At 35.6% G+C, this 130,401-nt stretch overlaps 3 protein-coding genes and 2 long non-coding RNA genes across 6 annotated transcripts; 3 read left to right on the top strand and 2 right to left on the bottom strand.

Annotated features, from left to right (window-relative positions):
- The first annotated feature begins 8,712 nt into the window (after positions 1-8,712).
- Positions 8,713-25,960, top strand: LOC130052983 (uncharacterized). 2 transcript variants are annotated; one of them, XR_008801408.1, is made up of 5 exons: positions 8,713-9,042; positions 14,289-14,392; positions 20,335-20,445; positions 21,788-22,275; positions 25,864-25,960. It is a non-coding gene; the product is annotated as an uncharacterized LOC130052983 (long non-coding RNA). The 2 variants fall into 2 exon arrangements; XR_008801409.1 differs by lacking the exon at positions 21,788-22,275.
- LOC130052982 (uncharacterized) lies at positions 20,230-23,777 on the bottom strand. Its single transcript, XM_056159353.1, has 2 exons — positions 23,685-23,777; positions 20,230-23,431 (listed from the first exon to the last, which is right to left on the bottom strand). Exon 2 carries the CDS (start codon positions 23,400-23,402, stop codon positions 21,747-21,749), a length of 1,656 nt encoding a protein of 551 aa, XP_056015328.1. The 5' UTR covers positions 23,403-23,431; positions 23,685-23,777; the 3' UTR covers positions 20,230-21,746.
- Positions 25,961-39,016: 13,056 nt separating the features above from the next.
- Positions 39,017-68,615, top strand: LOC125673735 (uncharacterized). Its single transcript, XR_008801407.1, has 4 exons — positions 39,017-39,968; positions 41,208-41,357; positions 42,817-42,916; positions 67,738-68,615. It is a non-coding gene; the product is annotated as an uncharacterized LOC125673735 (long non-coding RNA).
- Positions 68,616-69,230: 615 nt separating this feature from the next.
- LOC125673685 (E3 ubiquitin-protein ligase TRIM71-like) lies at positions 69,231-71,583 on the bottom strand. The gene is made up of 2 exons (XM_048910376.2): positions 71,511-71,583; positions 69,231-71,262 (listed from the first exon to the last, which is right to left on the bottom strand). Exon 2 carries the CDS (start codon positions 71,230-71,232, stop codon positions 69,574-69,576), a length of 1,659 nt encoding a protein of 552 aa, XP_048766333.1. The 5' UTR covers positions 71,233-71,262; positions 71,511-71,583; the 3' UTR covers positions 69,231-69,573.
- A 41,993-nt stretch (positions 71,584-113,576) lies between these two features.
- Positions 113,577-123,524, top strand: LOC125673699 (shiftless antiviral inhibitor of ribosomal frameshifting protein homolog). The gene is made up of 8 exons (XM_048910386.2): positions 113,577-113,724; positions 115,820-115,931; positions 116,037-116,080; positions 116,599-116,736; positions 117,249-117,349; positions 120,505-120,797; positions 121,105-121,197; positions 121,565-123,524. Exons 1-8 carry the CDS (start codon positions 113,698-113,700, stop codon positions 121,777-121,779), a joined length of 1,023 nt encoding a protein of 340 aa, XP_048766343.2. The 5' UTR covers positions 113,577-113,697; the 3' UTR covers positions 121,780-123,524.
- The last annotated feature ends 6,877 nt before the right edge of the window (positions 123,525-130,401 follow it).

Here is a 130,401-nt window from a genome sequence, read left to right as displayed (position 1 = left end):
TGCGTCAGGCTGGTCTCTTTTGACGTCATCAAGCAAGGGAGATAAGTCAACTTACTATTTTGATACTTCACACCACAGCAACATTTGACGGTCTGTAGCATCTGTTACCTTTCGATTTTTTCTGAATAACTTATTTACATATGTTAAATAATTAAAGAAGAACACATTTTCTTGCAATACAATTTTTTTTTTTTTTGAAAATCGTCTCCTAAGACCTTTTTAAAGACCTAATCATACGCAGAAGAAGTTTTTGCGTATCCAATCAGCTAGAAAGAAAAGGAAAGTTGACGATGGAGAAAATGAAGTCATGCTGTTTGTCATAAAGCTGAGTTGTTAGTTTGCTGTTAACATCTATGTTTAATAAAAAGTCTAAGTACGAAGCAGATGTGGAAGACTGTGGTGTCTTTTATTTTGAGTTCACTGGGATATATGGAATCGACATATAAATGAAAACGGTTATTGTAACGAAAGTAAACATCGCTAGTCCAGAAACCTAGATCCTGTATCATATCTTGTAGATCCTGTATCATATCTTGTAGATCCTGTAAACATCGCTAGTCCAGAAACCTAGATCCTGTATCATATCTTGTAGAGCCTGTAAACATCGCTAGTCCAGAAACCTAGATCCTGTATCATATCTTGTAGATCCTGTAAACATCGCTAGTCCAGAAACCTAGATCCTGTATCATATTTTGTAGATCCTGTATCATATCTTGTAGACCCTGTATCATATCTTGGGGTAAGTCACACTTTATGACACTGGTTGTCCCACCTCTACGAAAGAAATGACCCGATAATCTGTCCTAAATACCAGCACCTTTCATGATAGTGTTAAGTCTGCGAATGAACGGCTTGTAAGCCAATTGCGAAAGTGTTGTCACCTCTCCCGCAGCAGTAATGGTACTGGCCGCTGTACATGTCCAGGATACAAGTGAATTAAACTGCTATTAGTGGACACAGGGCCCAGAGGGTGACCGGTGATTTGGGGAAGGGAAATGCAAATCTTACTCTCACGGAAGTGAGCCGTTTTAGTCCTTTCAAAGAAAGAATGTAACCGTTTGTATAAGCGTGCGCATCCTGTAAGCATATATATTTGTCCAGAGAGAACACACCCTGAACAAGAAAGCCCTCACGGACCTGCCTGAAGCAGCTGACCAACACATTGACGTGAAAGAGACATTAGCGATTACATCAGCTTTAGAATGTTGGGTCCCATGCCTTGCAAATAAACGCATTATATAGTGTTCATGGATAATATGACAACACGTACATGTAGTCACATAAAACAAGGGTTCTTCACGAACTTGATTTGTCCCGAACTTTTTACGTCGACTGTTCTGGATACAAGTCCATTATATTTTCAGTGTTTTAGCTAAATATGTTGAGGGACGTTTCAATACTTCATTTGACACTATATCACACACAGACAATGTTGATGTGTTAAATGTAACTTGTACCGTTTATTACCTTTAGAGGGTGTTAGGTTCTGCCCTTCTCCAACGATTGAACTATCTAGTCCAATGACATTGAATTTCATTTTATATTACAGATGGGGAAGAGCTGCAACGACTACTAACCGAGGCGGTCAAAAGATTGGAGGGACAAGCCTGGTCAGAAAACTCACAAACAACTTATGCTTGTCAGTCGCGGCGTTACCTGACTGTTTGTGATGTGATGAGACTGTTTGTGACGTGATGAGACTGTTTGTGACGTGATGAGACTGTTTTGTGACGTGATGAGACTGTTTGTGACGTGATGAGACTGTTTGTGACGTGATGAATCGGTACCAGTAGGGACAGATCGTATTATATCATCATTTTAATCTATGGCCGTTATAACGAACTAGTTCGTCAATACAACCTATCATTCATTGGGGCAAATGCTGTCTGACGTGTTTCATACCGATTGTTAGGCCGTTCTTGGCACACTGATTTTGACTGCGGATAAATCCGTTTACCTGATCAGGATATAGGGTTCACGGCGGGTGTGACCGGTCAACAGGAGATGCTTACTCCTCCTAGGCACCTGATCCCACCTCTGGTGTGTCCAGGGGTCCGTGTTTGCCCAACTATCTATTTTGTATTGCTCATAGGAGTTATGAGATTGATCACTGTTCGTTATGTTCACCTTTCATGGTACACTGAATTGAGAATTCAGGACAATTTAATTGTGTTTGATATGAAATTATGTAGTATGTTACATATGATAGTATATGATATGAATGTATGATGTAGATCTACGCCTCATGTTTGGTAATCGTCAATAAAACATTTAAATTTGAATTTGTATGCGAGTTGTGAAGCGTATTTTAAAGTTCGTTACAATTCAAAACTACCTAACAATAGTGAAACACATGCATAGCTCATGGAGATCAAGATCCAACCAAAAGATGCTTGGTTTTTCAATCAAGTGCTTCGAGACACTAATAGGGGATTAGGAGCAGCTCAGAATGGTGCAACCCCGATCGAACCTAGGCATCTCCGCATTATTCATGAAGCATGAACTGGATCCGAGCTAAGTATGAGACCTTTTACAATTCTTACAGAAATAATCAGCATTATAAAAACCACATCCGCCTTTATCACACGCGTCCGTCACAATGTTTCTTATTGATCTAAAGCCCCAAAACGTCACTGTCCCATTAAAAGAACCCTTGAAGGTTATCCAATAATCTAGGTCCTGTCGAGATTCAGATTTTGTCATCCTTGCAGTTCATTTGGTTTTTAATGTCAATTATTCTACGAGGGAATGCTCTGCCTCTTTGGATCATCTGACACGCCCAGTATCTGACACGCCCAGTGCAGTTTGCCTATAAGCGACCCCAGCTGACGTTTGCTCGCACATACTTTCATAGCGAATTAGTGTAAAGGTCGTGAAAACTCGCACATTTTATCGCTTAGAAGAGACAAAGTTAGGACATTAGTATCCATAAGTATGCTAAGAAAAATTAGTCCTCGAGATGGAGACTCACACTGATCCCACCTCTGGTGTGTCCAGGGGTCTGTGTTTGCCCAACTATCTATTTTGTATTGCTTGTAGGAGTTATGAGATTGATCACTGTTCGTTATCTTCACCTTGCACTTATGCATGTACATAGTTTTACACATTTTGATTTTAACTTAATTCATATATAATTATGCAAAGTCAGTGAATTAATAAACGTTTTATGAATATCTTTAATTAGAAAGTTATTAAAAGTATCTGTGTTGAATTGTTCTATATTTTCCTTAATTACCTATTTTCCCGCCAAAATCTTGGTGAAGGATTGGTTAATATGACACATGACTTGGACCGGAAGACAGGTTTTACTAGTTTTCTTGGGGAGTAGTCACTTTGTCCAGTATTTGGATTAGCACAGTACACATATGTAAAATATATGAAACTTCAAAATGGCCTAAAGTCCATAGTTCTGGGACATTACTTTCCATTGTACCACTTTCCCGTGAATTGCATTCCATCGTATTTATATATAAAATCTCTACTGCTGAGTGGGCTTTCAACCTGTGTTGTCGTTTAATCACGCAACTGCAGTTTACACACATATAAGAATATGATAGTGAAGCAGGCATTTCTCACACGAATCTTCGATACTAAGAAAATCATCAGCATAAACAATTATCGGAACGCCAAAAACAGTCTTCATAATGTAACCATAACGCGTTTAGACAAAGTCTGAAATATTGAAGACTTCTTTGCAATTGCTACACCAAAGAAAAGCTTAGCGTCTGCATGTATAAGTAGGTTTACAATAATCACGCCCACGTCACCCATCCAAGTACTGATCACGCTCGTCGTTGCTTATAACTTGCGTGATCGAGAGAGACACTCTACCACATCACTAGAAAAGCTAGCTCACTAGCGAGGCAGTATAAGTTCCCTGTAATAATGTCCGCTACACTTCCCCCCACTCGGGGAAGCTTCGTCCCGAAGCTTAGCATGAGTCCTCTGAGTGGTTGGCACCTGCATAGTACCGGCAACCGCCGTTCCCGACCAAATCCACGTCCGTACCCAGAGCTCCAAAGAGATTCTACCTGAAGCAGGCCTCCCGCCAAACACCAAAGTCACTACGCTGCCACCAATTGGTAACGCGTAATGAGACTCTACCACATCATTAGAAAAGCTAGCTCACTAGCGAGGCAGTATTAGTTCCCTCTTATACTGTCCACTACACTATGTTCAACAAAGTTTTACATGATCAGTTTAGTGTAACCACTACAGTGGTGGATCCAGGGGGAGGGGCGATCCGGGGGTTGGGCCCTCCTTTCGTCAGAAAAAATGTTTAAAAGGTAAAAATAACGCATTTTGAGATTGGAACCCCCTCCACCTTTAAAAACAAAACTTAATGGTAGAATTCCTGGATCCGCCCCTGCATAATTTCTAAAAATAATGTCATGTTCTTCATAATTTTCAAATATCTTTAAGGTTTAGAGGGAAAGGTTTCCTCTTTATATGATTTTTAATTATTTTAATTTAAAATTTAATTTAATTTTCATTTGTTTACTTATATATTTAACTATTTTCCCCCATAAAACTTTCTGAAGTCCAGAACCAACATCAACACCCTTAAAGGACTATTATTCAAATCTTTTTTTAAACCTATGGGACGAATTGACTGGGGACAGATCAACTAGGGACATAGCGACTAAGGGACGGAACGACTTGGGGACAGATTGATTGTGGGGTGAGAACGACGGACCAAGTGTACGTTACGTCTTTATTTGCTAGTTTGCGGTCTTCGATTCCCTTGGCCTCTTTTTGGTCGAACTCCCCTATTCATAATTTGCTGGATCCGCCACTGAATCAAGAAACACAACTCCTTCCACGTTAAAAAATCTACAAGAGTTGTCTATCTCTATGAAGCAGAAGATACTTGCTGTGAAAACAAAAATGGAAGACGAATTTGAAGGAAAGTTTATTTTAGGTATAGTTGCAGGCACTCAACAAATGTGATTGTCGGGTACAGTACCTTTAGGTATTACTGAATTACTAGTTATTTACCTATAGGCCTATACATACCAGATCTATACAAAGGTAACTTGTCGAAGTATAGGCCTAATCACAGGGGTTTGAAATTTTATCAATAAAGTCAATAAAATTCACTTGATTGACCAAGCCATGAGCTATGCGTTATAAAATTTCAAACTCCTGTGGCCTAATGCTTCACATATGATCATTATGTTTTTACATTGATTCTTTACTGTTTCCTTGAAAACATAAAAACCTCTTTACTTTAAAGGATCCATATTTGTTTCTCAGTAGGCGTCAAAAAGAGAAATTTGAGTTGATTCTAGAGATGGTTTCCATTAATTGTCATTAATCTCTACATATTTTTGTATTGACACATACTGATAACTCAAGGAGGGGGGAGGGGGGTCCTGTATACCTTCTCTTTATTTAATTAATGTGTAGAAATGCGGAGTTTAGTTATACTCTTCCTTTGATCAAAGTTATTAGCTCACCTGAGTAAGCTTTCTGATCGCCTGTTGTCTACTGTCTGTCTGTAAACTTTTTACATTTTCAACTTCTTCAGAATCACAGGGCCAATTTCAACCAAACTTGGCAAAAAGCATACTTTGGTGAAGGACTTTCAAGGTTCATGCACCATTCAAAGGGGAGATAACCACAAAAATGTAAAAATAGGATGGGGTTATTTAAAAATCTTCCCATCAAGAACCACAAGGCCAGAAAAACTGATATTGACATGAAAGCTTTCTGACATAGTGCAGATTCAAGTTTGTTAAAACCATGACCCCCGGGTGGGTTGGGACCCCAATATGGGATCAAAATCTTTGAAATCTTTGAAAATGTTCTTCTCAAGAACCACTGGGCTAGGAAAGTACAAATTTTCATGAATTTGAATGCTTCCGGACATAGTGTAGATTCAAGATTGTTAAAAAACATTATCCCCAGGGTATGATTGGGCCACAATAGGGGATCACAGTTTTACATACAAATTATACAAATATAGGGAAAATCTTTAAAATCTTCTCAAGAACCACTGGGCCTGGAAAGTACAAATTTACATGAAAGCTTCATAACATACTGGTAGTTTGTTAAAATCATGGCCGCTGGGTGTAGGATGGGGCCACAATAGGGAATCAAAGTTTTATGTAGAAACCAATCTACCTTAATTAAGATCAGATCTAAATCTTAGACCCACTCGCATACATAACATGCGAGTATACGAGATCTAACATCTTTAGAATTATAATAACATTGACATCTAGAAATATATAGGTGAAATCTTTAAAAATCTTCTTCTCAAGAACCATTGGACCAGAAAAGTATGTATTTACATGAAAGCTTCCTGATGTAGTGCAAATTCAAGTTTGTTAAAACCAAGGCCCCTGGGGGTAGGGTGGGGCCATGATAGGGAATTGAATATTTAGTACATGGGAATATAATGGGGAAATCTTTAAAAATCATCTCAATTTAAGAACCACTGAGCCAGAGAAGCTTACATTTACATGATAAGATTTCTCATATAATGCATATTGAAGTTTGTTAAAACCATGACCCCTGGGGTAGGGTGGGGCCACTCTAGGGAATCAAAGTTTTACATACAAATATAATATTGGGGAAATAATTAAAAATCCTCTACTCAAAAACCACTGGGCCAGAAAAGTTTATATTTACATAGAAACTTCCTGACATAGTACAAATTCAAGGGGTAAGTTGGGGCCACAATATGGGTCAAAGTTTACTAAGAAATATTAAGGGAAAATTTAAAAAAAAATCCTTCTCAAGAACAAGTTTACATTTATATGAAAGCTTCCTGACATACATACATGTATATCTATAATACAGATTCAAGTTTGTAAAAATCATGCTCCTCGGGGGTAGGTTGAGCCCACAATAGGGATACAAGTTTTACATGCGAATATGTAGGGAAAATATTTGAATATGTATAATATTATACCTATATGCTATTAACCATGTGAACTGCTACCAAATAATTAAGAAACAAACATAGATCTAGAAACTTTAAAAAATAAGTAAAGTCTTACTTATATTGAACATGTTAAAGGATAATATATGAAAATGAGACTGGGGTCTTGTTCTTCACACAGTTATAGTCGATGTCATCTTCTTTTTGTCATCGTCATCGGGGAAGTGTCCATGTATTCAACTAAGTTCATTATTTGTCACCATTTTAATTATGTCGTGCTTTTAGTTGACAGTTTCATCGTCGAAGTACACAGTTTGTGTAGCTAAGTTCATTATTTGTCACCATTTTAATTATTTCGTGCTTTTAGTTGACAGTTTCATCGTCGAAGTACACAGTTTGTGTTGCTAAGTTCATTATTTGTCACCATTTTAATTATGTCGTGCTTTTAGTTGACAGTTTCATCATCGAAGTACACAGTTTGTGTTGCTAGTCGTAATAACGACATACTTGAATACAGGGGTTATTGTACATGTCATCACTCTAAACAGGGATAATTACAGGTAGAGACTCGTTTCTCCCGAGAGTCTTGACATGCACCAGCTCACAACATCTGTGACTCAATAATCGTTTCAGCCTCAATTACATTCTCAATTGATCATAATTTATCAATGAATTTTTTAGGGACGTCTATGTGTTTGTGGGCAGAAGTTTCCTTAACTCACCAGCCCATCATTACCTGCTGTTGGAGGCTGAACACTTTTATAAACATTGCTGGAGTGTAGCAATCAGTGGGAATCCTCATCTACCCTATGAAGAGTCAGAGAAGTATTCATTTCCTTGTAATAAGTTTAAACTGAAGAGAGCATGACTCTGGTGACCTATTGCAGTTACCTCCCTTAGACTATGTGAATTATGATACATGTACAACACTAATAGTCTTGTTAATGATGTTATTCTACATAATGTTGTATAAATGTTGTAAATTTGGTCATAAGTCAAAAGATATATGTATGTTTTAGAACTGCACACATTATTCCAGTTTACATACAATTCTCTACATATATCTACATATTTAACAGTAGATTTTAGTTTACATATAATTATCAACATATATCTACATATTTAGCAGTAGATTTCAGTTTACATATAATCTAAATATTTAACAGTAGATTTCTGTTTACAAAAATTATAATTATCTACATATTTAGAGTAGATTTCATGTACCTGACTTTCCAGGAATGCAATTTTAGGTAAACCTGAGTGACCCTGGTGACCTACTGCTATTGGTATGCATCCATCATCGTGTGTCGTCTGTCGTACATTAACAATTAAACATTTTTTATATACCTGTCTTTTGATGGAAGTAATTCGGTACAGCAATGTCTGTATGTCCGTCTATAGATGGGACATATTATGGTACAGCAATGTCTGTATGTCCATCTGTAGATGGGACGTATTATGGTACAGCAATTTCTGTATATTCGTCTGTAGATGTGACGTATTAGGGTACAGCAATGTCTGTAAGTCTGTCTGTAGATTGGACATATTATGGTACATGTATATCAATATCTGTATGCCCGTCTGTAGATGGGACGTATTATGGTACAGCATTGTCTGTATATTCCTCTGTATGATGGGACATATTACGGTACAGCAATGTCTGTATGTCTGTCTGTAGATGGGACGTATTATGGTACAGCAATGTATGTATGTCCGTCTGTAGATGGGACATATTATGGTGTATCAATGTCTGTATGTCCGGGGGGGGGGGGGGGGGGCACTCTAACCTCTAGACCACAGCGGCGGTGCCAATATAAGAAAATTAGCGTAGATTTTGTAGTCCTAGTGTTACCTTTAACTAATACTCAGGTGACCGATTATGCCTGCGAGTCTCCCCTTTATATTTTGTCATGAAACTGATAGAGTTAGTTTGCCTGGCAAAATTATCTTTAAAAAAATACTTAGGATTTTTAACTTGAACAAAATTTCACCTGTCCAATTCCTGGTCATTCCAGCACTCATTTTTACTTTGGTTTTTCAGCTTCCTGAGCCTAATTGTGATGGTGACACCCTGGCCACAGGGGCATTTCCTGTCCCTTAAAAAAAGAAGGAGGTTACCTTTTAATCTGATCCATATCTGGAGACAGTGTTTGGTATGGAGCTGGTAAAAATGTCATGTTTTTAATTCACTTAAGTTGTAAGTTAAAGCGAACTTTTCTGATCATCACTCTTCTGTTTTCCGTCTGTCCTTTCATCTGTAAACTTAACACAGCTTCTCTACATTCACAGGGTCAGATTTCTACCAAATTTTGTACAGAATATCCTTGGTTTCAAATGAAGGGCCTTGCCTCCTTCAAAAGTGACTTGAGATAAGAAATGGCAAAAACTAGGATTGGGTCATTTAAAAATCTTCTCATGAACCACTGGGCTAGAAACATGAACCACTGGGCTAGAAACATGAACCACTGAGCTAGAAATATGAACCACTGAGCTAGAAACTTGAACCACTGAGCTAGAAACATGAACCACTGAGCTAGAGATATGAACCACTGAGCTAGAAATATAAACCACTGAGCTAGAAACTTGAACCACTGAGCTAGAAACATGAACCACTGAACTAGAAACATGAACCACTGAGCAAGAAACATGAACCATTGAGCTAGAACATGAACCACTGAGCTAGAAACGATGAGCAATGTTGTGAAGCCTTCCTGACATATGGTCAATTCTAAATTGTTTGAATTAGGGGATAGGATAGGGACAGAATAGGTGATCAAAATTTTACATATTTTTTTTTTATAAAGGCCATGATTTGTCATATTGATACATTATGTAAGCATTCTCTGGTAATGCTGATTCAAATTTCTTCAAATCATGGCCCCAGTCCTGTGGGGGTAGGGTAGGGTCACAAAAGGAAATCAATGTTTTACATGGGAATTATGGGGAAAAATATTTAAGAATTATGTTGTTCTCAAGAACAGTAGGTCCATGATTGATGTGTAATCCTCCTCAAGTAGTGCAGATTTGAGTGTGTTTTAATCACGGTCCTGGGAGGTAGTTTGATTAAGGCCACAGAAGGGGATTAACATTTGCATTGTAATAGATAGTCCGATAATCTTTCTGAAATTTACGTTGAGAGGTGAGGGGGTGGAGAACTATTTTCTGAACTTTACGTTTGGAGGTGAAGGGATGGATAGCTATATTCTGAACTCTTTGTTGGTAGGTGAGGGGGTGGAGAACTATTTTCTGAACTTAACGTTGGGAGGTGAGGGAAGGATAGCTATTTTCTGAACTTTGCTTTGGTAGGTGAGGGGGCGGAGAACTATTTTCTGAACTTAATGTTGGGAGATAAGGGGATGGAGAACTATTTTCTGCAATTCACTTTTTAAGGTGAGGGGGGTGGAGAACTATTTTCTGAACTTTGCATTGGGAGATGAGGGGGTAAAGAACTATTTTCTGAACTTTGCATTGGGAGGTGAGGACTATTTTATTAAGTTAATTCTGGAAGATGAGGGGATGGAGATTATTTTCTGAAATTCACGTTTTAATGTGAGGGGGTCGAGAACTATTTTCCGCACTTAACGTTGAAAGGTAATGAGTTGGCAATTTTTTTTCTGAACTTGACGTTGATAGGTGAGGGATGGAGAATTATTTTCTGAACTTTGCGCTGGGAGGTGAGGGGGTGGAGAACTATTTTCTGAACGTTACGTTTGGAGGTGAAGGGATGGATAGCTATATTCTGAACTCTTTGTTGGTAGGTGAGGGGGTGGAGAACTATTTTCTGAACTTAACGTTGGGAGGTGAGGGGTGGATAGCTATTTTCTGAACTTTGCTTTGGTAGGTGAGGGGGCGGAGAACTATTTTCTGAACTTAATGTTGGGAGGTGAGGGGTGGATAGCTATTTTCTGAACTTTGCTTTGGTAGGTGAGGGGGCGGAGAACTATTTTCTGAACTTAATGTTGGGAGATAAGGGGATGGAGAACTATTTTCTGTAATTCACTTTTTAAGGTGAGGGGGTGGAGAACTATTTTCTGAACTTTGCATTGGAAGATGAGGGGGTAAAGAACTATTTTCTGAACTTTGCGTTGGGAGGTGAGGACTATTTTATTAAGTTAATTCTGGAAGATGAGGGGATGGAGATTATTTTCTGAAATTCATGTTTTAATGTGAGGGGGTCGAGAACTATTTTCCGCACTTAACGTTGAAAGGTAATGAGTTGGCAATTTTTTTTCTGAACTTGACGTTGATAGGTGAGGGATGGAGAATTATTTTCTGAACTTTGCGCTGGGAGGTGAGAGGGTGGAGAACTATTTTCTAAACTTTACGTTGGGTGGTGAGGGGTGGAGAACTATTTTCTAAACTTTACGTTGGAGAGTGAGGAGGTGGAGAACTTTACGTTGGGAGGTGAGGGGGTTGAGAACTAATTTCTTAACTTAACATTGGGAGGTGAGGAGTGGAGAACTATTTTCGTAACTTGACTTTGAGAAGTGAGGGGGTTGAGAACTAATTTCTTAACTAAACGTTGGGAGGTGAGGAGTGGAGAACTATTTTTGTAACTTGAATTTGGGAGGTGAGGGGGTGGAGAACTATCTTCTGAACTTTGTGTTGGGAGGTGAGGGGTTGGAGAACTATTTTCTGAATTTTACATTGAGAGGTGAGGGGTAGAGAACCATTTTCTGAACTTTGCGTTAGGAGATGAGGGGATGGAGAACTATTATGAAATTTACGTTGGGAGGTGAGGGGTGGAGAACTATTTTCGTCACTTTTTGTTGGGAGTTGAGAACTATTTTTTGAACTTTGCGTCGGGAGGTGAGCGGGTGGAGAACTATATTCTTAATTTCACATTTGGAATGTGAGGGGATGTAGAACTATTTTCTGAACTTTACATTGGGAGTTGAGGGGTGGAGAACTACTTTCTGAATTTGATGTTGGAAAGTGAGGGGTGGAGAACTATTTTCTGAATTTTACATTGGGAGTTGAAGGGGTGGAGAACTATTTTTGGAACTTAACGTTGGGAGGTGAGGGGTGGAGAACTATTCTCTGAAATTTACGGTGGGATGTGAGGGGGTGAAGAACTAATTTCTTAACTTAACGTTGGGAGGTGAGGGGGTGATGAGTTGGCAATTTATTTTCTGAACATGATGTTTGAAGGTGAGGGGATGGAGAACCATTTTTTTAACTTTACGTTGGTAGGTGAGGGGTGGAGAACTATTTTCTGAAGTTTACATTGGGAGGTGAGGGGGCGGAGATTTAATTTCTTAACCTAACGTTGGGAGGTAAGGAGTTGAGAACTATTTTCGTAACTTGACTTTGGGAGGTGAGGGGGTGGAGAACTATTTTCTGAACTTTTCGTTTGGTGGTGAAGGGGTGGAGAACTATTTTCTGAACTTGATGTTGGGAGGTGAGGGGATGGAAAACAATTTTTCTGAACTTTGCGTTGGGAGGTGAGGGGTTGGAGAACTATATTCTGAACTTGATGTTGGGAGGTAAGGGGATGGAGAACTATTTTATGAACTTTAAACTGGGAAATGAGGGTTGGCAATTTATTTTCTGAACTTGATGTCTGAAGGTGAGGGGATGGAGAACCATTTTTTTTAACTTTACGTTGGTAGGTGAGGGGTGGAGAACAATTTTCTGAACTTTACGTTGGGAAGTGAGGGGTGGAGAACTATTTTTTTTAGCTTTATGTTGAGAGGTGAGGGATGGAGAACTTTTTTCGTCATTTTTCGTTCGGGGGTTTAGGAGGTGGAGAGCTATTTTCTGAAGTTTGTCGGGAGGTGAGCGGATGGAGAACTATTTTATTAATTTTACATTTTGGAGGTGAGGGGATGTAGAACTATTTTCTGAACTTTTACATGGGGAGTTGAGAGGGAGGAGATCTATTTTCTGAACTTCACATTCGGAGGTGAGGAGTGGAGAACTATTTTTTGAATTTGACGTTGGGAGTTGAGGGGGTGGAGAACTATTCTCTGAACTTAACGTTGGGAGGTGAGAGGGTGGAACTATTTTCTGAACTTTGTGTTGCGAGGTGAGGGGTTGGAGAACTATTTTATTAACTTAATTTTGGGAGATGATGGAAAGGAGATTATTTTATGAACTTCACGTTCTGAGGTGAGGAATCGAGAACTATTTTCTGAACTTTACATTGGGAGTTGAGAGGGTGGTGATCTATTTTCTGAACTTCACGTTCGGAGGTGAGGAGTGGAGAACTATTTTCTGAACTTGATGTTGGGAGGCGAGGGGATGGCGAACTATTTATGAAATTTACCTTGGGAGGTGAGGGGTGGAGATCTATTTTCATCACTTTTCTTTGGAAGTTGAGCGGATGGAGAACTATTTTCTTAATTTTACGTTTGGAGGTGAGGGGATGTAGATCTATTTTCTGAACTTTACATGGGGAGTTGGGAGGGTGGAGATATAATTTCTGAACTTTACGTTCTGAGGTGAGGAGTGGAGAACTGTTTTCTGAACTTTACATTGGGAGTTGAGGGGATGGAGAACTATTTTCTGAACTTAACGTTGGAAGGTGAGAGTGTGGAACTATTTTCTGAACTTTGAGTTGGGAGGTGAGGGGTTGGAGAACTATTTTATTAACTTAATTTTGGGAGATGAGGGGATGGAAATTATTTTCTGAAATTCACTTTTTAAGGTGAGGGGGTGGAGAACTAATTTCTGAACTTAACGTTGAGAGGTGATGAGTTGGGAATATATTTTCTGAACTTGATGTTGGCAGGGTATGGGGTAGATAGTTATTTTGTGAACTTAATTTGGAAGTTGCGGGAGTGGAGAACTATCTTCTGAACTTTGTGTCGGGAGGTGAGTGGGTGGAGAACTATTTTCTTAATTTTCATTTTAAGGTGAGGGGATGTAGAACTATTTTCTGAACTTTACATAGGGAGTTGAGGGGTAGAGAACTATTTTCTGAACTTTACATTGGAAGTTGAGGGGGTGGAGAACTATTTTCTGCACTTGATCTTGGGAAGTGAGGGGTGGAAAACTATTTTCTGAATTTTACGTATGGAGGTGATGAGGGGAACAACGTTGGGAGGTGAGGGGGGGGGGGGTTATTTTCTGATCTTTGCGTTGGGAGGTGAGGGGATGGAGAACTATTATGAAGTTTACGTTGGGAGGTGAGGGGGTGGAGAACTATTTTCTGAACTTTACGTTTGGAGTTGAAGGGTGGAGAGCTATTTTCGTTGATGATGTATAGGACTTGATGGATACAGAGACCAGATATTGTTTTATGAAAGTTTTTGCATTGTGGTTTGGTCTCATTATGGTACATTCAAAATGATTACATGGAATTTTGTAGACGTCTGTGTTCTAAAGACATTATATAATGGTATGGAGAGGTCATTATTTGGTTTTCCAATCCTTTATATGAGAATAAATTTTGCAGGATAAAGGTTACTGGAGAAGCCTGGCTGATTGACGAGAATAAATTTCCTGAGACTCTGGCATATTGTAGGACTTGGAGAGCTCTATTGCTGTAGAAAATGTCAGGTTTGTTAATGAAGTCATGTAAAATGTTCCATTTTTATGCCTCCGCTATGAAATGACACGGACATGTAGTGTTGACCTGTTTATGTCATTCCGTTCTTCTGTCATTCTGTCATTTCATCATAATTCAGTTTCCAATTATCATCTCTTCTATTGATGTACATATTCAACTGAAATTTGGTATAAAGATACATTATGACAAAACCCAAATTAAGTTATGCTTGTGTGGTTTCTAACAGAATTGTGCCCCTTAGACTTAGAAAAAATTAAATAATTCATAGTTTCCACCCATTATACCCCATGCAAATGATCACAATTCACTATTTCCCACCATCCAATGTTGCCCAGCGGGGTCATCAGTCCTGTTAGGACAGTGCTAGTTATCTCTGTCATACATGAACATTTTGAATTGATATTTCAGAAATGAATATATCATAAAATTCATGCAGTTCATTGACAAGTTACTCTATGCATGGTTTCAGTCAGATTGTTTTGACAGAGTTGTGCCCCTTGGACTTAGAAATCTTAAACAGTTTTGTTCATTACCTCAGTCATGCATGGAAATTTTGAATTGAAGTTCAGGATATGGATACATTTGATATGGGAATATGCAGGTCAGGTTTGTATTTGGTTTTGGTCGAATAAGTTTCGGAGGTCAGGAATTGAGCCACTTGGACTTTTAAACATAGATATGGCATGAGAATACACATGGATTTAGTCGGATAAATTTTGTCAGAGTAATGGCCCTTGAGTGGATGAAATTGTATTGCTATGACACATTTAATTGTTTGTTTTGGTTTTGGTCGAATAATTGTTTTAGGAATTCAGTCACTTGGACTTTCAAACTTAAGATATGTGTTCAGAATAGACCGTTTAAGTTCTATATGGGTTTAGTCGGATAAATTTTGTCAGAGTAATGGCCCTTGTATGGCTATGACACATTCTATCGTTCTTTTTCAAAAGACTATGAAATTATCGGGGATAAAAGTTAAAGAACTGTGAACAGCTAAAGCTTAAGATGTAAAAGAAAATCATCAATAACAGAGAAAAGAAGTATGGTCATTGACCTATAAGTGATGAATTGACCATGAGTAATTAACTCTCTACAATTAGCGTGGACATATTATAAATGCATCACTATGTATTCTTGTACAAATTGATTGAAGAATTCAAGATGAAGTGATTGGTTGTACAGAATTTTTTAAGTTCTCTCAGATCCAGGGAAACATAAGATCAGTCTGCTGGACTTAAACCTAAAGCTGTAGAATGTCATAAACATCTTGTAAAACACCAATATACAATTGTTGGGGGAAGGGGGCAGTGGGAGTCACTTATCAACAAAGGTGTGGGGGGTATATTAGAATCAACCCGGTTTGCTGCAGGGAGTATAATAAGTCCGTCCATCCATCTGTAGATGCAATGGTTTCCGGGCTCTAAAGTGTTATCCTTTCCACCTAGTCACCATATCATACATATGGATTACCCATGGGACGAAGATGTTCCCTATTGATTTTGGGGTCAAAAGGTCAAAGCTTAAGCACACTCCTAGAGAAGAGACTACCCATGGTTTTGTCATGTGCTTTCTTTTTTACACTCAGGAAATAGGTACCCATTAACGACACCCTTTGGGAGATTGGGGTAAGCAGGGGGTATTCTTAGTAAGCATTGCTCACAGTACCTCTTGTTTCACTTTGATAAATGACTGGTTAGTCTTACTCTGTGTACCAAAAGCAGGGGGCATTGGTCCCATATGAACTGTTTGATGACTCCATTTCCCATGAATATTGTAGACATACAGTAAAATATCTCTATCTCAAAGTCCGAGGGACCTCGAAAAAACTTCGAGATATCCAGGGGTTCGAGATATCCAAAATCGATCTTGGATATTTTTTTTGAAGGAGGATATTTGATGCATAGGATGGGATTGGCATTATAAACAACAACCCCGTTTCTTATAGTTTAATACAAGTTGATAGCGAGCGAAGCGACGTGACGAGCTCGCTCCAATGATTACGCAATTGAGTCACGTGGTTTGCTCTTCATCAGCTGAAAAATGATGGGGACTACCCAATATGCCTCCGGAAAAATGTCACCGTCACTGCGGTATACTTCATTGACAATCACATAATTAAAATAATTAAATTGTTTAGAAAGTACAATTAATGTTTTTAAATTCCAGACAAGCTTTCTCATTAGCTGCAATAATGTAGCCCTATACAATTTTTTTTAATTCTGACGTTTTCGGGATAGGGCTACAATTCCATAGGATCTCCGTAATGGTGCAAAATAATTTTATGAATAACCGATAGTAAACTCTGTGTATTAGTCCCAAATGTTGTTTACACCAAAAGTAGTACCAACTTTGTGCTCGGGCATGTCTAATAAAGGTGTTTTTCATTAAATATAATGTACAGCATGCAAAATTCTTCGTCTGCTCCGCCATGCTTGTTATCGCGAGATCTCGTAGGTGGATCTAATGAAAAACCTAAACATTGACAATCAGCGCGAAAATGTAGTTACTCGAGCCACTTCGACAAAGAAAGGACAATCATATTGTTGCAGAAAGAATTTACACTCTGCTGTTCGGTTTTTAACTTGATATTAAATTCAAACCTTTTCAATACCGACGAAATAGCTTTCGCCTCCATACTTGTCCATTGATGTAAATACTACCTTATATGGCATATGCAAATGACTTGACAATCAGAAGTTTATACTTCAGTACATCAAACATGGCGCACAAATATGAATCGAGAAATTGGAATTTATCGAAATTGTTGAAAACGGTAGAATAGAGCCTCACAAATCTTAAGTTGCAGGTTGTAAATTTATATATTGGCCAAGAAACATAGAATAACATTTTATTTACGTAAAGAAAGTCAGGAAATGTTTAGAATGAGCGCAAATGTTGCGGGAGTGAATCACTCCCGCATTTGCACCATTACGGAGATCCTAAGGAGTTGTAGCCCTCTCCCTAAAAAAAAAAAAAAAAAAAAATCAGAGAGGGCTACATTATTGCAGCTATTTCTCATAGCTTCAAATGTTTTGTTTTTGCTTGGTTTGAGAAAAGAAAAAACATTGCAGCTAATATGACGTCACAATTTATAACTGTTTACACCAAGCGCGTTATATTTCCCGCGTTAAATGAAGAGGCGGATAAAAGTCGTGTTGCAAGATGTTAATGAGCTTCGCTCGTCTCAACGGTCACACCGTACAACATATTAAATTCATATTGTGGAATTTCAGTCAAACATTTCGGTTTTTTTTTTAATAAACATCCAATTGAATTCACAATGTGTTTCAAAATTAAGATGATCGTGCCTGTACGTATGCTTACTTTAAGTTTACTGATGTCCAGGCTCGACTGGGATGTAGTTATTGCGTAGTAATAAAAGAACCTATCACGTAAGAAGCAAAAAAGACGGATTAAAAAAAAACCATTTAAAACTTTATCAAATAAATTTTCGTGTTTTCTCGGTTCTAGTTTTAATGATGAAGAGTGTGTTATTAAATGCATTATCGTTATTAAGAGCATTACCTTCAAGCGTATTTCGACGATTTTGTGCGTTTATCTACCCACATGTTAATGATAGAGCGTGTGTCATTCAAAACACCATCCCTGGAATCGGGTGTGTTAGTTCATAATTGGCGGTGAACTTTAGCCGTAATGTTGGAAGGCTTCACTAATCACCCAAGCTGTTGAACCATTTATTGCAACCTGGGTCTACTCGGAAAAGACGAGCGTGGATTAGCGGTCATTAATAATAATTGATGTAGCCGCGGATGTGAATGTGTGACTTAACGACGCCAGGTATGGTAAGCAGAGCGGAAAATCGACTGCACTTCGAGATAAACCAGGTGAATTTAGGGTATGGGACCTTGAAAATACTTCGACATAAGCGGGGTATTCGAGATTACCGTGTTCGAAATATCAGAAGTTATTTACATCATTTATATAGGGAAAACGGCCGGGACCGGCGGTCGACTTCGACTCAAGCAGAGTATTCGAGATAAACCATATTCGAGATACAGCTATTTTACTGTAGTTACTAGTATTTGGTACATAACAGGGAATACAATGGACTAGATATGAATTCAAAGCCAGTGTCTCTCTTGTCAGGTGCTCTCAGAATCTCTAGTCAGGTGCTCTCAGAATCTCTAGTCAGGTGCTCTCTGAATATCTAGTCAGGTGCTCTCAGAATTTCTAGACAGGTGCTCTCTAGTCAGGTACTCTCAGAATCTCTCGACAGATGCTCTCAGAATCTCTAGGCAGGTGCTCTCAGAATATCTAGACAGATGCTCTCAGAATCTCTAGTCAGGTGCTCTCAGAATCTCTAAGAAGGTGCTCTCAGAATCTCTAGTCAGGTGCTCTAAGGAGTAGCACAGAACCACTTTCACACCAAGTTAAATTGTCAATTCTTTAAGGTAATTCATCATGCACATGTAAAAAAAGTTTTGTTGGCCACTTTGCTTATCTGAATCAAGGTGAATCCCCTGTTATGCAGCTGTTGTGATCTTTAAATTGATTGATTGATGTTTTCCGCCACACTCAACAATTTTTTAGTTATATGGTGGCACCCAGTTTTTATTGGTGGAAGAGAGAACCCAGATACAATGTACCTGGGAAGAGACCACTGACCTTCCGAAAGTAAACTGGGAAACTTTCTCACTTACCGGCACAAGCGGGATTCGAACCCACGCCGACAGGTGAGAGGCCGTGTGATTTTGAGAGTGATGCTTTAACCACTCGGCCACGGAGTAAATCTTTATTGTCGCCCACCGCAACACAAAGAAAAAATACCGGTGGCTGTCCGTCCCACGTGACTTTGTGGACACAACTGGAAAACTGCTCAATGGATTTTGTTCAAATTTTGTAGGATTGTTAGTCATCATTTATAGTGTATCAAATTGTGTCGACATTTTGATTTAACAAATTTTATAGGAGTTATGGGACTTTGTTGAATTTGTACATTCTACACTATAGAAAGATTTGTGGGCGCAACTCCTCAGAAACTGCTGAACAGATTTTGTTCATATTTTGTAGGATTCTTAGTCACCATGTATAGTTGATCATATTACGCCGCCATTTTGATTCAACAAATTTCATGGGACTTTGTTGAATCTGTACACGCTTTACTAAAGGAACAATTTGTCGATGCAACTCCTCAGAAACCACTCGACAGATTTTGTTCAAATTTTGTAGGATTGTTATTCACCATATGTAGTTGATCGTATTCCACAGCAATTTTGATTTGATAAATTTTACAGGAGTTATGGGACTTTTGTGCATCAATTTTGTCGATGGTGGTGGACATGGCTACACATAGTAACCTTGTTCCTATAAAAAATGTAAACTCATATTGTGACCCCAATAGAGCCCAAAAGGGCACTACATAACCATGATACAAGGTCAAAGATCATGGTATGAAATGGAAGGCCTTGTCATAAGAAGTACATAAACAAAGTATGAAAACCTTTTCTTACTAGTAAGTCAAGATCAAGGTCAAGGTTACAAGCTGAAAAACTCTGGTAGCAAATACAGGTGATGTCGCAAGAAATGCATTAAATGAAAGTTCTATCATTCAACATTCAAAAGTTATGAGCAAGTTTTAGTTTCAATCAATAGTTAACAAATTGTGTGAATTTTCAAGGTCAAGGCCACAAGGTCAAACATCACTATATCAAACAAAGAGTCTTTCCTTAGGAATCTATATCTGTACAAAATGTAAAAGCCCCACATTGAATAGTTCTGGAGATATAACCTTGCTTATGTTATCTTAAAAATAGGTCAGACTCCAAGATCAAGGTCACATATATAAACATGTAAACATACGATACTGTAATAGACTGAACTTTTTGAAAATAATTTTAAAAGTTCTGAAATACAGACAATTCTTGACAATACAGTTTGACATGAATACACTTTGTCTGTGTTGATTTTGTAGGACTGTGGAGTGTTGTGACCTTGTTGGTGGTAAACAGAAGACTGTGACCTTGAATCTGAAGATCTGTGATGGAGGATGTTTGGGGTCACTGCTACAGTACTATAAATCTAAGTAAGTATTCAGTAATAATGTAAGATTGTAACTCTATGTTTATCTATCATATATACACATAAAAAATAACACACAAAATTAAGGATATAATTAACAAACAGAATAACATTCCATCAGCTGTTCATCACATGAAAACAAGTATACACGTACATGTAAGTACTCAGTTGTGAATGTACTATAATTCAAGACTACACACAAAATACTGACTATAACTATAAATCCTAAGTACTTCACTATAACTGATTTACCTTCATCAAATTGTATTCAGTGACTCACATGTGTTTAAAGAATTGTATAGAGATAAATAACTAGTAACACACTCAAATCACAGGCACCTGAAGTGTGGATAGCTTGTATAGATCTTTTGTACATTCTAGAATCCAAAATGTTATTTCCCAACGATCAGCCTCATAAGTCGTTCTGAATAATCAGTTTCTACCTTCTGTAAGCTTTTGAGATGACAACTTGTAAGATGCCACATGTAGTAGTATAAAGTATAGAAATCAGAAACTAGTAACACAATGAAATTAGTAATTGGATCAAAAAATTAATAAGTAGTTTCTCAGGCGAAAAATAAAAATTTTGATGAGGCAGGCTGGTTTTTTTTTTACTTGGTTGTGGCATGAGTTATCTTTTGTTTTTATGTTGACTGTAGAATGAAACAATGGATTTGATCAAAAAGATACCTACAATTTTATAAAAACTTTCTGAAACTTTTACATAAATATCTATAACACAAGTGTTACCTCATTTACTTAAATAAACTAATATAGATTTTATAAAAATCCACGTGGATAATTTTCAACAGATGTGATGGGGCCTGAGAAACTGTTGATTAATTATTTGGCCTTAGTATACTAAGATAAATCATGTTTCATTAATTATAATAATACAGATATTGTAAGATATAATTACTAAACAGCAGTGAGAGACTAGTGTTCTATCCTTACACACACAAACACAAGTACAGAACTACTGTGTCAATAGATAAGTACATGTAATTAGTATACTAAGATTAACAGTGTCTCATTAATTATAATACAGATATTGTAAGATATAATTACTGAACAGCAGTGAGAGACTAGTGTTCTATCCTTACACACACAAACACAAGAACATGTTAATTACACATCACAAACTCAGGGCTGTAATTAACAAGGAACTGTAATTAACACAGAACTGTAATTAACATGGCACTGTAATTAACACAAGGCTGTAAATTGCACTGTGTTTAGAAATGTAATTAACACTGTGTAGAGCTGTAATTAACACCGTGCTGAGATCTGTAATTAACACTGTGTTTATAGATATTGAATTTTCCTCACTTTATTATCTGCAGAAGTCACAAAGAGGTTGTCTCTGATGTCCACACATAAATCCCATGGCCAGCGTAAATCACAGTGAATGTAGCGGAGGAACTGTCCATCCTGATCTAGGATGTGGATACGGTCATTGTCACAGTCTGCTGTCAGGATGTGACTCTGGCTGTCTGTAGTGATGCCGACTGGTTTAAATGATTGCTTGGTATTAGAGGGATGACCAGTGTATCTAAATCGGAGTTTTCCTGACTGATTGACCACCACTACTGCACTAGCTTTATTGTCAGCCACACAGATATCCAGGTTCCTGTTCTCACTGAGGTATTTATCACCACCAGATGAGTAGAGAGGACGACCCTGATCATCAAACTGAATGCTTTGTTTCTCTGTGGAGCCGGAGTAACGCACGACTTTGGATTGTTTTCCATCATCACTGACCATGGTAACCAGGAGATGGTTAGAGGCGGTACAGCACACATAGCCAGGTCTCCACCCCTGTAGTGTGATCACGGTCTGTATCTGTTTATTCCTAACTAAGTTTATAGTTCTAGTGATATAGTCAGTATAAACAAGATCTCCGTCCCGTGTCACTGCTATGTCCTGTGGTATGTTCCCTGACTTGGTTTTTATTGATGTCAGTAGTTTACCCCGGAGGTTGAGGAGCTTCATGGTTTCGTTCTCCCCGCGTGTCCAGACTTGATCTTCACTCAGACAGCTAACACTGTATGGGCTATACCCAGTGTCTATGGTGGCGGTGAGGCGCGGTTCATCAAGTAATGGTTTGACTGGAGGAGACGATACAGCTTCTGCTGACTTCATTGTGTCGCCATGTTCTGTGTTAATGGATAATGGCGACAGAGAACCGAACATTTCATTGAGCTGATCTTTGTTTATTTTCTGAGGAGAGAAACTCGGTAATGTGACTCGGACTTTAGGCGGTAATGTTCTAAATTCGGAATTCCTAGATTTGTAAGATGAGGTTAAGGAGACGTCATTGGAGTCCAGTATTTTCTTCAGGTCCTGAATGATCTGTCTGAGTTCTGTAATTCGGTTTGTAATTTCATCTGTATTTTTATTGAGAGCGGCCAGGTGTTTGTTTTTCATCTCCGCAATGTCGGATTTCCTCTTGTTGACAATGGTGGTAATCTCCCGGTGTAAGATTTCTCCTTGTTGATTGGCCTCTGTTGTCAGTTTTCCGTATTTCGTTTCTAACTCAGCTTTCCCAGTTTGGACATCGGACGCCATTTCTTCATATCGCGGGTAAATTCTGGTCTCGAGTTCTTCTAAATCTTTTTGTAAACTTTCTGTTTTAGATCCGAGTTTTTCCAGAACATCTGATATTTTGTGGCCTCTGTGTTTATCTGAGGAGATGCAGGTAGAACAGACAGGAATGTCACATTTCTCACAGAACATTTCACAATGTTTTTCGGCGTGTTTTGGACATTTTGGGTAGTTAGGGGTAGACTTTATGTGTTTTATAAAGGGCACGACATTGTGATCTTTAGAGGAATCGGAGAGATGTTTACCGACACAGATAACACAGAGATTTATATGACAAAGTTTACAGTGACTCTGTAGGGGGGCAGTTTTACAGAGGTCACACAGTAGGACGTCCTGGGCACTGCGCCGGGGATGCATTTCTGGTGTGGGGTCACACGAGAAGTTCACTGTCAATAAAAAGATGAATGTTAATATTGAAGATTTTGTCAGGCCAAATACGGTCATTCATTTTAATATTTTTAAATGGAAAGATATGTTGATCAATATACTAAAATGCACACCCCTCATTCAAATTTGTTGGAAATTATCAAAGTGATCAGATCTATATCATTGATTACATATACCCCCCCCCCCCCAACCTATCTCATTCGATATTAATGACTCTGTAGTATCAGAATGCTAGAAATAATTCTGTCTCACCTGAAAATCCAACATGGCCGCCCTGTTATTTCGACCTTCCGTCTAGTCCTGAGAATTAAATAGCAGTGCGGCGTGTCAGCCTGTATACACTATATACTGTTATCGATTCTTTAAATAGTTTTAACGTTTGACCTAGTTCATGTCGGGTAGCAACATGTATGTCAACAGTTACGTCAGGAGATACGATTTTCTTTCCTAAAACAAGTTGATCACATATACATGAATATACACCTTATATATTGATATTCGACCTCACCAACAAAAATGACCGCGCGTTGTTAGTTAAAAAGAATATCTATGAAATAAAGTAATATTGATAATAATTATTAAAAAACCGGCAATATCTGTTGCTCGTTGGGGGGGAGGGGGGGGGGTGTTATTTCATATAGTGGAGCCTCATTTGTGTTGAAAATAAAAAACAACAACTCTAATCTGAATCTCACATATTGTACAGAAATACGCTTTTTAAAAAATTCATTTTTAATACTTTTGTTTTTCGTACATAGGTACATGTTTTTACTTTCATAGAGACGTTGTCAGCGTTGTCAGTTTTAGATAAAGTGCTACAAATACCAGCACGTACACGTAGGATGTTGTATCATTAAAGGTGTATTAAGGAAACTATACACGATTGCAAAGTTCGTATCAGCAAGGTTATTTTTTATCTTGCCAACACTAACCTTAATATCTGGACCCCCCCCCCCCCCTTCCCGAATCGTGTGGAAAATACCAGACGGGTTTTAGTTGATAAAGAATGTTGTACAGATAGGGTCATGTGCAAAAGTTTCTTAAAGCTATTACGATAACACACAACACGCCGTCGCGCTATCACGCTATCACACAACACGCCGTCGCGCTATCACGCTAACACACAACACGCCGTCGCGCTATCACGCTAACACACAACACGCCGTCGCGCTATCACAGAACACGCCGTCGCGCTATCACGCTTACACACAACACGCTGTCCGCTATCACGTTAACACACAACACGCCGTCGCGCTATCACGCTTACACACAACACGCTGTCGCGCTATCACAGAACACACAACACGCTGTCGCGCTATCACAGAACACACTGTTGCGCTAATACACAACTCGTTGTCAAGGTAACACGCCGTCGCGCTTTTGCACTAATACACAACTCGCCGTCACACTGTTAGGCTAATAATGTCAAGCTAACACGTTGTGTGATAGTGCGATGGCGTGTTGTATTATGATAGTGTGACGGCGTGTTGTATGATAGTGTGACGGTGTGTCGTGTGTATTAACGCAATGGTGCGACGGCGTGTTGTGTGTTAGCGAGATAGCGCGTTTTAAGAATCGCGATGTTACGCATTTGCACAAGGCTCTATCGGAACACAATACAAATCACCCCACCCACCCACACACAAGGGGATAATATTATATCTTATTTTAGTTTTTGATTGCTAAGAAATGTTTAAGCGCAACTTAACAAATTAAACCCACGCGTCACCCAGTTTTCATCAGTACATAATTTGCAACAGCTTGTACAGTAGGTGCATGGAATTACCAGAGAGTGAATTAGGCAGATTAAATCATGTGTTGTGCCACTGTGTATAGGTAAACAATAGGTAAATTACTCGTGTTGCACATCGTGCATCGGGCTTACAGAATGGGGAATGGTAGGCGGACGGGCGTCCTCCCTGTAATAGGTACCTACTTTGTGTAATCAACTTTCACGCCTCTAACTTCACATTATTCAAACTTTGTACAGATGTTATGGAGACTTTGAAGATGTACATGTGTCTTTTTGGAAGTGATCAGACACCTTTTGAAATTTTTTTTACATGTATTTGAACTTGGCCATCTTTAAGCATGGTACCTACTTGTGTCACCAACTTCTTTCACAGCATTTACTTGATCTTATTTGCAGACCTTGTACATTATAGTTGTTATGAAAATAATGAAGATATACATGTGATATTCTATTTAAGGGGGGGGGGGTGTCAACATTTAATATTTCATTTTCTGGTATCACCGTATGTTTTGTACTGCTGTCTCTATGATAGATAACATTTTTTAAAAAGCAACATGTCCATTCGATTTTTTAGGTGCGGGTGAAGCTTCCGTTATGCGCCCTCTAGTGAGAAAATGGTGTGAAATACGTTACTTATTTGTATTGTGATATACTTAACGTTTATTTTTTCTGTTGTAGGTTGAGTTGAGTGGAATAATGAACCTCCAGATATCTATGTACATGCACACGTGTATGATTAAACTGTTGTTACACTCGCGCAAGTGAGCTTATCCTATATCACGTGTTCGAGTTTTACTTCATGACTCTTCAGGTTTTGTTGAGCTAGAGAATTACTACAGAAATAAAAGAAAAGACTTAATTCCAGTGATTTATTTTATGATGAGTTGTTGTTTGTATCATGGAGATTCATACATAATCTGCGAAACAACAATCCTCTGAAACCAAGACTTACGGCGGGTGTGACCGGTCGACAGGGGATGCTCACTCCTCCTAGGCACCGGATCCCACCTCTGGTGTATCCAGGGATCCGTGTTTGCCCAACTATCTATTTTGTATTGTTTATAGGAGTTATGACATTGATCACTGTTCGTTATCTTTCACGTACACACATTGTGTTTGATCAGGGTATGAACATCACGACCCTCGGAACAATAAAGTCAGGATGCAAGTATCCCTAGGTAGTGTAGATTCAAGTTTCTTCAATTCATGGCTCCAAGGGGGAACAAAGTATTTTGGGAACATGTAAAAATAAATCACTTTTAAAAATTAATTTCAAAATCAGCATTGTCATGATTAGTCATACATTGTATCAATATCGCTAACATCTACAGTTGATGCAGATTCAAGTCTGATCAAATCATGACCCCCCAGTGTAGAGTCTGGCCACAAAAAGGGATACAAGTTTTTACGCGTACACAATAAAAATCTCTAGAACAGGATCATGATAAGTAGTTATTATTATGCAAACATCCCCGGGTAGTATTCAATCCAGTATTTGTTCAAGCCATGGTCCGGGAGGGGTGGAGTGGGGGTCAGGAAAAGAACAGTTTTACAAAAGCGCTTCACAACAGACTACGTTTCATAAATGCGCTCATGAAGTATGAAATTTATTTCTTATTAAATGATATTTGCTATCAATTCTGGAAAAATGTCAACTCAATGTGAACGTGTCAATTTCAGCCAACGGTTGTATAGGAGACCGGACTAGAATGAACGTTTTATTGATAGAAATTAACACAAACCGACCGTAAGCAGGGGCAGATCTGCGACCCCTTAAATCCGCCACTGCATGGTGTATTTTTCAAAAATGAGATGAGTGACATTTGCTGCAACTTCTGGAAAACTTTAAAAAAAAATTTAGTCAGCAGTTGTATAGGAGAAATTGAACGTTTTGTTGATACCGTCCGTAATTCATAAACTCATCCCCTGTCCAGATGCATCTGGTATCGGAGTTAATCGATATCATCATAATTTGATATTAATAATACTACCTTAGACAAAATGATAAAAGTAATTAAACATCGATTTCTAAGACACCGCCGCACGAGACCGAAAACTACCGCATTTATCATGAACAACATTATTTTTTCAAATCAAAATTTTAAAATATTCTGTATCATGATCGTTGCCGATTTAGATTCGATGGAAGCCGGTAGGTGCTAGAGTAACCGCTCAATGTTGCCACTTATTTTTTATGGTAGTCTCTAGTTAATTTATCTATCGGCCGCCATATGAATTAACTTGCGGGAGTCGCTTATTATCTGTCGGTCGACATAGAAATTAACTGGCGGTGATCACTTTTATATGGCGGGCGTTGCTTAATTTACCGAACCACCGACAAATATTCATTTGCTCTCTCTCTCTCTCTCTCTCTCTCTCTCTCTCTCTCTCACAACACGAAGGGAAAGGGACGCAACTCCCGTAGTAATCTACTATTGAGAACATTTACCGTTTGTCGATCGTGTAGTAAATTTTAAAAAGTTGTATGAATGTTCATGATATCAGATATAGACAGATGGATGCGCGCACGAGATAATATTATAGGCACTTAATTCACCAATATACCGGTTACGTAAAACCAGGGGGCTGTCTTTTCCACTCCCGTGACAATATCCATTTTCCATGATTTTTCTCTGTAAATTACAATTAGTTATTTTTATATGCCACATCAGATATATCGGAGGATTGGGCCCACCCCCGCTATTTTGGCGTTAGTAATGAATGTGACCTTGAATGAACTGTAGTCTGGTCCCCGCCCCCGCCACTCATTGATCATTTGTTATTGGGATAACGAATGATCAATGAGTGGCGGGGGCGGGGACCAGACTAGAATGAACTGATGAATTGAAGGATATCACCCTCTTCCAATTCAGGAATATGGAACTTGGGCAAAGATACATTTTTAGATTTCTTATCTGCTTGTCTAGTTTAGAAGAAAATTTCTTCTCCGGTTTTTCCTGACACTTCGAAAATTGATGCTGTGTGTGTATATATATATATATATATATATATATATATATATATATATATATCTGTGTGTGTGTGTGTGTGTGTGTGTGTGTGTGTGTGTGTGTAACAGGTTTCTCGATCCCTTAAAGTAATAACAGGGACACCTGCATGTTTGGGTTCTCGACAAGAGGTTTATTCAGGAGTTACCAATGCACGAATTGTCCAATGATGAAACCCTATAACAACAATGTTTAACAAGTTTAAGTAATATGCTATATAAAACATGAATACTATAATTTCACATAAATACTGATGTACAACCAATATACGATTATAGCATTACATGAGTGATCTATATCAAGGGAGATAACTCTATACCTGTATACATCACATATTAAATCTCCCAAGTCCTATAGACTTTAACTTCATCATAAAACTTTACGATAATTATCATTATAATATGTATTAACATTATTAATTATTGAATTAAATAAAAACCATATGGTGAGCATACCATTCTATGGGAATAGGCTCGAGTGAACAATATTTACAGATGACACCAAACTGGTCTGATCATTCAAAAGGAAAAATGTCGGTCTATGTATAATTGTCAAAATATGTCAGATCTACTGAAATCAACTCTCTTCTTCAAAACTGAATAAAGACTGACCACAAAGAACAGAACTCTTGAGGGGAAAATCTCCAAGACCAATCCAATGACATAAGACAAACCAAAACACCAATAAAATTAAAAGACACAAGGGACATTTGGCCAAAATATAATTATATACCCCAGGCCATTACACTGGGAAAGTGACCAAATTTTTATGCTTGACTGCATGTTTAAATTACATTACCTTGCCTAAGCATTTTATTCCATTAAACGATTCTTTATACATACACCCATCATATCATACAATATACATGTATAATATGAGTCTGTCACATATATGTACACTGAGTGGCCAAAAGTATTGCAACAAACATGGCTGACGTCATCACAATGTAAATATCAGCTGCATGAAAGTACTGAAAAGCGCTAGCTAAGCTGACTTCATGAATTCTGTCTGTAATGTTAATGTACGGAAGCTGATAGGTGCCAGGGTATAGAATCAATATTTATTTAACTGGCGGCCGCCACTTAATTTATGTGGCGGCCGTCACTTAATTTATATGGCGGTCGCCGCTCAATTTAAATCATTTATATGGCTATCGCCAGTATTTCGACTCCTCTTTCTCTATATCTCTCCCTCAAAATGAAAGGGGTGCAATACCTCCCCAATGCTTAGTAATATGTATATGATGTATGTATATACAATTAAGAGCATTAAATTATTGTTTTTCGATTGTACTGTTAAATACGATTTTCGGTTGTACTGTTAAATACGTAGAACCACGGGGCTGACCCTCCTTTTTTTGGACAACGTTCAAATTCTGTTAATTTCACATGCAAACTAAGTTATTTTAACATGTGAAAGAAGATTAATTGGCGGATTGGCCCCCACCCCACTCTTTTGGTGGTAGTAATGAATGGTAAAAATGTAATAATGAATTAACTGATCAATTGAGGGATGAAAGGAGCCCCCTCCCTCCAATTTAGGAGTACGAAGTTTGGACAAAAGAGACATTTTAGGTTCCTTCTCTGCTTGTCAACAATTGTAGAAGACAATTTCTCCTCCGACTGTCCCTATACACTTTGAAAATCGATGCTGCATGTTTGCGTACTGTTCTAAATCTTTCCAAAATAATTACTCAGCGATACGAATTACATTGTTTTTGCCATTGGGAGCCGCCATATATAAATTAAGTGGCGGCCGCCAGATAAAATAACTGGCGGCCGTTAGTTAATTTATAGGGCGGCCGCCACATAAATTAAGTGGCGGCCGCCAGTTAAATAAATATTAATTCCATAACCTGGCACCTATCGGCTTCCGTATTAATGAGCAGAACAACAGTATAAAAAAATAGTTCATGCGTTATTATTTATTTTCGCACAACTAAATAATACATTTCCTGTAAAGAAATAAGAAATATGGATCGGAAACAATGTACCGAAACTTTTCAACATGTTGAAATATTAACTTTATATGGTATTGTTACATGTAAAAACAATGGTCACTATGATAATTTTGATACCACCCGGAACTAAAACCCTATCCTTGGATCATGAAATTTAGAATTTTGATAAAGGACACCTGCTATTTTTAAATATCTATAATCAAAATTTAGTATCAATAGCATTACCACAGCTGCGGTGGTCTAGAGGTAGAGTGTTCGGCTCCCACCCTGGATCATGAAATGCTCTACACGACTATGCAATTTTTTTTCTTACAGATGTGATGTTGTAGAGAAGAATATATTTGGATATGGCAAGTTTTGGTAGAAAATGTGAAAACAGTTGTAATGGTAGTTTTCGGTATAAAGTGTTCAATTGTTATTACGCAACTAACTTACTGTTGTTCCAGTTTAATAGTGTATGGAATACTTTTAGAATACAACTAAAATGAAACAAATCAATAGTTTGATGCATACATGTATGTCAAATGATAACAGAAAGGAACAAACAAACAACTGGACAGAAAAGAAAAATACACATAACTACATACACTAACTAACAAGTGCCACAGATATTCATGTCAAAACACACCAATAATGCAGGTCTATGAAACACTTTGCATCTACTTCATCACCTCACCAGAAATCATTGAAATACACACATAAACATGCATCTATATGACTTGTACTACAGAATCCAGTATATGATTATCTGTATATAGCATTGAAACCATGAAAGTGGAATTATTTTTTGTATTAATAATGAAGTTGATTTCAATTCAAAATCAGGTTGGAGAGAATGTGAATCTAAATAAGTCAGATAAATACATGTATAACGGAAAACAAAAGTTGGGAAGTTATTTAAAAAAGATGTTCATACATACCTGTACAAATCTAAACATTACATACATACATGTACATATTTATACATTACATACATACATTACATATCTATACATTACATACATACATGTACATATCTATACATTACATACATACATGTACATTTCTATACATTACATACATACATGTACATATTTATACATTACATACATACATGTACATATCTATACATTACATACATACCTGTACATATCTATACATTACATACATACATGTACATATCTATACATTACATACATACATGTACATATCTATACATTACATACATACCTGTACATATCTATACATTACATACATACATGTATATATCTATACATTACATACATGTACATATCTATACATTACATACATACATGTACATATCTATACATTACATACATACCTGTACATATCTATACATTACATACATACCTGTACATATCTATACATTACATACATACCTGTACATATCTATACATTACATACATACCTGTACATATCTATACATTACATACATACATGTACATATCTATACATTACATACATACCTGTACATATCTATACATTACATACATACATGTACATATCTATACATTACATACATACCTGTACATATCTATACATTACATACATACATTACATATCTATACATTACATACATACATGTACATATCTATACATTACATACATACCTGTACATATCTATACATTACATACATACATGTACATATCTATACATTACATACATACATGTACATATCTATACATTACATACATACATGTACATATCTATACATTACATACATACCTGTACATATCTATACATTACATACATACATGTACATATCTATACATTACATACATACATGTACATATCTATACATTACATAAATACATATACATATCTATACATTACATAAATACATATACATATCTATACAATACAAACATACCTGTACAATTCTATACAATACATATATACATGTACATTTCTATGCATTACATTTCTATACATTACATACATACCTGTACATATCTATACATTACATAGATACATCTACATTTCTATACATTACATACAATACAAATATACCTGTACATTTCTATAATTTGCATACATACATGTAAAACTTATACGGTACCAATTTGGATGCACAAGATGCGCATTTCAAAAAGTAATGTTTCTTCAGTGATGCTCAACCGAAATGTTTGAGATCCTAAATAACAGTGAAATTGTAGGCCCTAAGAGCTATTTTAGAAATAACAGTAAACTTGTAGGCCCTAACAGCTATTTTAGAAATAGCAGTAAACTTGTAGGCCCTAAGAGCTATTTTAGAAATAGCAGTAAACTTCTAGGTCCTAAGAGCTATTTCAAAAATAACAGTAAACTTGTAGGCCCTAAGAGCTATTTTAGAAATAACAGTAAACTTGTAGGCCCTAAGAGCTATTTTAGAAATAACAGTAAACTTGCAGGTCCTAAGAGCTATTTTAGGGGAAAACAGTGCAACAAAAGTGGAGTCAAATTCGTTTAAGGATAAGAGCTATGCATGAGGGAGATAATCCTTAATTTTGAAATGAATTTCTAAATCTATCACAACAATTAAATATACATCTGTATTGTACATTTCTATACATTATATACATACATGTACATTTCAGTTACACTTAAATGTATTTCTTGTAAATCCCATAACCAAAATGATTTTAAAATAAAATTCCAATTAGATGTAAATAACCCCGTTACCTATTTCTTCTGCCAATATGTCAAGTTTAACAATGTAGATTCCTTCCAGATACTGTTAAAGTAACTATTTACTTAATGACTTTACAGGGTTAAGTAACTATGTACATGATGACTGTAAAGGGTTAAGTAACTGTGTATATGATGACTTTAAAGGTTAAGTAACTGTGTATATGATGACTTTAAAGGTTAAGTAACTGTGTATATATATGATGACTTTAAAGGTTAAGTTACTCTCTATATGATGAAATTAAAGGTTAAGTAACTGTGTATATGATGACTTTAAAGGTTAAGTAACTGTGTATATGATGTCTGTAAAAGGTTAAGTAACTGTGTATATGATGACTTTAAAGGTTAAGTAACTGTGTATATGATGCATTTAAAGGTTAAGTAACTGTGTACATGATGACTTTAAAGGTTAAGTAACTGTGTACACGATGAATTTAAAGGTTAAGTAACTGTGTATATGATGCCTGTAAAGGGTTAAGTAACTGTGTATATGATGACCTTAAAGGTTAAGTAACTGTGTATATGATGACTTTAAAGGTTAAGTAACTATGTATATGATGCTTGTAAAGGGTTAAGTAACTGTGTATATGATTACTTTAAAGGTTAATTAACTATGTATATGATGACTTTACAGGGTTAAGTAACTGTGTATATGATGCTTGTAAAGGGTTAAATAACTGTGTATATGATGACTTTTAAGGTTAAGTAACTGTGTATATGATGACTTTAAAGGTTAAGCAACTGTGTACATGATGACTTTAAAGGTTAAGTAACTGTGTACACGATGAATTTAAAGGTTAAGTAGCTGTGTATATGATTACTTTAAAGGTTAAGTAACTGTGTATATGATGACTTTAAAGGTTAAGTAACTATGTATATGATGCCTGTAAAGGGTTAAGTAACTTTGTATATGATGACTTTTAAGGTTAAGTAACTGTGTTTATGATGACTTTAAAGGTTAATTAACTATGTACAGTGGATCTTCGTTAATCCGGACACTTTGGTTCCCAGCAAAATCGTCCGGATAAATGAAGCGTCCGGATAATTGAATCGCATATTTTCTACCTTTGCATAAGTAACCAATGTGTGCCTACTTTATTGATGCATAGTGAATTAAACACATTCTATCATTGGACTTAAACATTTACATTAGTAAATAAATTATGATAATGTTAACTTTTGCATGTATTTCAAAGCACTAAACTTTAATGTACGTGTTCAGTGTATTTGCCTGTGCTTACATTGTACATACATTGATATACAAAACTGTGTACCGTCTGCACAAATAATGAAGCACTTTATGTAACTATAAGTAAATAAATCATTAGTAACTAACATAATCATTTACACTTCAATCATTTCATCACACTTTTACTTCTTAAAGAGTCCGGTAATTTTCATCTGTCACGATTCACGGGTTCGGCGGTCTGTTAAATAATCTTCATCGTCCAAAGTTGGTATAAGAATTTCTTGATTATCATGTCAGTTGACAACATTCTTTAACCAAAATTTAATCTGCCAGAGTTTATATTTCTTATTCTATAATTATCCAAGACAATATCGGGAGAACAAAATCATTTAAGCTCGTAATACCAAGACCTACTACTGCTTTGATCTAGTCACGCGCACCTATTCTTTTCATGATGCGATAATAACGGAACAAAACTCGGGTGAAACTAACATTACAGGTACATACAGAATTTAATTGTCATTTTCCTTAAAATGGTAATTTTCTCACTTCTACCCAGAGTTTAAAAATTCGAAAGCAATAAAGCTCTACAACATCGTAACAAGAAACAATCGTACACAGGTATATTCTACATGCGTGACATTCTAAACGTTAAAAACTTATACTACATATACATGTGCATGAACATACATGTATATTTCACGCCAATCAACAGTATAAAATCCAGAATCTAGAAGTATAATCTACACTCTTTAGATGTGAATAAGCCGATATCAATTTACGAATCAGTACAGCTGATATGTGTAGCAGTTAAAAAATTATCATTACGGCATGATGTTTAATTGATTAATACTATTAGGGTATTGATCAAGACTATAAAATAATATGCTACAGATTTATTTACAAAATTCAACACTACACGCAATAAAGATCTTATGTGCGAAAATTGGCAATACAATGTCTCGATCGGCACGTGCTATCAGGTGTTGACAGGGTACAGGTAATCGCTTCAATTAGACAGTTTGGCTTGTTTTCTTTATAATTTACGTCTTGCTAAAATAGTCCAACACAGACCTTCCCTAAACAAAATTACCGTCCGGTTTAACGGTACAATTTTCAATGCATTATAACATTTTGTAGTAAAAAGTGACCGTCTGGATCCGGAACGCGAATTTCAGGATTAATGATGCAAAATAACGTATAAAAATTCCATTCCCAAGACAAATCGTCTGGAAGGTGAAGCGTCCGGATTACCGAGGCTCCACTGTATATGATGACTTTACAGGGTTAAGTAACTGTGTATATGATGACTTTAAAGGTTAAGTAACTGTGTGTATAATGACTTTAAAGGTTACGTAACTATGTACATGATGACTTTAAAGGTTAAGTAACTGTGTATATATATGATGACTTTAAAGGTTAAGTAACTATGTATATGATGCCTGTAAAGGGTTAATTAACTATGTATATGACGACTTTACAGGGTTAAGTAACTGTGTATATGATGACTTTAAAGGTTAAGTAACTGTGTGTATAATGGCTTTAAAGGTTACGTAACTATGTACATGATGACTTTAAAGGTTAAGTAATTGTGTATATATATGATGACTTTAAAGGTTAAGTAACTGTGTACATGTAGTTACTAGTATTTAGTACATAACAGGGAATACAATGGACTAGATATGAATTCAAACCCAGTGTCTCTCTTGTCAGGTGCTCTCAGAATCTCTAGACAAGTGCTCTCCAGTCAGGTACTCTCAGAATCTCTCGACAGATGCTCTCAGAATCTCTAGGCAGATGCTCTCAGAATCTCTAGACAGGTGCTCTCAGAATCTCTCGACAGATACTCTCAGAATCTCTAGACAGGTGCTCTCAGAATCTCTCGACAGATGCTCTCAGAATCTCTAGTCAGGTGCTCTAAGGAGTAGCACAGAACCACTCTCACACCAAGTTAAATTGTCAATTCTTAAAGGTAATTCATCATGCACATATAAAAAACGTTTTGTTGGCCACTTTGCTTATCTGAATCAAGGTGAATCCCCTGTTATGCAGCTGTTGTGATCTTCAAATTGATGTTTTCCGCCACACTCAACAATTTTTTAGCTATATGGTGGCGCCCAGTTTTTATTGGTGGAAGAGAGAACCCAGATACAATGTACTTGGGAAGAGACCACCGACCTTCCGAAAGTAAACTGGGAAACTTTCTCACTTACCGGCGCAAACGGGATTCGAACCCACGCCGACAGAGGTGAGAGGCCGTGTGATTTTGAGAGTGATGTTCAAACCACTCGGCCACGGAGTAAATCTTTATTGTCGCCCACTGCAACACAAAGAAAAAATACCGGTGTCTGTCCGTCCCACGTGACTTTGTGGACACAACTGGAAAACTGCTCAATGGATTTTGTTCAAATTTTGTAGGATTTTTAGTCATAATTTATAGTTATCAAATTGTGTCGACATTTTGATTTAACAAATTTTATAGGAGTTATGGTACATTCTACAATATAGAAAGATTTGTGGACGCAACTCCTCAGAAACTGCTGAACAGATTTTGTTCATATTTTGTAGGATTCTTAGTCACCATGTGTAGTTGATCATATTACGCCGCCATTTTGATTCAACAAATTTCATGGCACTTTGTTGAATCTGTACGCGCTTCACTAAAGGAACAAATTGTCGATGCAACTCCTCAGAAACCACTCGACAGATTTTGTTCAAATTTTGTAGGATTGATATTCACCATATGTAGTTGATTGTATTCCACAGCAATTTTGATTTTATAAATTTTACAGGAGTTATGGGACTTTTGTGCATCAATTTTGTCGATGGTGGTGGACATGGCTACACATAGTAACCTTGTTCCTATAAAAAGTATAAATTCATATTGTGACCCCAATAGAGCCCAAAAGGGCACTACATAACCATGATACAAGGTCAAAGATCATGGTATGAAATGGAAGGCCTTGCCATAAGAAGTACATAAACAAAGTATGAAAACCTAAAACAGTATATATTGTCTTTAACTTTTCTTACTAGTAGGTCAAGATGAAGGTCAAGGTTACAAGCTGAAAAACTCTGGTAGCAAATAAAGATGATTCAACATTCAAAAGTTATGAGCAAGTTTTAGTTTCAATCAATAGTTAACAAATTGTGTGAATTTTTAGGGTCAAGGCCACAAGGTCAAACATCACTATATCAAACAAAGAGTCTTTCCTTAGGAATCTATATCTGTTCAAAATGTTAAAGCCCCACATTGAATAGTTCTGTAGATATAACCTTGCATATGTTATCTAAAAAATAGGTCAGACTCCAAGATCAAGGTCACATATATAAATATGTAAACATACGACACTAATAGACTGAACTTTTTGAAAATAATTTTAAAAGTTCTGAAATACAGACAATTCTTGACAATACAGTTTGACATAAATACACTTTGTCTGTGTTGATTTTGTAGGACTGTGGAGTGTTGTGACCTTGTTGGTGGAAAACAGAAGACTGTGACCTTGAATCTGAAGATCTGTAATGGAGGATGTTTGGGGTCACTGCTACAATACTATAAATCTAAGTAAGTACTCAGTAATAATGAAAGATTGTCACTGTAAATCATGTTTATCTATCATATATACACATAAAAAATAACACACAAAAATTAAGGATATAATTAACAAACAATAGTATTCCATCAGCTGTCAATCACATGAAAACAAGTATACACGTACATGTAAGTACTCAGTTGTGAATGTACAATAATTCAAGGCTACACACAAAATACTGACTATAACTATAAATCCTAAGTACTTCACTATAACTGATTTACCTTCATCAAATTGTATTCAGTGACTCACATGTGTTTAAAGAATTGTATAGAAATCAGAAACTAGTAACACAATTAAATTAGTAATTGTGCCAAAAAATTAATAAGTAGTTTCTCAGGCGAAAAATTAAAAGTTTGATGAGGGAGGCTGGGTTTTTTTTTTTTACTTGGCTGTGGCATGAGTTATCTTTTGTTTTTATGTTGACTGTAGCATGAAACAATGGATTTGATCAAAAAGATACCTACAATTTTATAAAAACCTTCTGAAACTTTTACATAAATATCTGTAACACAAGTGTTACCTCATTTACATAAATAAACTAATATAGATTTTATAAAAATCCACGTGGATAATTTTCAACAGACGTGATGGGGCCTGAGAAACTGTTGATTAAATATTTGGCCTTAGTATACTAAGATAAATCATGTTTCATTAATTATAATAAAACAGATATTGTAAGGTATAATTACTAAACAGCAGTGAGAGGCTAGTTTTCTATCCTTACACACACAAACACAAGTACACAACTACTGTGTCAATAGATAAGTACATGTAATTAGTATACTAAGATTAACAGTGTCTCATTAATTATAATACAGATATTGTAAGGTATAATTACTAAACAGCAGTGAGAGACTAGTGTTCTATCCTTACACACACAAACACAAGTACACCACTACTGTGTCAATAGATAAGTACATGTAATTAGTATACTAAGATTAACAGTGTCTCATTAATTATAATAATACAGATATTGTAAGGTATAATTACTAAACAGCAGTGAGAGACTAGTGTTCTATCCTTACACACACAAACACAAGTACACAACTACTGTGTCAATAGATAAGTACATGTAATTAGTATACTAAGATTAACAGTGTCTCATTAATTATAATACAGATATTGTAAGATATAATTACTAAACAGCAGTGAGAGACTAGTGTTCTATCCTTACACACACAAACACAAGAACACAACTACTGTGTCAATAGATAAGTACATGTAATTAGTATACTAAGATTAACAGTGTATCATTAATTATAATAATACAGATATTGTAAGGTATAATTACTAAACAGCAGTGAGAGACTAGTGTTCTATCCTTACACACACCAACACAAGTACACAACTACTGTGTCAATAGATAAGTACATGTAATTAGTATACTAAGATTAACAGTGTCTCATTAATTATAATAATACAGATATTGTAAGGTATAATTACTAAACAGCAGTGAGAGACTAGTGTTCTATCCTTACACACACAAACACAAGAACATGTTAAGTAGCAGTCCACGTAAGAATCATGCAAAATGAAAAATAAGTGGCACAGCTATAAATTTAAAATCTCTTGAAAAATTGTTGATTTTGAAGAAAATCATGTTTTGTACTTAATCCAATAAAAAAAATCACTTTGAATCCTTCTTAAGATTTTTAATCGGCTGAAAGGATATTCGGTTTCAAAAATATTTTCCCGTTGTTTTCTTTATAAAGAGCACTAATGAAAATGGTCACAAAAATTATTTATCGGACACTCTGTCATTAAAGATTAATAGATACATAAAGTCAATAGTATGGACAGTAAAAGAAATAACAAACATCATTTGGAAACATGTTTACAAATTAGTTACAGATTTTTAAAAACTACGTACGATCTAGCAGATTGACGATTTTATTATCTCCATTTGCTAACTCTTTAGTGTTAAAGATACGATTGTTTGGGGAAACATGACAACATGTCATACGAGTTGGCGGTTTGAAGACAGACGATGCCGTTTTGTAACATTTCTTTATGGACAAATACTCCATGTGAAGAAGTTTCAAAGACAATTTATGTGAATGACTATAAGAAATCGGTAGCTAGATATTTATGCTCCTTAAACAAATCACATTGCGAGAAACCAATGACGCAAGGCCCGGCTGCGTCTGTGTCTATTTTCACAATCACATGTTGGAATTTTTCGGTTATTTCATATCATCAGAGTTCTTTGGAGTGGATGAGGAATACTACATGTGTTTTCCCAGATCACTCGGTCAGTTGTATTGGATATACGAACCGGATATGGGCACATATCATTAACATTTGGGATGAGCAACATGCTTGTGGAAAAATGCTATGGCCAGTATGGGTGGCGGTGCAGGTAAGTTTGTGTGAATAAATCATAAATATGTATTGGTTACTTAAGCTAATTTCACCATACTTTATTTCAATAATTATTTTGCTTTGTACCATAATTAAGCTGTCGACTAATGAATGAATAGTATCAGTAGGTGGGGGGGGGGGGGGGGGGGGGGGGGGGGGGGTGTGTGAAAACTATGTAAAAATATTATACTTTAAAATGTAGGCCATTTTGGAAACACTTCTGTTTTCCCTCTGCCAACCAGTGGTTGAAAGTAACTTTTTCTTCCACAGGCTAAAATCAAAACACATCAGCTAAAATGAAACTAATGAATCATTGCTCTTTTTTCATGTTATTTCAATGAATGATTCAACAACCCCACCCCACCCCATGATTACTGAACCTGGTGGGTCAACAGTTACACATTGTTTAGACAAGTCAATGACATATGCCATATGGTGATATGTTGGGGTATCTTGATCCTCACAACTCTAATCTAACACATATACCGCAAGTTCAAATTTCATAACACATCAGGGTTGTTACTAGGGCTTTTTAAAGATAAGCCCCAGACTCATGGTTTATGAGCAGCCTTAATCCCATGAAAATTCACAAGTCCCATGAATTTTCATGAGTCTTTTTGTGTCTGATTTTTGAGAAAAGTACAAATGTTGATTCCACATAGTTGTTAATCATGATGTCATCACAGTGGAAATTCAAAATTAATGATTTTTGATTTTCTTAACCATGGAATAATAATTAAAATAGGAAACACTATTTGTGACACCTGATTCTATATCAAAATCATTTTAATTTTCTTATAACCAGTATAGGTGCATTTTTTAAAATCCAATCACAAACCACATAGTTGAAAATACATATTAAAGTGTTCTTCATTAGCTAATTTTTATCACATCAAATATGAAGACCTTAAGAATCTATTTTAGTTAATTTTACATAAGATGAACAATTTCAAACATAATTCTTAATCAAATGAATATTTCTTATCAGCAAAAATGTATCGGATGTAATGATTTAGCACGGGTCTTTTAACCAAAAGTCTGTATAGCTTCCCTGATCACAATTTTCTGTAATCATAATGTCTGTTATACTTGTTGTCTACAGAATTTGGTAACTTGTGAACTTGATTGAAAATTGAATTATTGACACCTCTGCAGGTATCAAGATCATTGCCATCACCACAAATTGATAGTTGGTAGTTCAGATTCATTGAATGAAATATATTTACTTAAATTTCAGTATACAAGGAATCTATTCACTGAAATTCGAAGAAGATTCCATGACTTGCTTGCCATACAACCAAACAACAGATTATGGACGTGATTCCTAGAATTAGAACTTGAATGGGTCAGACTTGAATACATGCAAAGTCATGTAGCAATATTAAAGGTATACATCATGATATCTGCTTTGCATGTATGAAAATGAAAAACCGTTGTCATTGTAAATATACACATGCATATATTTACATGTAATATATGTATTGTTCAGGTTGTTATATTGTCCTGTTTATGTGAGTTGGAATATTAATTAAGTTTGCACCCGTCAGTCACACCAATTGCTTGGTTGACAACAAACTTGGTATACTGATAAACCACAGAGCATATTATCCTATTTACCTCACCTGAGTTGAACATTTTAGTGAGCTTTTGTCTGTCTGTCCATCTGTTTGTAGACTTTTCAAAATTTAATCTTTTCTACAACCACTGAGCCATTGTCAGTCAATCTAGCAAAAATCATCCTTGAGAAAAGGGGATTCAAGCTTGTTCAAATAAAATGAAGGGTCATGTTCCCTTCAAAGGGGGAGATAATCAAGAAAATTGGAATATTTACATGACTAAGTAACATGTTATCTATGTCTCTGATCTCATATTTGATTTCATATCACATAGATGAAATTTAAAATGTTTACCTAAAGACCTTCCTTAACATAGTGTAGATTCAATCACCATAGGAGATCTAAGTATACTGGAAATTTTTTTAATGAATCTTCATAAAAGACAGGTACTACTAGTAGTCAGGTTAAACTCACAGATATTGCACAATTTAAGTTTGTTCAAATTGTGGTCCTAGAAAGTAGGGTATGGCAAAATAATTGATCTAAGTTTTATTTGGGTATATGTATGGAACATCTTTAAAAATATTCATCTCAATAACAGATGACCATGATTAGATCAATACGCATGCATGAACAGGTTTTCAAATTTCTGTGTGTTCAATTCTGGGCCCTAGGGGTAGGTGTGAAACACAATTGGAGATTTATATTAGACTATTCAGAAAATTGATTGAAACAAATGTTTAAGACAGTGTAAGTGTCACAGAGCCACACTAAATCCTATCATAATACCAACATTCCTAAGTTCATTTGAAGTTTTTTCCCTCAGTAAAATGAACCCCTGGTTTATGGTTACTCAATGATTCATAATTTACATTTATAGGACATATATGCTTGAAAGAAGATCTTTAAAAAAGATGTTTTCTCAATAACAGCAAGATGATGTTAGTCATATTGGTTTTGAGGCATCCCCATATGTGAATTCAAGTAGGCTATATCGCAACTTTCTGGGCTAGATTTGGGTTGCAATATAGGGTTAAAAATTTTCAAGGGAATAAAGATTGGAAACAAATCTTTTAAAAATCACTACAGCAGGGTCAAGATGACTCGGGTGAGCAATGCAACCCATGAGCCCCTTGATGGTATTTGAGGCCACAAAATCAAGACAAAGGTCAAATCAATCATGATATTAGAAATATTGTTCAATGTCTGTAGACCCCTTTGTTTGACAACAAAGGATGAGTTGTAATTAATTTTGAAATATGTTATATATTTTCTACTTCTTCAAAATAGGTGTTGTACTTCAGGAAAATGAGAAGCGTATTTGTTGGAAGATGGATAAAGAAAAATTGGAGCATGCACTAGACTTCTTTAAATCCTGCTTTTTTATCAGGTACACAATAAATTATCAACAATGCCAAATTATGTCTTCATCCAATGGATATGATTAACATTCATTGAAATAACTCGCACTGCACTCTGAAAAAATACATCCCATGATTACCCAATGTAAAATGAATTTTTAATAGCAACTGACATACATTTATGGAAATCAGTCTTCACGAAAACTCAGTGGTCCGAAGACCGAGGTCAGTGAATTTTATTTTATTTTTTTGTTGTTGTAAACAATCTGTATATATCATAATATATGTTCAATATATGCATACCAAGGATCATGTAGGAATACAGACACGTTTTTTTTATATGTGAGACACACACACAGAGAGAGGAAGAGAAAGGGAGAGAGAAAGAGAGAGAGAGAGTTAAATAAAGATCAGGCTCCATCTGTTCCACTGGGTATCAAAATTTTCGCTGTCATCATTTTTGTAAAATAGGAATTTTTGTGTTTCATAAAAGAGTTTTAAGTAGGATATTGCAAAACGAATGTTCAATGATTTCTCAGTACATCTTGCTGTATAAATATAGTATTTCAACCAAAGGATGAGAGTATTTTGCATACAAAACTTTTTACCAGGAGTACCTAAAATAAAATATTTTTTGGTAAAAACTATATGAAAGTTTGTTTTATCCTCTATGTAAAGTTGAAACTCATCTAGGAATGCTTGAACACAATCACATTCCCACAGTATATGTTCTATTGTCTCTTCCTCTCTGTGACAAAACGTACACATTTTACAATTTACTTTTTTAATTTTGAATAGAAACGAATTTGTTGCTAAAATCCTGTTATTTATTCTGTATTGAAACCATTGGAGTTTACAGTTTTTAGTTATTTTAAAAGGTAGTATATTGAAAATTTTCCATTCTCTGTTATCAATATCCAAAAGCTGACTCCATTTTATTGTACCTGCAGTCACTGAAGAGTTTTTGTTTAAAAATTCATAAAAAAAACTTTGACTTTTTACACTTCAGTATATTGTAAATGTTTTTTCTAATAAAAGGATTTGGTAATCTTTTAAAGTTAGTGTCTGTACCTGACTGCTTAATCCAAGTTTTAATAGCATGAATAATACTTGCATATTCCAAGAAGTTAATTTTTACATTTGGATAAGTATAGCAATAAAAGTTTCATAGCTAAAAAAAGTACCGACCTTCTCAATAATATCATTAATGTGTCTGATATTATTGTCGAATAAATGTTTATTAAAATACATTTTCTTGCTAATATGGATCATAGGGTTGTAAAACAAAGGTGAATCTGCAGTAACATTAGACTCAGTACAACTGTTCTGTAATTCGATCCAGGCCTTGAATACATCTACCCAAAATTTATTTTTTAATGTCTTTAAAAGTAGATTAGTGTATTCAATCCCACAGGATGTGAATTTATTTAGGTTAAAATTTGATATGAAATTACTCAACCCCCTATTTGTAGAGATAAGATGTCTTACCCAAAACAATTTCATTGAAGCAATAAATGATTTTAGATTTAAACAGTGCGACATTTAACTCTGGACACGACAAAAGTCCGGAGTTTCGCCAACCCTTTTATTAAGGATACAAATAAACCCTTTACAAAAAAAGATGGGATTTTATGTTCACAAGACATGCACCAACATTTACACTTGTACCTATTGTAGTTTTTAAGATATTTCACCTGAAATCAAAAAATCCCATGGGATTTTGGAGGGATTTTTAATCCCACTTGGGGGATTTTCACTCCCACCAAAAATCCTATGGGAGAAAAAATATAATTTCTCCCATAGGATTTTAACTCCCATATTTAAACTTAATATGGGATACAATGTCCCATAGGAGGAAATGTCCCATAATGAACATGAAATGGCAGTAAATATCCTATTTGAGCATGAATGGGAATAGATATCCCAAATAAAACACAGAATGGGATTTTTATTCCATGAATATAACAATAAAACAGAAAATTGTATCTTAAAAAGTGTTGTTTGTCATGATTCTTAAAATGTACTTAAAAGCCAAGGCATGACATTAATTTTTAAATATATATAGTAATTATAAACTCTTATGTGTAGGCCTATGTGTTTGTGAATAAATGTCTAAAAAAAACATGAGAGATAATAAAGGATATTAGAGCTCTGCATTACTAAACTTTTCCCCATGCAATTTTAATTGTATACATATAACCCTTGCACAAAAATATTCATATAAAATTGGACGGGACTATATTATTGCAACAAGCAGACAAGAACACTATGAAATACTCATTCACACACGGGCACTGTAAGTTAATGTAAATATATAGTATGTGCATGTATAAATATATACACATGCACATGATACTACATGTATCTATTTACATCAACTTCCATTGCCCGTGCATTCACATGCAGTTGCTCACATTCACTATTCACAACCCTTCATATGTCGTCAGGTGTTAAAATATGTTCACAGGAACCGTTAATTTTGTCAGTGTATTAATAATAGTGTGGGTATATACCATATACCGTACCATCCCCTAATCAGCTGCTATGGAAGGGGGGGGGGGGGGGACCTACAAGGGCTGATACTTCACTCAAAACTTCGTTTCAAAAAAGTTCTTAAAATTATCGTCACCCACCATCCTTGTGGTTTTATAAAGGGTAGCAGTATTATTACTACATATTAAATTAAAAGTTCCTGTGATTTGTTGTTGAATTACGGAATAGGCCTAGCTTACAACTTGTTTACATGTTCTAAAATTAGTGTTAAGTGCTTACGGTGAAAGATGAACTCTGCTAGGTGATGCTAAGTTGTTTAGTTAACCGAATCAGACATCTCAAATAAGATTCTCGATTATTTAACAACACAAGAATCGTTTTACAAAATGCATGCTTCGGTCCATCTTTCCCTCCCTTCTACAATCGTATTCATTCTCAAGTCAAAGTACTTTCTCCGATTGCTATCATTACCTTAAGCGTCGAAAAGACTTTGAAAGGCATGTCCGAATAAACGGTTAACAGACGTCTCGACTCTAGGGAAGTTCGGCTCTAAGTGTTCTAAACATCTCGAGCGATTTTATAGTGATAAACTTCTATGGTTTTCGACATTTGTGTATCAATGTTTTATGAATATTGTAGACTATTTTACTCATAAAGCAAAGCAATGTTATCGCAAATTTTTAAGTCTACTTACAAATGTATTAACCCCGAGATCCGCCACTAATTAGTTACACAAGTTGTGTGGTTACAACAGTCTTATCATTTTAATTTCATTGGATGATAAAATAGATGACGTTAATATTTTGAATACCTTGTATACGCAAAAGAATTTAACTATACGATGTTTATTTTTCAAATTATAACTTCAGTGGCGAATGGTCGGATCCCCCGTCCCATTCCCATCCCTCACGCATAGTACTAATTATTTCCCCAGCCACTTAATGACCAGATATACACGACTATTGAATGTAAAGCACTGTTCAGTCATTGTGTACTCCCAATTAATTAACAATCTACCCTCGTAAATCATAATCGTTACGCTTCGTTGGACATGAAACCTTAAATCAATCCATTGGCACTACTTAGTCAACGATTTTGTATTGTGATACATTTCTGTGATTTCGGACATTTATATATCAGGATTATCTGATTTATTTATCAGTGTTCAAAAAGCAAAGTACATGTACCGTTACAACGATTTTATACCTACTTCTTATAATAACCCCCTGGATCCGCCACTAGCTAAATTAATTCTGGTGATGCCTATAACATAGCGGTACATGTACTCACCTATCATTCTAACTTATTGAAAGTTAAAATAAATGTAGATATAATATAAACATTTTGAATACTATATATATATATATATATATATATATATATATATATATAAAGGCATGCCTTCATCATATGATGTTATGATGTTTATTAACTTTAGTGGTGGATAACCGAGAACGACACCCCACCCCTACTTCGCACAATTCAATTTCTAATATTGACAAGCGGCCCATTTTGACCAGATAGACATTACCCTTGAATGTAAAACACTGGTCAGTCATTGTGTATTTCTAATAAACAAACTTCATCATTGAATACAGACCGTTAATGTTGCCACTGACACTACTTAGTCGTGAGTTGATTTTGTACGTGATAAATTCTAATGATCTTTACTCGTATGTTTCATTGCTTATTTAGAGTTTTTATTTGTTTGGTTTTTCCCCCTTCTTCTTCTTCTTCAAGAGCAAAGTATTGATATTGCAGTTTAACCCCCCTGGAACCGCCAGTTATTAGGTAGACGTATGGTGTTGATCTACTAATTAGGTAAATGAAGTCAATGGATATCTGCGGTAATATTTAGCGTTATTCACTTAATATTAGCTTCCTAACTATATTGAAAGTTGAAATAAACAACGTTAACATTTCGAATACTTTAAATATCTAGGATACATAATCATACGAGGATTATTTTTTAATATTTTGAAATTAGAAAAACAACTTTAGAGGCGGAGGAGCGGAAGCCATCCCTCTTCCTGCAGGATTTATAGTCCAAAATTGACAAAAGGCTCGTTTTGACCAGATAGAAATGGCACTTTCAAACGGAAAATATTGGTCAGTCATTGTGTACTTCCAATTAAAAAAACTACTCCCATTGTAACTCTACTTAGTCCCTGGTATTCTACAATGTACAATTTGAATATATCATATCTGTATGGTATAAACAGTCACACGATGTTTAGTTCGGAAATTAAAAAAAAAATGTAGTGGGGACACTGGTCAGTCATTGTGTATTCCCAATTAACAAACTACCCTTTTAAATCATACTCGTTACGGTTCGTCAGACATGACAACATCTTGTATGTATGGATGTACTTGTTTATTGTAATTAAGGTCTGCTTCGCAATGAAAACCTGGTATCATTGACAATTAATTGTTATTCCACTTAGTCATCGATTTTTTATGTGATACATTTCTATGATCACGGACATTTATATATATATATATATCAGGATTGTCTTGTCAGGGTTTATTTATCATTATTCCAAAAGCAAAGTACTGTTATCACGATTTTATGCCTACTTCTTACCCCTCTGGATCCGCCACTACCTAAATAATTTTGGTGATGCCTATAACAGCGGTACTCATCTATCATTGTAACATTGATTATTGGAAGTTAAAATACAAGTAGATATAATGTTAACATTTTGAATACTTTACATATATACATGTTAAGGAATTCATCATATGATGTTTATTAACTTTAGTGGTGGATGACCGAGAGCGAACATCCCCCTCTCCCTCGCACAATTCAATTTCTAGAATTGACAAGTGGCCCATTTTTACCCTTGAACGTAAAGCACTGGTCAGTCATTGTGTAATTCCAATTAACAAACTTCACCATTGAGTCCTGACCGTTACGCTTCGTCAGACACTAACCCACTAATACTATCTAGATACTGATTTTGTACGTGATAAATTCCTGTGATCTTTACTAGTATGTTTCATTGTTTATTTGGAGTTTCTATTTGTTTGGGTTTTCTATTTTTTTTCTTCTTCAAAAGTAAAGTATTCATATTGCAATTTAACCCCCTGGATCCGCCACTTTTTTTAAGTAAACGTATAAATATAATTGTGTTGATCTATTGAGGTAAATGAAGTCAATGGATATCTGCGGTAATATTCAGCGTTATTCACTTAGCTTCCTAACTATATTGAAAGTTGAAATAGACAACGTTAACATTTTGAATAATTTAAATATTTAGAAAAGATAATCGTGCGGTGTTTATTTTTGAATATTTTGAAATTTAAAAAAAAAAAAAAACTTTAGCGGCGGAGGAGCAGAAGCCACCCCTCCTCCTGCAGGATTTATGGTCCAAAATTGACAAAAGGCTCGTTTTGACCAGATAGAAATGGCACTTGAACGGAAAATACTGATCAATCACTCTACTTAGTCCCTGATATTCAAAACAATGTACAATTTCAATACTTCATATATGTACAGGAAATAATCACACGATGTTTAGTTCGGATATAAAAAAAATATAGTGGCCCAACTGGTCAGTCATTGTGTATTCCCAATTAACAAACTATCCTTTTAAATCCTAGTCGTTACGCTTCGTCGGACACGACAACATAACACATTGACCCTAACCGAACAAGTCTTGTAATTAAGGTCTTCTGCTCCCAAATGGAAACCTGAATAAGATATCATTAAGGTCTTCCGTTTCCAACGGAAGATTTCGATGTTCTTGACACTACTTAAATAAATAAAAAATAGTGGTCCCACTAGTCAGTCATTTTGTATTCCCTATAACAAACTACCCTATTAAATTCTACACGTTACGCTTCGTCAGACACGAGATCATAAGCCATTGACCCTAACCTATCTAGTCTAGTATATATGGGTTTTTTGTTATCTATGTTATCATTATGGTCCTCCGCTTCCAAATAAGATTTCGTTGTTATTTTTGACACTACCTAGAGGCATAATCTCGAACATTTATGTATCGATGATTTGTTGTTTGTTGTAATTTTTGGTGGAAGCTTTACTGGAGTTGAAATAGTTATGGTTGATATTGGAAATAGATTTTACAATGAAGAACTAATACTGTCTTCATTACTAGGAAAACTTTAGTAGCGGACTGATCAAAGCACCCACCCTTTCCCCAACCCCTCGACCAGCCATCACGTATAGTTCATTTTCCAAAATATATAGATGCAACACTTGATCGTAAAATAGTGATCAATCAATGCATATTCCTAATCAACAAAATACCTTTAAAAGTGCGACATTTAACTCTGGAGACGATAAAAGTGCGGAGTTTTTTGTCTATGACAACCACATATTTTCCTCAATAAAAACACTGAAAATTTCACTCTGTCATTAAATGTACGTATACGACGCGATCTAATCAAGCCGGCATAGAGGCGCCCCATGCGAAAATTAACCTTATCAAATGTTACATACTTCGGATTTTTATTGAGCTTAATCCTAAATATTGCACATCTAGATAATTTTCCAAAAATATATGAAACTTTTTACTTGTATCAAAATTCTTTCTGTTTTATATCTTCTAAATTTTATCATAGAGTTAACTAACAGTCTCACTTGCGGAATTATGGGGTGTGGAGATCGCACCCCCCCCCCCCCCCCCCCATCATTTCAAAGATAAGAATTTAATGTGCTTGAAATTGCTCTGCTTCAATATTTTCTCCCGTAAGGGAGGGGGACAACCCCTCCCGAACCATCCTAACCGTGATTTGGTTAGTCCTCAATTGCAAAGCCCCTGTAGTCCAATATCCAGTATCCAGTTAATGTAGGGCTTTTACATGTAATATGTATATCAGATATGTTTTATCCCGTGGGGATCCGGTGTTGTATCATAGACACCCCCCCCCCCCCCGGAAAAACGGGCCCGGAATTGCGCCCCAGCATATAATTTCCCCCTATGTACAAAGTCAGTATAGAGTCTCCCCTTTGGCGGAAAAATCGCCCTGGTATATATAGAACCCCCCCCCCCCCCTATTTCCGGATTTCATTTGTTATAATAGTTTAAGGAAATAGATATGCGCTCATTAATATTACGATATTCATAAAACAAACGAATATTTCTTGTTATTGACATGATGAAGTTGGATTTACACGCTGAAAACATTGAAGTGCATATTGTAAATACAATATGCTTACCAAAAGACTTTAACGATGGTCAATATAAGTAGGATTTTTCGTAAAAAATCGACTATAAGATGTATAATTAAAATATTTGAAAAGTAAAATAGATAAACTGTATAAATAAAAGTAATTAAATTTTCTCGTTTATTTAAATTAAAAAAATCATTTAAGTTCTTCCCAACTTTACTAATTCAAATGTTAGATACTAGTAAATAACGATAAAGACTTAAGATGTCTGAATGAATTTTGATATACCATTACATGATTTGAGCAATTTCCTTTTTATAAAAAATCATAAGATGATGATTGTTCACGATACACACACACAAAAATAATCAGAAGAATTACTGGGTCTAAATAAGCAAGAGAATTCTAGTAATAGAAATGGAAGCAGATACATAGCTAAAATGTAAGAATGGGGGTGTACTGTCATTTAGGGGGAATTTCTATACCGGGACGGTTTTTCCAAGGGGGGTTGGGTTGGACCCGGGTTAATTCTTCGTAAGGGGAAATTCTATTCCAGGTCTATCTTTCCGGGGAGAATGTCTATCCCGGGCCCGTTTTTCCGGAGGGAAAGTCTATGCGGGGGAAAATCTTATGCTTTACAACACCGGGTAGAATAGGTCCTCAGTACTCCTTGCCTGTCGTAAGAGACGACCCAATGGGACAGTCCTTCGGATGAGAACGCAAAAACCGAGGCCCACTGTCTCAACTTCTGTGGCACGATAAATTCCCTCCCTGCTCAAAGGCCGTAAGCACCGAGCATAGGCCTATGTTTTCAGCCCTTCACCGGCAATGGTGACGTCTTCATATGAGTGAAAAATTCTCGAGAGGAAACTTAAACAATATCCTATCAATCAAAACTGAGTCTGTTTTCATATCCATGTAACGTGTGTCTCTAGTACTTAATACATTCTAAGGAACTAAAGATCATGCACCCAATGTTGGGAATGAACTAAGTAAACTTAATTTGTACACTTTTAATGCGATATAGTTTTAGACTTTTTTTTTCATTAATGTATATTAAATATGCGCATGCCAAATATACAGCTTTTAAGAATAGAGATATGCAATCAAAATACTTTAGAGAGTTCTGGTGCTAGTTTTTGCAATAAAAAGAAGAGAGAAAAAAGCAGGAGCTTTCATAGGCTTTGTCCCCTGGAACCACCCAGGACTTTGTCCTGGACTTACTGAGGTCTAAAGGCGGTCTTTAGACCCACCCACCCACCCAGCAATTTCTCCGGGCCCCAAACTGAAATATTGCACCCGCCTCTGAATACAATACATAATTCATGGTTATCTTGCTTTAAAATCAACAAATGTAAATTCATGTAATACTACACAATTGTCTATTACTTGAATGTGGCCATTTGCATGGATCTTGAGAGATAATTCAATTATCCCCTAGATTATAACGCGAGAGTCTGAAGGATAGAGCCAGTCAGACAGCAGAAAGGCATGCGCATGTGCACGCGTGTAGATTCTTCTTTTCCATTATAATTTCATACTAGAGCATTACACACCCGTTTTTATTTGTCAAACTGCGTTTTGGAAATCTTAAAATCTTCAATTCAAAATACCCAGTCTAAGCTTCGATGATTCGGGCTGTATGAACTTCGTAATATCAGGGGCGGGTCCAGGAAATGCGGTTACAGGGAGGGGACGCCACTTTATGAGACAGGGGGTCTGGGGGCCGCCTTGAGGCCCACAGTGGATCCAGAGCAAAGCGCTGGTGGAGTTCAGGGGGGCGAAGCCCCTGGAAGCTCCGGGATTTTACAGGTCTTGAAATATGTCTCCTATTTAGTCATTTGTGAAATTAATAAAATGACTCAAATTTTATGGGTTTTAGAACAAAATTAAGTTCTCCCAATAAAGTAATGCAAGAAATCAAAAGGTTTTGTCAATTATTTCTCCGGGAGTGGAAGAAATTATTGCTTCTTTTATCGTTTTGTACATTTTTCTAAACATGATACCGCGATTTACCTTAAATTTGAAAATTTTAGGTGGGGGGGGGGGGGGGTTGCACTGAATATAGGTGTATGGAAATGTATAGATCTATGTACGTGCATTTTAATAACCAATTGGGACTTCACTTCAGAGTAACACAAACTGGGACTAAAGCATGCCATTCCTAACACTAAAAGCTGGTCTGAATCCCCCCCCCACTCGCTTATATACCCTACAAAATTTACCTGCAATATTACATAGTATTTACTAATGTTAATTATTATAAGTTCTTTTCATTAAAAACATGGAATTTACAAATGGATGAAAAATACAAATTTCACTACATAGACTTAGGTGTACAAGTGGTTTTCGTCAAGTTTCCGCACTCATTTTTCATCTTGAAAGCTTTCTCCCTGCAAAAACTTGGTGTGTCCTGCTGAAACTTGATATATCTACGTTGTTTTCAAGTAGTTTCCGCAACGAAAATTTGCTGAAAGCTGATCAAGTTTGCGCAAATTTCGGTTTGCAGAAACTGTTCTGTTTTAGTATTTACATTGCTATACTGATAGTCTACCGCAAAGTTTTGATAAGTTTCCGCAATATTTTAGTTCTGTATCAGTTTGTACAATATGGTGTATACCAATTTTCAGCTTTGTGGAAACTTACTGAGACTTTATCATCGCCATGTAATTATAATAGGATGTTTGTGTTGCAATCAATATATAGAATTTTTAAAAAGATAACTGAAAACAGTCGGACTAAATGCAAAGACAGCCTGTTACATGTATATTATAATTTGCGGAATGTGTTTTTCCCCTTTCGTTGTTAGTCTCACCCCCTCCCTTTGGGGGGATGGTGGTGGTGGTGTTCATTTGTACTAATGAAGTATCACCTATAAGGTGTCAGTATATTCTGGTAGATTATTGCAATATACATCAGTGGCGGATTTAGAGGGAGCGCAGGCGGAGAAATAAATGACAAAATCTTTTAATTTTTTTAATTACTTTATTGGGAGAACTTAATATTTTCCAAAAAACCCCACCCTTATTCTATTAATTTCACCTTATTAAAATGATAGAAAATACATGTAGTACAAATGACTAAATAGGAGAAATATTTCAAGCCCCATAAAATTTGTAAAACCCAGGAGTTTCCGGGGGCTTCGCCCCCTGGGCCCCAACCAGGGCGCCCCGTAACCACAATTCCTGGATCCGCCCCTGTACATGTAGATATGAGGAGATACTGTCTGCATAAGTTGATTAGGTGGCAGGGGACAGTTTCCTTGGTTTTGAAACATGTGGATAGGGGGTATACACCAAAGTCAGATTATGACAGACTAATGAAAAATCATATTTCCCTTTTATGTCAATACTTGTATTTCATATTAGTGTAGTTAATAAATTATGACCCTAAATTACATGTAATCTATAAATACTGGTGCTGGTGCACAAAACATGCTCTGAGCAGGTTCCCCTTTTTTGCTTTGATTTTCCCTCATTTGGGCTAATCCGCACCACCCCCACACCATCACAGTACCAAACATGGGGATTTAGACACTGTGCACAATCAAGAACCCTATCTGCCCTTCTCAAAAATCTACCTCTCATATGGGGCCATCCACCTTCCCTCACAGCTACAGACCTTTTGCTAGACCCTGCATGTTTTCACCGGAATTTCTTCAGCAACTGACCACGTGTCTTAGTTTCGTATTTGCACCCGTCTATATGCTAGGAATCATGGTGACACCTACATGTTGTAAATCAACATTTTTACTAAGCACTCAGCTACATTTGACATGCATCCTAAAATTATTGTATACATTTTTACACATGTAATATCACTTCAAATACAGGGTAATTCCATTTTTTGAAAAAGTTGACCGGGCCTATAGTCCGAAACTGTCCCCTGCTACCTTAGCTCATCAAACGCACCTCCTGCGATGTGAAAGTGAAAATAGCTGCAATCCTCGCCGGCGGAATTATGGTAAGGTTCAATTTCAGCAACTATTTGCGATAATGTGCTCCACGAAGATTTCCTTAAAGATTACAATTATTCTGAATGAACCCTGTGCTTCCTAATCCCCGTAATGTAGTTCTTGTTCATCAGTGGCGGATCGAGAGGGTTGTAGTCGCTCCACTTTACTTCCATAGTTTTAAACAAAACTGGTCATTTTACCAGTTTGCGATATTCACCCATCTTTGGAGCCGGGGCGGAATAGGCACAAACTTGGGTCGCAATCCGTTCATCCTTTAAACAATTCCTGGATACGCCCTTGCCCACAGGTACCTTAAATATGGATATTACTACCCCCCCCCCCCCACCTTTTTTCATATTTTTTTTTTTGGTGGGAATAATTTCTCTGAAATGTATGAATTCGTAGTCTATTTCATCCCTCTTTCGATTTATGTAATCGTTTCACGCTTTTTTGTAAGCTTTAGAGATTGGCCTTCTACCGGTATAGAGATTGGCCTTCTACCGGTATAATAAAATTCATTTTATTATATACCAGTAGAAGGCCAATCTCTAAATACATGTATCCATACTTCCGGTGCCTGTGCCCTTGCCCGTGGAGAACAATACGTAAAGTGCACTTGTAAATATATTACCATTTTGTCTGTAATGATATTTACGGGTGTATTCAATACCACCTTCTAATAAAAACACGGGGGGGGGGGGGGGGGGGGGGGGGGGGGGGGTGGTATCGTATAGACTCATTATTATCATTACAGACAAAATTACCGGTTCCTGTGATTAATATTGATTTATGTTCACAAAATAAAAATTAAATCAAAATCGGAACCAGGAAAGCTTAATTGATTCCCAACTACATGGAAATGGACATAAGATTTTAATAGTGATATTGTTTAGCTACAGTTCATAATGCATAAGATATAATTGCAAAAGTCTATCTGTTAGTTGGATAATATCTTGTATACAATATAAGAATTTCATAAGTTAACATCAGGGACCTATATACTAACTAGTATATAGGTCCCTGTTAACATCAACACTGTTCCAAGTATCTGATTTAAATCATTACTTCTTTTTACTGGCTAACAATTTATATTTCTATTAATTTGTCTTGAAAATGAAAAATCCATCGTACCACTGGACCTGTTCATAAAATGAAATTGATCCAACTTCGCCCCAAAATCACAGATTAAGCAGTGGCGGATCTAGACCTCACTGTGTGTGTGTGTGTGGGTGTGGAGGGGGGGGGGGGGGCTTTTTTGGTCAAGCAAAGGAGATATGGTTTTGGTATTAAATGTTAATGAAAATTGAAACATCCATACTTCTTCATTATACTAGCCCGAATATTTAGAAGTAATTGTCAAAGTGCACAAATGATCTTACAAAGATTTGGCCTAAAAGCAAAATATGCTTGACCTGGACCATTTAAATTGGCTTTAAAAGTGTTTCAGGTGTTTTCCCCCAAAAAGTCACTAAAATGATTTTAAAAGATTTGAGATGACCTTATAGAAATTAACAAATTTTGCACTAATCAAAATTTATAATCCATAGTTTTGAAATGTTTGAGTGGAGTATGAATGGTTGGTATGAGTGATTATATATCAATTGTACATCTTACCTTTAAAAGTATATATTATGATGCACTTAATTTCTATTTGTACAAATAAATTTTAAAAAATTAAGCCTAAAAAAAAATAATTAAAAAAAATTATTATAATCCGAGTATTAATGTGCATTAAATTATACTTTGTTGTATAATATGAAAAAGGTACAAATTAAACAAATATTAGAAAGAGATTACATATCTTAATGGTAGTATAAGTTAACCACATTCACTAACTGCAAAATTGTAGCTCTCTGAGAAAATATTGGGACAGATCTGTACCAATTAATATTTTCTCAGAGAGCTACAGTTCTGCAGCTATGCATTCACATGATTATGAATTTCACAATATTTCATATGAATTTAAACGTAAAAATTAAAATGTATCCTTTGCATTTGTATTGGGTGATGTATATTGCAACATAATTTTCAATGTTCATGCTGAGAATTGCTTTGCCATTATTTTCCAAATATCACCATATAAGCCTACAATATTACATATTATGTATCAAATGAATTATTTATAATATTGACTGAAATAGCATGATATGTTGATCATGATATGAAATGCTTATAAAAGTATTAGATGGCAAATTACAACCTCACAAAGTCATTCACCCAGTAATTGTAGATAAGGAACAATGAGAAACAAAGCCAGGGGCTTGCTGAGCTGTAAAGAACATCCCATGTGTATTATACACAAAGGGATTAGTTGGGGTAAAAGTCACAAGACAAAACCTGGGTACAGATATAAAAAAAAATGAACAAAATGACCATGCAAGGACAAAGTCAATATTAGAAGTTTATTAAAGCATAATAACAAAATGTCACAGGACATAATACTGATTTTTATATAAATTCAGGGGGGAAATCTGTTCCTTTTGTAAAGTTTACAAAAATCCATGTGTAAAATATATGTTATATTTTTTATGAGATTGTTTTTCAATTTTAAACTATAGATTTTGATAATTATTATTAAATGCTTATTCCTTTTATCATAGCTATTGCAAAATATGAATTAAAATAGGATTTTCTTTTACTGATATAGAATACTAATAGGCTTTGTAATCATTGGGTTTACAAATTGCTACACAAGATCTGACATTTTTCACATAGCTTCTGCGTGCATGCATGTCATTTGATTCCATATCAACATATCAATTAATAAGCAAGATTCAAAATGTGAAATTACTTTGAAAAAAAAAAAAAAACACAACAAAAAACTTGATGACTGATAATCTATAATATGCATGATAGTTCAAATTTTCTTATGAATATATATGTATATCAAATGATATGTCCGAACAATCAATTTGCTATTATTGTACGTACATGTATATGCTTTCATAATTTTGCTGTTGTGTGATAATGAAATATTGTCAAATTAAAAAAAAATGTGAAATTACAATTTAGTGTCCTTAGGTTTGTAATCAAGAATGAAGGAGTAAATGATAACCCAGTGGTGGATCCAGAGGGGGGGTGCTGGTTCAGGAAATTTTGCTAAAATAAAGTAAAAATAACACATTTTGAGGGTGGACCCCCTCCCTTGATAACCAAAATTAATGGTAAATTTCCCCTCTCTCAAAAATTCCTGGATCCATCCCTGTAAGCATTAGACAATCATTAATTTGTCATTCCATTATTCATAATTTCTTCATTGGACACATGGAGTCCAACTCTCACATGTGTGTATATAGACATAATTTCAATTATTTTGAAAATAAAGAGGTCAAAGTACCAAATTGAATTCAATATAAAATATATAAAGAATATCTTATCATGGATATAAAGATTAAAACATTTCAATCATGTTAGTTAATAGATTTTTAGGTCAATTGATTCTCTCATGTGACCTATTGCTAGTGGTCAGCTTCTGTTGTGAGAGTAAACAAAACATCAAGCTTGTAAATATCATGAATTCTGACTCCAGGAGGAACCAAACTTGATATATAGTGTTTATGTGTAAAACATTTAAATTTAGATAACATCTTCCTTAATGCTATTGATGCTTTTAGGTGAAGAAGGAACAGGTAATTGTAAATTTCATGACCTCGATCAGTGATAATAATAATAAAATTTATATACATGCAGCCTTATATAAAACAGTTTATTACTCTAAGGTGCTTTACACAATCTGATTAAAATAAGATCTTTGATCCGCTCCGTTATTGTTATGTCGTTTCAATAAGATCTTTGATCCGCTCCGTTATTGTTATGGAGCGGATCAAAGATCTTATTTATAACAATAACGGAGCGGATCAAAGATCTTATTTTAATCAGATTGTGCTTTACAAGGGCAAGAAGAGGAATGCAACAATAAAATAGAATTAAATGACATTATGACAACTTATAGATGTATCTGTAAATTAAATTATCAAAATAAAACACTATGATTAAGATCAATAGCTAAAAGTTGGTTGGTTTTTTTGGGTTTTTCTTTTTTGGTATTTGATAATTAAAAACACAGTTTATATATACATGTTAGAATCTAAAGGTTTTGATACTAGCTTTAAAATAGATGGAACCAAAATGGTCATAGTAATCACATGTCTTTATGATTTAAAAGAATCCTTCTTTAATTTTGTTGACACTAGAATATTATAAATGATGGATGCATTGTCAAGAAAAACAGAAAGAGATGTACAAAAATTGTGACGCTTGCAACTCCAGGGTTCTGATTCAAGGTCAGATCCAAATAGTGTTAAAAGTGTATATCAAGTTTATAATTGTAAAATGTTTCATCAGTATAGACGCTTTTGGGGGAATGAATTACACCTTATATTATACTTCTACTGAATATTAGAATTTAGCATATAAATGCATGCCTAGAGCAAGAAAAGTTACTGTATTATATAGATTTCATTCATATTGAGGTTAGTAATACTTTTAACTAAATAACTCAGGTGACTGGTAAGGTCAGTGTCTTGTTGATATTTTTGATGTGTGTATGCATGTACGTGTATGTGTGCGTGTGTGTGTGAAATACAAAAAAAATCCATAAAGATTTGTTTCAGAGTTTTGAGTAGTGATCAGTTTTAGCAATCATCAACAGCTAGGGTATGAATCTGTACACTCATCTTTGTTAATTTCTAAAAAGACTTAAATTGCATTTCAAAAGTAGTCAAGTGTTATGTGAAGGAGATATGAGGAATATATGTTCCTGCTAAATGTGTGTGATCATACATTTGGGGTGTCAATGGATGGAAAATCATCTGAAGATCGAAGTTTTGAAGAAATTGAAATACTTTTTTGAATATTAATCAATCTTATTTTCATTCTAAAATCATGTACTCAAAGGAATTTTCTTTCAATTACATATGTAAGTGCATTGAATTGAATTATTTTTTTTATTTCTGACTTACATTTAAAACAGTTATGTTTGTCATTTTGTTTCTCAAAGTAGAAAATATTTTCATGTAGATTTTTCTTCCAAGATTATTATTCCTTAGGTTTCAATTTAGAACATTCAAGTAGAAGAAAATAAGACTCTAAAAAAGGAGGTTTCCATGTGAATTGAGAGAAAGAAATGAAAATTATAAATTCTGTGGTGACATTAAATTTCATTTCATAATTTTGCCAGCTATAATAAGGTATGATATGAGATTCAGGGTGGTACATTTATGTGCATACATGTACCTTGTATCTCCAATTGAAAATTGATTGCTTTAAATCAATTTCAACATTATGAATATCCTACAAAAGTAAAACATAATGATTTAAAGTTAAAAAAACACATTGTTTCACTCCTGAAACCTTGACCTCACATGGATATATATTGGTATTTAGTGTTGGTAGGTTTTGGTTCTTTTTGGGTGGATTTTGGATAATGTAGTGAATTTCAGTTAGTTGTAGCACAGTAACATGGAGTGAGCTTGCTTGCTTCCTGATATCTAGTCAATCACTTTTTAAGACATACATATTTTTCAAACTCGCATTGCACATATTTGTTTACATTTTTGGTAGTAGTGTTTTATATGCTCACTATATATGTCATCTTCATATATAGATGTGTAATTGTTTGCAAAAAGAGGAGACATCTAAATTCCTAATAAAAATGATAATTACATTTAAATCATAATTGTGCACTTCATGTACTTTTTACATGCAAAATCATTTCATATAATTATATGGTTTTTGTACTTTCTGTCCATATCTGTAAGTCTGTCTGTCACAAAGTCTTAAATTGTGCATTAAAATGCTTCTCCTCCTGTATGGATTATCTGATAAACTTGAAACTTTGTACAATGCTTCATTGCCATTTGCAGATGTGCACATTGTTGGGAGAGGATTTATTGTTATCCTAAAAGTTATAGTGGTTCGATCCAAGAGGGATGCGGGTGTAAAATAGCTTGTGACCATTTCTCCTAGTTGCAAACATATTGGAGAGTCTTAAATTTTTTTTTTACAATACTTCATTATCATTTAATGATGTCTAGATTTCTCTGACCCAGGTATCTAATATTTTCCTAAAATCTACAGTGGATCAAAAACAAGTATTTTAAGTGTTGTTTTTTTTACCCTTTATTGAATAATCTTTGTAAAATTGCATGTGCAAAAGTAAAGATGCATTGAAAATTCAATTACAAAATTAAACATTTCACTGGTTTGTTAAGGTACTCACTACACTAAAGCTTTATGACACTATGTTACATGATGACGATTTAAATGTTTTGGGAAAGTATTTGTATTGATCGATTTATTCGTCCATAACACCATAGCTAAGTGGTTAATTAATAAAGCATTGGGCAAGAGAGAGAGAGAGAGAGAGAGAGAGAGAGAGAGAGAGAGAGAGAGAGCATTGGGCTGGTGAACTACAGATCTTGAGCTCAAATCCACCAGTCTTTTGTTCATGTGTTGAAATAATATTTTTGAAAATCATGTTTTTATCCAAATTTGCATTTTTTGCTGTTTTTGGCATACACACTTATTGTATATCATCAGATCTTTTTTAAAATATTAAATCAATTTGTACTGATTTGAGAAACTATTTCCCGGTGTAGTGAGCCACCTTAAATGTAAACATAAAAAGACTCCAGTCTTTGTTTACATGACACAGAATGAAGGCTAAAATTTTATTCCTGCATCCAGAAGGTTAAAATTTTGGCTGTGAACACAGATTCAGTTATACTTTTCATGTTTAACATTTAAAAAAATGAAAACAAAATTAAAAAAAACAAAACAAAAACGTAAACGTCCTGCTTGAGAATTTTTCACTTGTATGGAGACGTCACCATTGCCAGTGAATTAAGGGCTGCAACATTTAGGTCTATGCTCGGTGCTTATGCCCCTTTGAGCAGGGGTGGATTAATATTGTGTCACACATTTAGGTAATGTCATATAACTGTAAATAATGTCTCTAGAGGATTTGGGTGTTGCTCAACCGGAAATTTAATAAATTAATGCATAAGATTGGGTCATACTTCTTTTTGGACTAGAACATCCAGGACTGAACTTTCTTAGGGTCGAGATGTCTGTTAACCGTTTATTCGTATTTACCTGTCAAAGTCTTTTTGACGCTTAAGGTATAGGAGAAAGTACTTTGACTTCAGAATGAATGTGATTGTCAGAGGGAGAATGATGGACCGAAGCATGCATTTTGTAAAATGATTCTTGTGTTGTTAAATCTTCGAGAATCTTGTTGGAGATGTCTGATTCGGTTCACGAAACAACTTAGCATCATCTAGCAGTAGCAGATTTCACCGTAAGCACTTAATTAACACTAATTTTAATATATTGTAAACAAATTGTAACTGTAAGCTAGGCTATTCCAAAATTCCACAACATATCAGAGGAACCGGTAATTTAGGCTATACATAATGATAAGAGTAGGGGTATATACCACACACCCCTAATAAAAGCACTGGGATTACTGAATCAGAATGACAATTGGGGTGGGGACGATAAAAGCAGAATTTTCGAATTATTTTGAAGCGAAGTTTTGAGTAAGAAATGGTGCCATTCCTTTGGGGTTATTTTTTTCATTGGGGATGGTACCATAGGGCCTACTATTATTATTACAGACAAAAATACCGGTTCCTGTGAATATTCACACCTGACGACCTGTAAAGGGTTGTAAATAGTGAATGTGAACAGCTGCATGTAAATAAGTTAGTGTTCTAACTGCATAATTTAATACCGTTCAATTTTATTCTAATATTTTTGTGATAGGATTATATGTATACAATTAAAATTGCATGGGAAAGAGTTTAGTAATGCAGAGCTCTAATATAATTTAATTTCTCATGTTGTTTAGACATTTATCCATTAACACATGTATAGCTAGGTCTACATAATTTAGGAGTGTAATTACTAGATATAAAGTTAATGTCATTCCTTAGCTTGCAAGTACATTCTTAAGAATCATGACAAACAACACTCTTTAAGATACAATTTTCTGCTTTATTACTATATTCATGGGATAAAAGTCCCCATCCTGTGTTTTATTTGGGATATTTATTCCCATTCATGCTCAAATAGGATATTCACTGCCATTTCATGTTCATTATGGGACATTTCCTCCTATGGGACATTGTATCCCATTTTGAATTTAAAAATGGGAGTTAAAATCCTATGGGAGAAATTATATTTTTTCTCCCATGGGATTTTTGGTGGGAGTGAAAATCCCCCAAGTGGGATTAAAAATCCCTCCAAAATCCCATGGGATTTTTTGATTTCAGGTGAAATATCTTAAAAACTACAATAGTTACAAGTGTAAATGTTGGTGCATGTCTTGTGGACATAAAATCCCATCTTTTTTTGTAAAGGGTTTATTTGTATCCTTAATAAAAGGGTTGGCGAAACTCCGGACTTTTGTCGTGTCCAGAGTTAAATGTCGCACTGTTTTTATCATTTTTAGACCACCATCCTCATATTTCTTGACAATTACATCCTTCTTTACCCTGTGGGTTGAACAACCCCACACAAAGGAGAAAAATAGCTTTTCTAATTCTTTACAATAGGCAATAGATGGGTTAAGGATGGACATCAGGATATGATTCAACAATGGTAACACTAATGTTTTAATAACTGTTATCTTTCCAATGGGAGTTAAATATCTCTTCCCCCATTGATTTAGCATAGATTTGATTTTTACTAATTTTGGATCATAATTTAATTTAGGTATATTTTGCAAGTCGACATCAAAATGTATTCCTAGTAAAGTGAATTTAGTAGTACTCCAATTAAATTTACAGTTGGGAATAAGAACATCGTTACTGTATTTTTTTTAGCCAATCCATACTGTTTGAGTTTTTGTGTAATTCATACATAGTCCAGACATTTCTGAGAAAGCATGTAAAGTTTTAAAAGTTTCCGAAAGACTTTCTTCACTACCATCAAGAATGATTGACGTGTCATCGGCAAGTTGGGAAATTTTTCTCTCCACATTACCAACTGTTATGCCTTTAATTTTTTTATTTTTTCTTATTTCTATTGCCAAAATCTCTGCACATATCAAAAAAATAAACGGAGATAAAGGATCCCCTTGTCTACAGCCTCTTTGAACATCAAAGACCTCAGATAGGTTGCCACCTTGGTTAATTGTTGATGTTATATTAATGTAGAAGAGTTTAACCCATGTTCTAATGGAAGGACCAAAGTTGAATTAGTTTAAAGTTTTTTTGTATAAAATTCCATGATAAAGTATCAAAGGCTTTTTCAACATCAATGAGTAATAAAAGACCAGGGATTTCTTCTTCTTCAGTATAATGCATTATATCATATATCAATCTAGTATTTTCGCCTATATACCTGTTGGATATGAATCCTGTTTGATCTGGGTCTATTATTTTGTCTAAATATTTTTTAAATCTAGCTGCAATAGTTCCCGATGCAATTTTATAGACTGTGTTTAGCAATGAAATTGGTCGCCAGTTTTTTAGATAGTGTTTTGGTTTATCTCCCTTTGGTAACAGTGTAATTACCCCATGTCTTTGTGTGATGGACAACATATTATTTCTATATCCATAATTAACAGATCTAACAACATACACACCGATATATTTCCAAAAAACTTTGAAAAACTCTGTAGAAAAACCATCAGATCCTGGTGATTTATTTGATTTCATATTGAAAAGTGTCTTTGATGCCTCAGGTAAAGTGATTTCCCCCTCTAGGCTTTTAGACTCCCCTTCTGAAAGTTTAGGAATATTGTCATATGCTAGCTCAATATTTTTATCTAAATCTGCATTATCTAGATTGTTTTTATATAAATTTTCATAAAAAGATTTTGTTTCAATCAGAATTTTTGACTGATCATGGATCATATCACCATTATCCATTTCCAACTTCGGAATGATCTTACTTGTAAAATTTCTTGATTCGAGTTGACAAAAATAGCTTGATGGTTTTTCCCTTTCCTCTACCCATTTAGCTCTACTTCTGATATAATTTCCTTGTAATTTATGTTTTATAATTTTTTCAAGCTCTTGTTTTTTTTTATTATATAACTCATTTATATTGCCTTCAGAAATATTTTCCTCAATACTTTTTATTTCTTTCATTAACTCCTGCTCTTCTTTGTGTTTTTTCTTTTTGATATAAGAAGAATAAGAAATACTTTTACCTCTTATTTCAAATAGCAAGGTTTCAAAGAATAACTGATTATTGATAGTGAAGAAAATGTTTTCATCTGGAAGTCTGCGTAAATTCTCCATGTTGTAAACCGGGACTGCATATTGTTTTTTAACCTGTGCAATTTTATTTCTAATGCTTTCTAAATAAACATCATCTTAAAGTAGGGAGTTGTTGAATTTCCATAGCCCCCTTCCTTTTTTGAATTCATTGAAAGTTAATGACAAAGATATTGCAGAGTGGTCTGACCTGTAACTAGATTCAATATTGCAAGTATTTAAGCTTGACAGTAAAGATCCAGATAGTAAAAAAAAATCTAGTCTACTTGAGGCCAGTGAATTTTACGGTCGGGTCAGTGAAAATTAAAAATCAGGAAGTCCGATTGGCTTGTAGACTTTTTTGTAAGTCACATAAAATATAATGTTGGATTTAGATATTCTAAACGTCTTATTTGCTTAAATTTTCCATCAAAATAAAAATAAATAAAAAAAATAACACATAAAGTAAGTGTTTGGACATCGTGGTTTGTTTATTTCGTAAAGAAAGATAACTATACTTGTAATTGTCAAGATAACTTGTACGTTGATCACGTGAATATTAAACTTGTTAAAAAAACAAAAATGGCCATGTTTAGTATCGCACTGCACACCGGTAATTGCTGCTTTATGGCATTGTCCAATTAAAATGAACTTAGTCAATTGCAGTTATCTCTGATTTTATGCAATTTCTATAGTTTATAGAATTAATTATCTTAGACGAGGCTACTTCCTAAGGTGCGTTCGGGCTGTTTTCATGTATGAAAAATACGTGAATTTTTAGTCTTGTTGTTTGCTGGCGAAGAGAAAGAGAATATACTGTTTACGGTGTTATTTTTCTGGTATCAACAGAAAGGATGTCTTCGGGTGGATATTAATACGAGTAATAACCATAGTTTCAATAATTTAATTGTACACTTTTACAATGCATTCCATGATATATGTGATAAACATATGAAAATTTAGGGGGCCGGTAAATTTCAGTGTGGGCCAGTAAATTCAGACAGTTCACTGGTCCGACTGGCCAGCAAGTTTTAAATGTTTTCGTGAAGACTGTGAAAAATATCTGTTTCAATGAATAGGCATTTTTGACATTGTGCAATTTTTAGCTCACCTGAGCTGAAAGCTCAAGTGAGCTTTTCTGATCGCATTTTGTCCGTCGTCTGTCTGTCTGTTAAACTTTTCACATTTTCGACTTCTTCTCCAGAACCACTGGGCCAATTTCAACCAAACGTGGCCAAAAGCATCCTTGGGTGAAGGGCTTTCAAGTTTGTTTAAATGAAGGGCCATGTCCCTTTCAAAACGGAGATAATCACAAAAATATAAAAATAGGGTGGGGTCATTTAACAATCTTCTTCTCAAGAACCACTAAGCCAGAAAAGCTGAGATTTACATGAAAGCTTCCTGACATAATGCAGATTCAAGTTTGTTCAAATCATGGGCCCCTGGGGTAGGATGGGGCCACAAGGGGGGATCAAAGTTTTACATACAAATATATAGGGAAAATCTTTAAAATTCTTCTTCTCAAGAACCACTAAGCCAGAAAAGCTGATTTTTACATGAAAACTTTCTGACATAGTGTAGATTCAAGTTTGTTCAAATCATGGCCCCCAGGGATAAGATGGGGCCCCAAGGGGAGATCAAAGTTTTACACACAAATATATAGGGAAAAACTTTAAAAATCTTCTTCTCAAGAACCACTAAGCCAGAAAAGCTGAGATTTACATGAAAGCTTCCTGACATAATGCAGATTCAAGTTTGTTCAAATCATGGGCCCCTGGGGTAGATGGGGCCACAAGGGGGGATCAAAGTTTTACATACAAATATATAGGGAAAATCTTTAAAAATCTTCTTCTCAAGAACCACTAAGCCGGAAAAGCTGAGATTTACATGAAAGCTTCCTGACATAATGTAGATTCAAGTTTGTTCAAATCATGGGTCCCGGGGGTTGGATGGGGCCACAATAGGGGATCAAAGTTTTACATACAAATATAGAGGAAAAATCTTAAAATCTTCTTCTCAAGAACCACTGAGCCAGAAAAGCTGATTTTTACATGAAAACTTTCTGACATAGTGCAGATTCAAGTTTGTTCAAATCATGGCCCCCGGGGGTAGGATGGGGCCACAAGGGGGATAAAAGTTTTACATACAAATATATAGTTAAAATCTTTTTCTAAATAACCACTGAGTCAGAAAAGCTGATATATACAAGAAAACTTTCTGACATAGTGTAGATTCAAGTTTGTTCAAATCATGGGCCCCTGGGGTAGATGGGGCCACAAGAGGGGATCAAAGTTTTACATACAAATATATAGGGAAAATCTTTAAAAATCTTCTCAAGAACCACTAAGCCGGAAAAGCTGAGATTTACATGAAAACTTCCTGACATAATGTAGATTCAAGTTTGTTCAAATCATGGGTCCCGGGGGTTGGATGGGGCCACAATAGGGGATCAAAGTTTTACATACAAATATAGAGGAAAAATCTTTAAAAATCTTCTTCTCAAGAACCACTGAGCCAGAAAAGCTGATTTTTACATGAAAACTTTCTGACATAGTGCAGATTCAAGTTTGTTCAAATCATGGCCCCCGGGGGTAGGATGGGGCCACAAGGGGGATAAAAGTTTTACATACAAATATATAGTTAAAATCTTTTTCTAAATAACCACTGAGTCAGAAAAGCTGATATATACAAGAAAACTTTCTGACATAGTGCAGATTCAAGTTTGTTCAAATCATGCCCCCCGGGGGGTAGGATGGAGCCACAAGTGGGGGGGGGGGGGGTCGAAGTTTTACATACAAATATAGGAAAAAGCTTTACAAATTTTCTTCTCAAGAACCATTGGGCCAAAGAAGTTGATATTTACATGAAAGCTTTCTGACATAGTGTAGATTCAAGTTTGCAAAGGGTAGTTTGGGCCATAATAGGGACTAAGGTTTTACATGCAAATATATATAGAAAGTCTTCAGATATGGGCCAAGGTGACTCAGGTGAACGATGTGGTCCATGAGCTTCTTGTTTTTAAAAACAATGTCTCTGAACCAACAAAACTATTTTCAGGTAACATCATTGAGTACAAAAGAAATGTACCTTCACAGCAGACAACTTATAACATTTTGACAAGAAATTGGGACTGCCTGCCATTCAACCATTGTACATATATGAATTTACCAGTCCTGTTGTGAAGAAACTTATTTCATCCTCTTTCAAGGGCCATGTTATTTAGGATTTTAACTACTTGTCCTGCATCACAAGCTTAAAAAGACTTCATAATCTGGCTGCAGATGGAACTGCATGGTTTGAAATCCTCATAGGAATTCTGAGAAGCATGGAGGCCTATTAACCAGATAATGAGATTGTTATGAGATTGATCACTGTCCGTTATCTTCACCTTGAATAATGACAAGATTTCATAGCTTGAGGAGTACCAGGAAAATTTACTTGCAGCAAAAATGTACATAAAGAGAGACTCACTCAAGCATGAATGTGGAATAATTATAAAGATGCAGTAGAGAGAGAGAGAGAGAGAGAGAGAGAGAGAGAGAGAGAGAGAGAGAATTATATGGTGATATAATTAAACTCATTGTCTTCAATGGGTATGTCATGTCAGTAGAGAATCATGATTCATATGGTGATATTTTTCAATTATATACTCGTTTCAGTGCAATGGCATTGTACAAATAAATATTTTAAGTGTTGTTAGGGAAAGTGGTTGCTATGGTGATATGTGTAAACATATTGTCTTCCATGGGTCCGACATGTCAGTAAATAATTACATGTTGATATATTTGTATTATATTCTCATTTGAAGGCAATTGGAATTGTACAGTTTGAAATGTTTGCTTGTTGCTAGGGAAAATTGGTTGCTATGGTGATATAGTTAAACCTGATGTCTTCATTGGATTCAACATATCAGTAGAAAATCATATATTGGTATATTTTCATTAGGTTCTCATTCCAGTGCAATTTAATCATACAACTTTAAATTTTATGTGCGTTGCTAAGGAAAATCAGTTGCTATGGTGATATGGTTAAAGTCTGATTTCTCCAATTGGTTTGAAATGTCAATAAATTAAAGTGAACCCAGATGATTTGTATTTATTTTCAGTTAATAGAATCATTTTAATGCATATATTGCAGATATTCTTGTTTTATTATGTTGGAAATGGGCCTGAAAGAGTTGCCTAGCAACCGTTACTATGTGCATTCCAACTCTTTTGATTTTTATTTTGAGTACACTTAGCATTGATTGTTTAGAAAATATGTATCAAAATTTGGCACTTTTCGGATAACTAAAGTAATATGTATTTAAAATACCTTAAAATTGTGGAATTTACAGAAAATTGATAAATATTAAAACAATGCCTATTCCAAAGTCCTCTACAGATACCATATAATAGTATTTCATTAGTATTGTACATTTTTATATTGAAGTAACATTTACCTCGCCTAAATAAATTATCATTATGTTTGAAAAATTATTATTTTCATTTTTATACAAATTTTAAGAAGTATGTATTTCTGCACTTTACAAAACCCAATACAGTGGTTGCTATGGAAACACAAATGCTTTAATTTCCATAGCAACCATTGATGCACAATTTTTTTACTCTGCATGTCTTCATATATCATTATTATGAAGAGTTATGGAAAGTTTCATGAAAATCCAAGATTATCAGTATGCCACCTTCTACATGATTCTTACGTGGACTGCTACTTAATTACGTCACAAACTCAGGGCTGTAATTAACAAGGAACTGTAATTAACACAGATCTGTAATTAACATGGCACTGTAATTAACACAAGGCTGTAAATTGCACTGTGTTTAGAAATGTAATTAACACTGTGTAGAGATGTAATTAACAACGTGCTGAGATCTGTAATTAACACTGTGTTTATAGATACTGAATTTTCTTCACTTTATTATCTCCATCAGCCACAAAGAGGTTGTCTCTGATGTCCACACATAAACCCCATGGACGGCGTAAACCACAGTGAATGTAGCGGAGGAACTGTCCGTCCTGATCTAGGATGTGGATACGGTCATTGTTAAAGTCTGTTGTCAGGATGTGACTCTGACTGTCTGTAGTGATGCCGCGTGGATAAAATGATTGCTCGGTATTAGAGGGATGACCAGTGTATCTAAATCGGAGTTTTCCTGACTGATTGACCACCACTACTGCACTAGCTTTATTGTCAGCCACACAGATATCCAGGTTCCTGTTCTCACTGAGGTATTTATTGTAACCACCAGGTGAGTAGAGAGGACGACCCTGATCATCAAACTGAATGCTTTGTTTCTCTGTGGAGCCGGAGTAACGCACGACTTTGGATTGTTTGTAATCATCACTGACCATGGTAACCAGGAGATGGTTAGAGGCGGAACAGCAGACGAAGATAGGTCTCCACCCTTGCAGTGTGATCACGGTCTGTATCTGTTTATTCTTAACTAAGTTTATAGTTCCTTTATCAGAGTCAGTATGAACAAGATCTCCGTCCCGTGTCACTGCTATGTCCCCTGGCCAGTTCCCTGACTTGGTTTTTATTGATATCAGTAGTTTACCCCGGAGGTTGAGGAGCTTCATGATTTCGTTATTCCCGCATGTCCAGACTTGATCTTCACTCAGACAGCTAACACTGTATGGTCTATACCCAGTGTCTGTGGTGGCGGTGAGGCGCGCTTCATCAAGTAATGGTTTGACTGGAGGAGACGATACAGCTTCTGCTGACTTCATTGTGTCGCCATGTTCTGTGTTAATGGATAATGGCGACAGAGAACCGAACATTTCATTGAGCTGATCTTTGTTTATTTTCTGAGGAGAGAAACTCGGTAATGTGACTCGGACTTTAGGCGGTAATGTTCTAAATTCGGAATTCCTAGATTTGTAAGATGAGGTTAAGGAGACGTCATTGGAGTCCAGTATTTTCTTCAGGTCCTGAATGATCTGTCTGAGTTCTGTAATTCGGTTTGTAACTTCATCTGTATTTTTATTCAGAGCGGCCAGGTGTTTGTTTTTCATCTCTGCAATGTCGGATTTCCTCTTGTTGACAATGGCGGTAATCTCCCGGTGTAAGATTTCTCCTTGTTGATCAGCGGCTGTTGTCAGTTTTCCGTATTTCGTTTCTAACTCGGCTTTCTCAGTTTGGACATCGGACGCCATTTCTTCATATCGCGGGTAAATTCTGGTCTCGAATTCTTCTAAATCTTTTTGTAAACTTTGTGTTTTAGATTCGAGTTTTTCCAGAACATCTGATATTTTGTGGCCTCTGTGTTTATCTGAGGAGATGCAGGTAGAACAGACAGGAATATCACATTTCTCACAGAACAGTTCACAATGTTTGTCGGCGTGTTTCGGACATTTTGGGTACTTAGGGGTAGACTTTATGTGTTCTATAAAGGGCACGACATTGTGATCTTTAGAGGAATCGGAGAGATGTTTACCGACACAGATAACACAGAGATTTATATGACAAAGTTTACAGTGACTCTGTAGGGGGGCAGTTTTACAGAGGTCACACAGTAGGACGTCCTGGGCACTGCGCCGGGGATGCATTTCTGATGTCAGGGTCACACGAGAAGTTCACTGTCAATTAAAAGATGAATGTTAATATTGAAGATTTTGTCAGGTCAAATACGGTCATTGATTTTAATATTTTTAAATGGAAAGATATGTTGATCATTATACTAAAATACACACCCCTCATTCAAATTTGTTGGAAATTATCAAAGTGATCAGATCTATATCATTGATAACATATCCAACCCTATCTATCTCATTCAATATTAATGACTCTGTAGTATCAGAATGCTTTAGATATAATTCTGTCTCACCTAAAAATCCAACATGGCTGCCCTGTTATTTCGACCTTCCGTCTAGTCCTGAGAATTAAATAGCAGTGCGGCGTGTCAGCCTGTATACACTATATACGTGTTATCGATTCTTTAAATAGTTTTAACGTTTGACCTAGTTCATGTCGGGTAGCAACATGTATGTCAACAGTTACGTCAGGAGATACGATTTTCTTTCCTGAAACAAGTTGATCACATATACATGAATATACACTTCATATATTGATATTGATATACAAAAATGACCGCGCGTTGTTAGTTAGACTTGCTCAAGTCTCTAATGTTTAATAATCATTGCTCTCTTTAATACTTTTGACAATGCCAAACATATGTTTGGTGACATTAAGTATGGCAGAGAGCAGATATTTAGACTTCTGAAACACAAAAAAATTTGAACGAAATGATAAAGTAATAAAAACAACATAGAGACTTGAGCAAGTCTAGTTGTTAGTTAAAAAGAATATCTATGAAATAAAGTAATATTGATAATAATTATTAAAAAAAAAACCCGGCAATATCTGTTGGTAGTGGGGGGTGGGGAGGTGTTATTTCATATAGTGGAGCCTCATTTGTGTTGAAAAAAAACAAACAAAACAACTCTAATCTGAATCTCACATATTGTACAAAAATACGCTTTAAAAAAAATCATTTTTAATACTTTTGTTTTTCGTACATAGGTACATGTTTTTACTTTCATATAGACGTTGTCAGCGTTGTCAGTTTTAGATAAAGTGCTACAAATACCAGCACGTACACGTAGGATTTTGTATCATTAAAGGTGTATTAGGGAAACTATACACGATTGCAAAGTTCGTATCAGCGAGGTTATTTTTTATCTTGCCAACACTAACCTTAATATCTGGACCCCCCCCCCCCCCTTCCCGAATCGTGTGGAAAATACCAGACGGGTTTTAGTTGATAAAGAATGTTGTACAGATAGGGTCATGTGCAAATGTTTCTTAAAGCTATTACGATAACACAGCACACCGTCGCGCTATCACTCTAGCACACAACACGTCGTCGCGCTATCACGCTAACACACAATTCGCCGTCGCGCTATCACGCTTACCCACAACACGCCGTCGCGCTATCACACAACACGCCGTCGCGCTATCACGCTAACACACAACACGCCGTCGCGCTATCACGTTAACACACAACACACCGTCGCGCTATCACGCTAACACACAACACGCCGTCGCGCTATCACGCTAACACACAACACACCGTCGCGGTATCACGCTAACACACAAACGCCGTCGCGCTATCACGCTTACACACAACACGCTGTCGCGCTATCACAGAACACACTGTTGCGCTAATACACAACTCGCTGTCAAGGTAACACGTCGTCGCGCTTTTGCACCAATACACAACTCGCCGTCGCACTGTTAGGCTAATAATGTCAAGCTAACACGTTGTGTGATAGTGTGATGGCGTGTTGTATTATGATAGTGTGACGGCGTGTTGTATGATAGTGTGACAGCGTGTTGTATGATAGTGTGACGGCGTGTTGTGTGATAGTGTGACGGTGTGTTGTATGATAGTGTGACGGCGTGTTGTGTGATAGTGTGACGGCGTGTTGTATGATAGTGTGACGGTGTGTCGTGTGTATTAGCGCAATGGTGCGACGGCGTGTTGTGTGTTAGCGAGATAGCGCGTTTTAAGAAACGCGATGTTACGCATTTGCACAAGGCTCTATCGGAACACAATACAAATCCACCCACCCACCCACCCACAAGGGGATATATCTTATTTTAGTTTTTGATTGCTAAGAAATGTTTAAGCGCAACTTAACAAATTAAACCCACGCGTCACCCAGTTTTCATCAGTACATAATTTGCTACAGCTTGTACAGTAGGTGTATGGAATTACCAGGGAGTGAATTAGACAGATTTAATCACGTGATGTGGCACTGTGTATAGGTAAATTACTCGTGTTGCACATCGTGCATCGGGCTTACAGAATGGGGCATGGTAGGCGGACGGGCGTCCCTGTAATAGGTACCTACTTTGTGTAATCAACTTTCACGCCTCTAACTTCACACTATTCAAACTTTGTACAGATGTTATGGAGACTTTGAAGATGTACATGTGTCTTTTTGGAAGTGATCAGACACTTTTTGAAAATTTTTTACATGTAGTTGAACTTTGCCATTTTTAAGCATGGTACCTACTTGTGTCACCAACTTCTTTCACAGCATTTACTTGAAGATATACATGTGATATTCTATTGGGGGGGGGGGGGGGTGTCAACATTTAATATTTCATTTTCAGGTATCACCGTATGTTTTGTACTGCTGTCTCTATGATAGATAACATTTTTTAAAAAGCAACACGGCTATTCATTTTTTAACGTGCGGGTGAAGCTTCCGTTATGCGCCCTCTGGTGAGAGAATGGTGTGAAATACGTTACTTATTTGTATTTTGATATACTTTACGGTTATTTTTTTTCTGTTGTAGGTTGAGTTGAGTGGAATAATGAACCTCCAGATATCTATGTACATGTACACGTGTATGATTAAACTGTTGTTACACTCGCGCAAGTGAGCTTATCCTATATCACGTGTTCGAGTTTTACTTCATGACTCTTAGGTTTTGTTGAGCTAGAGAATTACTACAGAAATTGAAAGAAAAGACTTGATTCCAGTGATTTATTTTATGAGTTGTTGTTTGTATCAAGGAGATTCATACATAATCTGCGAAACAACAATCCTCTGAAACTAAGACTCACGGCGGGTGTGGCCGGTCGACAGGGGATGCTTACTCCTCCTAGGCACCAGATCCCACCCCTGGTGTGTCCAGGGGTCCGTGTTTGCCCAACTCTCTATTTTGTATTGTTTATAGGAGCTATGACATTGATCCCCGTTCGTTATCTTTCACGTACACACATTGTGTTTGATCACGGTATGAACATCACGACCCTCGGAACAATAAAGTCAACATGCAAGTATCCATAGGTAGTGTAGATTCAAGTTTCTTCAATTCATGGCTCCAAGGGGGAACAAAGTATTTTGGGAACATGTAAAAATAAATCACTTTTAAAAATTAATTTCGAAATCAGCATTGTCATGATTAGTCATACATTGTATCAATATCGCTAACATCTACAGTTGATGCAGATTCAAGTTTGTTCAAATCATGACCCCCAGTGTAGAGTCTGGTCACAATAAGGGATACAAGTTTTTACGCGTACACTATAAAAATCTTCTCTATAACGGGATCATGATAAGTAGTTATTATTATATAAACATCCCCGGGTAGTATTCAATCCAGTATTTGTTCAAGCCATGTTCCGGCAGGGGGGGGGGGGGGGGGGTTCAGGAAAAGAACATTTTTACAAAAGCGCTTCACAAGAGACTACGTTTCATAAATGCGCTCATGAAGTATGAAATTTATTTCTTATTAAATGATATTTGCTATCAATTCTGGAAAAACGTCAACTCAATGTGAACGTGTCAATTTCAGTCAGCAGTTGTATAGGAGACCGGACTAGAATGAACGTTTTATTGATAGAAATTAACACAAACCGACCGTAAGCAGGGGCGGATCTGCGACCCCTTAAATCTGCCACTGCATGGTGTATTTTTCAAAAATGAGATGAGTGACATTTGCTGCAACTTCTGGAAAACTTTTTAAAAAATTTTTAGTCAGCAGTTGTATAGGAGACCGGATAAAATTTAACGTTTTGTTGATACCGTCCGTAATTCATAAACTCATCCCCTGTCCAGGTGCATCTGGTGTCGGAGTTAATCGATATCATCATAATTTGATATTAATAATACTACCTTAGACAAAATGATAAAAGTAATTAAACATCAGTTTCTAAGACATCGCCGCACGAGACCGAAAACTACCGCATTTATCATGAACAACATTATTTTTTCAAATCAAAATTTTAAAATATTCTGTATCATGATCGTTGCCGATTTAGATTCGATGGAAGCCGGTAGGTGCTAGAGTAACCGCTCAATGTTGCCACTTATTTTTTATGGTAGTCTCTAGTTAATTTATCTATCGGCCGCCATATGAATTAACTTGCGGGAGTCGCTTATTATCTGGCGGTCGACATAGAAATTAACTGGCGGTGATCACTTTTATATGGCGGGCGTTGCTTAATTTACCGAACCACCGACAAATATTCATTTGCTCTCTCTCTCTCTCTCTCTCTCTCTCTCTCTCTCTCTCTCTCTCTCTCGTACACAACGTGAAGAAAGGGAAAGGGGCGCAACTCCCGTAGCAATCTACTATTAAGAACATTACCGTTTATCGATCGTGTAGTAAATTTAAAAAGTTGTATGAATGTTCATGATATCAGATGTAGACAAGTGGATGCGCGCACGAGATAATATTATAGGTACTTAATTCACCATATACCAGTTACGTAAAACCAGGGGACTCCCTTTTCCACTCCCGTGACAATATCCATTTTCCATGATTTTTCTCTGTAAATTACAATTAGCTATTTTTATATGCCACATGAGATATATCGGAGGATTGGCCCCACCCCCGCTATTTTGGCGGTAGTAATGAATGAACTGTAGTTGGGATAACGAATGATCAATGAGTGGCGGGGGCGGGGACCAGACTAGAATGAACTGATAATTGAAGGATAACACCCTCTTCCAATTCAGGAATACGGAGCTTGGGCAAAGATACATTTTTAGATTATCTGTTTGTCTAGTTTAGAAGAAAATTTCTCCTCCGGTTTTCCCGACACTTCGAAAAATGATGCTATATATACACTGAGTGGCCAAAAGTATTGCAACAAACATGGTTGACGTCATCACAATGTACTGACTTCCTGGATTCTGTCTGTAATGTTAATGAGCAGGAACAACAGTAAAAAAAAAAAAAAAAAAAAACGTTCTTGCGTTATTCTTTATTTTCCCACAACTAAATAATACATTTCCTGTAAGGAAATAACAAATATGGATTGGAAACAATGTACTGAAACTTTTCAACATGTTGAAATCTAAACTTTATATGGTATTGTTAAAAACAATGGTCACTACGATAAGTTTGATCCCACCCGGAACTTAAAACCCTGTCCTTGGATCATGGAATCTACAATTTTGGTAAAGGACACCTGTTCTTTTTAAATATCTCTAATCAAAATTTAGTATCAATAGCATTACCACCGCTGCGGTGGTCTAGAGGTATAGTGTTCACCCTGGATGCGGACGGTCGGGGGTTCGAATCCCGGCCGTGACAGACCTAGGTCGTTAAAACAGGTAGTGACAATTCCATCACCAAATCCTCGACATTAGGTGTGAATGTCAAGGGTCCTCGGAGATGGCCTTAAAAACGGATGTCCCGTCCCACAGTAGGTGTGGCACACTAAAGAACCCTCACTGCTCAATGGTCGTATGCGTCGAACAAAGGCCTAAATTTTGCAGTCCTTCACCGGTCTTGGTTATGTCTCCATATGAATTAAAAAAATATCGAGAGGGACGTTAAACAAGATACAATCAATCAATAGCAATAAAGGCTATGCTATTCAAATATTTTACTCATAAACACTTTATACCCAGTTTGGCCCCCACCCATCTTCCCAAATCAAGGGTCTCTTATCCGATCCGCTCCGGCCCCCACCCTGGATCATGAAGTGATCTACATGACTATGCAACTTTTTTTCTTACAGATGTGATGTTGTAGAGAAGAATTTATTTGGAAATGTCAAGTTTTGGTAGAAAATGTGAAAACAGTTGTAATGGTGGTTTTCGGTAAAAAGTGTTCAATTGTTGTTACACAACTAACATACTGTTGTGTTCCAGTTTAATAGTGTATGGAATACTTTTAGAATACAGCTAAAATGAAACAAATCAATAGTTTGATGCATACATGTATGTCAAATAATAATAGAAAGGAACAAACAAACAACTAGACAGAAAAGAAAAATACACATAACCACATACACTAACTAACAAGTGCCACAGATATTCATGTCAAAACACACCAATAATGCAGGTCTATGAAACACTTTACATCTATTTCATCGCCTCACCAGAAATCATTTAAATACATACATAAACATACATCTATATGACTTTTGCTACAGAATCCAGTATATTATTATCTGTATATAGCATTGAAACCATGAAAGTGGAATTATTTTTTGTATTAATAATGAAGTTTATTTCAATTCAAAATCCGGTTGGAGAGAATGTGAATCTAAATAAGTCAGATAAATACATGTATAACGGAAAATTTAGGAAGTTATTTAAAAAAGATGTTCATACATACCTGTACATATCTATACATTACACACATACATGTACATTTCTATAAATTACAAACATATATGTACATTTCTATACATTACATACATACATGTACATTTCTATACATTACATACATACATGTACATTTCTATACATTACATACATACATGTACATATCTATACATTACATACATACATACATATACATTTCTATACATTACATACATACATGTACATATCTATACATTACATACATACATGTACATATCTATACATTACATACATACATGTACATTTCTATACATTACATACATACATGTACATATCTATACATTACATACATACATGTACATATCTATACATTACATAAATACATGTACATATCTATACATTACATACATACCTGTACATATCTATACATTACATACATACCTGTACATATCTATACATTACATACATATATGTACATATCTATACATTACATACATACATGTACATTTCTATACATTACATACATACATGTACATATCTATACATTACATACATACATGTACATATCTATACATTACATACATACCTGTACATATCTATACATTACATAAATACATGTACATATCTATACATTACATACATGTACATATCTATACATTACATACATACATGTACATATCTATACATTACATACATACATGTACATATCTATACATTACATACATACATGTACATATCTATACATTACATACATACATTACATTTCTATACATTACATACATACATGTACATATCTATACATTACATATATACATGTACATATCTATACATTACATACATACATGTACATATCTATACATTACATACATACATGTACATATCTATACATTACATACATACCTGTACATTTCTATAATTTGCATACATACATGTAAAACTTATACGGTACCAATTTGGATGCACGAGATGCGCATTTCAAAAAGTAATGTTTCTTCAGTGATGATCATCCGAAATGTTTGAGATCCTAAATAACAGTAAAACTGTAGGCCCTACGAGCTATTTTAGAAATAACAGTAAACTTGTATTCCCTAAGAGCTATTTTAGAAATAACAGTAAACTTGTAGATCCTAAAACCTAATTTAGAAACAACAGTAAACTTTTAGGTCCTAAGAGCTATTTTAGAAATAACAGTAAACTTGTAGGCCCTAAGAGTTCTTTTAGAAATAACAGTACACTTGTAAGCCCTAAGAGCTATTTTAAAAATAACAGTAACCTTGTAGGCTCTAAGAGCTATTTTAGAAATAACAGTAAACTTGTAGGCTCTAAGAGCTATTTTAGAAATAACAGTAAACTTGTAGGCCCTAAGAGCTATTTTAGAAATAACAGTAAACTTGTAGGCCCCAAGAGCTATTTTAGAAATAACAGTAAACTTGTAGGCTCTAAGAGCTATTTTTTAAATAACAGTAAACTTGTAGTCCTTACGACTTATTTTAAAAATAACAGTAAACTTGTAGGCCCTAAGAGCTCTTTTAGAAATAACAGTAAACTTGTAGGCCCTAAGAGCTATTTTACAAATAACAATAAACTTGTATTCCCTAAGAGCTATTTTAGAAATAACAGTAAAGTTGTAGATCCTAAAACCTAATTTAGAAACAACAGTAAACTTTTAGGTCCTAAGAGCTATTTTAGAAATAACAGTAAACTTGTAGGCCCTAAAAGCTCTTTTAGAAATGACAGTAAACTTGTAGGTCCTAAGAGCTATTTTAGAAATAACAGTAAACTTGTAAGCCCCAAAAGCTATTTTAGAAATAACAGTAAACTTGTAGGTCCTAAGAGCTATTTTAGAAATAACAGTAAACTTGTAGGCTCTAAGAGCTATTTTTGAAATAACAGTAAACTTGTAGGCCTTACGACTTATTTTGAAAATAACAGTAAACTTGTAGGCCCTAAAAGCTCTTTTAGAAATAACAGTAAACTTGTAGGTCCTAAGAGCTATTTTACAAATAACAGTAAATTTGTAGGCCCCAAAAGCTATTTTAGAAATAACAGTAAACTTGTAGGCTCTAAGAGCTATTTTTTAAATAACAGTAAACTTGTAGTCCTTACGACTTATTTTAAAAATAACAGTAAACTTGTAGGCCCTAAGAGCTCTTTTAGAAATAACAGTAAACTTGTAGGCCCTAAGAGCTATTTTACAAATAACAATAAACTTGTATTCCCTAAGAGCTATTTTAGAAATAACAGTAAAGTTGTAGATCCTAAAACCTAATTTAGAAACAACAGTAAACTTTTAGGTCCTAAGAGCTATTTTAGAAATAACAGTAAACTTTTAGGCCCTAAAAGCTCTTTTAGAAATGACAGTAAACTTGTAGGTCCTAAGAGCTATTTTAGAAATAACAGTAAACTTGTAAGCCCCAAAAGCTATTTTAGAAATAACAGTAAACTTGTAGGTCCTAAGAGCTATTTTAGAAATAACAGTAAACTTGTAGGCTCTAAGAGCTATTTTTGAAATAACAGTAAACTTGTAGGCCTTACGACTTATTTTGAAAATAACAGTAAACTTGTAGGCCCTAAAAGCTCTTTTAGAAATAACAGTAAACTTGTAGGTCCTAAGAGCTATTTTACAAATAACAGTAAACTTGTAGGCCCCAAAAGCTATTTTAGAAATAACAGTAAACTTGTAGGTCCTAAGAGCTATTTTAGAAATAACAGTAAACTTGTAGGCTCTAAGAGCTATTTTAGAAATAACAGTAAACTTGTAGGTCCTAAGAGCTATTTTAGAAATAACAGTAAACTTGTAGGCCCTAAGAGCTATTTTAAAAATAACAGTAAACTTGTAGGTCCTAAGAGCTATTTTAGAAATAACAGTAAACTTGTAGGCCCTAAGAGCTATTTTGGAAATAACAGTACACTTGTAGGCCCAAAGAGGTATTTTAAAAATAACAGTAAAATTGTAGGCACTAAGAGCTATTTTAGAAATAACAGTAAACTTGTAGGCCCTAAGAGCTATTTTAGAAATAACAGTAAACCTGTAGGCCCTAAGAGCTATTCTAAAAATAACAGTAAACTTGTAGGCCCTAAGAGCTATTTTAGAAATAACAGTAAACTTCCAGGTCCTAAGAGCTATTTTAGGGGAAAACAGTGCAACAAAAGTGGAGTCAAATTCCTCTAAGGATAAGAGCTATGCATGAGGCAGATAATCCTTAATTTTGAAATGAATTTCTAAATTTATCACAGCAATTCAATATACATACGTATTGTACATTTCTATACATTATATACATACATGTACATTTCAGTTACACTTAAATGTATTTCTTGTAAATCCCATAACCAAAATGAATTTAAAATAAAATTCCAATTAGATGTAAATAACCCCGTTACCTATTTCTTCTGCCAATATGTCAAGTTTAACAATGTAGATTCCTTCCAGATACTGTTAAAGTAACTATTTACTTCATGACTTTACAGGGTTAAGTAACTATGTACATGATGACTTTAAAGGGTTAAGTAACTATGTGTATGATGACTTCAAAGGTTAAGTAACTGTGTATATGATGACTTTAAAGGTTAAGTAACTGTGTACATGTTGACTTTAAAGGTTAAGTAACTGTGTGTATGATGACTTCAAAGGTTAAGTAACTGTGTGTATGATGACTTTAAAGGTTAAGTAACTGTGTATATGATGCCTGTAAAGGATTAAGTAACTGTGTATATGATGACTTTAAAGGTTAAGTAACTGTGTACATGTTGACTTTAAAGGTTAAGTAACTGTGTATATGATGACTTTAAAGGTTAAGTAACTGTGTATATGATGACTTTAAAGGTTAAGTAACTGTGTACATGATGACTTTAAAGGTTAAGTAACTGTGTATATGATTACTTTAAAGGTTAAGTAAGTGTGTACACGATGAATTCAAAGGTTAAGTAACTGTGTATATGATGACTTTAAAGGTTAAGTAACTGTGTATGTGATGACTTTAAAGGTTAAGTAACTATGTACATGATGACATTAAAGGGTCAAGTAACTATGTATATGATGACTTTAAAGGTTAAGTAACTGTGTACATGATGACTTTAAAGGTTAAGTAACTGTGTATATGATGACTTTAAAGGTTAAGTAACTATGTACATGATGACATTAAAGGGTTAAGTAACTATGTATATGATGACTTTAAAGGTTAAGTAACTATGTACATGATGACTTTAAAGGTTAAGTAATTGTGTATATGATGACTGTAAAGGGTTAAGTAACTGTGCACATGATGACATTAAAGGTTAAGTAACTGTGTATATGATGACATTAAAGGGTTAAGTGTACTTAGCCCTTTAAATCCATTATACACATTTTGATCTACATCAGACTGATTCATCTTCATCACTGGATTGAACAAGCCCACAATCTGACACAGAAGTAAATATGTTCCTTTTAAGGAAGAAATGTTACAGTCTGCTTAATGCAAACTTAGTGACTGCAATATTCTATTTTACAACGTTTTGTATTTTATGTAACTATTTACCTGATTTAGATGTTATGTCTTTAAACTTGAATGAAAAAGGTCAGGACCAATGAAACAGGATGTATTTACATGTAGCACCGAATCTGTCCTGACATTATCTCTTACCTTTTAAAACATAAGCAGAATTGAAATTTGTATATATTTCATATACAACTACTTTCAATATTAAGGATAAGGTGGCAGACATACATGTAGCAATGTATGTAATCCTTTCCTTATACCTGATACATGTCGGTCTATGGATATTTAAGAAATTCAGTTAATTCAGTAATTATATTGATGATATATTGGTAATAACCATTCGTTTATTCTATAGATAAAATAAGCTTGAAATACACGTTATAAAACCATCGGAACTTACCTTTGTTTCTTCACTGGTCGCGGTATTTTAGTGGTAGAGCGCTCGCTTCGTGACTTAGAGGTCATGAGTTCGAGCCCTGCTGATGCCATGCTTAAACATAAGATGTAACGTTTTGGTAGTTCGATCTATTCCTTCTTCACCAAGAAACGTAGCACCCCACCTATGGTACTTCACGTTTTCCCTGCGCTTCTAACGGCATCGCTTTGTTTCTGAACAAGTTATTTTAACGCTCGCATCTCCGTCAAATATTTCCCCTTCAATAAAGCATTGAAAAGAACTTAAGAAACTTTACCTTCATGACAAGAAGAGTTTTGTTTGCGGGTCCCTAAGCTATTTGTTACACGAGTAAATCAGTTTCTAGAGGAAAGCAATGGAGTTCTCCGAAATTATCGCCATTATGGCATTGGTTAATTCCCCCTTAACTCCTATAAGGAATACGAAATCAAGAGTGGGGCAAACACGGACCCAAATGCGGTTTCACCGTAATCCTGCTAAATACCATGTGTAGACAGCGTGGGTACAGTCTGACTATGATTGAGTGCGCAGACTTAATGCTTTTCAGAAACAATGTAGATTAATAATAGGATATTTCCTTCTACGATCTACAAAATGCATATCATTTCGTATCAATATGGCTAAACACATGATTTTTTTTACACTTTCCCTGTACAATGACTTCATTCAGAAGAGGACAAATTGACGTGGATCTACTGACTTCTAATTATCAGTATCAATAGATAGGTAAAGTCAACAGGATATATAATATTATCATACTTTCATTAAAATACTAAAATCTGATTGGTCGAGAAGCATTTGAAAATAATAGTGTTACCCTCTGAGAACAGAAAGCACGCGCTCCATATAATATCTAACAACAGGTAACAGTACTTGACAACGGGTGATGTTATGATAATTATCACATGTGTGAAATGTATGTGCGAACGGTTCGCCGTAGAATGTTAGACGACTTCGTTTGAGCGTTTGTAATAAACGTCAATGCCTGCATTGATATACGAAATATCACATGTCTGTGATTGATCAAATGTCAACAGATGTATATATAAGTTTTTCTGCGTTGGTGTTTGTATAACATTCAGTATAATAAAACAAATAATGCAGGTAGTTATCGGCTACGCCTCGGTTGACAATTGTTTCTCGGGGGGTGAACATTTTCAATGTTACCCTCAACTACATGCAATATTTATATAGGAGAACCGCATCATCGTATAGTAATACCAGCATAAGGTGACAGTCAGGATATTTGATTAATTCACTTATTCAGTCGAGATTTTATTTTCATAACTAATTTGTTCATGAATTGTCCGTGCTGTGAAATGTGGTCGAACGTGTTTAATTAGTACAATTATTTCTGTCACCTCACGTGATTGTCTACTGAACGTGTTTAATTTGTACAATTATTTCTGTCACCTCACGTGATTGTCTACTGAACGTGTTTTAGAATGTTTCCATATAATGAATATACTGATGTTTCCATATATGGAAGAGGTTAATCTGGTTTGAGAAAATTGCATCACTAGTACGAAAGTGTGAAACATTTACTGAGTGTTTAGATACGAGTGTGCTAAGCTTATTTAAATCATGTTGTTCCAATGCTAATGGAGCTGCTGTCCGCTGATTGTAAACAGATTTTACAGCATTGAAAAAGGACATAAACGATTAATTTGTATAGATTACGCGCTGTTATTTAGATAAATTTTGGCTGTCAATCATTTCTTTAAATACGTTTTAGATTCATATAAAAAGCGAAGTAGTACAAACTTTAGTGCAGGAATGCTTTCATTTCAAATCATCATTTTGGGTATCAAACAGCATTTGACAAAAGGACATGTTTCATTTGCAAATTAGATCGTTGTATAACGACCATAAAATTGGCAAAATGCTGATTTTGTATGAAATTGTTGACACTCTGAAACCTCAACTTATTTGTCAAAAACCTGTCTCGATTTAACCAATTGCTCACATGCAGAACATGTTCTCGTGTATTGAATCAGTAGAGGAACATATTCAGGTGATGAGATATTGCTGCCTAAATCTGGGAAATTGACGATGGAGAAGCTAAAGATTTCCTGGGATGTTTGTCATGAAATTGAGTTGTTAGTTTGTGGTTAGCACATGTTCCATAGAATATCCAAATATGAAACAGACTTTGAAAACTTTGTGGTATCCTTTATTTCGAGTTCAGTGGGATAATCGAATCTGAATGAATGTGAAAATAGTTAATGAAACGTCATAGGTATATGTAAATGTCGAGTTGATGACTTCAGCAAGATATTGTTTCCAGGAGAGTGTTTAATAAAGGTGAAGATACATAATAGATAAATAAATGATGAAGTTTTTTTTTTTTGGAACGATTGATCACAAGATGTGAATATTTCCGATTTACATTATCGAAGAAGCAACTGCGTATGATGTGAGAACGCCTCGTCTTTAAATTCATCGTGATGAATGGTGGTGTTAAGTGTTGAAAAGTTTTTAATGCTCTTATTTTGGGAAGTTTTGTGATTTTTGAGAATACGGATAGTACAGTTGCCGTGCAGAAATCAATACCAAGGCCTAAATCCTGGAACCTTCACCCACGTGTCACACCTCCTTAACCAGCTGCTCGTCTTCCATTGTCCAAACGTCATTTACAGTAAAAGTTACTAACGTTACCTTTCAGATTTATTTCATTTTCTTACTTTGTGATTTAGAGCATTCATTTTTGCTCCACATCTATATAAATTTTTTTTTGCTAAAGTTGACTTCTAAATTTATGTAATGTTTGCTCAAGTTACCATTTCTCTGAGCGCTATCTTTCAGGTAAACAAGAACAGCAACAACTGGTGGTAAATGACTATAATGTCACTGGTTGCTTTCTTTTGGTATGTGTCCTTCCATCATTAGGTGTGAATGTATAGTGTATAATGAGACAACAAAAGATGTTGATTTTATCAATACGCAAGATCGTAAATACCGAGTTAGCGGAACTCTCTTGTAAAGAAGTCCGGGAAAGCGTGTCGATCTTGGGCATTTTTTGTTTATTCAAAACATGGCATCGGAAGACCATTTAACCTCCATGTGCTTTCCACAATTAAAAGCATTTTTCGAGGTGACGTAAGTCAGCCTCGTATGTCAGACCCCAGCTTCAATGGCGCCCTGTTTTAATCACTACCATTTGCGAAATCACTTTGATTTTTAATATAAGAAATTTGTTGTCACATATGCTAATGCAACGTAAAAGTTGTCACAATTCACTTTGAGATTGATATAGGATCCATATGTTTACCCTCTACGATAAGCGAGTTAAATAAGAATTTATGAAATTGCAATTTTTATCCCTTCGATATGAAACAAAGTCCACACATCAAAAGGAATCGCGAATTAGTGTTTAGGTTTGTAAACAAGATCAAAATTATTTGTCGTTTGCCAACATTTTATTCCACGATCTTAGAAAAACAGAATTGGACTGTAGGAAACGATTTGCATTGCTTCTGTATTCATTCGCATTTTCACATATAGACGGGGAAAACATGGTCTATTTTTCTCTAGGAATTCTGGGTAAACAGCTGTCTCCTCTTATGTCTGAAAATTATGTTAATTAGCCGATTTATCGCCTATCAAAAAATAGTTCACATTGATGCTATGTTCCATTTTTATTAAACTGTTATATATAAATTCTGTTTTATGTCAGATTGAAGAAGTCTTCCTTGTATGTGATCTGCTGTATTTATCAAGCAGAAATTGTGTGTAATCAGAATTTTAATATTAAACTCTGCACTATTTCTCTGTATCCATACGCGCCACGCTATCCTGTTTATCAACAAGGAGAAAACGTCTTGCCTGAGAGAACTGATATATTCTTGCCAACGCATTAACTCAAGATAATTATCTGAAACCCAATGTGTTAATTTCGTACAATTTTACCAAAATATTTCTTTTGGACGCATTTTTTGAGATTTTAATACTAAATCTGGGTGTAAACATGTAATCTTCGATCGAAAGGGCCGAGCGCCATTTCCCGCGCTCTTTCATGGTCAAGTCAGATAGCTGTAAACATTGATTAAGAAATATAAATGAACATGTTTTTGTGAATATATTTGTTATTCAAGAAAAGAACTCCATTGGAAGTAATATATTGGAAATCAAGTTTACATTTCTTTGTCACGAAATATGATTTATCTCAAGAGTTGAATGAATTATCTCAAGAGTTGACACTTGTTTTCAAGAGTGGAAATTTTCTTGGACTGGTTTAACTTTGACTCAAGAATTGAATGAGTTATTTCAAGAGTTGACAGTTGTTGTCGTCATCAGATATGAAGGGTAGCAAAAAAAGAAAAAAATCATGATTTTGATAGTCATCAAAGGGAGAGCCCAAAATCTGTCAAAAAAAGAAAAAGTCACAATGTAAGAAAAGATCCCATAATTTTGAAATGCGTGTCTGCCAACTTTCATCAAGGGTCAGAAACTTTCTCAGAATATAGCAGAGGTAAACAATGTGTAGCAAATTCACTTGTGTGCATTGCATTTAATGCAGTTAACCAAAAATTGTTTGGAGATTGGGATGCGAATGATATTCATTTTGTTCTCGAAAAAGGTGATGTTTTATACAAGCATGCAAGACAGGCCTGTCCACATGAACATCTTAACCCAGAGGACTTGCCCAAAAATGTTTGCATTCAAAATCAGTTGCTTCATGTGTCTGCTTTACCAGTTTATGCAGGGGAAATACAATCAATTTTGTTCATATGAACTCTTTTAAGCGGAAATACCCAAGAATTAGTGAAAATTTTGTCACATTTTTTTTTTTTACAAATCTCAACAACCACAGAGTAAAAAACACTGTAACTTATGTGAAACCTTCGTTTCATAGTGTTGATTCAAGTATGTTCAAGTAATAACCCCCAGGGGTAGGGTATGCCAACAATTGGGGATCAATACTTTACAATGAAATATATAGGATTTTTAAAAAAAAATCTTCTCAAGAACAGCAAAGGCATCATTAAAAATATTGATATGGAAGCATCCTTAGTTAGTCTAGATTCAAGTTTGTCTTAGTTACGACTCCAAGGGGTTGGATGGGACCACATTTTTAAAAATCTTCCTACTAAGCACATCCTTGGTAGGTCAGATGTGCATTGTGGCCTATGGGCCTCTTCCTCACATATAGCTTAATTATGCTTGCTACTCAGTTTTAGAATGTTTCAACAGTTAACACATTTCATTACCTCAAATTGAAGGTATAACATATGCTTCTGGATTACAAATAATACCATCCAACATATTATATCCTTCATTTAATTCGATCTTGCATTAGAATCCATGCCATTCACTGCCAAACGTCACCTCGTTTCAGTACCTTCAGTACTTTGATTAAATGAAAGGTGTGTAAAAACGTCTGGATACAGGAAAAAATGAACTTCTGAATTTAGCTCGTGAAGCTATATATTTTGCCGCAAGCTCTTCTCAGCTTTGGGAATTTCCTGGTTGGCAGCAGTGGGGAAATATCCACCACATTTCCATTAAAATATATCAATTGTGGATATTTTTGCGTATTATGTTTCTTTCTTGAATCATTACTACAGTCTACTGCAATGCAATGATAGTACATCATTGTTAAGGTATTCAATGTATAATGACTATATTTCATATCTAATAAATGGATGGTGGAATATTTGTAATCATGGTATCATTTTGAAGGGTTCATCAAATAAAAATAACCCACGGTAGGAATTTTCTAAATTTTGTTTACTGCTTGATATATTTCACCTAGAATTTAACATTGAAGTATATGGGAAAAGCATCTTTTATTACAATATTTTAAAAGCAAATTATATATTCATACTAATCTCTTGGTAGAAAGTTACATACACTTTCTTTTTATGAAAATATGAAATAAAATTAATCATTGACCACACACATTTTTAGAAAATTAGATTTTTCTTATTTTTACAAAGGGCAGACAACTCTTCCAAAAAAGTCTTAAGTGCAAAAAGGTCAGCTTCTAATCATTTACCAGTCATGTGAATTTCATCTGCTTCACTTCCATCATTATTTAACAATAAAGTTTTATGTTGATCTAAATCCTTCAAAATTGTTCATTATCCTTTCATTATACATGGACTACCTTAAAATCGGGTGAATCAATCACGACAAAAGTTGCAGAACTGGTATTATTTACCAACATGCCCAAATTCTCGCATACACTGGGTCTCGCTAGACTTTGAAAGGGGAAAGTAGAATTTAAAACCAAGACGGAAAAAGTAGTCGCAATCTTGCGTATTACTACTAGAGCGTTCGCCCACTTGCGGAAGGTCAAGGTTCGAATCCCGCCCGCTACAGACCTAAGTTGTAAAATCAGCTAATGGCAGGTCCATCGCCAAACACTCGGCATCAGGTGTGAATGTCACGGGTCCTCGGAGATGGCCTTTAAAACGGATACCCCGTGCCACAGTACGTGTGGCACGCTAAAGAACCCTCACTGCTCAATTGCCATAAGCAGGCCTAAATTCGAAGTCCTTCGCCGGTATTGGTGACGTCTCCATATGAGTGAAAAATCTGAAGAGGGGCGTTAAGCAAGATAGAATCAACCAATCAATCAAACAAACTTACTAATGTATACAATGTAGATGTGTAAATATAAATTTGAGATGACGTATTTATATAAAACATGAATCACACATAGAAAACTGACACGGAGCTCTATAAGATTATTTTATTAGACTAGTTCTGGGCCTGTTAGGACATATAAGACATAAAGAAATAAACAAAATGGAAAATGACAAGTCCAGACAAATAGCATTAATCTGACAAATCAGGAAAATCAACATAGAAGTTGGTAGCAGTTGGGAATTATAAATCAAAGTAGTTATAGGTGACAATAGAATATGAAATTTATATTCCATTCTTCATACACATCTCTATTTAACAAGTCTGTACAGAAACTTCATCGCACATCTCTGTCATACGTCTGCACAAAACATTGAAATTTTCATCCGGGAATATGTATGGTATTCAATACATCTCAATACCCGACACGTGTATATTGGTGTGTGTATGAAATTCACTTAATCTCAATAGCTTACACGTGTATCTGGGTGTGTGTATGAAATTCACTTTATCTCAATATCTGACACATGTATCTGAGTGTGTGTATGAGATTCACTTTATCTCAATAACTGACACATGTATCTGGGTGTGTGTATGAGATTCACTTTATCTCAATAACTGACATATGTATCTGGGTGTGTGTATGAGATTCACTTTATCTCAATATCTGACACATGTATCTGAGTGTGTGTATGAGATTCACTTTATCTCAATAACTGACACATGTATCTGGGTGTGTGTATGAGATTCACTTTATCTCAATAACTGACATATGTATCTGGGTGTATTATATAGACAATAACTGACACGTGTATCTAGGTGTGTATGAAATTCACTTTATCTCGATGACTGACACCTGCGTGGGATGACACGTGGTAATTTGCGGCTCCACCCTGTTTTTGAACCACGGGAGATACTTGGAGAGGGTTCGTCTGATGTCCGGGATCTTAAATGCGTACAGGAAGGGGTTGATGAAACTGTTCAGATAAAGAGGCGTGGCAACATACACCAACATGTCCCCCTGGGTGTAATGGTCCATGTAGTCTAGGTGATTGGTGGAGACTAAATACACGTAAATACCTGTAAAACAGGAATTCATCTGTAAATCTCACTGTCTTTGTTGATTTCTTTTAGACAAATAAAATGAAACTCTGACCATAAAGCATACTTTAAAAATTCAAACAGAGCCATAAGTAGTAAATAAGTATCGCCACAACTCTTTCTTAAGTTCACTTTATACAAAAATGGGAGTGTGTAATTTTATATTATATATATTTAACTTAGTTTAGTTGCAATGAGTTCAAATACAATACCGGTATTCCTAAAAGGAAGACTTTATGATGTACAAACCCTGAAATATATGACCCCTTTCTATACAACTATATATATTTTTTTTAAATCCCCCATTGTTTTCCAAAAGGTGAAGATAACGAACAACGATCAATCTCATAACTCTTATAGAGGTGAAGATAACGAACAACGAACAATCTCATAACTCCTATAAAGGTGAAGATGACGAACAGTGATCAATTTCATAACTCCTATAAAGAATACAAAATTAAAAGACATATACATACATTTACACCTTATCCGAGTTTGTCTGATCCCACCTCTGGTGTATCCAGGGTCCGTGTTTGCCCAACTCTCTACTTTGTATTGATTATAGGATTTATGAGATTGACCGCTGTTCGTTATCTTCACCTTTTCATTAATGTGATTTTTGTATTGGTGTCAACACAACATAAGCAACACAAATCAATCACTGCATCAAATTAATACATACAATGTACACATGTCCTCTGACACTATATATATAAAAAGGTTCAATGCCAGTACCGGTAGATTTGATATAAATCGTGACTTTTTTGCTCTTACATGTAATAAACGGGGAAATTCATTATGTAGAATTTGAGATTTTAAAATAAAATATTAAGAGTATTCTCAGTTCATAAGTCTTAACTTAGAAATGTGGGAGTTATAAATATGAAAATCAGATTTTGAATTATTGGTTGAAATACAATTTTTTTAAATACAAGATTGGTTACAAGATTCGGTGCTCTCTTTCAAAAATATATAAACCAGGTTATTTGAATGAGTTCCAAGTCCCTGTTACCTGTATGAACGGTTTTGGGAAAGTTGAAGATAGTGAAGAAAGATAAGCCTCTTAACTCCTGTAAGCAATACACAAAAGAGAGTTGGGCAAACACGGACCCCTGGACACACCACAGATTGCAACAGGTGTCTATGAGGAGTAAGCATCCCCTGTTGAACGGCTACACCCGTCATGAGCCCTCTATTCCTATCGGACAAACGGAGCAATCCGTAGTCCAAATCAATATGTAAAAAACGACCTAACAACTGTCATGAAACACGCCAGACAGCATTCGAAATAACGATAAGATTATTATAATAAACATGGAATTTGCGAAACGCTGACTTCAAACGTGGCTTTTGAAACTCCTGTAACATCAACATAATTGTCAATAGCTTGGCTCGATTTAAACATTGATTATATGCAGAACATGCATTCGCGTATCGAATCAATTGAGCCAATGGTGGGATATTGTTACATAAATATAAGAAGTTGACGTTGGAGAATCTGAAGTAATTCCGTTTCTAAAAAAATTGAGATATCAGTTTCCGGTAACATCTATGTTCAATGAGATGTCAGTTTGCCTCGTTAACATCTATGTTCAATGAGATATCCAAATATGAACGTTGAACACTCTGTGACGTCTTTTATATCGAGTTCATTGGGATATATCGAATCAACATACGAATGAAAATCTTAAATTACAAAATTGAAATACACGTCTAGGGATATAGATAGTGACGATATATTCGATAAAAGAGAAAATATAAAATTGTCCAGACAGAACTTTTTGATTAAACTATCTTTCCGCTAAAATGTAGTCTTTTCCAAACCCTTTTGAAATTTGAATCAACATCTTTTAACTCCATACCTTGAAATAATAGAAGTATGGTTACTTTAGGACCAATGAAATAAGTTCCAGCACCTACAGTTATAATATAGCCACATGTAGATCCCTTAATTCAACAAGAATAAGCATCCACTTTTATGGAATCAATATCTAATAAATGAAAGGTGAAGATAACGGACAGTGATCAATCTCATAACTCCTACAATGTAAAACGTATACGGTACCAATTTTGATGCACCAGATGCGCATTTCGACAAATAATGTCTCTTCAGTGATGCTCAACCGAAATGTTTGAAATCCGAAATAACTATGAAGTTTTAGAGCTCAAATAGAGAATTGGACAAACACGGACTCCTGGATATACCAGAGATTGGATCAGGTGTCTAGGAGGAGTAATCTTTTACCAAAATCACATCTATTTATTACCTCATAATTAAAATACACTAAGGGCCACTTTTCAATGTGCAGCGCACAAAAATTCTAAGGTACATGTTGAAAAGCTTCGATGTGCAGCATATGAAGGTAATAAACGCATATTGGAAATCTCTAATGTGCATCGAATGATGGTAAAACATACATGAGAAATCTCCAATGTATGGCATATGAAGGTCATAAACACATATTCTACCACTGTTATTGCGAAGATCAAAGGAATGCCGAGGTCATTATTCTATGATATACCTTCATATGTATTTAACTAATTATGGAAAAAATCATACACATCTCACTTGCACTTGGTTTTGCTAATGCAACAATAAAGTCGATGACTGATAATTCAATTTTGTAATAATAAAAAATCAATCGACATATGTTGTGCCTGAAGAACATTTGTCATTCAGTATAAACCAATCATGCGCATTCCGAGAGCGATGATACACATGTAAACATGGCAATGCACAGACCAGTTTTTCTTGATCTGTTAGAGGAGCATGGACACGATTGAGCTGAATATTTCACTTTTCCACTTTTATTGTTTACAATTCTTATCTGAAGTATTTTTAATTGTCAACAAAACTTTGAACATTTAGAGTTGGAAGTGAAATAAAACACTCACAATTGTTTGTTATTCATCAAGGCTCGTGCCATGCTTTCGTTTACATATAGCTAGCTAAATAGAAAATAGCATGTTTTAAACAACGCCTAGGCTTTTATATACTACTCAAAATTTGATAAGGATCACTAGGTTATATGTGTGTAATTTACCACTAACATAACAAAAGACATAAATTTGACTCAGAAACGTGTTTACTCAGGTTATGAATGAAAATTCATGAACTTCATGAACTTTTATCAATACGGAATGCTTGAAATCTGATAACAACACCAAAAGGCATTTCAATACAAAAAGTTAACAGTAAACCAGAGAAAGAATTACACAGTTTTTGGGGATAGTCCATCATTACACTTAGTCGATGAAGTGTCAATACCGGGTATGGCCTCCCCTTGCATCAATGACGGCTTGACAACGTCGAGCCATGCTGTCAATAAGCACCCGGATGTTTCCAATGGGAAGGTTGTTCCACTCTTCCACGAGGGCGTTTCCGAGCTCTGACAAAGTCGTGGGTTGTGCTCTACGGCGTGAAAGGGCAACCTGCAGCATGTTCCATACATGCTCAACCGGGTTCAAGTCCGGCGAGCGCGCTAGCAAGTCCAAACGGACAATTGTCTCCTGCTGAAGGTACTGCTCCACCACCCTGGCGCGATGAAGACGGGCGTTATCATCCATCAGGATGAACTCAGGGCCAACAGCACCAGCGTAGGGTCTGACGTAAACATCGAGGATCTCATCCCGGTACCGCAACCCCGTCATTGTTCCTCTCTCCAGGACATGAAGATCTGTTCTTCCATCCCTGCTGATTCCACCCCAGACCATGATGGAACCACCACCATAACGGTCATGTTCACTGATGTTGGCATCATGGAAACGTTCACGTTGTCGTCGCCACACTCGGTGTCTCCTGTCTGTAAAGTCCAAACAATACCTGGACTCATCGGTGAACAGAACTTGAACCCAATCGTTCTGTGTCCAAGTGACAAGATCTTCAGCCCAGTCCAATCGCTCCCGCCGGTGTCGAACAGTCAAAGGGACTCGAACACATGCCCTTCTCGAGTTGAGACCTGCATTGCGAAGCCAATTCCGTATCGTCTGAGTGGACAAATTCACCCCCGAGGCGTTCAGGAGGTCGTTACGTAGGCTGGTTGCTGTCCAGAAGGGATGGCGTCGTGCCTGAAGAGCCACAAAATGGTCTTGGCGTTGGGTTGTCGACCTCTGACGACCATCCCCATGTCGGTGTGCTGCTGTACCAAAAGTTTGCTGTCGGTTCCAGGCCCTGTTTACAACGCTCTGGCTGACGTTTAGTGCATTTGCAACGTCACGTTGTGAATAGCCAGCGTCAAGCATTCCAATACATCTGCCCAGTTGTTCTGTCGTCAGGCGACGCCTCACACGTTGAGAGGGCATTGTGTTGATAAACGTAGTGTAAACACTCAAGTGAGTTAGAAATTTTAGAAAGAATCAGACACCAATGCCTGAGTGAAAATCGTGCAATGGTAGCAAAAGCATAAACTGTGATGAGAAACGCATTTCCCATGGCATGAAATGCACGTGCAAATTTGTTGAAGACGTTTTTTATTTCACTTGGACGCAATATTGCCAGTTATGCAGTTATTAATTTTTTAAACAGAAAAATATCTATGATCCTTATCAAATTTTGAGTAGTATATATTTCAAATTTCGAGACAAGGACGTTATACTGCAACATACACGAAAACGCGATCATTAATTCTTATTTGGAAACCTTTAATCTGCAGTGTTTGAAGGTAAAAACCACATATTGGAAATCTTCAAAGTGCAGTGCATGACGGTAAAACACATATTGGAAATCTTCAATGTACAGTGTATGATGGTAAAAAAAACATATTGGAACTTTTCAATGTGCAATATATGATGCTAAAAAACCCACATACATGTATTTGAACTCTTTAATGTGCAGTATGAAAGGTGAAGATAACGAACAGTGATCAATCTCATAATTCGTATAAGCAATACAAAAGGGGGAGTTGGGCAAACACGGACCCCTAGATATACCAGAGATGAGATCAAGTGCGTAGGAGGAGTAAACATCCCCTGTCGACCGGTCACACCCTCTGTGAGCCCTATATCTTAAGCAGTTAAACGGAGTCATCCGTAGTCATATTTTGTGTACCAAGAACGGCCTAATAAGCGGTATGAAACACGTCAGACAGCATTTGATCAAATGATAGGTTGTATTGGCAAACTAGATCGTTATAAAAGGTAAAAAACACATATTGGAAGTCTTCAATGTACATCGAATGATGGTAAAACATACATGAGAAATCTCCAATGTATGGCATATGAAGGTCATAAACACATATTCTACCACTGTTATTGCGAAGATCAAAGGAATACCGCGGTCATTATTCTATGATATACCTTCATATGTATTTAACTAATTATGGAAAAAATCATACACATCTCACTTGCACTTAGTTTTGCTAATGCAACAATAAAGTCGATGACTGATAATTCAATTTTGTAATAATAAAAAATCAATCGACATAGTTGTGCCTGAAGAACATTTGTCATTCAGTATAAACCAATCATGCGCATTCCGAGAGCGATGATACACATGTAAACATGGCAATGCACAGACCAGTTTTTCTTGATCCGTTAGAGGAGCATGGACACGATTGAGCTGAATATTTCAATTTTCCTATTTTATTGTTTACAAAGCTTAACTGAAGTATTTTTAATAGTCAACAAAACTTTGAACATCTTGAAGATTGGTTTTAGAGTTGGAAGTGAAATAAAACACTCACAATTGTTTGTTATTCAATCAAGGCTCGTGCCATGCTTTTGTTTACATATAGCTGGCTAAATAGAAAATTGCATGTTTTAAACAACGCCCAGGCTTTTATATTTCAATTTTCGAGACATAGGACGTTTTCCTGCAACATACACGAAAACGCGATCATTAATTCTTATTTGGAAACCTTTAATCTGCAGTGTTTGAAGGTAAAAACCACATATTGGAAATCTTCAAAGTGCAGTGCATGACGGTAAACACATATTGGAAATCTTCAATGTGCAGTGCATGACGGTAAAAAACATATTGGAAATCTTTAATGTGCAGTGCATAATGGTAAAAAAAACATATTGGAACTCTTCAATGTGCAATATATGATGCTAAAAAACCCACATATTTGAACTCTTTAATGTGCGGTATGAAAGGTGAAGATAACGAACAGTGATCAATCTCATAACTCGTATAAGCAATACAAAAAGGGGAGTTGGGCAAACACGGACCCCTAGATATACCAGAGATGAGATCAAGTGCGTAGGAGGAGTAAACATCCCCTGTCGACCGGTCACACCCTCTGTGAGCCCTATATCTTAAGCAGTTAAACGGAGTCATCCGTAGTCATATTTTGTGTGCCAAGAACGGCCTAACAAGCGGTATGAAACACGTCAGATAGCATTTGATCAAATGATAGGTTGTATTGACAAACTAGATCGTTATGAAAGTTAAAAAACACAGATTGGAAGTCTTCAATGTGCGGTGTATGGAAGTAAAAAAAATCCACATGTTGTAAATCTTTAATGTGCAGTGTCTGAAGGTAAAAAATCCACATATTGTAAATCTTTAACGTGCAGGGTATGAAGGTAAAAAATCCAGATATAGTAAATCTAAGATAAAAATCCACATATTGTAAATCTTTAATGTGCAGTGTATGGAGGTAAAAAATGCCACATATTGTAAATCTTTAACGTGCAGGGTATGAAAGTAAAAAATCCACATATTGTAAATCTTTAACTTGCAGGGTATGAAGAATCCTTAGTGGGGTTTTTTGGGATATGATGTATGTTGGATAGAACCTAACGAATGCAGGTCCATGTACATGAAGTCTACGATTAATTGCTGTCGAATACTGAGCATACTCAAGTGAAGATAAGGAACAGTGATCAATGAAAGGCGAAGACAACGAACAGTGATGAATCTCATAACTCCTATAAGCAATACAAAGTAGATAGGCAAACACGGACCCCTGGACACACCAGGGGTGGGATCAGGTGCCTAGGGGGAGTAAACATCCCCTGTCGACCGGTTACACCCGCCGTGTGCCCTATATCCTCATCAGGTAAATGGAGTTATCCGTAGTCAAAATCAGTGTGTCAAGAACGGCCTAACAATCAGTATTATTATTATTATTTACAGTATTTATATAGCGCATTATATAATAAAAAAATTACTCTAAGCGCTTTACATTAAAATAACAATAAACTACGATTAAAAATTGAACATATCTAAAACAGTGTAAAACAAAAATATTCGTTTCATTAAAAGAATATGAATTCTAGCACTGGCTTACACAAAATCGTGATTAAAGTACAGAAAATACATACAAAAAGGTTTCATAAAAAAGAATATTAATACTGTCACTGGAAATGGCTTACATAAAATCGTGATAAGCAAGTCTGAAGAAGTAAGTTTTTAAATTTTTCTTGAAAAGTTCGAAAGAATTTTCGTTGCGGATGTAACTTGGAAGGTTATTCCAGAGTGTGGCGGTTGCTTTGTCAAACCTTCTGTCGCCATACGTTTTGGTCTTAACTCTTGGTGTTTGAATAAGCATGGCGTTTTCGGATCGTAAAGACCTTGATGGATTGTATGGACTGACCAGTCTTTCGAGGTAGACAGGTGCAAGACCGTGGAGAGCTTTAAATGTGTACATTAACAGTTTGTACTGAACCCTGAAATGTACTGGAAGCCAATGGAGTTTCACTAAAACTGGTGTTATGTGCTCATTTTTCTTAGTTCTGGTAATCAGCCGTGCTGTTGAATTCTGCACACGCTGTAACTTTGACACTATGTCAGAATTAACACCATAGAAAAGGGCGTTTCCATAGTCTAAACACGAAGTCACTAGCGAACTGACCAAAGTCTTGCAGGCGTCTTCAGTAATGAATGGTCTTATGCGTCCAATATTTCGGATCTGAAAAAAGCATGCCTTTGATATAGCAGTTGCCTGTTTTCGTAGTGTTCTGTCAAAAAATACACCTAGGTTTTTAACAAACGAAACATCATGCACAACGGATCCATCAAACGAAAGACGACAATCTTTTAGTTCGTTCACTCGATGTCGAGGCGCAAACACGATAAGTTCGGTTTTGTCCTGGTTTAATTTTAACATATTTGAGCTCATCCACACACTTATATCTGACAAACAAGCCTCAAGGCGTCTGGATATATTGTTCCAGTTATCAAGCGGCTTGATCACCAGATAAACTTGAGTGTCATCAGCGTAGGTGTGGTAGCTAAAATTGTGGTGTCGACATATTTCACTATGAGGCACATTAGAGAGCATTTGACCCAGTGATAGGCTGTATTGACGAACTAGATCGTTATAACGACCATAGAATTTGCGAAACGCTGACTTCAATCGAGACTGTCGAAACCCCTGTACCATCAACTTGTTTGTCAGTAGCTTGCCTCGGTATAAAAAACTGAATATACGCAGAACAAGCTTTTGAGTATCGAATCAGTTGAGAGATATAAACACCATATGCAGGTGTATATCAATCTCATAATTCCTATAAATATTGAACAGGTGCAGATAACGAACAGTGATCAAACTCATAATACCTATAGATATTGAACAGGTGCAGATAACGAACAGTGATCAAACTCATAATACCTGTAGATATTGAACAGGTGCAGATAACGAACAGTGATCAAACTCATAATACCTATGAAGAATACAAAATTAAGTGGAGGGCAAACAAGGACGCGTGGACATACTAGCCACATATGTAAAGAATTTTACTTACTATATTATGAAAGCAAGTCGTAATTAAAAAGGGATAGAAAAGTTCATTTTCCTATTTGAATTTGTAAATACAGTAATGTTTAACACTTATATCTAAGTAGTAGTAAATGAATAAGATAACGAACGGTGATCAATGTCATGAAGCTTATAATGAATACGTAATTAAGAGAAGAACAGGGTAAACACGGACCAGGGACATACCCGGTGCCTAAGAGGAGTAAGCATTCCTCGTAGACCGGTGACAACCGCCGTGAGTCTGTACTTTGATCAGGTAAATAGAGTAATCCGTAGTCAAAATCTGTATGTAATGATTGGCTTAACATTCGGTATGAATCGCGCCAGTATTCCACCCAGTGATGCAGATATTATATATAAATGCTAAACGTACAAATAAAAATGCATGACACGTTGCTGTCAAATACACATGTATTACATACTGAACTATGGATTTCGCTATTGCGTATGTGGCGTAATGGTCTTTAAAATTGCATCGTTTTATTAAAAAGGGGGGTAAATAACGCTGCATGAAAAATGATAATGACGAACAGTGATCAATCTCAAATATCCCATAAAGAATACAAAATTAAGAGCAGGGTAAACATGGACCCTGGACACACCAGAGGTGGGATCAAGTGCCTAGGAGTAAACATCCCATGTTCATAACTTAAATCTTTATCTTCATCTCAATCACGTTAATCAGAAAAGTCAATGATGAAATCAACACAATAAGTGCATCTTTACAATTTCAAAATCGATATTGCAATAAATGTTTAAATTACATTGGCTTTCTGTACTGCATAATGTTCAGAAAAAGAATCTGGTATGAAGTTGATAAAGATTGATTGCTTTAAAAAATATCAACATACCGACTGGTATCATCGTAAAGAATTTGATTCCCACCATTGTAAATATGGTCCGACTAGGCTTAACGATGTGGTTTATCACTGCTCGCTGTGAAGATTGGTGCCGAAACTGACCAGCGGTCATGGCATCTGATCTGCGATTTTGTGCGACGGCCACAACAAAGATGTGCCCGTACATAAACAATTGTAGCAACATCTCACAGAAAATTGTTAAGCAATAACTTATCAGGTACTGTTTCTTCAGGACGATGAAATAGCTACAGAGGTTGAGTGTGACGTCACCATGGATCCAAAACAGAAAAGGAATTACAATATTTATGGTCGATATTGTCCAAACAATACAGATACATATTTTGACAATGATTTCATTCATGAATTTTGTATATCGCAATGGGAACATGATTTTAACGTAGCGGTCACATGTCACTCCAAGGAGAATGAAGACAGAGGCAAAAATCACGCTGTTCATAGCCGACAAACGGAAGATGCACTCGTAGAATATCTGATGTCTGTTTAAATTATAGACCACGTTGGCCAAGATGAGGAATCCTGTCAGTCCATCCGCCACGGCCAGGTTTGCTATGAAACAGTGTATGTTTTCCCAGTCCCGGCTTCTGCGGAAAATCAGGAAAATGGCGACAGCGTTTATAACGATTATCAAGAGTCCTAAAATTGCACAAAAGACATTAACCGTGATATAAATCGGACTTATCGACATGGTAGATGTGTCGGAGAGCTGAAAGGCTACTGTTAACTTATCTCTGATTTCGTTCTTCCACCAAGGGAATGACGTACAGAATTTTACCTGTTAATCGTATTAATAGAAACAGGTGTCGTCCTGCCATGTCTATCACATTAGAAATTGGATTCAGTGGCTATATATGTATTTCGTGAAGAAAATCCTCATTGTTTCACAGTACAAAAAAATATATTACACAATGTTGGCGAATGACTTCTCAGGTGCATTATCAGGATTTCTCTGTCAGCTTTCTTTGTGTCTGTGTTTATTGCAGCGTCTTCATCACCTGCGCTTTATTTAGGTTTTTCCCCTGAGCATTGTGTCTTAACTTTTTCAAATACGTAGGAGAAAGAATGGTTGTGAAATTATACACTGTTCAGACTTGAGTTGTTCAAATGCATGACCACTGATAAGTTACGACATTTCATCAAATAATAGAACTTGTAAAAATATCTGGATATATAATGTTATAAAAATGTCTCACTATATAAATGTTGTGTGAATATGAAAGGTGAAGATAACGAACAGTGTTCAATCTCATAACTCCTATAAGCAATACAAAATAGAGATTTGGGCAAACACGGACCCCTGGAACACCTGATATATAATACAACTGATATATAATATCTGATTATATGAATATTGTGTAAAAATTTGACTATATAATGTTGTATAGATATCTGAAAAAATACCTTTGAATAAATATCTGACTATCAAATGTTATATAGATATAATATTTATGTCTATACAAATGTTGAATAAAATATATGACTACATAATGATGCATAAATATATGATTATATAATGTATGAATGTCTGACGATATAAATTTTGTAGAAATGTCTGACTATATAAATGTGGTATAAATGTCTGACGATATAAATTTTGTAGAAATGTCTGACTATATAAATGTTGTATAAATGTCTGACTATATAAATGTTCTATAAATGTCTGACTATATAAATGTTCTATAAATGTCTGACGATATAAATGGTGTATAAATGTCTGACGATATTAATTTTGTAGAAATGTCTGACTATATAATTGTTCTATAAATATCTGACTATATAAATGTTGTATAAATATCTGACTATATAAATGTTGTATAAATATCTGACTATATAATTGCTGTATAAATGTCTGACTATATAATTGTTCTATAAATGTCTGCCGATATAAATGTTGTATAAATATCTGACTATATAAATGCTGTATAGATATCTGACTATATAAATGTTGTATAAATGTCTGACGATATAAATGTTGTATAAATGTCTGACGATATAAATGTTGTATAAATGTCTGACGATATAAATGTTGTATAAATGTCTGACGATATAAATGTTGTATAAATGTCTGACAATATAATTGTTCTATAAATGTCTGACGATACAAATGTTGTGTAAATGTCTGACTATATAAATGTTGTATAAATATCTGACTATATAAATGTTGTATAAATGTCTGACTATATAATTGCTGTATAAATGTCTGACTATATAATTGTTCTATAAATGTCTGCCGATATAAATGTTGTATAAATATCTGACGATATAAATGTTGTATAAATGTCTGACGATATAAATGTTGTATAAATGTCTGACGATATAAATTTTGTAGAAATGTCTGACTATATAAATGTTGTATAAATGTCTGACTATATAAATGTTCTATAAATGTCTGACTATATAAATGTTGTATAAATGTCTGACGATATCAATTTTGTAGAAATGTCTGACTATATAATTGTTCTATAAATGTCTGACTATATAAATGCTGTATAGATATCTGACTATATAAATGTTGTATAAATATCTAATTATAAAATGTTGTACAAATGCCTGACTATATAATTGCTGTATAAATGTCTGACGATATAAATGTTATATAAATATCTTACAATATAATATTGAATAAATATCTTACTATATACAGTCTGTAATGTTGTACAAATATCTAACTATATAATGTTGTATAAATATCTTACTATATCCAGTAATGTTTAAATATCTGACTATATAATGTTGTATAAATGCCTGACTGTATGTCTGATTATAGAAATGTGATACCATTTTATAACTATACAAATGTTATATAAATGTTTGATTACGTGAATGCTATAAACGTACTGTGCGATTTCATATGCCAGAAGTGGTGTAAATCAAATGTAGATTCTTATAAAAATGTGAAGAACTTTCAGAAAACGTGAAATCGCAAAACTTTTCTCAAATCAACAACATCAAATCGTATGACTTTTCAACACTTTACACGACCATTCCTCACGATAAATTAAAGACTAGACTTTAAATATTTACTTCATAGATAGTTGCTTCTTCAACAAAAATTGAAAACGCAAATATTTCTATCTAGTGATCAGTCATCTAAAAAATTACTTTGTTAAACATCACTCTGATTCCACGCACACGTACCCTAAAGTTGAAAAAAAAATATGCTGAAGTTCAGCCCCATGGACACGAATTGTGCTCCTTTGTTACCTGACCTGTTTTTATATTCACATGAAGCAGAATTTATTCAAAAACTTCTAAGCGAGAAGAAAAATCTCTTGCTGTGGCCTTCAATTCGACATTTAGATATATCGGCGACGTATTCTCTATTAACAATAATAATTTTCATTCAAATTTTGATTCTATATATCCCAGTGAACTCGAAATAAAAGACACCACGGAGTCGTCCACTTCTGCTTCATACTTAGATATTTTATTGAAAGTAGATCTTAACGGCAAACTAACAACTCAACTTTATGACAAAATGGATGATTTTAGCTTCTCCATCGTCAACTTCCAATATTTATGTAGCAATATTCCATTATCACCTGTATATGGTGTTTATATCTGTCAACTGATTCCATACGCAAAAGCTTGTTCTGCTTATGGTCAGATTTTAAATCGAAGCAAGCTACTGACAAACAAATAGATGGCGCAGGGTTTTCAACAGTCTCATTTAAAGTCAGCATTTCTCAAATTATATGGTCGTTATAATGATCTACTTTGCCAATACAACCTATCATGCTGTCTGACGTGTTTCATACCGATTATAATGCCATTCTTGGCACACCAATTTTGACTACGGATAACTCCGATTGTCTGATCAAATATAGGGCTCGCGGCGAGTGTGACCGGTCGACAGGGGATGCTTGCTCCTCCTAGGCACCTTATCCCACCTCTGGTGTGTCCAGGGGTCCGTGATTGCCCAACTATCTATTTTGTTTTGCTCATAGGAGTTACGAGATTCATCACTCCTCGTTATCTTTACCTTTCATACAAAAGTCTGACTATAAAAATGTGGTTTAAATGTTTGACAATACAAATGTTATACCAACTTTACATTATATGAAAAGGTGTCAAGGAGTTACACCCGCCGTAAGCCGAATATATTGATCAGGTAAACGGAGTAATCCGTAGTCAGAATTAGTATTAGCGTGCCACGAACAGCCACAGATCTATGTAATACAAACACATCCTTTGATTTACAGAGCAACTTGTTCTGCGCATGATTCAATTAGCGCATGTGTAGTTGTACACCTCCGTTTGTTTTTATCGCTACAGGTATTACGTTTGGTTCGTAGTTTCACAATCTGGTGAAAACAAAAACAAACTAGTCACTAGTGTCTTTAGTAAGCTTTTGGGGTTGGGGTGGGTTGGGGTTGGGGTGGAATGTCGAAATGATCAGACATTGAAGTTTTGAAATTTCAACAGGAATTGAAGGTCCAAGAACATGAAGCTCACTAAATATTCCGAAAAGAACAACACAAAGCAATAAAAATAAACTCTGATTTCCTGTCAGCGTCAAATATGAGGGATGTAAGGAGCCCCCTCCCCAATTGATGGCATGAAGTTGTATTTCATTTTGTGTAAAATACAAAGCTAATCCCAGCTGAAGAGTAAAATAAAGGTAAAAGATAAGATTGTCACGATCAAATAATTTATTGTGTTGATCGTTGAAAATTTTTGACAGTCAACACATTTTGTATGATCAACATGATTGTCAGGATTATTCCCAGATTAAGACCACGATTGTCAGGATTATTCCCAGATCAAGACCACGATTGTCAGGATTATTCCAAGATTAAGACCACGATTGTCAGGATTATTCCAAGATTAAGGTCACGATTGTCAGGTTTATTCTAAGATTAAGACCACGAATTGTGATAGAGATGGGAACATAGGATTCACAATAGACCCTGAAGACCTACTACATCTCCAAAGCATTTCGTTTTGTTCCGTACAGACCGTTCACTGTTCCGTGAAAACCGTTCACCGTCCCGTGCAAACCGTTCACTGTTCTGTACAAAGCGTTCACCGTTCCGTGCAAACCGTTCATTGTTTCGTGCAAAGCTTTCACCGTTCCGTGCAAACCGTTCTGTGCAAATCATTCACCGTTCCATGCAAACCGTTCAGTGTTCCGTGCAGATCGTTCAGAGTTTCGTGTAAACCGCTCACCGTTCCGTGCAGACCGTTCAGCGTTCCGTGCAGTCCGCTCACCGTTCCGTACAGACCGCTCACCGTTCCGTGCAAACCGTTCGTCGTTCCGTGCATACCGTTCACCGTTCCGTGCAAACCGTTCCCTGTAAGAATCGCTCTGTACAGGATCAAATAAGCCCAATGATACGTGCAGATCGTTCACACCACGGCCTTACAAACTTACCGATTGTACAAACTGTGCGCGTCATTTCAGTATGGTATGTAAGACAGATGGACTTTGTTGAGATAATTCGAGCAATTATTTCAAAACGTATCTAAGATGGACTTTCAACAGTGAAAATCGGCAAATAATAGAAATAAAACAATTATTTTCAAACCATCATGCAAAGCGACACACGATATATTTCGAAATAGTCTTAGTCCTCGAAGCTATTTGAACACTCTTAGCAGTTCTCCAGCTCGCTATCTCTGCCCTCAGAAGTCTGTTGTTATTGTTGTATGTGTAGGAATAATTCTTGTTTGATAAAATTTCTTTTTCTTAATTCATTTATATATTTGATTTATTTCTTAATCTATTCTGAATAAGAATCATTTTAATCAATTTTTTTTCTATGGGAACTGTTTGTTTATTGCAAAGACCGACATGTGTATAACTTGTGTGTTCTACGCAAACTCCAAGCTGCTGGAATTTATCCGGGTATTGGAAATTTACAGAAGGTGCGGAAATCAGCGGGGGCAATTGAAATATGACAAAAGAAGTGTTTATATATTTTGTGAATCAAATATGAATGCAGTTTACTTTAGATTTTAGATTGAAAATTGAAAATACAACAATCTAATCAAAATTAGATGTTAGATCCGCTCGCATACTTAATTAATGAGTCTGTTAATTATTACTGTTGTTAGTCATTATTGGTTATTATATTTATTCATTTACAATGTATATTTGATTTATTTCTTAATCTATTTAATTTATATTTTGATAGTTTCTTTTTTATTTGTATTGTTCATTCTTATCCAAGGTGACATGTTCTTATCGACTGGCTAATACGATGTCTAGACATTTTTAAAATCAAGAATATTACCATTATAGAAATTATTACATGTTTAAACTAACCCTAGGAAGAACCAAATAATGCCGGGGGAGGGGGGGGGGGTCAAAGCGCGCAAGCCGTACAGAACGGTTACAGAGCATGCAAGCCACGCCTACAAAATGATCAGCATTTCGTGCGTGTATGTGTGGGTGCTTTGTTTTGTTGTGTGTGTTTTTTAAATCAGATAAATATGTCCTTCGATCCTTAGTGTGAAATTCATGTTCGCTGACTTAACTGAGTTAATAATCATTAGCTCGTAAAAGGGGGCGGATCAAACTGGGTGTTGCTGCATTGACTGTAAACATTTAATTCATGCTAAATCGATCTCGCGCAAGGACTTGCACTCGGAATTATTCGAAAATTCTTTGATAAAGTACGAGCAAATGAAATGTTCTCAGTCCTCTCGTTGCGATTACACAGACCTGTATATATTTTGAATCCAGACTCGCATTGAAATTTTTTAATCAACTTATTTGATGAACAGATATGACATACTTAGCAATAAAAGAAATTGATTGATTGATTGATTGATTGATTGAATATTGTTTAACGTCCCTCTCGAGAATTTCACTCATATGGCGACTTCATCATTGCCAGTAAAGCGTTGCAAAATTTGGGCCTATGCTCCGTTTGAGACTGGAGGGACCTTTATCGTGCCACACCTACTGTGACACGGGACCTCGGTTTTAACGGTCTCATCCGAAGGACCGCGCCATTTAGTCGCCTCTTACGACAAGCAAGGGGTACTAAGGACCTAGTTTAACCCGGATCCCCATGGGACTAATATATATTGATTGGATTTTATCATGAAAATAACAGAAAGATACAAATGTTAAACAATGTCATATCATTTAATTGTCGCTCTTAAGATATATAGATATAAAATGTTCTGTAGACTAGAAAATGTGGATGAACAGGAATACAATGTACAGAACCATATCAAACAAAAAGTTTTATTTTGTTGCAATTTTTTTTAAATATTGTTAATTGTTATCTAAAAATCGATGTTATATAGAAACTTAGTATTATTTTGTGATATACATTTAGATACTACCATCACATTGTATATTTTTTATAATACACATTATGAGGGATCGGTCACGTGACACAGAGGAGTAAAAACGTGTTTTTGAGCTCAACGTTCTTTCGACTTTTGTGTAATTCTACCAAAAAATTCTCAATGTTTTCTTGGACTTATTGATATAACATAAATTCGATGGATCTGTGACACTGGGTTTAGGGAATATTGTGTAAATGCTGTGTGTATAGTGTATATAGTGGGGTGGGGGTATCTACTCTCTTGTACAGAATTCGTTTAATTCCTGTGTGTAGTGTACTCTCTGCGGTTAACAATGGGTGACAAAAAGCTTCTCAAACCGGTATATCTAGGTAACAGAGACACACAGACAAACAAGGAACCGATTACTCATAAAAACTACTCAAACCGGTATATCTAGGTAACAGAGACACACAGACAAACAAGGAACCGATTACTCATTATGCACTCGCTTGTGCAGTAAGTGCGTACAGAGACCGCGATCTGTGGCGTGCGAAAACCGATTAGCATCATAAAAAAAATCACCTTCCACTACCTCGTAATTTCTAGATATTTATTTTGAAATTACAAGAAGAATATATAGATCTTTCTTTATACGAGCTCTCCTCTCCTCATTCCGTCAGTGTGTTTTGGATGCTGTTTCAAATATAAGAAATCACTTTCCATTCAAAGTATGCCAAGTAGACCATTAGAATATTTAAAAGGTTAACTTACCGAGCGAAAGTTTATTCATGCATTTAAAATACAAATGAAAAAAAACGACGATTTCTAATTGTAGGTTCTGCACTATCAATCAATAAATTAATTAAATTTTACAAGTTTTACGATAATAAAAGCTAATGATAAAGTTAAACTATCATAATGCTTAGTGTAACTGTGTATAAAAGTTCCGAGATTCCTGTAATTCCACCGCTAAGTGCACACTATGATGGTACATATTGTCGTTTGGAACATATCATCCTCGGCGACGATATGCACGTACCCTCACGGTACATATTGTCCGTGGTACATATACTACATATTGTCGCCGACGATAGTATGCACCGAGACAAAGCATATATTTTGCATCACGGTACATACTGTCGTCGGAGACAATAGACCATTGGAATATATTGTCGCCGGCCGCGATAGATGGGAGGGGGGGGGGGGGTTAAGATAACTACAGGTATCTCTGTAGAGAATATTTAGCTATGGTTAGATGTTGAATTGTTTAATGCGAAGAACAAATATTTGGAATTCTTATGCGATTCCAATACCATTTTCTATGGAGGCCGTGATCGCCTTTTTGTTAATCTCATTAAATGATTACATGTTTGACTTGTTTCATTTATATATTGATAAATTTCAATTCAAAATATGTATAATATGAAAACATCATTATTTTAACAAACCACTAACTAGCGATATAATTAAGTGTATGTATCTGTTGTTTTTACTTCCTTACAGTGCAGTAGTAGCATGTATAGCACATGACTAGTACTCTCTCTCTCTCTCTCTCTCTCTCTCTCTCTCTCTCTCTCTCTCTCTCATACTCAATATCTTTAAAAGTAACCCGTACGAAATGATTTCATCATTAAAGATATATGATGACATTAATCAATAAAAAAGAAAAATATTGCATGCATTTGTGTATATAGTCTAGATTTGTGATAAATAAATGAATAAAATTCCAAACTTATTTCAATAAGTTTCATTCCTACTCGTGATATATGGATTAGTACCGGATGCTACACAATGCTGAGGGTTTATGTCGGTACATGTATATATTGCAGAAGGAACCACATAACAATTCTACATGTACATTTATTTATACAGGTTTCACATCCCCAGTTTACAATCCTTTGAATTGGAGATCAAACCTCCGTAATAAAACAAGAATAAACATCTGCTAATCTGACAATTTTTGGTCTTTCAAAACACATAAAATCCGGTTCTAATGATATTAGTCTTTGATTATTGTATAACCCGATGAAAGAACTAAAACCCACAAGAAATGTGCGTAAACATATCCATTTCATATTTCTAAAACGTATATTATAGCCCAAAACAAAAATATATAGGCATTTGGCGTTCCTACGGGAACTCTAAACTATCCGTAACTAAGTCATGCGACACCAGACGACAATATGTACCGTCACACACAATTTGAATAGAATCATTTCGATTTGCTGACCAAGCAACATAGAAGGAACTAGTAAAAAAAAAGCTTCCAAGACTATCCAGAAGTTGTGCATCTCGGCTTTCTATGCATATATTATCTCGTAATTACGAGATCTTTTGTCGTAATTTCGAGATCTTTTCTCGTCATTACGAGATCTTTTTTCATAATTTCGAGATGATTATCTCGTAATTACGAGATAATGGAATGTGCATATATATATATATTTTTTTTTTACATGATACTAATAGGCTTTTGTAATGGCGCATTTACGTTGACTCAAAAGAAAGTTGGAGTATTTTAGCCTCTAACGGATTTACTCTCAACAACATTGACATTTTTGTGTTTGAAACAATTCCTTTCTCTGCAGGGACGGAGAAACCGATGAAGAGGTCGTAAGGGTGACGGTCAGAGGAGTCCCTCTATCGGTAGAGGACTCTTGTGTTATCAACATGCTTAAAAGACGTGGTGCCGAGCTTACATTGGAAATAAAATATGAAAAAATTCGTAACCCTACCACTTTGAAAATGACAGAAATACTAAATGACAATCGGGCTTCCTTTACATGAAACCGATGTCTAATGGCAAATTCCTACCCCCCCCCCTCCCCCCCCAAAACCCCCAGTGAATGCAAGGCTAAAAATGTTCAATTTCACATCGGGGTCAGCCCGCAAAGAAACAATCTCTTAAATGTACAAATTGTTGGAATGAAGACCATGCATCTTTGTTTCAATTGTGAGTGTGAGACTTGCTGTAAGATATGCAAGCAGCCTAGCCATACCACCAGAGATCCAAAAAGTGCAAACTATATGACAATAGTCACAAGGACATTATTTCTTTCAGTGGCAAAAACGACATTTTTTCCAACTTCAATCCTCGCAACACTAATGTCTTTGGAATGTCTCATGCCTCTGCAGAACATGCATTCCAATACAGCAAAGCTATGAGGTCTGGCGATGTCGTGAATGTCTCTGCAGTGCGTAACGCTAGCACCGTGCTAGATGCCAAACACATCAGGGCGGAAGTGACGTCTCCCAACGAGCGGTTGATTGAACGTGACGACGTCATGAAAGAAATCTTGGAGGCTAAGTTTGAGCCAGTGATTGAATTCAAAGACAGCGTTCTCCATTCCAGTGACTCTATATTGTTTGTAGAGGCTGTCCACGACGACGACTGGGGATCAGGACTGGACAACCACACCTCCAAATCTTCTGTTACCTCTTAGCCTGGAAATATGTCATGGGGCGGATACTCACGATTATTGCGAGATCCAAGCGTGAGCGTAGCCTATCCCCCGCTCAACAAGCCGTCACGCCGCGGTAAAACAGGAAGTGTAAATAAATAATCATATACAATATGCTTCCATCTTGAACAGTAAGTCCTATAGCTACTTCTACCAGTCGGTGGCCTGTTACGGCACGTTTGGTCGTTTCGGCACGTTTGGTCGCCGACGGTGGCCTCCGTCATCAGGTTGACTATTCTGCCATGTTAGGGTGTGTGCAAGTTCAAATATTGTAAAACTTATAAATTAGATATGGATGATTTCAGTATATATTTAAATTGTAAAGGTTTAAATTCTACAGAAAAAAATATCAAAGCTATTTACTTGGTTATCTGAAATTAATGCAGATGTAATATTGTTACAAGAGACACACTTTATAGAAAAACATGAATACATATTGCCCGATGCTTATATAATTTTTCAGACTCGCAATACAGTAGAGATTCTTGAATATCATTCCGAAAAGGTTTAAATATTGACATATTAAACGTTCATAAATCATATGATGGTAGGTTTATTTTTGTCAATATAACTTTTGAATAATTGTATCTTGTTTAACGTCCCTCTCGAGAATTGTTCACTCATATGGAGACGTCACCAATACCGCTGAAGACCTCATCTCCGCTTCTTCATAAGTCAAGGGTTATTGATTCGTTACCTCGCACTAACCGTTAACATCAGTGACTATCAATAACCCTTGACTTGTGAAGATGTCGTCTCTGAGGACCCGTTACATTCACAGCTGATACCGAGGGTTTGGCGATGGAACTGTCACTACCTGTTTGAACGAGTTGGGTCTGTCGCGGCCGGGATTGAACCCAGATCTTCCGCATGCAGGGCGAACGCTCTACCTCTAGACCACCGCGGCGGTTTATAATTACTTTTGAAGAGAAAACCTTACGTGTAATACTTATAATATCCTCACCGTTATACTTGTTATAAATACAATATACCCCTACATATATCAGTGGTAAACTTTAGATTATATAATCCTTGGTAACTTTAGATCATATACCCTGTGGTAAACTTGAGATCACATATCCAGTGGTAAACTTTAGATTGTATACCCTGTAGTAAACTTTAGATCATATATCCAGTGGTAAACTTTAGATTGTATACCCTGTGGTAAACTTTAGATTGTATACCCTGTGGTAAACTTTAGATTGTATACCCTGTGGTAAACTTTAGATTGTATACCCTGTGGTAAACTCGTGATACATACCCACTGGTAAACTCGTGACGAAGTTTAATCCACACACAATTAACACTGCTCGTGTTGTCTTTAGAATCTGCTTGTGATGGCTGGACAGGGACGGTCCTTTGTAACGAACTTCCGGTGGCGCTCCACGTCTTCGTTGTATAGCAGAATGTAACTCACCCTTAGATAAAGCTATAAATGCAATGTGTCCGTAAATAACGCACTGGAACAGTAGAGCTACGGCCAGCGTCGAACATAGCATCAGGAGAAACTCTCTCTTCATAACAACGAAGAATGCGCAATCGCAGTATTGTATGACCTCGTCAATCCAAGTCAAGGCCGGAACGCCCAAATGAACAAAAAACAACACCCAAATACAACTAATATAAACATTCACAGCTTTTCCATTTTCCATTTTTGCAGAATGAAAAGGCGCTACAATTTTAACGTAGCGGTCTATGCTGAGACCCAGTAGGATGTAACACGACGTGAATATGACGCTGCTAATCGCCGCACTCCGAAATAAACACTCATAAAAAATCCGGTGTCCGTTAACGTTGTAGATAACGTTCCACGTGACCAACAGACCGGAGAGGTTGTCTGCAATACACAGATGAAGAATGAAGTGCAGAGAATTGTCCCAGTGACGTTTTTTCCTGAGAATTAATATGACCGCCAAGGAATTACAGACAATCGTCGTTAATCCGATGATCGTGCAGACGATATTGACGACGATATACCACGGTGAATAATTCGTCATTTTTTCAATGGGCGAAAGCTCTCACATATGCATTAGATGCGCGGTAAAATCCTTGTCAATTCTTTAGATGTCTAGCAGCATTTCATTAATCTAATGAAAAGAAACCGAAAAAATGGCTGTCAAGGACTGCCCCGTTATACCACATGACATCAACGATACTGTTGATCAGACCTAGATACAAAAGAAAACCCAATTCGCAATCGTTGAACGCTTCATCGGAAATACGTCCCATATTAACTTCTCCTTAAGTGCAATAGAAGCCATACTGGCCATCCGGTGGTGAGGAAGATGACAGACGAGATGGAAAGCTAATTTCACGAGGCGTCAAATGGCATTGATTTCATGTAATTTTCACTGTGCGCTGGACGTATTTGACTCGATGAAATATTTTCAGTTGGTTTGGAACTAAATTCAGATTCTTAAATTCGTTTCTAGAATGGAACCTATTTTCATCCTTTATGAAGCATGATATCGCGTAAACAATTAAATTAATTGATTGTTATGTCGATATGAATCCACAGCTCATTAAGTATTCAGGGTGTACTACCTAAAGTTAGATCAGTGTATATAGATATTTGTCGCGACTTTTCTTTAATTATTCATACTTCGATAAGGTTTACTAACGGCGAAATTCGGGATTGCACTACATATTTCATCGAAGCAAGCTTTACACACACACACACACACACACACACACACACACACATTTATTTAATATAAATACATTATTTAATAAAAAATAATGTCCATCAAACTTCTTGAAAATAAGAAATCATAAAATAAGATTAGAAAAGAGAAATATAAGCTTAATAAGATAAAAGGAATTAGCACGTCAAGAATTACAATTTCTAATAAGGAAATGCATGGGGGTTTTTTGGGTTTTTTTTAAATGTGGCCTTCTAGAATTTTTGGACGATATTGAAAACAGTTTTTGCCCTTGGATCCGCGCCTCATGTACGAAGATCGAGTTATCTTTCGTATATTATACACGGTCGAAAATGAAAGTAACTTTTTTCAAAGAATAACATTTTCTCAAATTCATTATCAGGTTTATCAACTTATCTACATTGTTGTATATTAGTTTAAAATGGACGACGAGGAGAAATTGCACATGGTAAGTAAAGAAACATTTCGTTCGGACAGAAAACAGATGTCTATATATATGTCTTGCTTGTTATGTGTGTTTAAACACGTAGATCTATAGACAGTGTAGCCTACATGCGAAAGGTCGCGGTGTAAATGGTGTCACGATTGTTAGCTTCTGTTTAGTTTCATTTCATTACTAAGAGATCAAAATGGTGGTGACATATTTCCTGCTGGGAATTAAATGGTCTAAGCAGTGGCGTAGCTACACTGTAACACTGTATGGACGTGCTTACAAATATTTCGAAAAATGTCCTCAGCTTCTGGGAAGCTACCGCCCCCGGCCCAGGTCCCTCTGCTTACACATATTTCAGACCAACAGTCTGGTACAACAATTTATTACCAGATTGTTACAGGCACTGTCCCTTGGTACTCCCTGTAATCAAGTAAACAATTCACGCCTTCTTTTTAACTTTGCACAGCTATTTTCATCTATTCTAATCTTCCTGCTTTAGGCATAAAACATTCAGAACAACTGGATCCTGCCTGTACATGTGTATTATTATATACTGTATTTACCAAACTTTATACTGTATATATAATTATAGATGTGTGCAGTGCCGAAGTGTGAACTCGGACAGTATTAGTACTTCTGAATGATTGTTATTTATTTATATTGTTATAATTAATTGCTTGTTAACCTGTACATGACCCCCCCCCCCCCCCACCCCACCCAGGGCCCTTGAATGATAAATAAACATATTCCATGATATATTTACACATTATGAGAGGGTTAAAATAGGCAATGTTTCCTGCCCAATCCCTTTTACTATTTTAGACATTATTGTAAATGAAAAAAAAAAAAAAATAGATAGACCGTTACCTTCCTCAAAAGATCGATGTCGGGTAAGAAAAAAAATCTAAATTCAAATAGTTAGGGGTGAGGGGAACTCCCGTAAGTTTCTGTCATCCGACATCGATTACACTAAATAATGGAAAAAGACAAGTTTTTACTTGTTAATCAATTAGTTTCAACATTCATCATATTTAGTTTTAAGGAGATGGGTGGAGAGGGGGGGGGGTGAAAATTTTATGAATTTAGCTTTTATCAGATATTGAACTTTTGATCTCGCCCCTAAATCATTTTTTTAAAAACAACAACAAACAAAAAAATGTCTCAACGTATTGATATTATGGTATACAAGTGAAACTAGTACCCACTGTTCATTAGTGATATTTAAACAAGAAACTTCAGTCAAAGGAAGTTGGGTTAAAAATATTTTAAAATAATCTCGGACAACGCTATCTGGCAAATGGAGGCAATTTTAGGAAATCTGAAATTATTCAGTACAATAATCAGAAACGCATCAACTTATAACTGCATGCTTCCTCGTCAGTTCCATGCTTATTGCTTTGTCTCAGTGATGCTTATCACTGCTGTAACAGTAGATATGACGTCACAATAATAATATAGTATCAGTCACAATAATAAATTGATGGAGATATTTTCTTAATGCTGTTATATCGGACAACTCGCGGCACTTTTCTGGACATTCCTTAATTTATGATGTAATTAGTCAATGCTATAATTATACAATCACCAACATAATGAAACTACTGGTACATGCATGTGCATTCCCATTGAAGGCATGCACGTGCATACTGTATACCCATTGAAGCTATACAGCTTCTAGACAAAGAGATCACGTGCCGAGTTTGGTCGTATCCAGTACAATAATTGTGTAGTGATTATAATTTTGTACATACTGGACACAGTACAATAAATGTGTAGTGATTATAATTTTGTACATACTGGACATAGTACAATAATTGCGTATTGATAATAATTTTGTACATTTAGGCAATCTCGTCCTCCTGCTTCTGTCGTATTATTCGCTTGTTTATCATTGTTATACACTGTGTCACATGTTAGTTGTACCCATTTAGACAGGACTGGTGATCTAACCATTTTTGCAAACGGACTTTTTTCTCCCTTTTGAAAATTTCCTGGATCCGTCACTGCTTTATGTTCGTCCTTGTACTGTTTCTTATTCATTTCATTTTGTTGTTTAAACTTCCGCCCGGACACTTAATGATTATTATAATTTCAAATGTGTTGAAATTAGATAACTCGAGTTCGCGAGCTGTTCCACGGACGTTTCAACAGGGAGGAAGTAAGACGTCTCCTTGACAACCATAAATGGAATCAAGCCGAAGCCGTGGACTTCGTCCTCAGTAGTGAGTGCATTTAGATGTGCTTCGTAATATGGTAATAAAACTAAACACGCATGCATGTCGTCAACTTATTTCATGCTTAGATGGTTTTTCTCTACTCCTTTTCAGGTGATCCCAAAATTGTGACGCAGCTAATTACCGGGAAGTCAGAGGTAATTTTGAGGTCCTATTCTATAATGAATTATTGGTGTCGGCGGTAATTTTGAGGTCCTATTCTATAATGAATTATTGGTTTGACTTATTAATGAAGCGTTTCATGATCAGAACATGCAAGTAACTCAAATAAATGGATGTGGCTGTGAGAAATATGAATGAGAGAATCAAATAAATGGATGTGGCTGTGAGAAATATGAATGAGAGAATCAAATAAATGGATGTGGCTGTGAGAAATATGAATGAGAGAATCAAATAAATGGATGTGGCTGTGAGAAATATGAATGAGAGAATCACTTTTGCAAGTAGTACATGTATGTAGAATTCAAGATTCTGTCTCTTCAGAAGTAAATCTGAAAACTTGTCACTATGTCTATAGGTATCAGAAAATGATTTATGATAATTCCCTTTCAGAATTGAAAAGCTCCGCAGTGGTCACGGTTGACGTCACTTATGAAATATGGAAATAAACAATAAATAACTTCTAATATTGGTTCCTGTGATAAATCTATTTCAGCAAGATATCGTTGGTCTGACGGAGAACGAGTTACTGATCTCGAATGCTCAGAAAGATAAGATTCCTAACAAACGGCGACAGTTTGCCTGCGAGGCGTGTGACAACGTGTGGTGGCCAAGAGTTCCCAAACGAAAACCGGTAAGTTCATTTCCCAAACGAAAACCGGTAAGTTCATTTTCGATAGAAAACCGGTAAGTTCATTTTCGATAGAAAACTGGTAAGTTCATTTCCGATAGAAAATCGGTAAGTTAATTTTCGATAGAAAACCGGTAAGTTCATTTCCGATAATCTGTAAGTTCATTTCTGAAAGAAAAACGGTAAGTCAATTACCGATTAAAAAACCAGTAAGTGAGTTATTGGTAAGAAGTCAACAAATGAATCACTGATAGGAAACGTGTTAAGGACTCCGAGATGTTTCATTACCTGTTCTTGCTATTAAATATAACTGATGATACTGTTTTGTTAATTAGTATTAAATATAACTGATGATACTGTTTTGTTAATTAGTATAAAATACAACTGATGATACTGTTTTCTTAATTGGTGGGACATTGTTTTCAATTCGTTCGGACTTCCATAGCGCATCAGAAGCCATCTTAGATATAAATCATAAAACAAAATCGTTATACTCTCATTATTTTGGTTTTCAGGTTTCCAAGTGCAAGAAGTGCCAGCGGAAGTTTGACCCCGTTCCGGAAGACGAGGAATATGGCTGGGCGGGGTTTCATTGTACCTGTGGGAACGAGTTCAGGTTACCGCTTTATCATAACATTGTTTCTTCACCTTTACTGTTTGCGCTTTGAACTCATGTTCTGGGTCCAGTTGCACGAAGGTTAATTAACTTTAACTGACAGTTAACTTGCCATTAACTTGAACATTATTTTATATAGTGTTAACTTGAAGTAATTAATTATCAGTTAAACTTAAGCAACTTTTGTGCAATTGGCCTCTTGATGGTCTCGAACAAACGATCATGTTTATGTGTTTTAATTCTCAAACAGAAGAAAATACACAAAACACCCGAGTTACTCATTTATATGCTGATGGCACTTTAGTATTTGCCGAATCACCTGAAAAGTTGCAGAACGCTCTAAATTGCTTTGAGTGTTATTGCGACTTTTGGAAATTAAAAGTCAACGCAAATAAAACTAAAATTATGATGTTTGGCAAGGGACATACAAATAAGAGTTACCCCTCCTTCACATATGGTGGTTTTAATTTAGAAGTTGCAGACAGTTTCCAATATATTGGTGTAACATTTACAAATTCCGGAAGTTTTAAAATTAATATAAAAGAAGGATTTGATAAAGCTACAAGACTTATTTGACAAAATAATACAACCGATATTATTATACGGATGCGAGATATGGGGTTTCACCAAAAAAAACCAAACATATTTATGGAAAAATTGCATTTAAAATTCTGTAAATACATACTGAGTTTGAGTACTAAGACAACAATTAAATGGAATCTTATATGGGGAACTTGGGAGATACCCTCTTCTAGTAATAGTCAAGATAAAAAATGATAGAGTTTCGAGCAAAACTTCATTTTCCTAGTAACACTGATAAATTGTCCGTTAAAATATCTCATTTGATTTATAAAAAAGACATCAAATGGTTAAAATTTATAAAAAATATAATGAATGAAAGTGGACTCTCATATTTGTTGACAACAGAATCTCTATATAATCCAATTTGGGTAAAACAGGAAGTTAAAAGAATATTTAAAATAGACCAATTTATTCAAGAATGCATGGAGGAGTAATATTTATCGTTCTCCCAAATGTTTAAATTACAGACTTTTCAAAGATTCCCTGATATTGGAGAATTATCTTACTATTCTTCCTCGAAAATATGCATTAATTTTATGTAAATTTATACGCAATAATTTTAAACTACCCATTGAGTATGGAAGATGGAATAATACTCCTAGAAGTCAACGTTTCTGTTAATTATGTAATCGAAACAAAGTAGGAGATGAATATCATTACATTTTTTAGTGTACACAGCATAATTCAACAAATGCTAGAAAATCTTTATTGTCTAAAAATCTAACAAAGATCCAAATGTTATAAAATTCCACAAACTATTTACATCAACAAATCTTGCACTGCTGAAAAGTTAAATGTAAATTTCTAATTGGTGTAAAGGAAAATGTGGACCTTGCGTAGCTTTAATGATTTCATTAGGATATAACTTGGTTTCTGGGTAATGTTCATTTGTTGAATCAATGTTTCTCCACTTTATACATAGTAATATAAAAAATGCTATTCCTGTACATGTTGTATATGCAGTATTTTGTATTTTCCAACCTCCTCTCTGTACTGTATGACTGTACATTTATGAAAATAAAGAATTGATTGATTGATTGATTGATTGATTACTTCTAATGAATCTTACATTAAATAATTTAATAAGATAAATCAGTGTAATATAAAGATATGTAAGCGTCAATATAACATCGTATACCTCACCAACGTCTTATACCTCACTAATTACTCAAATTAACATCTTATACCCCACTAATTACTCTAATTAACATCTTATACCTCACTAATTACTCTGACATCTTATACCCCACTAATTACTCTAATTAACATCTTATGCCTCACTAATTACACTCATTAACATGTTATGCCTCACTAATTACGCTCATCAACATCTTATACCTCACTAATTACTCTCAGTAACATATTATACCTCACTAATTACATGTAATTAGAATGTAATTCTATGCGCCTGTATGTAACACGTATGTTCATGTCGGGAACCGACTCTGACTGCCTAGTAGCTAATTACAGGAGCACGCCACCACTCCCAGTCGTGGGGATACGAAGATATTAAGATTCCAATCGGGCTCGAGAACTCTAGGCCGAGTATAGGTCTACCTTAGTATAGGTCTACCTTAACGAATGATTTAGATAGATACATAGTGGAGGCAAAATGTGTCATCCATTCTGTATTATAGCGGCCATGACATACCGATAAATGAATGCAGGAGTGGTTACCTACTAGGTTGTGCAGTTATACAAATATTCAAGAATTTGTCAAACATATCCCGTCTCTGAAATATCAGAAAATATCTGAAACATATCCCTTCTTTAAAATATCAGAAAATATCTCAGACATATTCCATCTTTGAAATATTAGAAAACATTTTAAACATATTCCATCTCTGAAATATCAGAAAGTATCTCAAATATATTTCGTCTCTTAAATATAAAAAAATATCTCAAACATATCCCATCTCTGAAATATCAGAAAATATCTCAAACAAATCCTGTCTCTGAAATACCAGAAAATATCTCATATATATATATATATATATATATATATATATCCCATCTCTGAAATATTAGAAAATATCTCAAAACATATCCGCCTTTAGAATATCAGAAAATACCTCAAACACATCTAGTCTTTCAAATGTCAGAAAATACCTCAAACACATCTCGTCTTTCAAATATCAGAAAATATCTCAAACATAACACATCTCTGAAATATCAGAAAATATCTCGAACATAACACATCTCTGAAATATCAGAAAATATCTCAAATATATCCGGCCTTTAAAATGATGTACACATCTGCTTATCAAACATCATGTAAATGTATATTGTTAGTTTAATGTGATAAAATATTGTTAGTTTAATGTGATGAAATATTGTTAGTTTAATGAGATGAAATATTGTTAGTTTAATGTGATGAAATATTGTTAGTTTAATGTGATGAGATATCGTTAGTTTAATGAGATGAAATATTGTTAGTTTAATGTGATGAAATATTGTTAGTTTAATGTGATGGAATATTGTTAGTTCAATGTGATCGTTAGTTTAATGTGATGAAATATTGTTAGTTTAATGTGATGGAACATCATAGTCTTTTCATATTTTCCGTTCTCCAGTGGATTTGGACAAAAACATGTGACGACCAGTGAATGCTACAAGTGTCACAACATGGTGACAGCATCATCAGTCCAACCACCGGAAGCTAGGAAAGGAAGAAAATCCCGGAGCCGCCATAGCTGTAGCGCTCCGGACTGTACCCACCGCAGTACAGGGCACCAGCCGACGTATAACGAACGGCAAAACGCTACATATAGAGGCAGGGGTGGACCAAACCCGAGGGGTCGCGGATACTCAAATGGATTTGCGGAGTATAGCGGCCCGAGATATTCACGAGGGAATCACAGAGGAGGTAATGTAAAACTATAATATTATGTTTATCACTGGAGGATTTTAGGGGTGCATTCCCCACCCCTCATTAACAATATATAACGTGTATTGTGTGATAGGAAACACCCAGAAACGCACGTTTTATGAGAACGGACACGTCCTCCTAGAATACCAGTTGTGTTTTCGGCGCTCATAACTCCCACACTTTGATCAATATTGGCTCCATTTCTATACACTTATGCTTTAAAGCCACCGGTGACACAGTTGTTAGCAGTAATGATACAAAATGCTTCATCTGCCGTATTTATTTATTCATTCATTTATTTAAGGCCAAGAAGCGCTATTGTACGAAAGAGATGCTTATGTAACCCAGCAGGAATTCGGACACCACGCGGAGTACCACGAACACAATTATGTAGGAGGTAAGGTGATAATTCTGATATTTCTATCACTATTACATGTAAGTGTGTGTAAGTAATTGCTTGTGATAACCAGCCCGTGATGAGTTTATAATTAATTGTCTATGGTAATTAGCCCGAAATCCAAGTCAGTTCATTGCATGAAACATTAGAAGATATACAAGGTCCATTGAATTTTCAAGTAAAAGATTTGTTTATAATGAAAAAATAAAGGCGATTTCATTGGGAAAAAAATTGCGTTAGATATGGTTTTAGCAATATTAATACATACAAAATTCTGTAGCATTTTTTTCTGTATCCTATGTCCTGTAATACCCGGGTTCCGATACGCGCTTGATTGAAATTGAAAGTTATAAACTATGTATTTTAGACCACCATCCAAGCACATGCGTCCATCCCGAGTCACGTGAGGCCGTAGGCAAAAAGCGCGTGATCGTTCCTAGTCTGCCTCACCGGAGTTCCGGTTCCACGGTAGACAGCTTGATGTTAGATGACGACGAGGCCTCCTCAGTGTTGTCCGGGTACCAGCCAAGTGTCGACGCCATTCCCGAGGAACTGGATGATAACGATGGCGGCGGTGATTAACTATTCCCTAGTCTGTTGCTTTTTTAAATCAGCCATATTCCCACAATGTTATTATTTATCAGTAATTTAAGTGAAAATGTGCAAACTGGTGATTTTGTTTTTACTACCCACCAAATTGATCCATGCTTCCTCTACTGAGCAGTCTTGTAGTATTAGTGTACAACACTGCTACGAAACGAACACCCCCCCTCTTTTTTCTATCTATAATGATTTGTAAACACTGACACAGTCTAGGCCTATACAGTTGTAGATTCAAAAGGCAGCAGCTATACTACACATACTACACTATCATAATGTTTTCCAGCATAACATGGCATGTGACCTTCATCTGTTGTTGAATTTTGTATTGACCTTGACCTTTCAAACATTAAGTCCTTCAAGCTAATAACGCGTGGAAAATTATCTGATCGTGTAGCGATTATCTGATTTTGTAGAAATTATCTGATCGTGTAGAGATTATCTGATCGTGTAGAAATTATCTGATCGTGTAGAGATTACCTGATCTTGTAGAAATTATCTGATCCTGTAAACTTTATCTGATCCTGTAGAAATTATTTCAAGATGTTTAAATTATCTCATGGTGTAGACATTATCGCATGGTTCCGTTATACCCCCCCCCCCCCCCCCCCCCCCCCCCCAATACAACCATCCTATTCCTTCTGAGTATATGTTTGTAGTTTGTTTACGTCAGATTGAAATGTCACCGCTTATTGAGGACAGAAACAGCTTATATCTATCAGTAGCAGAACATTTTAATAACAGTACAGGATATGTAGAGAGACAAGCCTATCCCGTTCTGTCTGGGGAATAGAGACTAGAGAGACGAGTTTATCATATTCTCTTTGGGGATAGAGAGATGAGTTTATCATATTCTCTTTGGGGATAGAGAGACGAGTTTATCATATTCTCTTTGGGGATAGAGAGAGAGTTTATCATATCCTCTTTGGGGATAGAGAGACGAGTTTATCATATTCTCTTTGGGGATAGAGAGACGAGTTTATCATATTCTCTTTGGGGATAGAGAGACGAGTTTATCATATTCTCTTTGGGGATAGAGAGACGAGTTTATCATATTCTATCTTGGGGATAGAGAGACGAGTTTATCATATTCTCTTTGGGGATAGAGAGACGAGTTTATCATATTCTCTTTGGGGATAGAGAGATGAGTTTATCATATTCTGTTTGGGGATAGAGAGATGAGTTTATCATATTGTATCTTGGGGATTATTCCATTCTCTCTAGGGGATATACCGGCTTATTGTGAGATAATCACATTTCGTGTACTCGTACAGGTAATACAATACATACATATATCATAGAAATGTGAAATAATGAAAATGTGAAACCAATAGAAATGTGAAACCAATAGAAATGTGAAACTAGTAAAAATTTGAAACAATAGACATGTGAAACCAATAGAAATGTGAAACCATAAGACAGTGTAACCAATAGACATGTGAAACCAATAGACATGTGAAACCAATAGAAATGTGAAACCAAGACATGTGAAACCAATAGACATGTGAAACCAATAGACATGTGAAACCAATAGAAATGTGAAACTAGTAAAAATGTGAAACAATAGAAATGTGAAACCAATAGAAATGTGATTTTATTGTTAGATGTGGATTTTGTTTCTGATCTCACAAAAGTGATTATACACTGCACTGTATATCTATAATCTCTATGTATGAATTATATTTGATGAGTGTAAGATTCTGAATAAAATTCAGTTCTAAATATCACAGTTGTTGGAAATTAAAATGGAAAGCAAATCCTCTCTCTCTCTCTCTCTCTCTCTCTCTCTCTCTCTCTCTCTCATATTTTGATATATAGAAATAGCACAGATGATCTAACGATAATTTTGTGAACAATGAGGTGGCGATATGGTTCACTCTAATTTAATTAGATGTTAGATCCGCTCCGTAGTCGCATACATATGTATGCAAGTATGCTATCAGATCTAACATCTAATTAAATTGTGATATGGGTGAGAAATACAACACACAAAATCATTTTGTTGATAAACTTGTATACATGTATATTGTTCAGATTTTTTAAATTAGGACATCACGATTAGAATACTATGTCGGCGAAGTGTAGAATGTCCATTGATTTTCTTCATACTTCGTTTATAATGGAGTGTCTCAAATCCACTGACTTATCACGTTTGATATTTTATCGGACCGATTTTTAAAAAAAATAATCGCTGTTCTTTTCTGTAATTAATCCTTTTCTACTCTTGATTCACGTCATACAACATTTACTGTATCCTGATGGATAGACTGGGTTCAATTCGTAAACAAATAACAGCTCAGAGAAAGGCTGGTTCTCCTTAAGGTGGATTGACAGAAAAAGGAAGGATTTTTTTTTTAAACTACAGATAGCAAAGCCCGTTATATGAAAGAGCTGCAAAGACTCTGATAATCGGACGATGTTCCCTAATAATAACAGGGCACTGACTATTACGGGAATTTAAAAGTACATAAATAATTACGAAAATTAAAAACATTATGTACATGTGATGGTACAAGGGCGATGACTGTTATGTCTACCTGTCACAAACACTTGAATTTTTGAACACTTTTTTCCCCACTTTACTTTTTTTTTTGGTACTTTTTTTTATATTTATTTTTTTAAACATACATTCTGCAAAGAAACTTGTACAACATGTTTATAAGAAACTATCAAAGGTATTTGTATATTATTTTCAGAGAGAGAGAGAGATTCAGTCATTTTTAATATATTTTAAAAAGGTACATATATATTGAAATTTATAAATTTAAAAAAGAAAAAACAACAACAACAAACAAACACTTTACTTTCAGTATTACAACGTGAACCACGATCCAAGGGAGATAATAACTTATACGAGTACTTAAACATGTATTGACACTTTGGACAATTGTAAATATTCATGAACTTTATGATTAATTTGAAATTGAAATCAGTATTGGGGACAATGTTCTGTTTTGTTATTGCTCCAACCTATTCCAACATGGATTTACAAAAATAAACATGGATTCAGAAATGTGAAAAATTATCACCAAAAATTGAAGGAAGATTTCGTCTGTTACGAAAAATAACTTGATACTGGTTTACTACAAACATCAGTCAATAAAAAATGTCTTTTTTCTGTTTTGGTTCTTAATTTTAGAAAAATATAAGATAATGTTTTACTATCAAAACGCATCTGACACGCGTTTTTGGTTCTTTGTGTACCGACCGTTCTAACCACAGGGGTGGTGTACATATAACCTGCAATGAAAATAAACAGCACAACATTGTAAAATTATCACCTGATATATTACCGAACATTCAAGTACAAGTCTACAGAGTGCAAACATTATTTTAGCAGGAGATTAAATGATGGATTCCTGCACGATCATCTTTTTTTATGAGCAACCCATCTCATTTTCTGTTTGATGATATGATTTTCATCCATGCATTCTGTAATAATCCGGAATTTTCGTATCCGATGTCTGAATTAGACATTGACCACATGCTGAAAGGATATAGGCCAACAGAACGGACTTTGCATGTTATAAAAAAGGAAATAGTGACGCATGAGTTGTGGAAAAGTGTGGGGGAGCCTTGTGACAAGACCTTTTCGTTGGTACTAAACCTTTTGATCTTGACATTTCACCTACTTTTTAAAAAAAATATAACATTGTTCATAACTTCTAAATGGTAAATATTAGAACTTTCATATTGCACATGAACATTTTTGTGACAAGATCTTTCTACTGGTACCAAGGTATTTGTCCTTGTGACCTTGGACATCTTCAGAATTGGCCATTATCGGGGGCATTTGTGTTTCACAAACATATCTTGTTTAAGGATGTCTTAGATAGACGGTACTTATTTTGCGTCATCTCCTACCACACCTCTAAATTCCTCAAACTTTGTACAGTTGTTTGACACATTGAAGATGTGCATGTGTCTTTTTGAATCTAAAGTGATAAGACATCTTTTGAAAAGCGTACATATAGTTGAACTTTGTGTTAAGCATGTCGTGAATAGACGGTGCCGATGTTTGTAATCAACTCCTCTTACAGCATTTATATGACATCCTTCAGACCTTGAACAGCTGTTATGAAAGCATTGAAGAATTTGGAAGTCATCGGACATTCTTTGAGAAATTTACATGTACATGATGTAATCAAACATCTTTTGAAATGATTGAGATGATTTGAGATGATTGAGATGATTTGAGATGATTGAGATGATTTGAGATGATTTAGATGATTTGAGATGATTTAGATGATTTGAGATGATTTACTTGATCTTTGTCATTTTTAAGCATAGCACATACGTTGTGTAACCAACTCCTCTCACAATTTTTATTTAACATTTTTCAGACCTTGTACATTATAGATGTTAGAAAAACATTGAAAATATACATGTGACATTTAAAAGTGCTTCTGGTTTTTGTTTTTTTTTAATTCTACATTTGATACGTCATTTCTTCAGTATATTTTGTACTGTCCCTATGATAGATAATATGTTTTAAAACAACCTGGCCATTTCTGTTCTTGAATGGGTTTTTTTTTTGGGGGGGGGGTATACTTTTGAGTAATAGCGGTACAGGTCGAGCTGTTCAATGTAAGTTGATTATTTACACAAAAATTAATTTTCAAACGATTGATCACACGTGAAAAAAACATTTGAACAGAAATATCACGTTAGAGATACGGATTCGATATGATTAACATGCTCCGTTCATTAGAGATACGGATTCGATATGATTAACATGCTCCGTTCATTAGAGATACGGATTCGATATGATTAACATGCTCCGTTCATTGACACCCGATGTGCATATTATTGTTCACAGTGTGAAATGCTTACAAGTTAATAATGTACATGCGTTGATTGAACATGTAATTTCAAGCATACCTAATTGTGTTTTAGTCGTCGAAAATATTGATGAGAATTAATAATGAGGAATTGCTAATTTGCTAAAGAAATCCGGATCTAAAGAAGTTGAGGACTATAATATTCATATATTATGATACATCATGACCCAACCTTGTCTGCGAAAATATCACACATAGGACGCATAAACATAATCAGATTATTGTACAGTCATAATTGTCTTTCATTAATTACACTGAATTCTTACCAACTGGCACTTTTTTCCTTTTATTTAAAAGATAAGAGTCATCTAATTAAGATTTGTGTTCTATAGAAGGCGTTCAGACGTTTATGGGGGGGGGGGGGGGTATATACAAATCTGGATGATCGAGATCACTTCAAGCGTGAAATCCAATTTCAGGTCTAACCCCCCCCCCCCCTTTTCAAAACAAAGATTCAAATACATTTTATTCTTATGATAAAGTAAAGAGCAAATCAGACATTCATTTCACTTCCTATCTCGTACGGAATCTGGGAAAATCCCGGAATTATTTGGCGGCTATGGTAATGTTTTGATGCCGTGTGAACCTAGGTCATAAAAAGTTTGTCGTATAACTTCATGTGTAAAGAGCGACATTTGTAACTACGTTAAACCCCAATTTTGCTTCAAAATAAGTGTAAGCCTGAAATGTGACTTTGACATAGTTTAATCATGATCCTACAAACTGGACAACAATGTTGTTTGGGTTTTTTTCTCTGAAGTCAGGGGATCTAAACTTTACTTGGTAAAATCTATTCCAAATTGTTTTCAGAAGAAATCAAGCGACCTGTTACTCTCTCAGGATCAGTATTAATCACGCCCCTGCCGCCGCTCTGTCGGCACTACAGGGATACCGCCCTTCTGATGAAACTGTACCCTGGACGCTTCAGTCGCCAGGGTAGGGATATTTCCTGAAATGTTTCAATGAATTCAAAATTTCTTAATATGTGAGCCAACTTTGCCATGTCTTAATTTTCTGAAATCAATGTGTACAGGTAAAGACAGGTAAAGTAAGAAATGTAAAACAATTTAATAGTGATGTCGTGTGGCTTTGTAAACAGAGAGTAATCGGATAAACTTCTAATCACTAACAACCGATACTGAGAGATCAGATCAGTCTGCCTGTACTAAATCTGACATGTCGACGGATTGCGAAAGTTAATTAAGAAGATCATAAACTACTAGTGATTTCAGCACGATAATTTTTGTGAGGACGTTTCTCTGTCTAATTCATATCGTTTAAGTTTGTCACAACATTCCCAACACATCCCTGAATTTTTTTTTTTAAAATCTAACAATGCTGTCTTATTTCCTGATCTCACTCTCACTCTTTCTCTGTCTCTCTCTTTCCCTCTACGTGCCTCTCTCTCTCTCTCTCTCTCTCTCTCTCTCTCTCTCTCTCTCTCTCTCTCTCTCATATCAGGGATATGATAACCATTTACTTCCTGACTGAATTTGTTATATCCCAGCGAATAGACGGAGTTCACTTCAAAAATACGTGAAACGTTTTTGAAGACCCAAGAGCTGTTTTTCATCAAGACTGATTGAAAAAAAAAAAAACGTTTAGGTGTTTATATTTCAAATTCAAAGCTATAAACTATGAAGGTTATAAGCATAAAAAAATATTGGCTGAAAATCAATTGGATAAAAAACTGTCGAAAGCGATCCGTTAAAGATTGACTCGAGCACAGTGATCGTTGTGTACGGGGTCAAGGTCAATATAGGGACTTCCGCAGCATATTCCACATCTCCAGCCAGCGATTTGACTACGGAATCCATGGTACAGTTTTGGTATGTTTTCTCTTCAAAAAGTATTATATAATACCATGGGCGGATCTAGGAATTGCGGTTACGCGGGGCGCCACTTTATGAGGCAGTGGGTCCAGGGCGAAGCCCTGGTGGGGGTCCAGAGGGCGAAGGCCCCGGAAGCTCCTGGGTTTTACAGATTTTATGCATGGGGCTTGAAATATTTCTCCTATTTAGTCATTTGTATTATTTTCTATCAGGTCCGGGTAGCGTAGAGGTAGCGCTCTCGCTTCTCACCACTGCGACCCGAGTTCGATCCCCGTGATCGGCAGTGGTTGTATGTGTGGTTGTATGTGAGAGGGTATGGCGGTCGCCCGATCGGACACGTGGGTTTTCTCCGGGTACTCAGGTTTCCTCCCACACAAATGACCCCCTAGCGCAAATATCCTTGCATCAAAAGGACCCCATTGGAAATAAGCTTTCGAGCTTTCATGGGTTATCTTTGGAGTTTATGTCTATGTGTACATATATATCTCTTATTATTAAATAATTATTAAATGATAAATTGTCATTTTCATAAAGTGAAATTAATAAAATGACCCCAATTTTATTTAAGAGTGTTTTTTTTTTTTTTTTTTTGGAAAAAAATAAGTTCTCCCTATAAAGTAATTAAAGAAATCAAAAGATGTTGTCATTTATTTCTCCGGGAGTGGAAGAAATTATTGCTTCTTTTATCGTTTAGTACATTTTCCGAAACAAGATACCGCAATTTACCTTAAATTTGAAAATTTTAGCGGTGGGGGGCGGCGCTGGCTGCGCCCCCTCTAAATCCGCCACTGAATACATTGTACGTATTTCTATCAATACTCTTAAATAACACGCAAAATAACACTGAGTAACAATCCAAGTATCACGTCAAGTAACAATTCAAGTAAAAAGTCAAGAAACAATTCAAGAAATAATTCAAGTATCACTACCTAAATGGTACTCCAGATAATAATCCAAATAATACTCCAGTAACACTCCGAATAACAGTCCAACATGACTGAAAATAGAAGATAGCACGACCCATCAAGGAAAATTATTTAAATGTATCATACACAGCCAAAATTGTAATTTTCGTAAAACTTAAGAGAGAATATTGAAATTCAGACTCATAATTTACAAATCAGAGGGTTAACTCCTTTAATCATTGAACTAAGACGCACGGCAGTCAAAAATTAAAATGAATATCTAGCTATCGTTTAGATGTATTTCTATCCACAGGAACTCGGCCGTTATTACTTTGAATCTTATAGTAACACTATAACAGGATTGAGGAGCATGTGGATTTACAAACTCCGAGAAAGCCAAGAAAGCCAAAAACTACGTATCACAGCATTTCACAAATTCTATGGTCGTTATAACGACCTAGTTCGTCATTACAAGCTACATGTATCATTGGGTCAAATGTTGTCTGACATGTTTCATACCGATTGTTAGTCTGTTCTTGGCACACTGATTTTGACTACGGATAACCCCGTTTACCTGATCAGGATACAGGGCTCACGGCGGGGGTGACCGGTTGACAGGGGATGCTTTCTCCTCCTAGGCACCTGATCCCACATCTGGTGTTTCAAGGGGTCCGTGTTTGCCCAACTATCTATGTTGTATTGCTAAAAGGAGTTATGAGATTGATCACTGTTCGTTATCGTCACATTTCATTCGTTTAGCGGAAGTAGTGAAAATCATGTAGCCAAGATCTGTGTGTGCTGATATCTAGTGACCCGTGGTTTTTTTTTTTGTTTTTTTTTTGCACAAAGCTAGTCTCCCTTTGCCATTTTTGACACTTTCTCCTGAGCGGAAAAGTTACAAACTAAGCTCATAACATCTTCACAATCACAGGTTATTGATCCGCAACCTCGCACTAACCTTTGACATTAGTCACCATTCAAAACATGGGTTTGGACAGAGGATGACGCAATAAGCTGAAATTAAAT

Source organism: Ostrea edulis, chromosome 3, assembly GCF_947568905.1.
Source record: "Ostrea edulis chromosome 3, xbOstEdul1.1, whole genome shotgun sequence".
Taxonomy (NCBI): Eukaryota; Metazoa; Mollusca; class Bivalvia; order Ostreida; family Ostreidae; genus Ostrea; species Ostrea edulis.
The sequence above is the reverse complement of the archived record's forward strand: the minus strand, read 5'-3'. Positions and strand labels throughout refer to the sequence as shown.

Bases quoted from the DNA above. Each gene is read 5' to 3' on its own strand.
- LOC125673685 (XM_048910376.2), bottom strand. From the start codon at position 71,232: ATGCATCCCCGGCGCAGTGCCCAGGACGTCCTACTGTGTGACCTCTGT.
- LOC130052982 (XM_056159353.1), bottom strand. From the start codon at position 23,402: ATGCATCCCCGGCGCAGTGCCCAGGACGTCCTACTGTGTGACCTCTGT.
- LOC125673699 (XM_048910386.2), top strand. From the start codon at position 113,698: ATGGACGACGAGGAGAAATTGCACATG. The intron at 115,932-116,036 runs GTGAGTGCATTT...ACTCCTTTTCAG, and splicing joins CGTGGACTTCGTCCTCAGTA to GTGATCCCAAAATTGTGACG. The intron at 116,081-116,598 runs GTAATTTTGAGG...AATCTATTTCAG, and splicing joins TAATTACCGGGAAGTCAGAG to CAAGATATCGTTGGTCTGAC.